Here is a 119180-nt window from a genome sequence, read left to right as displayed (position 1 = left end):
GTGTTAGCTACACATTTTGTATAGGCCAATCACAGCTTAACACGTGGCAAGATGAGGGCAACAAGAGGAGTTAATTCAAGTCTTCAATTGAAATCAGACATGTGGCAGTTAGCATTAGTAATCATGGATCTGCGTAGTACTGGGTCAGCGGAAAAATGTAAGATGATGCGGCTTAACGGTTACTCGCAAAGTTTAAATTCAAAATCAAGAGGGAAGCCTAACGGCAAGAGTGGCGTAGTGGGACTGACTATGGAGAGCATGTTCAGCAATCATGGGAGGACATTTTGACGGTTGAAAACCCACTTCGACGGTTATCATTGGAAAGTATAAATAGTAAAAAAGGCCCCAAAATGAAGGATCCAGACTCAGATCAAAAAATCAGTTTATTTACTTCGTTTTTCCTTCCAGTTTTTACAGTTTTTTACATTTCTGCACTTCAATTCCTGTACTGCACTTCATTCCTAGGAATAGTTTCAAATAGTTTGTTGCTGTAAACCTCTACAAGACTGGGTCAGATCATTGTGAGTTTTTCATTTTACTTAATGAAATTCAGATTCTGAAATTATTCTTCACTTGTTGTTATTTACTAAATTCTTCTAAACAAGCCACCAATGAAAGTCCTCTTCATTGAGGATAAGAGAACTAAAACACAATCGTCTGATAATTGGTCTGCAATTAATATTCTGTAAGGACTAATTGATCCTTACTAACATGCTTAAAATTGTATTATTAACCTTCGAAAGTCAAAAAAGTCAACATATATTTTTTGGCACAGCCAGTGAGACTAATTGAAATGGCTAGACGTAAGAGACAAGGAGAAAATGAACACTTGGAAGAAAGTGTGAAGGGAGAGGTAGAAGTACCTAATCTAGAGGAAAATGTGATAACACGTCCTATGGAAGCACCTATCTCATCAGAACCTATGGTCGAACAGACTAGCAATTCAAAACATCTACCACATGTTCAAAATATTAGACGAGGCAATGGAATTGAACCATCCACTGTTCTATCTACTCAGCCAATGAATCCATGGAAAGGCTTGGTAGATGCCATGGGACAGCAGTTAATGAACATAATGGAAAAAATGGGTAATATCCTTTATGGATCGAATAAATTCCCATCAACCAACTAGCACAAGACATATAGAGAAAAATTCAAATGCTCCTCAGCAAAGATTGGCTAGAGATAAACAGTCTATGCAAACTAATGGACATACTAATGGTTAGAATAGTAATCAAAATTATAAAAGACCATCACTTATACCTCAATCATGGTATGAACCTCTTTCGAGGCGTGTAGTAAATCAAAATGTCTCATTAACTGACAACAAAGCCATACAAATTGGTGGATCTGAGCCAACACAAGAAAATGGCATGAAAATGTTTTCAAATCCCATGTTCAAAGCCATACCTGGCATAAGGGAGTTCGCTAATCCTCTGTTCGAGTTCACACCCGGGGGTTGGAAGGGTTTCCTGCATTTGGGAGAGAAACAACACCTATTCCTCCTATTGCAGCACCTTTCGTAGGTCCTTTTGCAGGACAGGCTCAGAGAGGTCAACCATACCCTTAACAGCAGCCAGTACCATAAGGACAACCAGTCCTAAATATATCTCCCTATGGACCAAGAAGGCCTCAAGCACAAGGGTTTTTACCAAATCATGTGTTTGTTCCTCTAGTGGTAGTCCAACAAGTACAAAATATGGTTCCTAGGGACCATATTACTAATATTGTCAGAGAAATATGTGGACCTATGGCTCGGAGGGTTCAAACTCCTGTGTATAAAAAGCCATACCCAGAATAGGTAAATAGGGTACATGAATACCCAAGGGGTTTTAGAATACCAGATTTTGCTCTCTTTTATGGAAATGAAAACCAGTCAATAGTATAACTGTCACAACCCAAACCCGCCACTATGGGTTTAGCACCGTAACCGACCAGTAATCCGAGATTACCGAAGGCCTGCTTAACAGTAATACAGTAAAGCAGAGTACAGGGGCATGGCGGAAGTCAAAACAATAAACAGACAATGTCCAATGAGCCGTGACAGTCTGTATGCCAAAAAGACTTTCCATACATATTTGCAGTCGGTGACAAAATAGTATGTACATTGTATACAATCATTCAGAACAGGGACTTAGTCCCTATTAAACAGTACAGTACAGTCTATACAGTTCTACGCAGTTACTACAAAACAAATAGGGGAATTTTAAACACCCCTAAGCCATAGCTTGACAGGCTCGGAACCTCGTAGTGAGGCACAGTGGTTAGCTTGACAAAACTGGAGTTACCCCGACGCTTCTAGCCACGATCTGGTGCCTGTACACCTACATATATATATAAGCAGTGAGCTAAAGCCCAGTGAATAACACAATGCGTAAAGAGGTTAAGAATGAATGTCCTTACAATAGTGAAAACAGTTCATTAAATCAGTATTTCAGTCGTTCAGTCAGTACAGTCATATGTGGTACATCCATTAACATAACAGTACAGTAAACAGTAGGTCTTGAAAGACCGAACAGTCAATAATGGCCATCAATCAGTAAACAGTAGTGGTTCCAACAAGGGAACCGACAGAGATCTCTGTAACAGTAACAGTCAGTAACAGTAGTTGCTAAGGATGCCACAATACAGTTCAGAATAGAGGACATACATTCATTCTATTAACAGTATCAATTCAAAAACAGTACAGTTCAATTGTTCAGAAGATAATCATTTTTGAACATATCTTTACACAGTTGTTACTCACAGAGTTCTGGACTACAGTAAAGCTAGAGCGCGTCCCCAGTCGCCAACCCTACACAGTATACAGGTTGAACATACACTAAGCTACACAGTTGGAAAAATAATAACTTAATCCCTAATTTGCCTCGGTGTGGTTCTACATCTATATCCTCATTAAGATGCCTTAAACTAGGCCTAAGAATGCCTAGGATGAAATGAGGATGCAAAGATGCACTTTAAAAGCATTTTCAAAATTTTCAGAAAACAAGGGTCCTGCTCGAGCGTAGGTTAATCCGCTCGAGCGGACATGCAGACAAAGGTTTCCGCTCATGCGCAGACTCAACCGCTCGAGCTTACTTCAAAACAGTCAAAAGTGTTGGATAGGTGAAATTCACGCTCGATTGGGCGCTCAACACCCGCTCGAGCGTAAAACACAAGGTCTCACTCAAGCGTAAATTACCTCATTTGAGCTGACTCAAAAATAGAACAAAATGCTGGGAGCATGATTTCCACGCTCGAGCGCCAGTCACCCCGCTTGAGCGTGAGTTCAAAATCTGGAATTCTCAGATTTGAACCTCAAGCTCAAATTCAACTTTCAAAGCAATAAATTCGATCCTCTTGGGCTCATTTTCTGGAAAAACACTTCAAAACTCATAGTTAAACAGGATTCAAAGCTCAATTCGTAAAATCAAAACCCAAAGGAAGATCAATTAAACTCATTTTCAAACCAAAATTCAAGAACATAATCCAAGGATGACATGCATGAGTTAAAACCACTTCAAGCTTCAATGCTAGCTCCAATGAGCCAATTCTTTTCAAAACAAGATGAAATCATGGACTTAAACATAATATGAACATGCATGTAACACTTTGCCATGAAAACAACTTAAAATGCAACAATACAAACATGCATGCATGAAATGAGCTTCAATTCAACATGCTATAAATAAATCATGACTTAGCTCTTCAACTTGACATGAACCATGCAAGAATCAACTTAAAGACACAATTAAGAGGATAAAATTCATACCTAGGTTCCTTAAATACAAGTCTAGAGGCTCAAGTAGGCAAATCTCCTACAATTTCTTCCAATTTCCAAGCAAATCAACAGGTTGAACTCAAACTCTCACTTCCTCTCACTCTTGGTCGGTTATGGCTCAAGGAATGAGCTGAAGAAATGTTTTGAAGGCTCAAATATGTTATAATAAGGGCCCACTCACAATGGCATTTCCGTAAATAAGGCAACTTATTTAGTATAGCTTATTTTAATCTAATTTAATCATACTAAATCCCATTTCAGATAAATACATCATTAAATCACATAAATTATACTAATCATGAAACACTAATCAATTTCTAGTTCGGCTGCCGATAAAGCCTTCAATTTGCAGTTTAAACATAAAAACATAAACAGATAATCAAACAGTCAAACAGATAGAAATGCAATTCAAACAGATATATTCAATCAATCAGTTTCAGATTTCCGTCAGTCAGTTCAGTATTTCAATCAGTCCAATTACCAATCATAATCAATCTCAGTTTAGCAGTAATCAGTAATCGATCAGTGATTAGTGATGAGGGTTGTTACAACAACACATTGCTAGGTTTGCAGCCCAATGTGGAGAATTTACCAATAATGATCACTCCCTCTGTCCCAAAATAATGGTCCTTTTGGAGAATTCATTTTTTTTTGGTAGTACAATTATTACACTTTAAAAAAGTTGATTTTTCAAAATTACCCTTTTGATAGTACATTTTTTGGAAATATCAATGTCATGATTGTACTTTTTATATTGTTTATTAATTTAAAAGAATGGTAAAATAGAAAATTTATATTATTTTTGTACTTGATTTTTGAAGAGGGACTAATATTTTAGGACAATGAAAAATAGAATAAGGGACTAATATTTTGAGATGGAGGGAGTATATGAAGTTGAGACTCTTTCCAAATTCTTTAACTGGGGCAGCTTTTGTATGGTATATTAACCTTATACCTGGCTTTATCCAAACTTGGCAGCAAATGGAGGAGGCATTTCATGTCCAATTCTTCCAAACAGAGCCAAAAGTTTCCATGGCAGACTTGGCAAGGTTGAGTCAAAGGCCTGATGAGAAGGCTGTTCAATTTATTACCAGATTTAAAAGAGCACGAAACAAGTGTAGGGTCATTCCACCAGAGCCTGAATTTGTGAGATTGACTCAAAATGGTTTAAAGTTTAGGCTTCGAAAGAAGTTTGACTCAACTGAGTTTCGAGACTTAGTGAAATTAACCTATAAGGTGTCTAGATATGAATCATTACTTGAGGAAGAACAAGATCGAAGTAATGCATCATATAAGACTTATTATAGAGACCCTAATTATGAGATTGATGCAGCAGAGATCGTAGGGAAAGAGCCTATGACCTATGAGGCATTAATTCATAAGAACACTACAATAGACCAGCAGTTTAAAAAGAAGAACCTTCATAGGAAATACTCTTTTGATTTAACAAAAGCAGATGACATTATTATTTGCTTGCAGCAAATTTCCTAAAATTACCAAAGGAAGTTAAAATCTCTTCCCTAGAAGAACTTAAAAGGAAAATGTATTGTAAATTGCACAATTCTTGGTCTCATTCAACTAAAAACTGTATTATTTTTCGGGACAGGATCCAAGAACAGATTCGAAAGGAGAGTTTAAAGTTCCTAACCAAAGCAGAGAAAGCTATGGGGATTGACACTAACGCATTCCTAGAGATTTGGGAAGCTATAACCAATGTTGGTGTATCAGATTTCCAAAACCTATCCTTGAAGAAATTAGAGGAGGTTAATGTGTAGATGCATGTTGCCAGCCAGATTGCTTTCAAAAAAGATACTAGAAGTTCACCAACAAATAGACAGAGCTTCGCAGACCAAAAGGAAGACTTTAGTGGCGAGGCACTGGATGATGACTCTCCAGAGGCAGTTGTCATACAAAAGATATGTCTGATGTGTCCTAGATGCAGGTTAAGTTACAAATGGTTGAAAGGAATCTGAATTGATGGGAATCAGTATTACAAGGATGTACAGAGACGCCTTAAACCAACCAGTACGTACAACAAAAGGCCATACCCAACTAGTCCCAGACAACAACCATTCTTGGCTGGACCACCAGCCACTAAAGTGCATTCCAAAGATAAAAGACCTCTGCATGAGTTCAGACCACCCAACTACTATAGGATGAAAGGCAATTATCCTGAGAGGAGGCATGAAGTGAGCTCAAGTTATGGAATCAGAGCCAAAGATTGGCCTCCAAGATTAGCCTCAAACAAGATGGAAGGTAATCACCCTGATCGAAAGCCTAAATTAGGCTCAAGACATGTGATCAGGGCCAAACAGTGGGCCTTCACAGGAAGCTTTGAAGCTGGCTTCGAAGGCTAAAAGAGCTAGTTCAGCAACTAAACTAGTAAGTTCATGGGTACGTGGGTTCTAGATTGGTTTGTCATGCAGAACAAGCCTAAAGAAATACCTGCCCAGGGAAGTGTCTTTGGAGACCAAGGTAGAATGATTAAACCTCCCTTGGTGGCTCTAAATAATTAGGTATTACTAAAGCACCCAAAACAAAGGAACCAAATATGGTTCCAGTAATCTCCAGGTCTCAAAGAAGGAAGATCCAGCGAAGGTACACTCAGTACCAAAAGGATCTGAAGAAAAGTGGATAAAGTTCTTCATTGGCCCAGTCAAAAGGCCAGACAGAGGGAAAAGAAAGTCCAAAATTGGATTCTAGTCCAAAATTGGCTCATCAGAACAAAAGAAATGTTAGCAAGGAGCAGTTGGCTAAAGTTCACACTAAACTAAAAGTCAGGGAAAAATCCAACTTAATAGTTCTTAAAAAGGCCTTGATGGAAAGTGATAGTAAGACAGAAGGAGAAGTTGAACTAGGCCAACGGAAAGAAATAGCTGAGGATGAGATGTTTGAAGCCTTCATGGCTGAACAGACATTTTTGGTCGAAAAACCAGCAGGAGCAGACCATTTGAAGGAAGTCACTAGTACTGAAATACCAGAGTGCAGCATAGAAGATGTTTCTGAAATAACTAAACAAGTTAACCTGAAAAGAAACAAGTGCAGCTAGCAGTTCAGTTTGGCTCATTTCCTCCAGTGTCAGTGAATATGGTGTATATATTGCCACAGGAGTTTCAGGCTGAAGATAGAAACCAAGAAGGTCAGGAAATTGAACCTATTCCAGTTTCTAGTGAAGATTCACAGGTTAGCATGGTTCAAGATGAGTCTGAAGTGGCCACACCAATGGAAACTAAAGATGAGAGTGAGGAAGTGAGTATTAATCTCTCATATCCCTTTGAGTATCCTACAAATTCCATGACACAGCCCGTTAAGCCCTTGTATATCAAGGCATTTTTCAATGGGATGCAAATGAACAGGGTATTGGTGGATAATGGGGCAGCAGTGAACCTACTTCTGAAGTCTTCTTTGAAGAAACTAGAAAAAAGAAACCCCAGATTAATCCTAACCAGCACAACCATTGCTGGCTTCGCTGGGGATAAACAGATGGCTTAGGGTATTTTGCCCATTAACTTGAGTGTGGGAACCAGAGATTGCATGATGGCATTCTTTGTTATTGATAGTAATGCCAAGTATAATGCTTTACTTGGCAGGGATTGGATTCACACCAACAAATGTGTGCCTTCTTCTCTACATCAGAAGATAATGATAGCCTTATGCAATGGACAGACAAAGGAGATCAATGCAGACCCTCAACCCTTATCGTTTGTGCTGACTTTGTAGAGGCCAAATTGTATATTGAAAAAGTGACACCCTTCAGTATATTGAGAAAACCTGATGGTTCAGCTGAAGTGATGGCTGATGAGGAAGTAGCACACCTGAAGCACTTAGTGCAGGAGAGTGCTGATGAAGAATTTGTTATCAAGGATGATAATGATGCCTGGTTGTAAGCAAGAAGATGAAACCTAAGAAGTCAGACCCTTGGCTTTAGTTAAGTTTTCAACGTTGGACATAAAATCGATAGTCCAGAAGGTTCAAGAACAAGAGAAAGAAGCCATGGTAATTGGCTGTAAGCAGAAGCAACAACAGGTCAGGTCTTTGACCTTTGATAAATATTGTGCATTGGACATTGAAACAAAAGTCCAAGAAATACAAGAAGAAGAAGCCTTATGGACAAACTTTGTCTATGAAGAAGAAGGCAAACATGTTGAACCAGAGAAAGTGAGAGCAGAACAAAACCAAGAAGTTGCTTCAAGGGTAAAAGAAATCAAAAAAGAAGCATTAGTGAGTGCTCAAGTACAAGACCCCTTGGAAGAAGTCAATTTAGGGGGAGGTTCTGCACAACAACCCATTTATATTAGTGCATGGTTAAGTCCTTGTGATAGAAGCCAGTTATTGGTTGTCTTAAAACAATATAAGGATTGCTTTGCTTGGTCTTATAATGAGTTTCCTTCATTAGATAGATCATTAGTAGAACATAGCCTCCCTTTGAAGTCTAATTTCAAGCCACACAAGCAGAAGCCAAGAAGGATGAGTCCTGAAGTAGTTTAGAAGGTCAAGGAGGAAATTCCTAGGCTCCTTAAGGCAGGCTTTATTAGAACAGCTAGATATGTTGAATGGCTGTCCAATATTGTGCATGTGGTTAAAAAGAATGGTAAAATGAAGGTATGTATTGATTTTAGAAACCTGAACTTAGCAACTCCAAAAGATGAGTACCCCATGCCCATGGTAGCCTTATTAGTGGACAGTTCAGCAGGGCACAAGATTTTGTCTGTGATGGACGGACATTCTGGTTACAACCAAATCTGCATTGCAGAGGAGGATGTCCATAAGACAGCATTCAAATGTCCTAGGAACATTGGCACCTTTGAATGGGTTAAAATGCCATTTGGTCTGAAGAATACTGGGGTCACATATCAAAGGGCAATAAACACTATCTTTCATGATCTCATTGGAGGACATTTAGAGTGTTACATTGATGACATTGTAATAAAATTCCAGTCCATGGAGGAACACTTGGTTCACTTGGAAATAGCTTTCGAAAGAATAAGAAAGTTCAAGTTGAAACTTAATCCTCTCAAATGTGTTTTTGGTGTATCAGCTAGAAACTTCTTAGGCCATGTAATACACAAGAATGGAATACAGATTAATCAAAATAAAGTCAAAGCCATCATTGAGGCCAAGCCTCCATCAACTAAGAAAGAACTACAAAAGTTCCTTGGTCAGGTTAATTTTCTTCGAAGATTTATTTCTAACACTGCAGGGAAAACTAAAGTATTTTCTTCTTTATTGAAGTTGAAAGATGAAGAGGAGTTTGTATGTACAGCAGAGCATCAAACTGCTTTCGAAAGAATTAAAGCCTACTTGGCTAAGCCTCTAGTGCTGATGCCATTAAAGAGTGACAAGCCTTTAAAGTTATACATTGCTGCAGCAGAGGATTCATTGGGAGCTTTCCCAGCCCAGGACAATGAAGAAGGCAAGAAGCAAGTAGTTTATTACCTTAGTAGGTTTTTAAATTCTTGTAAATGTAAATATTTAGCTGTAGAAAAGTTGTGTCTTGCGTTGTACTTTACACAAATAAAATTAAGATATTATCTTTTGCCTAATATTGCCTCAGTAATCGCAACCATAGACTTGGTTAAGTATATGTTATTTAGACCAATGTTGAGAGGAAGAATAGGCTAATAGATATTAGCCTTGTCAGAATTTCACCTAGAATATGTCCCCCAAAAGGCAGTAAAAGGACAAGTTTTGGTTAACTTTTTGGTAGATCATCCATGTCAAATGGAAAGCTAGGAGATAATGGATCTTGGTATGATCAATGTTGAGCCATGACAGATGTGGTTCGACAGGTCAAAGACCAATAGTCTTATTGGAATTGGCGTTGTAATCAAGTCACCACAAGGGGTAGAAACCACACATGGTTTCAGAGTGGATGAAACTACTTGTTCCAATAATAATGGGACTGGAAATGCTAATTGGATTACAAGCTCATGCAGTTGATATATTTGGAGATTCTCAATTGGTGGTCAACTAAGTGAAAGGAATTTTTAAATGTCAAAGTGCAAACATGTTACCATACTATGTTGTTGCATTACATTTGTTTTCTCAGTTTCAGATAGCAAATGTAACTTATATCCCAAGGTTCATGAATAACAAAGCTAATGATGTAGCTCAGAAGGCTTCAAATTTCAGAAGAAGGGATGACACTCAATTAAACATATGTCAAGCAACATATCAAAAATTAATACCACATTTAGCTAAAAGGAATGTGGTGTTAGAAGTCAATCATAATGACTTACAAGATCAAGATTGGAGATATCCAATAATACAGTGCCTAACTGGCCTATCTTCAAAAGCCAGCAGAAAGATCAAATTACAATCTATGCAATACATAGTGTATAGTAATGATCTTTACAAAAGGGGAGCAGATGGATTGTTATTGGAATGTATAGGGCCGAAGGAAGCATGGACAACCATGGCTGAAAGACATGTACCAATAACTGATTTACATGCAGTTGTGCAGCCTTGACCATTTAGAGGTTGGGCTATGAATATGATAAGGAAAATGCATCCACCCTATTCAAAGCACCACTGTTTCATCTTAGTGGCTACAAATTACTTCACTAAGTGGGTTGAAGCTAAACCATATAAAGCTGTGGATCAAACTGAGGTTATTGGATTTATTAAAGATCTGATCCACAAATTTGGCATCCCACAGACCATAATTATAGATAATGGGACTGTATTTAATGGAAAGATGGTAAAGTCTTTCACAGTAGAATTTAGAATTAGTCTTGTTAATTCCACCGCTTATTATGCATAAGCAAATGGTCAAGCAGAATCATCCAACAAGTCCTTGAAAAAATGAATACAAAGAGTTGTGGAAGACAATCCTAGGGATTGACATAATTTGTTGTTGGATATATTATGGGCTTATAAGACTTCTCCAAGATCAAGTATAAGAGTAACTCCTTATGCTTTAGTATATGGACATGATGCAATGTTACCTGTAGAAATTAACATTAAGTCTTTAAGGGTGAAATGCCAGTACCTGTCACGACCCAAACCCGTCCCTAAAAGTTTGGTGCATGACTAGCCTGTGATTAGGCCTCAAAACAAAATTTCATAATAATAGTTATTCAATTACGGGGCCTTAAGCGGAAGCAAATACCAACATAGATAAAATGCCCATTGAGCTTGTGCATACATGAAGATTTAGATTAACTTAAGCAATTAAATACGCTTTCCAAATTTACAATAATCACAGAATTATACCGATCTCACACACACACTTACATAAGACTCAATAAATTACATAATTCCCAATGCAAAAATTAAGGCCTCAACGCGGAGGCGTAACCCGGTTGGTTTGACAGAGAGGCGGACCTCGATACAATTCTAGTGTTGATCCTCGATGGCTCACCTACATATATCAAATAAAAAGGGTGAGCTAACGCCCAGTGAGTAATATTAAAGTAAAGAAGTTAATAAATGATGTCCTTAACATTAGGAAAACATATTTCACAATTTAGAAACGTATCATAAATCTTTTCAAAACAAACATTTATCAAAACAAACATTTATCGTACCATAATCCACGCCTTTTTGAATGGAATACATAATTGAACAATTACAAAACATTTTGCGTGGTACGTGGTACGCCCACTTATACAAAAGGGGAGAAACACATTTTAAAACAGGACATCCATTCATGCATATAAAATAACATTTCGTAAACACGAGCCATATAACGATGTAAGACCATTCATGTTTATATCATAGTTTCGGAACGACCTCGGGTCCACATATAACAAAATGGCCTCGGGCCCAATCATATATCAGACGACCTTAGGTCGAAACGTATCATATCGTATCATTATATCTGATCATGGAGTAGGTGGAACATCGACATGTCACCACCTCTCCTTGGGCCCAATTCATGTATGTATGGACTCAAGAGGTGTCTCGTACGGACTCTAGAGGTGACTCACACTGTAGCACTTAGTTTCGTACAGCACTTTGTTCCCTATCAAAATGTTTAGGTCTTAAAGACCGAACAATTCATACCATGCCATAGCATAAGCGGAACAGATTACAGAACGGCCTTGGGTCCACCATATGATATGATAAGCAATTCACAGTTCTTATTCATGACTCATTTTACTTTTCTTGGAGCTTATATATTTTAACAAAATACGACATTGAGAGAATCACGTCACACATTATCAAAATATGATATTTAGAGAATCCTGTCACACATTAATCAAAATAGATAATGAAACATATCTTTACTATACTATTACTTACAGTGCTAGGCCTCTAGTAGCAAAGGGGACGATGTCCTCGTCGACCTACAAACACAATGCACATAGCAAAAATGAGAATAAAACCAAATCCCTTTCTTGTTCTTTAATCAATTAGCCATGGTGGTTCTAAACTCATTACTCTTTAATAGGTCATAATCCGCGTCTAGGAAAATATGAGGAATCGAAAGGAAAATGGTTTAGGAGAAGAAATTCTATAAAATCGGTAGACAGAAAGTGAACAATCGTCACTAATTTAGGCATAACTATTTGTGTACTTAGAATTTGGGAGCAAGACCACTAACATTAGAAACTAGACTTCTGGGGCTTGAATTTAGGCTCAAGAATCACTTAAAATGGAGTCCGGATGCAAGAGATATGCATATTTAAAGTTGGCTAAACAGGGCTATTCCGCACGTGCGGGAAACCTGGCTGCACGTGCGGGACCACGTGCTTTTTTAGCAAAATCAAATTTGGGGTTGGAAATGGACTGCCGCACGTGTGGAAAGACCCACCGCACGTGCAGCTCTGGGCCAATTTTGTTGTCCGAAATTCTAGTTTGTTCTAACACTTGTTTCTTTCATTTTCAAAGCTTGGTTCCAACTTAAATCATTCAAAAGCATGCAAAATTAATAGAAAACATGAGATTATGGTTGTTTTCTAAATCAAAATACCAAAAATACCATGAATCTTTAAACAAGGAAGATCAAAGTCTTTATTTAGTTCTTTATCAAACTTTTCCCAAACTTCCTCTTCTAAACTCATGTAGATCTTCATCTCATATATGGTTAACCATACAAGCCCTCAAGATTAAGGTTCAATATCTCATAATCAACTTCAAGATAAGCAAATGTAAGTAAATTGACTCTTAAATCAAACAAATATATAGAATCAAAGTTCAATTCCATGAAGAGATCCCATTTAAATTTATATTTCTCAACCCCAACTCAATTAGGTGCTTAGTCTTCATCTTAGATCATAAATTTAAAAAAATAATAGGTCAATCTCAAGAGGTTAAGTTGATTACACATACCTTGAGCCAATCTCTTAAATTCTACTTTAATTCCATCAATTTCCCTATCTTTCTTCTTCATTCTCAAGTTTTCTCTTCTTCTCTTGCTTCTCTATAGCTCTCTCCAGATTTTTCTTTCCCTTCTCTCTTTTGTTAAGTCTCTCTTTCAACCTTAGATATTTTTGGCTCCAATATGTTGAGTTCACTCATATTTTATATATATATATATATATATATATATATAAGCTTATCACAAATAGGAATAGCCAAACACACCCTCACAAATCGTATAAAATCAAATTTCAATTAAACTTCCCAGATGACTCTAAAAATTATGTTGATCATAAATATGTACTCCGTTCTGGTTTCTAAAGCCTCTAAGGCCTTCAATTTGCAGTACAAAGTTAACCACCCAAACATACCTTAACGAATCTGACGAAATAAATTTCCAATTAACTTTTCCAAATAGCTCTAAAAATTCTCATTAACATATCTAACTACTCAATCCCGATTTCTGAACCCATAAAGATCGTCAATTCCAGTTTTAAAGTCGTAACTCAACAGATAATTCTTCAATTCGAACAGTTATAATTAAATTGAAGCACATTAACCCATAGGTAAATAAAGATAATTCCTTATACGCATTTTGGGGTCTTTACAGTACCAGTTAACTTCTGAGCAATGCTATCAAAGCACGTTTTTGGAATTAGAGAGTATAGATGAAACTCGAATTCTTGCATTAAATAATATTCTGTTCCAAAAGAAAAAGGCAGCCAAAAGCTACAATAAGAAGGTTAAGCACATTAGTTTTGATGAAAGTGATTTGGTATGGAAGACAATACTTCCAATAGGAATTAAAAGTCATAAGTTTGGCAAATGGCCATCTAATTGGAAAAGTCCATATCAAATTCATAGAGTCTTGTCTGGGGGAGCATACTATTTGAGAAATCTGAATGGATATGAGCATCCTAAAACAATTAACGGCAAGTACTTGAAACCTTATTATCCAACTGTGTGGGAAATACAAAGAGTGTAGAAAATGCTAAACAAGAAGCATAAAAACGCTTGAACAATAAATAAGGATTTCATTTCATATAGAATTGAATACATGTAGCCATAAATCGGCCCAAAAATCAGTACAATGTTTCAGTTGTTCCCTTACAATTGATTCTCTACTCCTAAGGAATGAGAACAACTGAATGGTTGTAGCCATGTCCTGGCTTTGATTAGCCAGCCCTTGATTGGTGATTTGCAGATTTGTAGTAGTTCGATCCAAGGCTAGATTAACTGCTGATAACTCTTCTTCTAATTAAGCCTTTTTCTCCAAGAGCTGGGTTCGAAATTGAGAAGCAGAGAAATGTTGTCCTTTCAATTTAGACACCTTAGCATGTATATGAGAAATAAATTCCTTGTCTTTTGATAGCTTCTCCTCTATAGCTTTGGCAATATGGCAAATGTTGACATAAAAATCTATAGTAGCTGTTGCCTAAGACAAGTGACTTGAAATAGCCATGTTGGATTGCTCAATGACCTTACAGCACTGGAGGAAACCGTTCTTGATGATAGGTCTTTGTAAGGCTACGAATGGGATCCTTGAGAATGATATCAGCAATTCCAAATAGGTGCCCAAGTCCAGTGAAGGTAAATAAGCCCTACTAATGGTTGAAGAGCTCTCAAAAATTTCCAAGAAAGAGTCAACCAGAACCAAGGGCTCAACTTCATTACTGGTTGATGGAATGGTAGAAAGTCTGTTAAAAAGGCTAGCCAACCTAGCTTCAAAAATGTTCATCTCTTCCACTGACATTGGAAGTGCAGAAAGGTCTTGTGGAAGCCGAATAAATAGCAGAATCAGAAGCGTACGCTCTAGAAGATAGACATTACTTGGCTCTAACCTACACGATCAGGAGGCCGAATACAATAAATAGGCCGAATGACTATTGAACTATGAGGCCGAATAAATAAGCGGATAGTGAGCGAAAAGTGGACTAGGCCCCGAGGCCCAGGAAACAAGTATAAATAAAGGAACAACAGTCGAAGAAATGTATATGAGAACTAGTATGCTTAACTTAAAATACAAGTAATCCAGAGAGAGTAGAGACTGACTTGTCCGTCGGAGTGCTAATTCTGGCACCTCCGACCGGAGTATTCATTTCTTTTCAGGTGTCTATTTGAGGATCACGAGTGTCTCCCAAGATCATAAGAGTATTTTCAAACCACATCCCCACAATTGGCGCCGTCTGTGGGAATACTCAAATACATCCATGGCGGGTGTAACGGAAGACCCTCCGATAGTCACTGATGAAACCACTCAAAGAAGCGACCTCACTCCAGCAAACATGCTTGGACCGGAGACTATCCCCGCAAGATGCGCTATAAACTTCGCCTCACCTTCGACTTCAGAGCATGAGGCAATACAAGCAATCATGGAACAAGCTAAGCAAAACGAACAGAGACTGGAGAACATGATCGCTAAGAACGAACGTGTCCGTCAAGATTTGGCCTTGGAAGTGGCAAAGTCCAAACAAGCTATCCGCCCAGAGGCGGGACGGCCTCTGAGGGCAGGTGGTCGACGACCTCGAGCCCGACAACAAAACACTGATAGCAACTCCGACTCATTGTCCCCGGAGCCCAAGAAGAAGGAACGACACGAAACCACCAGTTCCTCCGAAGAAAGTCCACATGTAAGGCAAAAGCAACGAAGAAACAATTCAGACGAAGAAGACCAGCACGATCCGTTTGTACGAAGGATTGCAAGGTCAGTGCTACCCAAGAAATTCAAAACACTGTCATTCACCTTGTATGATGGTAAATCAGACCCCACCGATCACATCCACCATTACAAGTAAGCCATGACGCTGCATGCAGACGACGAGGCTCTCATGTGCAGAATATTTCCGAGCAGTTTGGGGCCACTAGCTGTCAGGTGGTATTATAAACTGGAGCCGGCTTCGATCAAGAGCTTCCATCAATTAAAGATATCCTTCAGGGCCAAATTCATCACTAACGAGGTCCAGCCAAAACAAGCCGACTCTCTCTGGGCAATGCAGATCCAGCCAGGAGAAACACTAATAGCGTATTCGGCGTGCTATTGGGAGTGCTTTAATCTTGTCGACGACGCCCGCAATGACTCCATGGCCATCACTGCCTTCAAAATGGGTTTGCATCTTGACAGCGCTCTCCACAGTTCCTTGACTAGAAGACCCCCCAAAACAGTCTGGTCGTTGATGAAGAAAGTTGAGGAATACTGCAAAGTGGAGGATGACGCCTTGCGAGTTAAAGTCAGAAATCTGGCCAACAAGCCGGCCCCTTCTGAAATTGCTCAGCCAATAAATTATGTACCACCTTAGAGCCCCGAGTCACGGCATCGGGCTAAACGAGACAAAAGGCGAGATTCCCGCCGATCAAGCGACCAATGCTCCCACCGAGCAAATGAACAACTGCAAGTTGATAGCAAGCGCACAAGGCGCGCCGACAAGAAATATACGGAGTGGGCAGAGCCGACCAGTGCGGTTATGTCCAAAGTCCAACACCTTCCATTCTTCAAATGGTAGTCTAAAATGGTGGGACCTCCCGACATGAGAAGACGGGATAGACGGTGTGAGTAACATAAGGACCATGGCCATGATACTGAGAGTTGTTATGCATTGAAGGATCACTTGAAGGAATTAGTACAAGATGGTCAGCTATAACAATACGTTCGAAAAGGCAACTCAACCAAAGCACTAGCCTTAAGACAAGATTCCCCTCCACTCGGCGTGATCTATATGATATATAGCCTGCCAATGTCATCCGCGGTGCATACAATTCAGTCTAATCCCGACCCTCAAAGTCAACTCATTCCGGGTAAACGGCCCCATGAAGCTGCGAGCATTGCTTTTGATGATTCAGATTTGGCCGGAGTGACACTTCCCCACATCGATCCCTTGGTAATTAAGTTACACGTAAACCGATTCACAGTAGAGTGCGTACTCATTGATCCGGGAAGCACATTGGAGGTTATGTACTACAAGACATTCACCAAACTCGGCTTCTCCGAATCGGATCTCTCTCCGATCCCTTATCCACTATTCGGTTTTAACGTCAATCCAGAGTACCCGTTGGGGAAAATCACACTACCAGTTTGAGTGGGATCCCGAACAGTGGACGTGGAATTCTTGGTCGTCAAGCTACCATCGCCGTACAATCTCATTATGGGGCGATCTTGGTTGCATATTATGCAGGTCGTGCTAAACACTTATCATCAGCTGCTACACTTCCCGACCAAACGCGACATTGAGCAAATCCATGGCTCTCAAAAATCGGCACAAGCATGTTATCTCCTTGCTCAAAAGACACCAAAGGAGTTACAAGTGAACTCTATTGAGGTAACAGATCGGGAAAGCCTCGACAATGTTGGGCGGCTCCCAAATGAAATGGCCACGAAAGACCTAGATCGAGTTGAAATCAACGGCAACCCAGATAGGTTCTTCATGGTCGGCGCCTCTCTCAATCAAGCTGATAGACAGCAGCTTCCTTCCTGCTTGGCAACCTTGATGTATTTCCGTGGACTCCATATGAGATGCCGAGTGTAGATCCGTCTATTTTGCAACACCGTTTAAATATTGACCCTACATGCAAGCCGATCACTCAGAAAAGCCAACGATCAGCCGCAGAGCACACTGCCATAGTTGTTGAAGAGGTTGACCGGTTACTTGACGCCGGGGCAATCAGGGAAGTGACTTACCCTACATGTCTCTCTAATACTGTGGTTGTGAAGAAGAAAAATGGGACCTGGCGAGTCTGCGTTGATTTCACGGACCTAAACAAAGCCTACCCCAAAGATTGTTTTCGTTTCCCCAAGATAGACCAACTGGTAGATACTACAACACGTCATCAGCGTATGAGCTTCCTCAATGCCTACAGAGGCTACCATCAAATTGCCATGCATCCGGAGGACCAAGACAAAACTGCATTCCTCACCCCAAGAGGAACTTATTGCTATTAGGTTATGCCTTTTGGGCTGAAGAATGCAGGGGCAACTTACCAGAGATTAGTCACTACCATGTTCAAGGAGCAACTCGGCCACACTATGGAAGTGTACATTGACGACATGGTGGTCAAATCCAAGGAAGAGCAGAATCATATAGCCGATCTGGAGGAGACATTCGGCATTCTACGCAAATATGAAATGAAGTTGAACGCTTCCAAATGTGCGTTTGGGATCGGCTCTGGCAAATTCTTGGATTACATTGTCAACCATCAAGGAATCGAAGCCAATCCAAGGCAAATCACAGCAATCCTGGAACTCGACTCCCCTTGATCGATTAAGGAGGTTCAGAAGTTAATGAGGATGGCCGCCGCACTTAACAGGTTCATCAGTCATTCCACGGACCGCTGCCGACAATTGTTTCATACACTACAGCAGGACAAGGCTTTTGAATGGTCCGCCAAGTGCGAAACCGTTTTCAACAGCCTCAAAACCTACCTTTGATCAGTTCCACTCTTGATAACACCTTCGGCAGGTGATCCACTCATTTTGTATCTAGCAGTTTCCGACCGAGCCGTCAGCGCCGTACTAATAAAGGAAGAGCTGGGGGAGCAGCGGCCAGTGTATTATGTGAGCAAGGCAATGGTTGACGTCGAAACATGCTACCTTCCATTGGAAAAACTCATTCTGGCCCTTGTCATGGCAACAAGAAAACTGATGCACTACTTCTAGGGGCATAGCATTGGGGTGCTAACAGATTACCCCCTCCAATCAGTACTACGAAGTGTAGAAGCATCAGGACATGTTTCAAAGTGGGCTCTTGAACTCAGCCAGTACGATATTCAGTTTCTTCCTAGAACCTCAATCAAGGGACAGGTGCTTGCCGACTTTGTGGCCGAATTCACTGGTGGTCTTGCCGACATCAAGTCTGATGAAATTCGACCTAAGCCAAATTGGAGAATTTATGTTGGGGACATTTGGCAGTTGTACTGTGATGGATCATCCAATCAATGGGGCAGTAGAGCCGGAGTAGTAATCATGGTTCCCGACGACGCAATAATTAAGCAGACCATCAAACTCGGCTTCGAAGCATCAAATAACGAGGCCGAATACGAAGCCCTTCTGGCTAGTTTGAGGAATGCACACCTTCTGGGTGCTCGGCGTTTGCTGGTATTTTGTGATTCAAAATTGGTGATCAATCAGCTAAAGGGGGAGTACGCAGCCAAAAATGATTGTATGACGGCTTACATGAAATCAGCTAGCGCCTTGCTGGCCAAATTTGACCATCATGAATTGAATCAGATAACACGTGACCAGAACACACATACAGATGCCCTAGCTTGCCTAGCGTCTGCCATTAACTCAGAGATTAAACGGACCATTGAAGTAAGCTTCATCCCGGAGCCGAGCATTGGCCCTTTGGAGGAAATCCAGGTCAATGTCATAGAGTCAGGACCGAGTTGGATGGACCCCATCGCTGCATTCCTGTCTTCCGAACAGCTCCCAACGGACAAAAAAGAAGCGCACAAGCTGCGAAACAAAGCCCTGTGATACTACTTGGATTCGCAAGGAAAACTTTATAAAAAATCCCTTTCTAGTCCATACCTGGAATGTATACACCTGAACAAAGTCGAAGAGCTTCTGACTGAAATACATGAAGGCAGTTGTGGTGCCCATTCGAGCGGGCGCTCTTTGGCCCATCGAGCTATAACACAAGGGTTTTACTGGCCGACAATAAGAGCTGATGCCGAATGCTATGTGAAAAAATGTGAACAGTGCCAGAAGTTCTCCCCGTTAACCCATCTGCCTGTTGAAGAGTTAAGCTCCATTACTAGTCCCTGGTCGTTCGCCCAATGGGGACTTGGTATCGTAGGACCATTGCCGAGGGCCCTAGGGAACAAGCGATACTTGATCATCACAACAGATTACTTCACAAAATGGGTCGAAGCGAAGGCATTAACGCATATTCGAGATGCTAATGTTAAACGCTTCGTATGGAGAAATATTATAACATGATTCGGCATTCCAAGAGCTCTTATTTTAGACAACGGCACCCAATTTGATTGTGGTGTCTACCGAGGGTTGTGCAGCAAGTATGGTATCCGGCTTTACTTTTCTACGCCGGCTTACCCATAAAGCAATGGTCAAGCCGAAGCCTCTAACAAATCTATCTTGGACGGCATCAAGAAGAGGCTGGAGAAAGCTAAAGGCAAATGGGTCGAAGAATTGCCGAGTGTATTATGGGCTCATCGAACTACGCCGAGGCGATCCACTAGAGAAACGCCGTTTGCTCTATGCTTTGGAACCCAAGCGATCATACCCCTGGAGATCGGCCACCCAACCCTGAAATCGCAAGTTTTTGATATGGGCTAAAACGACATGATGCTGGCTTTGGATTTGATTTTGATCGAAGAACGAAGAGACCGTGCCTTTACGTCCATGGCGTGGTACCAACAGCAGCTTGCCAAGTCATATAATCAACGTGTTCAGCTGCGCCGCTACACACCAGGAGAGTTGGTCCTGAAAAAGGTACTTCCAGCTGCCAAGAAACCGGCGGATGGAAAATTGGGTCTAAATTGGGACGGCCCCTATCAGATTGATTCGATCGCAGGAGTAGGGGCATATTGGCTCAAAGACATGTCCGGAAGGAGTCTGCCACGGCCTTGGAATTCAACGCACTTGTGCAAATTCTATCATTAAACCCGACCTATGGGGAATGATATTAGTTCTGAATGGCTCACCATGTATGCATTTCACTTTTGTAATGCAAAGATTCCTATTTACTCATTGTACAATCCAGTTCAAAAGATTTCTGATAAAAGCCTCCGGATTCGGAGCGCCCTTCGTGGATATCATGATTGGCCAAACAAAGTCTTCAGATTCGGAGCCCCATTGGCAGATGATGCCTTTGGGCCGAAGATGCCTCCGGATTCGGAGCGCCTTTCGTGGATATCACGATTGGCCAAACAAAGTCTCCGGATTCGGAGCCCTATCGGCGTATGACGCCTTTGGCCGAAAAAGCCTCTGGATTCAGAGCGCCTTTCGTGGATATTACGATTGGCCAAAGTCTCTGGATTCGGAGCCCCATCGACGCGTGATGCCTTTGGGCCAAAAAATCCTCCGGATTTGGAGCGCCCTTCGTGGATATCACGATTGGCCAGTCTCCAGATTCGGAGCCCTATCGGCGCGTGACGCCTTTAGGCCGAAAAAGCCTCCAGATTCGGAGCGCCCTTTGTAGATATCACGATTGGCCAGTCTCCGGATTCGGAACCCCATCGGCGCGTGACATCGTTGGGCTGAAAAAGCCTCCAGATTCAGAGCGCCCTTCGTAGATATCACGATTGGCCAGTTTTCGGATTCGGAGCCCCATCGGCGCCTGACGCCTTTGGGCCGAATAAAGACTCCGGATTCAGAGCCCCCATCGGCGCATGATGACTTTGGGCCGAAAAAGCCTCCGGATTCGGAGTGCTCTTCGTGTATCACGATTGGCAATGTTTCTCCAAATTGGGAGCCAGGGCCGTGCGTAACACGTGTATGCCGAATAGATGTTTTATGAAGAATGTTATGTTATGTCGAGCCGGTAAAAATCATTTACACATTAAACCATGTAAAATACATTTATTCAAACATTTATACAATGAGACATGCAAACACGTGTGTGCCAAAAGCGGCTCCCCAACGGGATCTGCATTTGAATATTACAATCAATATTACAATGAACATAATCTGCATTTGAATATTACAATGAATATTTTTATCCGGCGGCTCCCCATCGTCACTCTTCTCCACTTCAAAAGCGGAAAAGGGAAATCATTATGTGGGTACAACAGCAACGTAGAATTTACACTTGCTGCCTTTAGAGCCTCAGCTTCCTGAAGTGCCTTGATCTAGCCATGCCTAAACCCACGATTTTCACATAGGCAAACTTCTTCGGCGAGTTTCTCCTTAGTCTTCTGAATTCCAACCTTTCGGCCATCATGAAAGCCTTTTTCATAAGCCGCGGCCCTCGCAGTCTTAATCGCGAACATGCTAGCCGTGTTCCGATCGGCAATAGCATCACTAATTAGCCTTTGAGTCACCCTCTCTTTCATAACCGGGTTGGGATGACTGGCTGATTGAGATTCGACAGACTTGATTTTCCTTAGCTCACGCTCGGCCTTCTCTGCGCAAGCTTCTAACTTCCGAATACGTTCATCTCTCTGCTCTATATTGCGCTGAGTGGCGCGGAGACGCATGTCGATTTCATAAACGGTGTACAGCCCCCTCACCGCCCCGTGAACGCCTTCACGAAACACTTCAAAGTCCTGCCAACCTACCATCGACTGCTGGACTTCGGGTGGAAAAATCTGTCGAGCGAAATCGACTGCCACATTTGGATCTTGAACGATCGAATCCGCCTGTGTCATTGGTCTATTCCCCACGAAGACCGCAAAACTCAATGGGTGAGAAGTCTCGTTGGATTCCCTTCTAGAATGGGGTTGAGGAGATCTTCCTTGTGGCTGCTTCTCCCTCCTAGGCGACCTACTTCGACGACCAAGAGATTGGTGTCTCTCCCGCTCCCTCGAAGTCCTACTTCCCATGCGCGAAGGTTCACCACTTCGACTCATATCTCCTCTCAGCTCAGCTAGCGTCCTCGCTTCTCCTCTGCTGTTGAAGAAAAGTCTATTCGACATTCGCACTTGTTTAACCTTCTTCAAGAAGCTGGACTCAGTTGCTGACTGAGTATATAAATAAGACCTTCGTTCACAAAGTACACACCTATTTATTCCTTATGAGGGTAGCAACTCCGAGGCAATCTCATTAATATCGAAACCTCAACAGCCCGGCGCCGATTGAGTCACATGCCCCAATCACCCCATCAACCTCTATTATTCGGCATTCTATGCTCATAAACTAGTTGAGGTAAGGGCAGATTCATCAATCTATTCGGCTTGAGTGCCCCAGCCGTTCCACGAATCGATTCATCAGTACAATATTCATAAGTTCATTTTATTCGGCGTTTTATGCTCATTTCGTACTAGTTCACAAACCTCTGTTATTCGGCGCTCTATGTTCATGAACCAACTGGGGCAAGGGCAGATTCATCAATCTAGTCGGCTTGAGTGCCCCAGCGGTTCCACGAATCGATTCAACTGTACAATATGCATAAGTTCGTTTTATTCGGCGTTCTTGTTCATGAACCAGCTAAAGGCAGATTCGTCAAGCTGCCTTATGAGCTGACCTATCGGCACCTCATGAATTCATTTTATTTATGATTAAATCAAATTCATTAATTTAATCGGCTATTAAGTTTGCCGTCTCACGTAGTTGTGACATTTTGTTGCAACTGCTGATTCTTTTAATTATGTACTCATACAACAAACAATACAAGCAATAACCTAAGAGCATAGAAAATTTTCATTCATAAATTGGACGCTAACAGCGGACATTTTACACATGAAAATCTTAAAAAGATGAAAATCAACTAACAAAGAACATACATTGAAATATAAAATACCTAATAAAACTAAAATGTCTCCCAAATCAAGCCTCAGGATCAGACTTAAGCGGCTTAACATCCACTTGCTCGTATGGAATTGGCATGGCCAATGTAACTCCAGTGGCAGCAAGGGCTTTGAGCCACCCGTGTTTGAATCTCCGATTCTCGAATTTGGGAACTTCTTCTACGTAGTTTTCAAGGACGACGCCCTTCCAGCCTCGAACGCCGCAGAAGCCTCAGAGTCGGCTTTTTCCTTGGCCTTTTTCAATTCTTCTAACTCAGCCTCCACCTTGGTAAGCGCTTCCTTGGCTAACTTGAGCGATTCCTCGCTCGCACTTTCCCTCTGCTCGGCGACCAATCTCTACTCTTCAGCATTTTTCGCTCTTTCCATCTAGGCCTCTGCCCTTGCACTCTCCATCGTCACCCTCGCCGCTTTGAAGTTGGCCCTACTCCTTTCGCCCTCCATCTCTGATCTTAAACGACCGATTTCTTTGACAGCGTCGTGCTAGAGCCGCCCTATCTCAGCTATCCTTTCGACTGTTTGTAAAACAAAAAATTAAAACCAAAACAAATATACACAGAAACGCAAAAGATAAGATCAAGCTATATACCAGAAGAGCTGTTTGAGCGGCCAATGCAATTGCCAACACGTCCGGCTCCGAGCGGAAAGCTGCCTTGTCGGCCGGCAGCGAGACTGACGAAACCAGGCTCAATGCCACGGCTGGATCTTTCACAGCCGATGTGTCCGAGGAGATCAGCACGCCTTTTATCTTCGGCTGAACCACAAAAGGAACAACCAGGTCCGACTCCTCTAAGCGTGGCCGTTTTTCGATTGGATTTTCTTCGAAAACGGCCTCGAAATCGGCGGGTCGCTTCTCTCTCCCCTTATCGGCCTCTAGAGTCAAACGCCCAACTGACCGTTCCGTCTCGATAGAAACAATTTGAGCCGTTTTAACCACGAAAACCAACTTGAATGATTCAAGGAGGGCAGGTTTGGAACAAATGGCCTCGGCTTTCTGACGGGCGGCCAAACGCTCAGCGTTCTTTTTTCGTGCCAGTTGAGAAAGAGATTCCTTCGTCATACTCTCGAAATGGGGGCTGGGAAGATCTGTCAAACCAGTAAAAATATCTCCGAAGGAAAACTCCGCCCGACCCGAAGTGGACGATGAGTTAGGCTGGTTAAGATCGGCTGCCTCAAACGCTGAGTTTAGAGCCTCGTCAACTTTTTCGGCCTCCACAGCAAACTCTCTCGTTAGTTCGGCAGTTACCTCGACCACCGGCTCTACGTCTTGCTCCGAATCAGAAGCTTGGAAACCAATTTGTTTAAGGATCTTGAAGCTGGAGAAGATAAGAGTCGTAAGGTGTTGTTCGCTAGATGGGATCGGAATGTCGTCCGCGACTGAGAACGTAGTATAAGTAGGCTCGTACTGCAGGAGTATATGCGCGACTCTCCCTTGCTTCTGTACGTTTGGATGGCCAAAATACTTGAGTGCAGTCTTAATTTCTGCAAGGACTGCGTCGTCAGCCGAGGTCAGAATCTTCTTCAATTTATTGCCTGCATAAACAAATGATTAAACTTGGAGAAAAAGCCGAATAAAAGAAAGATCAATAAACACAAGGAGTCACACGGCAACCTGGTTCACCTCTCCGTTTGGGAATGGGCTCTAGGTGATCTTCGCCTTCGTCGAATTCCTAGTAACCTCGGACATTGACCATTACATCGTCAACACGTTTGCCAGAGCTGGCAAGCATGGTTACAAAGTGATGGTCAGTGTCCTTAGCCCTGAGAAAGTAGTGCCCGAGCCGACCGGAGGATTTGGCTAAAGCATAGTAGTGCCGAATCGCCGGAATGCCAAGGTCGATCCTAAGGCGCCGGTTCAACTCTACAATTTCCCATTATGATTCGAAAAAAATTCACATTGGGTTTGAAAGGAATCAGACCCCAATGGCGGAGGACGGCCCTAAGAAATAGGTGAAGGAGAAAACGAACTCCGCCCTCCGCAATGGACATGAGAGGAAAGACGATTGTATTTTGGTCATCCCTCTCCATATCAAGAGTATTGTCCGCCACTAGAGATAGATGGACATCATCAGGAATAGAAAAATATTGTCGGAACCTAGAAATACGACCCTCGGAAAGGAGGTCTTTCAAATGCTTAGCCATTCTAGTAAGGACTCAAGGGTATTCTAAATCAAAAATGAACACGGAAAATAGGATTACAAAGAGAAGAGAAGAAAACTTACGAAAGGCAAAGAGGACAAGAAGAGACGGGAAGAAGTTGCAGAAGACGTGAGACAGAAGAGAGATACCGGCTGGCAATCCAGGAGGCTCAAATATTAAAAAAAAGCATGCATTCGAAGAGACTGGAGTTTCAAATCATAATAAATGCAAAAGATGCACGAATGAGGTAGGAACGCATAATGATGACCGAAAGGCGTGTGCGTTCGGACATTCACATTGGGATAGGTGAAGCTGCCTAACTTATGTTTCTCTTGACTTTTCAAATTCGAAACCAAACACACCAATTAACTACCGTCAATGGGGAGTTTGGGGGGCAATTGTAGGAGCCGAATAAATAGCAGAATCAGAAGTGTACGCTCTAGAAGATAGACATTACTCGGCTCTAACCTGCACGATCAAGAGGCCGAATACAATAAATAGGCCGAATGACTATTGAACTATGGGGCCGAATAAATAAGTGGATAGTGAGCGAAAAGTGGACCAGGCCCCGAGGCCCGGGAAACAAGTATAAATAAAGGAACAACAGTCGAAGAAAGGTATGTGAGAACTAGTATGCTTAACTTAAAATACAAGTAATCCAGAGAGAGTAGAGACTGACTTGTCCGTCGGAGTGCTAATTCCGACACCCCCGACTGGAGTGTTCATTTCTTTTCAGGTGTCTATTTCAGGATCACGAGCGCCTCCCAAGATTAGAGGAGTATTTCCAAACCACATCCCCACAGGTCTCTAGTGGAAGGAAGAGATGGCTACATAAGGATAAGAGAGGATGATGAAGTGTCCCTAGCAGTGTCTATAGTCCTGGCCACCAGTAAATCAAGGGAAAAAGGACTGGAGCTGGGTAGTGATGGTGGACAAAGAATTGGTGAGCTACCAGTATCTTCTCTGACAGTATCAACTATCACTAAAAATAAAGTGATAATTGGGATCTCTTCAGGTGGGAAAGGAGCAACCAGGATTGTAGGGAGAGTAAATTGAGCTGAGGTAAAGGTTAGATGAGGAAGATATGGAGTTAAGCCAAAGGATAAAGATATAATGCTTTGCCTCAAAAAATGTATGAAAAGTGTAGAACCAGGAAGTGAAAGTATTGTCTGGATGGGCTCTACACTTAAAGGCACTTTAGTGTCAATTTTCTTCCTCCTTTTCGAGGGTGTTTCTAATAGTCTTTCAACTTTAGATAAGACTGAAGAAATCCTTATCGAATGAGGAGGTAGAATAGTTTTTGCTGCAAAATAAGAAATATGAAGCAATGTTAAGTTTCATTACTGAAAACTTGAGAAGGGAAATTACTAGAGACATAAAACGAAATTACTAGTTTCAGAAGTAGTAGCAATGGTTGGAAAACTGTGAAGGGCATAATGTTCACAGTTTGTTGCCTCCTTGCAACTTCTCTTTGGAGTGCATCAGCAGCAGCAGTAGCTTCATCTCTTAGTACTTGCTGCTGTCTCATTTTTTCAAACCTCTGAAATACAATGATTTCTTTGGAGTGCTCCTCTTCCACTGCTTTGGCAGCTGCTTCATGAGTAGAGTCCCCAATAAGATCAGAGGGAGAAACTGTCATTTTCTTCTTTCTTTTCAATGATATCTCTTTCTCTTTTTCTGTTTCTTCGTCTTCCAAGTGAGGTTTAGGTGTCTCCTCCTTAGAATCAAGCAAAAGTTTTCTTTTCCTTTGTTGTTGTTACTTGCCTTTGAGGACATTCAAAGCCTGAACTCTCTGAGGAGATTCTGCTTGTGAAGCTCTTGCATTAAAAAAAGAAGAAGCCATAAAGTAGATGAACAAGACATTATAAACATCATAGAGAAAATAGAAGGGAAAAAATAAAAATGCGTCTCTCTTCGAAGCAGCCCTGGTGACTCTAGGAGAAGGAGGAGAGGCAGCAAGAGTAGTCTCTGTGACAGTAGGAGCAAGAGCTGGGATAGCAGGGGCAGTAGAGACTGTAATAGTGGTCCCAGTCTTTTTGGGTTTGGCTTGAGTGGGCACATCTAGTCCCACTAGTAGATCTTTGGGAGGTATTGCCAGGAGCACCTCCATATTGGTCCACCAATTTTGAAATCTTTTCAAAATTGTGCCATGTGGGGTAACGGGGGTGAATTGAAACTCGCTCAACTCTTGAAGCAATTTGAATATTGCTTTTTCAAATTTGTTTTTGGGTACCTTCAAGTCTTTGACTACGAGATTGGTATTGGAGAGGCTACAGAGAGAGACAGGGATTCCTTGAGTAAGCCCAAATTGTCGGGCAAATTAGGAAGGACAATAAACTTCAGATATACATTTGTAAGCTCGAAGATTCAAAGTACCAATGAAGAGTTTCCTTGGCAACAAGATAGAGGCCCACATATCTGTAACGGCTCCACCACGTATAATGATTAGAACTTAATTAATTAAGGAGATTTGAAATTTAATTGCCATTTATTATAATTTAATTTGGGATTCACGAAAATTATGGAGTTTGATTTGTATATGATTCTATTAAAGATTCATTTTGAAATTAGAAATTAAGGGTCCAAGTGGCTTAAGGAAGTGAAGTTAAGGAGTTGAATCAATTTAATCTTAATTAAAGACCCATTTGGGAGTTTAATTAAATATTCGATTCAGTTTAATAAAATTGAGATTCGATTAATTAGATCCTAATTGGAGTTAATCAAGTCAATTAAATTATAAAGATTGAGAATTGTGATTATTACGAATTAAATTTATTTATGGGGTGTCCAATTTGAATATGTAACTTAATTGACGGAAATTTGGAGTCTGGTCATAAATTGAAGGCCTTAATGATTTAAGGAACCAGTATTGAAGATGAAAATAAGTTTAATTTAATATTTGGAGCCTTTTAGAAGGCTGACTAAAAATCTGATTCAGAATGACAAAATTAAATAAAATTAATTGGGCCTTAACGGAAGTCAAATTAAACTAATTAAATTATGTGGGATTTGTGATTAGTTATGATTAATTAATTACGTATTAACCAAGATTTATTAAGACTAAGTGTTGCTTAATTAAAATTTATCCTAAGCATAAATTGCCTTAAGGAACAAACTAGAATTGTGGGTGTGGGTGCACTCAGAAATTTTAGGTGGGTGTATTGAGAAATCTGGTTGTGATTTGTGTGTGCGTGTGCGTGTGCGTGTAATATGAAGGCAACACATGATATATACATAAATATATTAATATATGAGTTCTTGTATTGAAAAGAGATTGAGAACAAAAAAAGGTATGGCTTTATTTTTTTTCTGTGCAAACCCGTGAGAGAGAGAGAGAGAGAGAGCCGAGAAAGGGAAGGAAGCAATTTCAACTCAAGAAGAAAGCAAAATAAGGGAAGAAAAGCTAGGAGGAACAAGGGAATTAGAAGGGAATCAACTAAACTCTTTGAGATTAAAGTTTAAGGTATGAAATCAAACTTAATTTTTGTAGAATCTCTACATTACACTTGAAATTAAGAAGAGTTTAAGATCAATTCCATGGAATTTGTAAGGACATGGGTTTGAACAAGGAAATAAAGCTAAGATTCATAGTTATGGAAATAAACATGGAAATTGATTATTTTGGTTTGATGTTGAATATCTCACTTGAATTTGGGCCTTATTTCTACATGCATGTTGGAATTTTAATGTTTTAGACTTAAATTCATGTGTGAAAAACTTATAAGTTTAAATTTGGAATAGATATAAAGAAAATTAAGCTAGGCTCATGTTTATGGAAAATTAGACATTGATTTGGTTTTGATCTCTAACCCATGCATGTAATATAATGAAAGAGTTTTATTCAAAATTTAAATATGTTATGGAACATCTATGATTATAAATTAAGTTTTGGGTGTGTTATGAAGAAAATTAATTAAATCTAAATTTGACTAAATCAAGAATTAAATTATGATTTGATTTTGAATATAGAGAAATTAGTTAGTTTTAATCTTAATTTCATACATGCAAATACTTTCCTAAGAGTCATATAACTCAATTTCATGTAAATTAAAAGGGATTAGTAAAAGGGTGAAGAAATTGAATTAGATTCAAAATTATTGGAATTAATTTGGAAATAACCATTTTGGGTTTGAATTTATTTGTCTTGCATGAAATTGAGTTTCAATTGCACATGCATCATGAATTTGCAAGTGTTTTGGAAGTTTAATTCATGTTTTAAAAATTTGTGGGTTTGATATGGAGAAAATGAGTTAAGACTAAATTTGGGCAATTAGAGCATGATTTTAAATGAATGATTCTTAATTGAGAGTGTTTACTGAATTATATAATGGTTCTCCACATTTTTGTACCAAAGATACAAGTTTTGAGGCCTTGAATATCAAATTTGAACTTCAATTACAATTCTTGAAATTTCAGAATTTATGCTGTTCGCTCGAGCGAGGAAAGTCTCGCTCAAGCGTGAAAATCGAACTCCCAGAAATGTTTCAAAATTTTACAGTCCGCTCGAGCGAGGACCCTATTTTTAGTAATTTTTTACTAACTCTTTTAAATGCACAATTGCATGCTTATGACATTTTAAGTATTCTTAAGCATTAATTGGACTCACATAATCATGGAATAAACTAGAAACACGCAAAGAGAGTTGAATTAAAATGAAATGAATATTGAACGGTGCTTCTATTGTGTTTTTGTTATGTGATTTACATCGGTGGGCATCTGAGGCCTTATATCGATTTAACCTACTGTAAGTAACAATGTTGTAAAGCTATGTTCAATTATTACTATTATTTTCTGAATGATTAACTGTACTGCTTCCTGAAATGATATTGTTTACTGAATGAATGTTTGTCCTATTTTATGAACTGTACTCGTGGCATCTATAACAACTTACTGTTACTGTTACTGTTACTATTACTGTTACTGTACTGTTACCGTTACTGTTACTGCTACTGCTACTGTACTGTTACTGTTACTGCCACTGTACTGTTACTGTTACTGCTACTGTTACAGAAATCTCTGTTAGTTCCAATGTTTGGAACCAATACTGTTTACTGTTTCGATGGCCATCATCTGACTGTTCGGTCTATTAAGACCTACTGTACTGTTCTGCTATTGGATGTACCACATATGACTGCTATGGTTTCTAAATGACTGGCATGACGTGAAATATGAGACACTGATTGAATAACTGATCTACTGATGCAATTGACTGTTTTAATTACTGAAAGGACATTCATTCTTAACCCCTTTACACATCTGTTATTCACTGGATTTTAGCTCACTGTTTATATTTATATGTAGGTGTTCAGGCACCGGACCGGAGCTAGAAGCGTCGAGTTAAGCTCATGTTTTGTTCAGCCAACTGTTGTGCCTCACTTTGAGGTTCCGAGTCTTCTCGAGCCAAGGCTGTTTTGGGGGTGTTTTAGATTCACCCTTTTTGACTCTGTTATGTATCAACTGATTAAGACTTGACTGAATAGTTATGGTAAAGGGACTAGGTCCCTAACTCGTATGCTATGTGTATATGTATATGGTTGGATGTGGTTATGTCTACAAAAGTCTTTTTCCATTCAGATTTTCACAGCTCATTGGACATCTTTTATTTACTGTTTGGCTTCCACCAGCCCCTTACTCTGTACTATTGTCATTATTGTTAAGCAGGCCTTTGGGAATCACGGATTACTGGCCGGTTACGATGCTAAACCCATAGGGGCGGGTTTGGGTCGTGACAGAGTAGTATCAGAGCACGAGTTAATATCTCACACACGTGTCCATTGAGCATTAGGATGTCTACAACTGATTTAAGTTTCATGCATATAATAAGTAAGTAAGAAGTTATGCATGCAAGAATACGTGTATATACGTTTGTGTAATGTGTTTAAATATTGAAATTAAGAATTAAGAGCTATTGTGGATTTTTGATAATTATAAGGAAACTGGAATGTATTGAATCAGTTTAGCAGTGAGGTTGAAAGCTAAGAATCATGGTGAAATTTCTGAAATTTCTACTGTTATAAGGAAATCAGAATATTTGACTAGTACTTTGGTGAGAATAAGTATGTTGATTTTTGGAAACATAGTATTATGCAGAATTAGAATCTTTGACGAAAGTCATGGAAGCTATATGAGTTGTATGTCAAATTGGACTATGAGAATATTTGGGAAATTGATGAATTTAATGATCAACGTAGTATGTGGAACTATAGTAATTGAGGACGAGAAAAGTTATTTGATTTGTAAAATGGTACATTTGGATGAGGACCTATTATGTGAAATGCTAAACTGTAGAGTCTCATGCCTTTGCTGAATGACCTTGAAAGTCCGATTGGAATCACGTTTGGCCAACGTAGCTTCGAATTGGAAATTCTTGGTAAATTCCATGGGAATGAATAGGTTACTCTACCAGTGTCCTTATATGTCTATATGTGTATGCCTACTTGTATATGATATATGCTTTGTGTTATAATCTAAGTCAGTTAAATTAACCCAAGTGTTATCAACCATCTTCTTGTGTTTAACCCTTCTCTTCTGTCATTAGGGAAAGATGGTGAAAAGTGTGAAGGAAGTGGAGGTTGAATCCTTATCAAAGTGTCTAGACAAAGTAGAAGAAGTGTTAGAGAATATGATGAAAGCTATGCAAACATGTCATGAGAAAATACAAGATCAAAAGAAAAAGCTAAGTGTGAAGTCAATGAAGGGATCAAAGAATATATTTGAGAGTGTTGTGATAGGAGAGACGAGCAATCCTAACCAAGGTCGTAAAAGAAGTTAACTTGCCCCAACATGTTCAATATGTCTCAAACGTCATGAGCAACTATGTTATCGACTCACGGGGGCATGCTTCAGATGTGGAGAAATAGGGCATCAAGTGAAAGATTGTCCGAAACCTAAGGGATGTTCCAAGTCACTCAATCAGATTATAAGTGAGTGGTATTTTTATAAAGCTATGTTATAATGTTTTGGTAAAAGCTTTGCTTTGTTTCATTTTGGAAAAGTATTTGTTCAAGTGTGAATGATTATCTACTAGTTTTGTATCAAGTATTATGTTTGTTGGATGACATTCCTGGAAGGTCCTTTCGTGCTAGGGGACGTTAAGCCTATGTAACACCTTTGTTTGAGATATCTCTTTGCCATCGACGGTCATGTATGGATGGTACCATCGACGGTCTTGTACGGGTGGGTTACGTTTTGCCATCGACGGTCATGTACGGATGGTACCACCGACAGTCTTGTACGGGTGGGTTACGTTTTGCCATCGACGGTCATGTACGGATGGTACCACTGACGGTCATGTACGGATGGTACCACTGACGGTCTTGTATGGGTGGGCTATGTTTTGCCATCGACGGTCACGTATGGATGGTGCCACCGACGGTCTTGTACGGGTGGGTTACATTTTGCCACCGACGGTTTTCTGGGTGGGTTGTCTAACCGATTCCAGGTCGGCCACCGACGGTCATGAACGGGTGTGCTTCGATTCTGGGGCGGTTATTCCTTTGTGTTGTCATGAATGTCATCCTTCGTATTATGCAGATGTTAGTAAATATCCTAAGAAGCTTTGAAAAACTTCGATTGATGAACTCAATTCATCTCATATTTGTTACAAGCTATGTTATGTATTGTTTGATAAAGATGGAACCCATTTGTTGGACCATTTAGAACTTATAGCGACCCCGGTCTTTTCCCATTTGATTATTGTATCCGGACTGTTCCGTAGATTCTGTCATTGTATAATTGTTGTTGTTGTTGTTCCTTATTTTCTTATTTGGAATTATAGGATGTGTTGGGCAGGTTTGTTCAGGTTGGTTGGGTTTAGAAACCAAGTGTTGCTGTCCAGAATTTTGGTTATTCGCTCGAGCGAGGAGTTTGTCGCTCGAGCGAGATGTCGTTTTTGTTCTTCGCTCGAGCTGGGGTTTGGTCGCTCGAGCAAGAGTTGGCGTCCTGTATGGACCTGTAGCTTTGCATTCTTGGCTCGAGCGAGCTTTTCTTCGCTCGAGCGAGTTAGTTTGTTCTTCGCTCGAGCAATAGTTCCTTCGCTCGAGCGTGAGTCTGGTTTCAGGCCTGAGGGTTTGAGTTCTTCGCTCGATCGAGCTTTCTTTCGCTCGAGCGAGATTTTGGGTTGTTGGCTCGAGCAAGGCTTCCTTGGCTCGAGCGTAGTTTCTCTGTGTCTGGTCGCTCGAGCGACCAAGTCTTCGCTCGAGCGAGCCTGTCCAGTTTATATACACAGCAGCGGGATTTGATCAGTCTTTTTCATCTTCTTTGGATTCCAAACCCTAGGTCCGACTTCTCCTTCTCCCTACTCACCTTCTCTCTTAGATTTGATCCACTTAGGGAGTGTTTCTACCCTAGATCCTTCATTAAAAAGATAGAGTGGGTCGAGGGCTTCCATTTAATCTGAACATTTGCCAATTTGGAGCACTTTGGTATTTGGGTACTCATCTCGGTCTTCACCATTTGGGTTGTTTTCTGTAAGGTAGGGATTTCCTACTCCATTTTATAGGTTATGTTCTAAGTTTTGGTATTTTAATATGTTGGGAATACTTTGGTAAATTTTGGGAAAAACCCTAATTGAATTATTGAATTAATTTGTATAAGTAATTCATGGAATTGGGAAAAGATGGTTAAATTCATGGAATTGGGGAATTCATTGATTAAATGGCATAATTGGATAATTTGAATCATTTGTCTATTGAATTGTGGACATAGTTATTTTCAGTTTAGAAATAACTGTTTTGGGCTATCGGTGGAGGATAGTCGTGATTGTTGTAGACATTGCATGTGGATTAGGAATAACTGGAACTAATCACATTGGTTAAGTCATTAATTTTGACTATGGCATTGATACAGAAAATACATGTATTGGTTGAGCATTGCATTTGCATACATTGTTTTGTGTGTGGGAGGAGATAGGGGATGTACTCCACGGTTTAGGGGAAGATAGGGGATGGACCTCTAAACCGGATTTTGTTTGGGAGGAGATAGGGGATGGACTCCATTAGCATCACTTTTATGTGTGCTTATTTATATAGAAGTGTTTTATTGATACAGCACTAAAATGTGTATCAATCTGGAAGTATGAAGTGTTTGATTTGAGCTTGAGTCTCATTTGTTTGTTGATATTGGAAGGATGTGAATATGATATATGTGATTCACTGTTGTAAGTTTGGCCAGGTTCTGAGCCATGTTGATAAAATTGGAAAGTAAAACGTATCTTAGACAATAGTGTCATGAGACTGTAAAATGAAGTAATTGATTATCTTGGTTAACCATCTGTTGAATGCTATTGCTTTATTCATTGCTTATATGTGGTTTAGTATATTTCTACTGGGCTGTGGCTCACCCTTTATGGGAACATCATTTTCAGGTTCAGGTGATAAACTACCTCCAAGGAATTAGCTTGGGAGGGTTTGGCTTCTGGATTGAAGAAGACTACTTTTAGTTAACTGTCTTAAATTATTAGTACATGTAAACATTCAAGCCTAGGGCTTTTCTTGTATTGAGTTAGAACTCATATCTTTGTATCCAAGTGTTGGCTTGGAAAGATGTAAGCCTGTAGGGCATTTTATTCGATGATACATGTAATGCTTTATTTTGTAATACTCTGATGAATGAATTAATAGATTGTCTTCTTTAAATAATGAATGTCAATGATATATAATGGGTTAATTTTGAGGGCGTTACAGAACTCAACCTGAGGTTGCTAAAAATTATTAGAGCATCGCTAAGATTTGGGCTAAATAAAGGACTAGACGAGTTAAGCTAATGGAAATTTTCCTACTTAGTACCCGAATAAGTATAACTCAATTTACTGAAATCATATCGTCATCGAGCCTTCTGATAACATTGAAAAAAAATATGATATTCATGTAACTTCGATATAGTAATATTCATACATGAATGATTAATAAAGTTAGGAACCATTACTTGGATATTTAAGACTTGATCTGATATTGTCAAAAATTAGAAGAATGTAAGCAAGACTTGATCAATTGATGAATATGGAAAAATGATTGGGACTTCTGCTTAGTTTAACAAAGTTGTATGCTTTTGGGAACTTGTTTGAATAGAAGGAAAATTTGTACTCCACGTTAGGAGACTAAAACCTGTGAGAATTAGAAAGGAAAGACCCAATTTATTAAAATTCTATCATTATTGAACCTTCTAATAATGTTGAAAGAAACATTTATAAATTTACTTAAGCTACAAAGACAAAATATAGACCAATATATATATGGAGACTTCGTATCCGAATAATGGCTGGAAAGGAGAAATATTATGATAGTATGGGTGCATAATTGAATTGGGATATTGAATCCTAACTTAGAAAGCCTAACTCATTGTAGTGGAAAAAACATGAATGTTGGGTGCCCGCTATCCCGCCGTATCAAGCCGACAAAAGATAGGACGTATTGAGAAATGTGCTAAGTCGGCAATAGTGTAAATGACTCATAAAGAACATATGTTCTTGAATAGTGATGCATTGACTATTAAATTTAATTTGATGAATCTAAGATGTCAATAGCAAAATATTTTGATCTGTTTGAAAAATAAGGGAAATCATGAACATTCCTTAAAATAAAGCTTATACTATTGGAAGTATATGAATTATAGATTGATAAATTGAAGTATATAAGTTATGTGATTGATGTCAATAGAAACGATTACGAATTGCCAATTTGGGTTGTTAACCGTTAAGTGATTGAAAAATAAGTTCAATTTATGTGAAGTGGATAAAATAAAAAGGAAGTTATGTAGGAAAGGAAATGAAATGAGACCGAGTTATATGATTGATTTTCTGTAGAAGTATCTTAAGTTTGGAGGATCAAACTTCCTAAGGTGGGAAGGCTGTAACGGCTCCACCACGTATAATGATTAGAACTTAATTAATTAAGGAGATTTGAAATTTAATTGCCATTTATTATAATTTAATCTGGGATTCACGAAAATTATGGAGTTTGATTCGTATATGATTCTATTAAAGATTCATTTTGAAATTAGAAATTAAGGGTCCAAGTGGCTTAAGAAAGTGAAGTTAAGAAGTTGAATCAATTTAATCTTAATTACAGACCTATTTGGGCGTTTAATTAAATGTTCGATTCAGTTTAGTAAAATTGAGAGTCAATTAATTAGATCCTAATTGGAGTTAATCAAGTCAATTAAATTATGAAGATTGAGAATTGTGATTATTACGAATTAAAAATTTAGGGCAAATTACATATACCCCCTCAAGGTTTGGCTAAATTACAAATACCCCCCTGAGGTTTGAGAAATTACAAATTCCCCCTGAATGCTATATTTGCATAACAAATTAGGGGGTAATTTGTTATGAAATTTAAACCTCAGGGGGCAAATTGTTATGAAAATACAAACCTCATGGGGTATCTGTAATTTAGCCAAACCTCAAGGGAGGTATATGTAATTTGCCCTTAAATTTATTTATGGGGTGTCCATTTTGAATATGTAACTTAATTGACGGAAATTTGGAGTCTGGTCAGAAATTGAAGGCCTTAATGAGTTAAGGAACCAGTATTGAAGATGAAAATACGTTTAATTTAATATTTGGAGCCTTTTAGAAGTCTGACTAAAAATCTGATTTAGAATGATAAAATTAAATAAAATTAATTGGGCCTTAATGGAAGTCAAATTAGACTAATTAAATTATGTGGGATTTGTGATTAGTTATGATTAATTAATTACGTATTAACCAAGATTTATTAAGACTAAGTGTTGCTTAATTAAAATTTATCCTAAGCATAAATTGCCTTGAGGAACAAACTAGAATTGTGGGTGTGGGTGCACTTAGAAATTTAGGTGGGTGTACTGAGAAATCTGGTTGTGATTTGTGTGTGTGTGTGCGTGCGCGTGCGTGTGTAATGTGAAGGCAGCACATGATATATACATAAATATATTAATATATGAGTTCTTGTATTGAAAAGAGATTGAGAACAAAAAAAGGTATGGCTTCATTTTTTTTCTGTGCAAACCCGTGAGAGAGAGCCGAGAGAGGGAAGGAAGCAATTTCAACTCAAGAAGAAGGCAAAATAAGGGAAGAAAAGCTAGGAGGAACAAGGGAATTAGAAGGGAATCAACTAAACTCTTTGAGATTAAAGTTTAAGGTATGAAATCAAACTTAATTTTTGTAGAATCTCTATACTACACTTAAAATTAAGAAGAGTTTAAGATCAATTCCATGGAATTTGTAAGAAAATGGGTTTGAACAAGGAAATAAAGCTAGGATTCATAGTTATGGAAATAAACATGGAAATTGATTATTTTGGTTTGATGTTGAATGTCTCACTTGAATTTGGGCCTTATTTCTACATGCATGCTGGAATTTTAATGTTTTAGACTTAAATTCATGTGTGAAAGACTTATAAGTTTAAATTTGGAATAGATATGAAGAAAATTAAGCTAGGCTCATGTTTATGGAAAATTAGACATTGATTTGGTTTTGATCTCTAACCCATGCATGTAATATAATGAAAGAGTTTTATTCAAAATTTAAATATGTTATGGAACATCTATGATTATGAATTAAGTTTTGGGTGTGTGTTATGAAGAAAATTAATTAAATCTAAATTTGACTAAATCAAGAATTAAATTATGATTTGATTTTGAATATAGAGAAATTAGTTAGTTTTAATCTTAATTTCATACATGCAAATACTTTCCTAAGAGTCGTATAACTCAATTTCATGTAAATTAAAAGGGATTAGTAAAAGGGTGAAGAAATTGAATTAGATTCAAAATTATTGGAATTAATTTGGAAATAACCATTTTGGGTTTGAATTTATTTGTCTTGCATGAAATTGAGTTTCAATTGCACATGCATCATGAATTTGCAAGTGTTTTGGAAGTTTAATTCATGTTTTAAAAATTTGTGGGTTTGATATGGAGAAAATGAGTTAAGACTAAATTTGGGCAATTGGAGCATGATTTTGAATGAATGATTCTTAATTGAGAGTGTTTACTGAATTATATAATGGTTTTCCATATTTTTGTACCAAAGATACAAGTTTTAAGGCCTTGACTATCAAATTTGAACTTCAATTACAATTCTGGAAATTTCAGAATTTATGCTATCCGCTCGAGCGAGGAAAGTCTCGCTCGAGCGTAAAAATCGAACTCCCAGAAATGTTTCAAAATTTTACAATCCGCTCGAGTGACCAAAGTGGCGCTCGAGCGAGGACCCTATTTTCAGCAATTTTTGACTAACTCTTTTAAATGCATAATTGCATCCTTATGACATTTTAAGTATTCTTAAGCATCAATTGGACTCACATAATCATGGAATAAACTAGAAACACGCAAAGAGAGTTGAATTAAAATGAAATGAATATTGAACGGTGCTTCTATTGTGTTTTTGTTATGTGATTTATATAGGTGGGCATCTGAGGTCTTATATTGACTTAACCCACTATGAGTAACAATGTTGTAAAGCTATGTTCAATTATTACTATTATTTTCTGAATGATTAACTGTACTGCTTCCTGAAATGATATTGTTTACTGAATGAATGTTTGTCCTATTTTATGAACTGTACTCGTGGCATCTATAACAACTTACTGTTATTGTTACTGTTACTGTACTGTTACCGCTACTGTTACTGTTACTGCTACTGTACTGTTACTGTTACTGTTACTGCCACTGTACTGTTACTGTTACTGCTACTATTGCAGAAATCTCTGTTAGTTCCAATGTTTGGAACCAATACTGTTTCGATGGCCATCATCTGACTGTTCGGTCTATTAAGACCTACTGTACTGTTCTGCTATTGGATGTACCACATATGACTGCTATGGTTTCTAAATGACTGGCATGACGTGAAATATGAGACACTGATTGAATAACTGATCCACTGATGCAATTGACTGTTTTAATTACTGAAAGGACATTCATTCTTAACCCCTTTACACATCTGTTATTCACTGGGTTTTAGCTCACTGTTTATATTTATATGTAGGTGTTCAGGCACCGGACCGGAGCTAGAAGCGTCGAGTTAAGCTCATATTTTGTCCAGCCAACCGTTGTGCCTCACTTTGAGGTTCTGAGTCTTCTCGAGCCAAGGCTGTTTTTGGGGTGTTTCAGATTCACCCTTTTTGTCTCTGTTATGTATCGACAGATTAAGACTTGACTGTATAGTTATGGTAAAGGGACTAGGTTCCTAACTCGTATGCTATGTGTATATGTATATGGTTGAATGTGGTTATGTCCACAAAAGTCTTTTTCCATTTAGATTTTCACAGCTCATTGGACATCTTTTATTTATTGTTCGGCTTCTGCCAGCCCCTTACTCTATACTATTGTCATTACTGTTAAGCAGGCCTTTGGTAATCACGGATTACTGGCCGGTTACGATGCTAAACTCATAGGGGCAAGTTTGGGTCATGACAATATCCTTGTATAATGAATTGGAGCACTCTCTATCAGCTAAAAATGCCCTGAGCTAGGCTGGTCCTGTATTAGTTTCAAAAGGCAAAAGAATGAAGGAAGTGGAGAAATTTGGAGTTGATGAAAGAAAGTAAAATGATAAGCAAAGCTAGAGGGATATAAAGAAATCTTGGCAAATTTCTCTCCAAATGTAGTGGGTTCTTGCATAAAAAATCTCAAGCACTTGGAATGTAGACCAGTGAAATATGCGAAGAGCCAGAGTTGTAATACCTATAGAGGGCCTCCTTGGTTGACATTTAGAGGTTTCTCGTAAAATTGAGAACAAGCTCTATAAACATGGCCTAAAACATAAGAAGCCAAGGCTATACTCTTCTTCGAGGTAAGAGCCTTAGCAAATGGGACAAACTCAGGCACAATCTGCTGAGATGAAGTGTAAAAGAGAAATTTGCATAACTAGTACAGAATAAAGGAAAATAATTCTCGATCACTTACAGGACCTACCTTCTTGTTCTCAATTTTTACAAAATCACTGAAGGAAGAGTTCAAGGATGGGATGGTGAAGTTGACCGGAGTGTTTGGGTAACTAGGAGAAAAGGGAGCACCAAGTGGTGAGAGTCCTAAGAGATGACAAATATCAAGAACAATGAGAGCCATCATACCACACCAAAACGGGAAAAAAATTAAAAGCCGAATTCCAGAAACAAAAAGCTGCAAGAATCAAAAAAGGATCCTCAGGAATAATGAACCTAGAAAGGCGAAGGGCATCAAAGATACAGAGCTCTTGTAGATTTAATTCTCTGGCTAGCATAACTCTGTCATATCATTCCTCCCATTCAATCCTCAATGTGAACCAGCAGCAGTGGGGACAGTTTAACCTCCAGCTTCCCCAATTAAAACCCATTTCGTAGAGCAGGCAGTGATCTTTTAGACGAGGATACAAAGTAGGAAGCTGAGCTGGGGCTTCTTTGAAGATGGGTCCCAAGGCGTCTTCGTGTTATTCATTATGGCGAGGAATAAAGAGGCGACCATTTATGGCACTCGATTCACCAGCTCTGAGCTTGGATATCACTTCGTCGATACACCTCTTTAAAGCCAATGATAGACTAACTTGCTCCACAACTGGTACTTTTAGGGAGGAATAAGCCATTAGCAAGAGTTTTCGGAGGATAAAGCTAAGAAAAGAGTAAAGAGGAGGAAAGAACAGTAGAAATGAAAGGGTTTGTGTTCTCGGCAAACGAGTAAGATAAAAGCACGAAGAGAGAGAGTTTTAAACCTTTCTGTTTGAAAAATGCCCCATCTGTCTAAATGGGTAAAAAGACCTGAGATAGATTGTTTGGCTAATGTTGGAACCCGTATGAGTTTAAGACTTTGTTCTAAACTTTGTGAGGGTCCTGAAAGTGCAATGTGAAAAGTCTCTCTCAAGGTTGATTGTTTGGGCGGGAGACATATCTCAACCAATCAAATCGGCTTCGAAAACAAATATTTGGCTTCGAAAGTCAAGATTTAGCTCCAAATCCAAATGTCAAACGATCAACTATGGCTGCGAGAACGGATAATTGATTTCGAAGTATATTTCATGCTTAAAAATACAATAACGCTTAGGTTTTGTCTGCTTCAAAGGGATTAGTGACTTGCTATTTAGGTTTCTTGTAAAGATAAAGTCTGTTGAAATAAACTTTGAAGTGCTCTGCAGCTAGAATTTGTTTATTTTAGACTTCAAAGTTGCAAAACCGATATTTGGTCAAGTAGTGAAGAAACTCAAAAGGGCTTACTCTTTAAGAAGTAGGCAGTATAATTCTTGAGGGAAGTTTCCATACTTCGAAGCAAGTAGACTGTTCTTCGAAGAAAAAATGTTTAAATTCGAAGCAGATTGGTTATGCAAATTATGTTAATTATGTAATTAGAATGTGAAGCTTAGGGCAAAAGTTGTCTTCCTTAATAAAAAATTTCGTTTCCACACTTTGAGAGTAAGTTTGATTGATTCGAAGTTTTTTGTGAACATAGTAAGAAGCAAGGTCACATCAATCATACAACCAAGCATAGAATTGGAACATAAAACCAGATCATGCCAAATAAAAAAAGAAAAACCTAGCTTTATTGATATGTTAATAGTTACATTAGAAAGCCTTATTGACTACAAATTCAACCTCATAAAAATAAGGAATAGAAAGAATAACAAGGTCATGAAATTTGTCCTAGCAGTGGTCAATGAATTTATGTTCCTTTTTTATTCTGTCCTCTATCCTATCCAAGCTGGGTTGCTGTAGCTGATATGTTCTTATTTGATGGAAAAGCTGTTCAGTTTTCATTTCAAACTTTATCTCCTTCAATCCTTGTTCCATTTCGTCCATCTCTAGATCATCCCAATATGCAGAATCCTTATTCTTAAAGTCATTATATTCGTTAATAAGATTCTCTGCCTCGTACTGGGTTTGAATTCATTTGGTCGAGATTTTGTCCAAAGAATTAGTAGTAGCCAAAGAAATTTGGTACTGTGGACGTGCCTGAACGTCCCGGGAGAATCCCGTTTCGTTCATTTGGGCTTACCACAGTTCGGACTCAAATGTCACGGTTCTGAATCTAATCTCACAATGTGCGATGTGAGACCGATAAATCACCAAAGAGTCCAAATCTGGCAAATCGTTTTGAAAAACTGATTTTTAATAAAGAAGTGCCAAACATGGACTGCTTTGCCAGATACAGAGTCGCCACCTAAATATTTGATTTTGGAGAAATTTAGGAAACCCTGACTCGTGCCTAAGGCCACGTGTCCGTCATCACCAAAGTTGCCTCGGCTCGGGAACTTGGGTACGATTGGGGAAGGTCATTTAATGAGCACCCCCGCTCGCCCGATCAAAGATCGGCCAGTACTAAGCATGATATCTTGTTTTTGAAAACACATGTGTTCTTATTCCGGTTAATTAGCTAATCTTACTATGTGATGCGCACATCAAACAAATATAGACTAGATCGCCTAATTTAGAACAAAACATTGCATATTCATTTGAAAACGATTTGAAGTTTGCTACTCGCAAGTAGGCTAAAATGCGGATTTCAATGAATTGTTCCAATTCAAGTAATCCAACCTTCACCCACAGGCATTCAAGCAGTTAATCAATTAAGCAGTTAGCCTCATAGCAAGCATGCTTTCATGGCAACATTAACACACATGTAGTACGCTAAAGCGTAAACACTCACAGTGTACTCCGAGCCAAAACAAAGAACTAGTTAGAAATCATGCATGATCCTAGTTCATGTTAAGATAGCTAATGCAACACATGCGAGAATGCAACTAAAATAGGCTCGGCTATTCTAGTCATGTCATGTGAAATGCAACTTGATACATGTTTCAAATAAATGTATTGAAATACAATGCAGTTAGTATGATACGCCGAGCCCAGTGCATGCAATACAGATGAATGGATGCGCGCATGCGAGTATAAGGTATGCTAAATGAAATATGTCCTAAAACTAACCATCATATGCGGTTAAGTAAAAGGGAGAAAGAAATGGGGTTTGGAAGACATGCATCACACACACGCTTGCTTATTACAACACTTGGCTCTCTCGAGGGAGAGACCGAATAAGAAGCTAACTAGCTAATCTAAGCTAATTAAACTAATTATTACATAACAAATTAATTAACTAATCCTAGTTAACTAATTATTACAAAATGAATTGAATAACTAACGCATTAACTATTAAGAGTACAAACCAAAGCGTAAACTAGCCATCTAAGCATGGCAGCTAAGGAAAGCAGTAAAACAGGAGGTTCTCAGAGGGAGAAGACTGGATGCATATGCTCGGTCGCTTCGTTCAGAAATCCAATGCGATGCCTCGATTTGCCTCTGTTTTCATTTGTTCTCATAAACGTGCACCAAGCTCCAGAAAGCTAAAACTTCACCTTGGGAGTCTTGTGGGAGGGTGGCCAACCACTTTTGGTCTTTCCAGACACCTACCGACCACTTTTGGTTGTTGAAAAACCAGAAAAGTGGTCGGCCGGCTAGTTTTTCTGGCTAGCCGACCAGTTGTTGCTGCTGAACTGCAATTTGCTGCAACAGAGAGCAAGAAAGGGCATGACAATGTATTTGCAAGATATGTGTGCACAACCACCCTCCTTATTATGTCATGAACTCAAGGGAGTGTAGTTCTTAACCCTCGGGCCACCAATCGTGCATTTCAATGCATGATAGCCGAGAGGCGAAGTTGCACAATTCGATATGAAATGAATGCACAAGTAAACACATAAAACCTAAAACTCTATCATGTATGATCAAGAGCGTCGACGACTGGGTATTGAGGCACGTTTCATCACTTTAAGTATGAAACGTCCCTCATTTCCCGTATTTGGACTAGCACCTATTCCAAACACGATGCAAGCAAGAAACATGGCATGCACAATGCTATGTAATGCAACCTTAGCATGCGAACATGCAACTACATGGCATATTCAATGCAACTAGCAACCTAGCATACACAATGCAAGGCATAACATGGCATACACAATGCTAAATGCTAAGAACTAGATGGCATACTCAATGCAAGGCAATCATGAGGGTTCTTAACACAATGTAATGCATGCATGCACAATGCAATGCAATAAGGGCAACAATGTGCAATGTACCAAACATGCAACAACATGCAAACCATATACTCAATGGACTTAAACCGAAATGGACAGACTTCAGTCATGCCAAAACAGTGGCCATAATGCTAAAATGAAGGCACCGAAAACACGTACAAGCATGCATGCCAATTGGCTCACCAACTAAGGCACTAATGTGCAACTCTCAAGAACACTTAAAGAGTGAAAAACATGGAAGTGTAGCAACACTAAGTGCACTGAAATTAGACAAGAAATGATGTCAAATCACTTAATCGACACAAGGATGGCATGCAATGGTCCTTAAAGCTTAAGACAAGCAAAGAGGACCACACATGAGGCATGCAATACATGGCACAAATGCATGAACTAAGCATGGACAAAGCTCAAGTAGGTCAAAATAAGGACCTAAACATGCTGAGATAGGGACTCAAAGGCCTACGCATGCAAGCATACGAGCTAAGGCATAAACTAAGCAACAATGCTTAACACTCAAAGGCACTTAAAGCATGATTGAGGAAGGAACATGACAATGCTAAATGCTCTAAAATGTCATGTTAAGTGATGCCAAATCATGTACACAACACAAGTGAAGCATGCAATGGTGCTCAAAGCTTGAGGCAAGCAAGAACATTTGTACTACAAGTATACAAAACATGAAGCATGTGACCAAGGCAACCCAAAACAGTCCTAGAACATGTTAAAATCAGTCTAAAACATGCATGGAAAGAAGCCTAAATAGGCTAGCATGGAAGGTATAAGACATGATGCATACAAGGCAAATAAGCGAATTACACTACACCTATTAAGACCAAGCATGGAATGACTTAACCAATAAAAATCAGAGTTATATCATGGCATAGTAACCCCCAAAACACACTGAAATGATGGCTCGCAAGCTATGGCATGAAGGTATACACAATGGTTCATGTTAAGGCATAAAAGGGCAAACCCTCCAACGCATTGAATGAGTAAAAAAATGCAAGTGCATGGGCATGAAACATGGACTGAAATCACATAATAAATTATGTCAAATCATTCAAATAGTCCAAGTAATGCATGCTAGTGGACTTGGCACACAAAGCTAACAAGCTAGATTGAACTATGGCTATACAAAGCAAGTCATGCATGGCCAAAACAACCAAAATCAGAGCTAAAGCATGTTAAAACATGGACAAAAGCTTCATGAAGTTAAGCCAAAAGCATGCTAGAATGACATGTTAAAGCATGATGCATGTTGGGCTATTTCATGGAACTACACTACAAGTGTATGGAGCATGCAAAGGCTAACCAAACCAAACCAAACCAAAACACAGTCATGGCATGGTAAAACATCACGAAAAACATGCTGAAATGGAAAGAAAACAAGCTAGAATAACATACTACTTCATGAAGCATATAAAGCTAGTTTGTGTGATTTACACTACAAGTGTATTAACCATGCATGGAGTGACCACCAAGCAAAAATAGTGGTATGCCTCAGCAAAATAACTACAAATATAAGCTAAGATATGGCCAACAAAAGCTTAACAAAGATGCTCAAACATGAGGCATATGAAGCAAGTAAGCACAATACAAGGAGAGGGGATAACCCTCTCCTATTTAAGACACCAAAACCACCTTTCCCCCACTAAAAATCCTCTGGATTCCAGTGGTAGAAAGGTCATGCAAAGGTTTCAACAAGAGCCTAAAGGGATGGCTCAAAATAAGGCCTAACAAGGCCTAAGAGGGGGGAAATCACCTCAAACGAAAAAGTGACCTTAAACAACTATTTTAAGCATGCAAAAACAGAACTTTTTGTAGTTAAGAGTTAAGCTTAAAAACGTATGCAAGAAGGGCTAAAAGCTTAAGCAAGAAAGGGGGATTTAAAGGTCAAATGCTCACCCTTGAAGACCTCCTTTACAACTGCAATTTCAGCAAGTTCTTTGAGCTTAAACCAGTCCAAGAACACCAAAAATAACCCCTTAACACCTCAGCAACACAAGCAAGGTGTTTGAGTGTGTGTTTGTGTAAAAAAGTGAGACAAATCTACACTTTAAGGCACAAAACAAGAGAGAAATCAAGATGTATAGATATAGATTATATGTATGGCTCAAGAAAGGTTTTCTGAACTTAGAGGAGGGAAGAGGAGCCTCCCTCTTATAGAAGAGGAAAGTCAAAGCTTCTAAGAGAAGCTAAGCACCAAGGCAATCCCTCCATACACGTGTATGGAGGATGGCCATAATGTCCTCCAGCTGGAGGACAATATCTCCAAAAAGTTGTCAAAAAGCAGCCGACCACTTAAAGTGGTCGACTTGCTACTTAAAGTGGTTGGCCGACCACTTCAAGTGGTCTTCCAGAGCAACAACTGGTCGGCCATGGTGGGAGAGAGTCTAGGGCATGAAAGAAAGCTAGTGGTGTGGTGGCCGACTAGAAAATGTGGCCCAAAGACCAAGAAAGCCAGTTATCTGACCAGAAAACTAGCTGGCAGAAGGAAAAGTGGTCTCTAAGGAGAAAAAGTGGTCTCCCACCCTTGTACCATCTTCCAAACAAGGAAAACAAGGTTTGTACCAAAAACAAACCAAAACGAATGCAAGACGAGAGATCGGGGGGCAAAGCACACGACCGAAAGGCCCAAAAACTAGCTGACGAACACCAAAAGTGGTATGTAATCACAAAAGTGGTCTCCCAAACCACAGTGTTCCTCTAGGCAGAGGCAACAAGGTGTGGTTCAAAAACCACGCCAAACGGAGAACGTTAAGCGATCCCGAGACAAGACAAGCGGCCGAAGGCTCCGAAAACCGGAAACTAGTCTCCAAACGGGAAAAGTGGTCTACGACCACAAAAAGATGGTCTACAAGACCTCTCCCTCCCTCCGGGGAAGAGAAACAAAGTCCGGTCCACAAACCGAACCGAAGCACAAAAGAATTCAGAGGCCTGAAGGCAAGGCCCTCAGCCAAAACTCCGAAACCTCTAAATGAGCACAACATGCACCATCACCGAGTGCTCAATTGATGACGTTTGAGTCTTAAGGTCGGTCAAAAATGAGGTGTCTACAGGTACCAATGGAGAAAAAGTGGGAGTTGATCCAAAATAGCCTGAAGCTCTGCTTGAGCAATGGGGTTGAGAATATGACCCTGAGTCATAATGTCACAGGCTCATCAAAAGTTCTTGAGAGGAGTCACATCTCCAAGAACATTGAAGGGTAAGTGAAAAAAGGTTGCAAGTAGAAGTTGAGCTTGGTATGACTCAAATATAGTTGGAAAATCTGGAGGTTGGTAGGAAGGAAGAAACTGATTCTCAAAGAGAGTAAGTTTTAGTTTCTCCATCCAGTGAGGATTCTGAGGAAGAGAAGGCGCATGAGGGTCCATCCTAAAGGAAGAGGGGAACTGGGGATTATTCACACATTCAAGCTAGTCAGAAGAGCAAAATTTTGCCTTCTTGGCCAAGAATGACGGATTGTATCTTGTGCTTCCTCTGGACGAGGAGTTGCTCGCACTATCTTCGTAGGCATGAAAGATGTGTACCAAGCCACAAGTAAGTTGTCCTCCAGACTGTGTCAGTGATCAATGGGTATATAGGGGTAAACCACTGAGCTCCGAGCAGAAGGAGGAATAGATAGAGGATCAACGAATTCGACGAATCGATGGTGAATTCACTCTTTTAGTTTGGATTCATCAGGTTCTGGCCAGCTTCCCCAACCAATAGACCTAGAGGAAGAAAGAACAGCTGTGTCCCATACAGAGGGTGGTGGGGCAGAGGAAGAAGCAACCGTGTCCCATGTAGAGGATGGTGAGGCAGAAGAAGAGTTTCCAAGATCCATTTTTGCAAATGCATGATCTAAGGGTTCGTAGTTGACAAACTTTGGGTCTAAAGGTTGGTACGTTGCATAACTTACATAAATGGAGGTAGATAGGTGTAATCAATAAATGCATTAAGATTCTTTTGAGGCCTATAATCATCTTCCATAGACTCCTCATATGCTCGATCAATGTAGGAGAATGTGTGATTGGCCATTGCGGATGTACCAGTCTTTTACTCTACTCAAAGAATGGAAGTGCAAGATACAAGGATTTAATGAAGTTCACAGCTTCATTATTCAAAAAGCGGTTATGCTACCAGAATAAACAGAGTCCATGCACATCTTAGAACGTAGATGGATTGCACTAGTTCACTAATATCACCAAGTATTGGGTATATTAGTGTGGGGGGTAATGTTGACTGCATATTTTGTATAGGCCAATCACAGCTTAACACGTGGCAAGATGAGGGCAACACGATCAGTTAATTCAAGTCTTTAATCGAAATCAGACACATGGCAGTTAGCATTGGTAATCATGGATCTGCGTAGTACTGGATTAGCGGAAAAATACAAGATGATGTAGCCTAACGGTTACTCACAAAGTTTAAATTCAAAATCAGGAAGGAAGCCTAACTGCAAGAGTGGCGTAGTAGGACTGACTGTGAGAGAGCATATTCAGCAATCATGGGAAGATATTTCGACGGTTGAAAGCTCACTTCGACGGTTATCATTGGAAAGTATAAATAGTAAAGAAGGCCCTAGAATGAAGGATCTAGACTTAGATCAAAAAATCAGTTTATTTACTTCGTTTTTACTTCCAATTTTTACAGTTCTTTACATTTCTGCACTTCAATTCTTGTACTGCACTTCATTCCTAGGAGTTGTTTTACATAACTTGTTGTTGTAAACCTCTACGAGACTGGGTCAGATCATTATAAGTTTTTCATTTTACTTAATGAAATTTAGATTCTGAAATTATTCTTTACCTGTTGTTATTTACTAAATTCTCCTAAACAAGCCACTAGCAAAAGTCCTCTTCATTGAGGGTGAGAAAACTAAAACACAATCGTCTGATAATCGGTTGGCAATTAATATTCTATAAGGATTGATTGATTCTTATTGGCACGCTTAAAATTATATCATTAACATTCAAAAGCCAAAAAAAAGCCAACAAATAGAAAAAAATACATGTACAAAATTAAAAAGACTAAAATACGATTTGAATGAACTATTAAAATTACTAAGGTAATTTATTCATTTTTATTTCTCACGGGGAATTCACGTGAATTACAAGTATTTTTTATTTTTTATTGTGTAAAATGTTAATAGCAATTGTCAAATGGTCTACAGTATAAAGTTTAAAGGGTAAATTACATTTTTCTCCCTTTATGTTTGACAACTTTTTTTAATTTGGCTCTTTAAGTTTTGTACTTTCCACTTTAACCCTTAATAACCTATTTTGGCAATACAGTTAAAAGCCATCTTATTAAATGTGTTTGGTTTGAATTTTTTGGATTAAATTTTTTGAAAACTGAGTATTTTAATTTTTGTGCTTTTTTATTTTTAGTAAATGTTTTTAAAATTTTAATATTTTTTTTTACTTTTTTAGATGCACCTTATTTAGATGCATCTAAAAAGTAAAAAATTTGTGAAAAAATATTTTAAAATTAATAAATACATAAAAATACAAAAAATGTACTGAATTCTCGTATTTTTTTTTATATTTTTGGTATTTAGTGAATTTTCAAAAGGTTTTTTTCACAATTTTTTTTACTTTTTAGGTATATTTATGTTAGGTATGTCTAAAATTAGAAAAATTGCTTAAAATATTAAAAAAATTTAATAAAAACAAAAAAATACGAAAAATAAGAAATTAGAATTTTCTGAAAAATATTTTTGGAAAACTCTAACCAAGCAAAGAGAAGGTTTTTTGTTTTTTGTTTTTTTTTTGGTTACATCACATCTTTATTTTTTTTCACATTTTTCAAAGAGAACCAAAAAAAAAAAGAAAGAAAAAGTAACCTACTTCTTAAAGTAGGGTTTTAAGTTGGAAGATTTAGCCAAAACTCCTCAATTTGACCATTGTTTTATGATAATGACAGTCCAATTTATTTTATTTCATAAACTCCTTAAGGAGAACGGGCATAATTGAGTAAGGACAAAGTAAAATATTTTTTTTTTCTTTGACAATATTGTTAGAATAATGTTTACATAAATTTCGACAGTAATCACTCTGTTTGGTTTCAGCTTTTAGAATTTACAATTCAAAAAAATCTATTTTTTTGTTCTTCATTTTTTAAAATATTTTAAGCAATTTTAATTTTTTTTTATGCATACTTAACATAAATACACTTAAAAAGTATAATATTCGTGAAAAAACTTTAAAAACACAACTAAATACAAAAAATATAAAAATTCAGTACATTTTTCAAATTTTTATGTATTTATTAATTTTTTAAAATATTTTTCATAAATATTTTACTATTTAGATACATCTAAGTAAGATGTATCTAAAAAAGTAAAAAAAATTATTTAAATTTTTAAAAATATTCACTAAAAACAAAAAATACAAAAAATAAAAGATTCAATTTCTAGAAAACTGAAATCAAACACACTAAATATATATTTTTTTAAAGAATCTCATAGTCAACATGGATATTATTTGATAGATTTTTGTGCGAGGAATTCAAAAAATACTAATTTTATGAAAAATCGATATTTAGATCAAAAGTTATATTATTTTAAAGTTTAATATTTTGGTAATAGTGGTGCGTTGGACTTTTTAAGATATTTTATTTTATTTTATTATTATTATTTTTTGTGATTGTCTTTATTGCATTAAAATTTTATTATAAGGGAGTTTTGGCAAAATTTCCATTTTAAGTTTTCTCAATTTAACTTAAAGCAAACTTCTACTGAAAACTAGTCAAAAAATGTCACAATAACTATTATCTAACATAAAAAAAATATATTATTATATCAATATTTGAATTTGTGTTAGAATTGTAAATTATATATAATAAAATATTTGTATGGCACGTGATTTTTAACGTGTAATTTTTTATTTTTCCTTACAAATGTTAGGCTTTAGGAACTTGAAGCATAAAAGGCTAGAATGAGAAAAAAAAAATCAAATTTGAAGGATAAAAATCAAAAAAATGAACACAAAGGGGATAAAGTATAATTTACCTAAGTTTAAATTAATGAAATTAAAATTAGGATTACGGAAAAAATGAATTTAGACCCCCCTTAAAATACATACCCCATAACCCCTCCCACAGATGGAGGTTAGGAATTGGGTAAAAAGAAAAAAAAAACACAAAAATAAAAAATTAACTAATCAAAATTAAAAGGGGTCAATGGGGGTGACGCAAAGGGAGTCTCAACCTCTATTCAAAAATGAAATCCGCTCAAATTAGGGGGACCATGGGCCATTAAGTTGGTCCTGCAGGATGGGTTGAAAGTGGGCCAACACTGAAGAAGAGATCCCAAATATTCTACTAAAAATTTTACTAAATGTCTCATATGGGTGTGAGACCCACACAATATGGGTCCCATGTGGGTTCCACACACCCATGTGCGACATTTGATAAAATTTTTGGTAAAATTTTTGTAACCTGTACATTTTTGTATATACATATGTATAAACTTTCCTCAATCCCCCATTTTCGCGCTTTTTGGGTTTCTTCGTCTTCCTCAACACGCAAAACAGGACCATAGAGAATGGCGGAGAGCGACAGCTATGAAGTCACTTCTCGGCCATGGCAGTCTTATCACACTGTTTACACCAACGCCAAAGCAGGTACATACAAAAATTGTACGGATTTGTTAAATTTTAGGTATATTTATTGGTAATCTACAAGATAAACCTGCACAATAGTTGTTTTTTTTTTTTTTTTTTTGAATTTTACGAATCATGTAACGTTCATTGGTCTGATTCGTATACAGTTTTCATTTTTGATGTCGATTTCACTATTTTAGAAGAATCTAATGATTTTGAGAACTGTTGTTTTGTATTGTAATCTTGAACTGGAAAACTTGGTATGGAGGAATTTGAGTGACATTTTTGGAATTTGAATAAAAAAATCATGAAAATACGATACATGCCATCGTGATTCTGGCTTTTACGCGGCTTTCAATTGTGATATCGACTTCTCTCTCTCTCTCTCAGGGCAAAAAAAGTATATAACTGAGTTTGAGGACTGTTGTTTTGTATTATAACCTTGAACTAAAAGACTTGGACCTTCATTGGTTGAATTTTGAAAAATTAGAAACTAGTTTGATAAAAATAATCCCCCCCCCCCACCAAAAAAAAAAAAAAAAAAAAAAATCTGCCCCAAAAAATAAGGAAATCATATGAAAAATAATGAGTTTTTTATTTTTTCATTCTTTTCACCAAACTAGTTTTTGAAAATTTTTCTAAGAACAAATTTGAAAACTCAACCGAACAGCCTTGGCTTGAGCGAGATTTTTGGAATTTGAATAAAAGATCATGAAAAGACAATACATGCCATATTTTTTCTTGATAAATAAGCAAACTTTATTAGAAAAGTATCAATATGATGCAAAGAATACAAAATTCAGACCCCCAAGAGGAAAAATGCTAAAATATCAAATCCTCCACAAAATCTTAAAAGCCAAAACATCTGGATTAATCAACCCCATAACCCAATTATAAAACACCATAAGCAACTGCCTCTCCATCCAAGAAATCAAATGAGACACCCCTTGGAATATATGCCTGTTACACTTCAACCAAACAAGCCCCATTAAACAATGAGAGGCAAACATCCATGCCTTCCGATGCCTCCTCCCGGCCCTACCCCCAGCCCAGCTTTGTAAAATAGCCAACACAGAGCCAGGTTGCATCAAAACCAAACCAAACCAAAAGTCGCAACAATAAACATCCAAAGCCGAGGAGTAACTGGACAATTAACAAACAAATGATCCACTGACTTCGTGTCACCATGACACAAGCAACACCAATTCACCAAGATATGTCCACGCCGCGTTAAGTTATCAATTGTCAAAATACGACTTGGAAGTAGTTGTCCACACAAAGAAAGTTACCTTGGAAGGCACTACTAACACCCAGACACACTTCCAAGGGAACAAAAACGCTTCATCCTGAGTAAGTGCACCATAGAACAAGGACACAGAAAAGAGCCCCTTAGAGCCCGGACAAGCCCAAACCATAGAATCCTCCCCTGCACTCCCAACTTGCAACCCGCATAAAAAGCCCAACAACTTCATCAACTGATCAACCTCCCAATCCTAAACATCTCGACGTAGCCGCACATTCCAAACCATTGTCTGGCCCTGTCCACTCCGAATTCCCCCCACCATAATTTTGCAATCTTCTGCAATCCCCAAAATTAAAGGGAGCAACCGCTCTAAAGGAGTATCACCACACCACCTGTCACACCAGAAACGGACTCAGTCGCCCACCCCAACCTACAGCCGAATCCTCTGCCAAAACCCCTCTCTCCCCAACCAAATTCATTTCCAAACTCCACAACCATGGGACTGCCCCACCCTAACCGAGCACCACCCCCCTCTCCCCACCCCAAACTTCGCCACAATCACCTTCCTCCATAAATGTTCCCTCTCCTCCACAAAACGCCACAACTACTTACCCAACAAAGCCAAATTAAACATAACCAACCGACAATACATGCCATATCATCTCGGAATAAACAAATTCATGGGTTGGCAAGGAGTTGCTTTAGTTGAGGTTCGAGATGGGTACTAGTTTGTTAGAATATTCAATTGACCAATGTGTTTTCTTTGATGTTTTTGCGTTTTTGCTTCAGTCTAGGTTGGAATCTGTAAGAATTTATGTATTATTGATTGATGTCTTGATTGATAGGATTGATGTCTTGATTGATAGATTACAAGATGCATTAATTACAATTCCTATACAATCTATATATAGAAGAAAATGTGGTAGTAGGTGTAGTGGAGGTGATAGTGGGTTAGGTGAAGTGGAGTGTGTAGTGGAGTAGAGGTAGGTGAAGTGGAGTGTGTAGTGGAGTAGGTGAAGGTAATGTGGTAGTAGGTGTAGTGGAGGTGATAGTGGGTTAGGTGAAGTGGAGTGTGTAGTGGAGTAGAGGTAGGTGAAGTGGAGTGTGTAGTGGAGTAGGTGAAGGTAAAGATGGGAAATTCTAACAGCCCCCCGCAAACTCAAGGAGGAGAGAAACTAACCAACTTGAGTTTGGAGAGAGTAACAAAACAAGAAAATACATAAAAATAAAAAAGGATAGGAGACACTGTATGGTCGTGTCAGACCGTTGGTGAAGACACTGTATGGGGTGTCATAACGTTGTAGAGGACACTGTATGGTGGTGTCAGACCGATGTAGAAGACAGTTTATGGGGTCATGTCGGACCGTTGTAGAAGACAATGTTGTGACAGTTTACGGAGTCTTGCTGGACCCTTGTAGAAACTAACCGGAATCAATGTCGGGACAGTTTACAGAGTCTTGTCGGACCCATAAAGGAGCTAACCGGAATCAATGTCGGGACAGTTTACAGAGTCTTGTCGGACCCATAAAGGAGCTAACCGGAATCAATGTCGGGACAGTTTACAGAGTCTTGTCGGACACTTGTAAAAACTAACCGGAATCAATGTCGGGACAGTTTACAGAGTCTTGTCGGACTCTTAAAAAGTTGCACCCTCAAAAGGTGTGCCCAATTTTGTCAAAAGGCGTGCCATCAAAAGGCGTGCCCAATTCATCAAAAGGCGTGCCATCAAAAGGCGTGCCATCAAAAGGCGTGTCCACTTTGTCAAAAGATGTGCCATGAAAAGGCGTGCCAGTTTGTCGGGCGGCAAGAGTCGCGCGATACGCGTGGCTGCCTCGGCTATTTAACCAAGACGAAGGCTGAGGCTGAGGCATACCATTCTGAAACCTCTGAAACCAACCCTTCGCTGAAAAAACTCTGCCTCTGCGGAGAGAGAAACTGTGGAACACTTTGTTGCCATTCTGTCACCAACCCTTCCGAACATTACCAGTCTGAAATTGCTATTTCGCTGAAACACTTAGCAACCCAAAAACATGGCCTCTTCTTCCCGTCCAGCTACCCAGAACCTGCTCACGCTCTTTCCAGAACTGAACGAGCCCACAAGAGAAATAACTGGTGCGGTGGCCAGTGAACCTCAACCAAACACCTCTGGTTTTGCTCCATTGAACTTTCCGATGCGGTCGGTGGAGCAAAAAATGGCGGTGCAAACTGATATTGAGGCTAATCAGTATACTCTGAAGTCATGCGTGGAAACCATGACGGCGGTCACAAATTTGTCGAACCGGCTGCAGAGTAGGACAAATGAGGTGCAGCATTTAAATTCCCAGCTGGCTCTGCTCCAACGCATGTATAAGGATGCGCGAGCAGAGATAAGTGTGCTGAAAGCAGAAAATAAGGAGCTGAAGCGGAAGGCCACTGTGATGTTCCGATTTGGAGGTCCGCCGTATGCTGCAGTGGAGGAGTATGGAGGAGTGAACGTGCTCGGCGGCGTAGGAAACACGGAGGCAGCACCGTCAAGGGCCGCCCAGGACGGAGGAAAGAAGAAGAGATCTGCAGCAGAGTAGAGAAGAAAAATCCCACTGTGGGTGTTGGGTGTGTTATGGTGGTTTTTTTTTTTTTTTTTTTTCTCGTGTAAAATTATGATCGGGGTTGATCCTGACATGAATAAAATAAGTGTGTTTGGCAAACTCGAATGGTAGGTGTGGTAAGGCAGAAAAATCAACTGGAATGAATTTTTTTTTTTTTTTTTTTTTTTTTTTTTTGTGAAAATAATAATAATAATAATAATATTAATATGGAAATCATGGAGTGGGCGGTGGTACAAAAATATTGTGTAGAAAAAGAGGGAGATGGTGGAAAAGAGAGGCCACTCATGTTATTAAAATAAATTAAGGAATTAAAAAAAGTGATATTGGTTTTGTTTTTCAAAAAAGATGGATTAAAATAAATATAAAAAAAAGAAAAAGAAAGTGGAGACCATGATGAAAGGTGGGAACAAGTGTGCTGGTGCTGTGTTGTAATGGTCAGAAAGAGAGATAAGAAAATAAAATAAAATAAATTTCAAGGTGCTGTGTTGTAATGGCATTGAAATATCCACCATCATAAAGAGTATCAGTGGTGCTGCATATGTTTATGAGCATTATTTGAGGCCTTTCTTTCTTAACCCACAGCAGACTGTTAACGTCTAGTATGTCCCAAGGAAGAAGGACATCTTCAGTAAGCCAGATGACATTCTAACTGCTGCTGAGAAGTACATAGAAGAACATGGCCCGGAAGCATTTGAGAAGCTTGTTAGCAAGGATAGGGAAACCAAGTTCAGGAGTAGCAATTACACGTATTTTGATGAGGACCACAGCTATTGAGCCTTGTTTGGCTGAGGGAAACACCTTTTTTCCGCTGCTGTTAGGAGTATCTTTCCGGTGGAGAAGCTGCTATGGACTATTTGGGGAGAGTGATGTCGAAAGCCGGAGCCTTGGATCTCGCCACCGGCGTCGGCGGAAAGATCGAGAAAGACGATGTTCTCTCCGCTGTCCAGAAGTATGAGCAGTATCCCGGCTACTATGATGCCGAGAGAGAATGAGATGTTATGAAGATATGATGAGGAGGTAGGTATGTAGTAGACAATTCTAGCGGACTAGGTTGAGGTCCGGCGGGCGGCCAAGGCGAGGTTGCCGCCCGCCGGTGAAGCGAAAAAATATTAAATTCTTAACCTTGCTCTGATACCATGTAAGAATTTATGTATTATTGATTGATGTCTTGATTGATAGATTACAAGATGCATTAATTACAATTCCTATACAATCTATATATAGAAGAAAATGTGGTAGTAGGTGTAGTGGAGGTGATAGTGGGTTAGGTGAAGTGGAGTGTGTAGTGGAGTAGAGGTAGGTGAAGTGGAGTGTGTAGTGGAGTAGGTGAAGGTAATGTGGTAGTAGGTGTAGTGGAGGTGATAGTGGGTTAGGTGAAGTGGAGTGTGTAGTGGAGTAGAGGTAGGTGAAGTGGAGTGTGTAGTGGAGTAGGTGAAGGTAAAGATGGGAAATTCTAACAGAATCTTTCTTGCACTTGCCTTTGGAAGTTATTTTTGTTTTTGATGTGTCTGAGGACATACTACGAAAAGATTCCCTTGTGATGTTGCAGGAATGGAGGGGGTAGACAAGGAAAAAGTGCAAAGGATTGTCTATGAAATGAGCAAAGGGTCAAAGTATTTTGAGAACGAAGAGCGCAAGGAGGCATTCATAAAACAGAAAATTGAAAACATGCGGGCTCAGTGTGCAAAGCTCACAGCTGCTGAAATATCTCATTATCAGAAGGTATTAAGAAAATGGATACGTAGTTCTTGATTTTGCCATGATAGCAATGTACTTTATCATGTGGAAACCTGAATTTCGTTTGTGAATCAATTTCACAATCACATACATACCATGCCCTGGTAAAACATAGTAGATAGATTCAGGGATACTAGCCTCTATGAATGAGAGGAAGCGAGATAAAGAGATATTTCATTTGGTACATAAGTGATCTCCAGAGAGAAGATCATAAATTGATAACATTTTATATTTTTATATTTTTTTAATGTTTACTCACTTTTTGTTTTTTGTTGTTCCCCCATAACCGTGTGCAGAGTTGCAAACTGGAATAATAACTAACTCTTCACTTGCAAACATAACACTTGCTCTTAAGTGCTTCTTTCGTCCTCAAGAAAAAAATTATTCTATGTATGTATTGAAACCAAACTTGTGTAAAGTTTCCTGTAATGCTGTACAATTAGTTATTTACATTATTACATGCTGTGTGCTAATCCACTTAGAAAAAAGGGAACCACATATTAGATCTACAAAATAGAGGGACACTTATGGTGAGCGTATGTTGTGCATCTATTCAGCTTATTACTGGACCTGGAAGTTTGTCTCTTAATGATGGGTCAAAGAGTTGGAAACAATGGATTAAGACAATTCTATTGTGTAACTACTTTAGGAGCATCTCAAAAGAAAAGTGTCATACTTTTACCCTGTGTAGAATGTACATCCTTCATCATAGAAATGGTATACTTGAGTTATCCCAATTCCTTGACTATGCCTGTTCAATGTCATGTAATGTGGATAATTTGGACTTTATAGATTCTCCATCCCTTAACAAATTAACCAATTGAAATGTTTAAAAAGCACATCACGAGGTAGATTGATTCTATTATTCTTGGAAGCCATCCATAATTTTTATGGTCGATGAGGATAGATCTTGTCAAAGGAAATAATGCTATGAATTGTTGTGAATCGAGGATGAGAAGGAGAAATACACTAAAAATATTGATGTAGACGTCATCAATGCCTAATTTGGTATTTCTAAATCATATTGCATAAGTTCTATGAGTATATATGTTGGTTTTGATAAGGCACTTACCATTCGTTTTTATGGTTTATGAAATTTATAGGTTGCCGATAAAAGAATTTTAGAGCTAGAAGCTACTCGTGATCTGACTAGGATTTGGCTACACGTAGATATGGATGCTTTTTATGCAGCTGTTGAAACATTAAGCAACCCTTCATTAAAGGGCAAACCAATGGCTGTTGGCGGCATGTCTATGATATCCACTGCTAATTATGAGGTTTGAATTACTAGCAGTGTGTCCTGTGGGGATCATGGATAGTTTTTTTGCCAATTGCTAGTGTTCTTTTATGTTGTTGTGGATACTCTTTGACATGAGATTTTTTTGCACAGTCCCATTTATGAAAATATCTTGATCTGTAACTCATACCTCAATCAAAGATGATTTGTACACTCTGTAGGCGCGGAAGTTCGGGGTTCGTGCTGCAATGCCTGGTTTCATTGCACGTAAATTATGTCCACAGTTGATTTTTGTCCCCACCGACTTCAAGAAGTATACTTATTACAGTGATTTAACTAGAAAAGGTTAGTTATTGTCTTTTGAGGCAATTTTTTGGGATGCAGAAGTGGGTAACTCGTGCTAATGAGCTTCATTTGGATGTCACCTTTCAAATAGTTTTCCAGAAGTATGATCCCAACTTCATGGCTGCTAGTTTGGATGAGGGTTACCTTGATATTACTAATGTCTGCAAAGAAAGGGGCATTACTAGTGGAGAAGTAAGTTGGAACATAAAGTAAACTACATCCATACGAATCAATTTCTTTCTTGGGTTAGCAGTTATATAGCATTTCTACAGTCTTTGTTTGTCATTGATATGGTTTCCCCCTTCACTTCCTCTTCTTGTTGTTATTCCTTTGTGAAGATTGCCGAAGAACTTAGAAAAGGTGTTTATGAAGAGACTGGTCTCACATGTAGTGCTGGAGTGGCACCAAACCGCTTACTTGCTAAGGTTCTGTTACTTTCTATATGCTATTTGCTGAATATAATTTGATATTAGCAGATTATTTTTGTACCATTTACTCAATGGATAACACATACATTTTTCAAGAACATCAGCATCCATTTTGCTCATTGAAAATTGTTGGAAGTTCGTAACTAACGTGATGGATGTGACACATTTAAATTATTATGATGCATTTTGATTCTGCCACTGTTACTTCTATAGGCTTTTTTCCTGGATAAATTTTTTATCTTAGTAGGGAAATTCTGCACCATTTACTCATTAACACATACACACTCATCATTCATGAACACTAAAAGCATTTTGGCCCTTGGAAAATTTTTATATAGTGAGCATAGTTGTCAAATCGGGATTCGTATCGTGAATCGAAATGGCCTCGTACCGAATCGCGAATCGAATCGAATTGTGAATCGTAAAGATTTGGTCACTTTTTCTAAATTACTTAAAAACATATATCTACACATTTAAATGTTAAATATATCTTATGAATATAAAATATTTAGACTTAAATCAATAAAAATGTTATTTTGAATGATAATCACATAATTTAATAGGTAAGAAGTTGACAAAGGTTCCTATGTAAAATCACCATCTTACCCTCTTTTTTTTTTAGATATTTTTTATCAACTATTCTTAATAAAGATAATAACAAAATAGACAAACTATTAATTTCTAAAGTAACAATAGTTAACAACGATATTGATATTTGGACAATAAGCATATATACTTTTTTAAGTAAGAGTGAGAAAATAATAAGAAAGAATTATTTAGGATATTTTATTTTAAAGCCTAAAACATTTTAAAAGGTATAACTGATTTCGCACATGTAATATTCAATTTAATAAAATAGTAATAAATAATTCATAGTGTAACTTTAATCTTAAACATCTTTAGAAGATATATTACAATTTTTTGGAGGGAAAAAAAATGAGAAGAAAGGTTAAAAATATGTTAGGTCTGACTAAATCTGATTGGATCCTATAAAAAATTTCATGATCACAAAAATAACAACAAATCATATATATAGGTTGGTTATTTTGGTATTAAATGCTATTAGAAGTTGTATTATGTCATTTTCACTAAAAAGATGAAAAAAATGAGTCGAAAATATGTCGAACACAATAATTCAAAAATTACATGAATCGTAAAAAGTGAATCGAATCGTGAATCGATTGTGAATCGTGCGATTCACTAGAGATTCACTTCCAAAATAGATTCACTCATAGATTCGTATCGATTTTGCAAAAATTGCGTATCGAATCGTGAATCGAATCGCGAATCGTAAGATTCTGATAGCAGAGATAGTGAGAGATCTGTCAATCAAATCTGAATTTTACTTATATCCGGGGGCTAATTTCATTTTTCAGAAATGGAGACTATTGATAGGGTGTAGACAACCTAATCTGAAGAAGTCAGAATTTGGTGAACTGGTGCTGCATGTGCAGGAGGGAGAGTAAATCAGTGAACCATCTTTTAATTCATTGTCAAGTTGCTCAAGAGCTTTGGTTCTCGGCTCTCTCTTGGTTTGGTGTCAGGTGGGGGTGATCCCTCTAGGTGTAGAGGATCTTTTGCGTTGTTGGCATGGAGCTAGGGTGGGGAAAAGAAAAAAGGTGGTGTGACGTTTGATTCCTCTTTGCATTATGTGGATCATTTGGGGATCATGAAATCATAGGTTGTTTGATCGTAGAGAGGCTCATTTGTATAGGCTCAAAAGTATACAGTATACTTGTAAGTATAGTTGGGAGTTGCTAACCTTGACAAATTTTTGGACTTCAAGAGCTTTTTGACATTGATGGATGTGTATAGAGATCTTTTTGTTTTATGTTTTTTGGTCCTTCTATGTACTTGAGTGGCATTGTAGTTCCTTTTTGAATAAAAATTCATTAGTTATTAAATAAAAGACAATGAACACGAGCCATTTACTTCATTATTAGTGCTATGCTATCTAATATGAAGCATCTACATTGCTATCTCTTTCCAATATTAGCTGCAGTTATGAATGAGTACGATTGATTGGAAATGATCTAGATAATCTTTTTGACAAAGAACTGATTTCTAACGGAATTTGAAATCTCTCTTCCTTATTTTTTCCCCTTTTATCAGGTTTGCTCAGATATTAATAAACCAAATGGCCAGTTTATTTTACCAAATGACAGGATGGCTGTCATGACATTTATATCCTCGCTTCCCATACGGAAGGTATTTCTCTTTCTTGTGATTTATCTTAGCCAACTGGCAGCATTAGTTTTGGAAGAGCTGTTGCTACTGAATTGATATTTTTGATATTATTGGAAAGCTGCCAACATAATATATGTTCTTGAGTGAGAAACACTTTGAAGATCTATTACAGATTGGGGGCATTGGTAAGGTCACTGAACATCTTTTAAGGGATGTTTTTGGAATTACAACATGTGAGGAGATGCTGCAAAAGAGTGGTTTCCTTGGTGCACTATTTTCTCCTTCATCAGCAGGTTTGTACATTGATTGGTCCTTCTACTGCTTCTTTTTTTATTTATTTAAATTTTCAGTAGAGAGGTCACCCAAGGATGGTCATATGATTGTGGAAAGATTAGAACTTAAATGATCTAATATTTACAGGTCTTTGTATTCTTTATGATCAGAAGTCCCTGTTTTGTCCTAAATCTGCTACATGTTATCCATATCCTCTTTTTTTCAGCATTCAATTTTACTTTCTTACAAGTCATGTGTGAAAGCCCAAGCTTTTACCATTGCACCATTGCCTGCGGGTGCACATAACATAATATCTGTTTCATGATCTTGTAATGTATTATAGATTTCAAGGATCTTATTGTGAATATATCAAAGAAAAAATTATGTTTGGAGAACTCTTTGAGTTTTGTTCTGTACTCAGCAATAGATCACACCAAATTAAAAAAGGAGCAAAAATAATGAAGTTTGGTTTGCATGAACAAGGGAGAAGCACTCATTTCATTATTAACTCTACATGACCTTGAAAATATACTTGCATTAAGTTCATGTCAAGGGCAAAATGGCAAGTGAAAACCTAAATATAATTTCCATGTGTAAAGAAAAGGATGTAAAAGGAGGGTATTGTGTTATTTGTTGTTAAATAAGGGTCTATTTATTCCGCTCTTTCTTCTTCCGTCTTTGAAGGTTTTCATGCGTGGAACTTTTTTGAAATCTTATTTGTGCTTTATGTAAGGCTTCTATTGTATACCCCACGCATGTGGTGCTCAGTGTACTCATTTAGAAAACTCTCCTGAATTCCTTGTGCTATTTAATCTTTTAAGTACATACCTGAGGCAGGCATAAAAAGAAGAAATTTCCAACTGCATCTAACAATTAAGCACTCCAATAAGAATGGCAGACGACCAGCTCGAAAACAAGAGAGACTGACCACATTCATAAGCTCGTCATTTTGTGGTTATGGCTTTTAAGAGAGATGAGAAGTTCAATCTTATGCTGCACGGTCACAAGAAGTTCAGATTAGCCACAGTGGCCTGATCTTCTGCCATAATTTGTTAATTTTGCTTCTTTTTTTTTTGTTGTATTACCATCGGAGAAGATAGTAGGAATTCCCAATTGTGGTTTGGACTAGAACCAAAAGTATTCAGATACATAGTAAGAATATTTATTTTCTCTGGATATGTATGGGCATCTCCTATTTTATTAGCGAATTTTTTTTCAACTCTATTATTTTTCTAAGATTTTGATGGGTAAATTTTTTATGAGCTTTAGTAATAGTGGAATAAATTTTTTGCAGCTTATACGGATGGTTACACATTCTTTCTCTCTCTCTCTCTCTCTCTCACTCACACACACACACACACACACTTGTTCACTACTTGACGTGGAACTTCTGCAACTGTTGACTGAAATTGCACAAAGTTGTTCCTGTAGCTGGACTTTCCTATCTAACATATTTTCGAATTTCATATAGAAGAATATATTTGAGAACTTGTTGAAGTTTTTTTAATGCAATGCTGTAACTTTTACATAAATTAGCTACATTTCAGCTTCCTAATACTGCAGTTGTGATTTACTTTTATCTTTGTCTGGAAGGAATATGCCTTGTTATATACTATATAGGTCAAATAACATAGCTTTTTTGCCGGCATATGCATAAATTCATTTCTTCTTTAAATCACGAACAAATATTTTTTTTTGGAAACTTGACAAGATTGAGGGTTTTGCTGCATCACCTGACCAGTTCTCATTTAGAATTTTTTTCATTATTATTATCATTATAACCATCTGTACATTTTATTGTAGATTTTTTCCTCTGTGTGGGTCTGGGACTTGGAAGCACCAATACACCTCAAGTTAGGTTGCGGAAAAGCATGAGTAATGAGAGAACATTTTCGGCCACAGGCGATGAGGCTTTTCTTTATCATAAATTGGGTAATTGTTTCAGATGCTTGATTTTCTTTACAAGGGAGATTCTTTTAGGTGATGCTAATATACTGTGATGTGGAGTTGTTGCTTGTATATTAATCTTATTAAATAATTTTGTTATATTTTTATACTTTATCGGGGAACTTATTTATGATAGGTTGACCTTAATTCCTTTTCTTTCAGTACTTGTGGGATTTCAGCCTTCTACTCTAGTAAATGGGCCAGACCAAAAATAAAACACAAACAAAAACTCTAGTAAATGGCAACTTTTGGAATAACAAAAATTTCATCGTAAAATAATCAAGTGAGGCGAACAAAATTTCAGGAAACTGTGGCCAAATATGCTTACCCACTGTAAGAATAATTATCAAATGGTTTATTCTTCCATCTCATTTTGACCAGCTCTTACTTACCTGTGACCTTTTTACTTACTTTCATTTAATGGAAACACCTTAACTTCATTTTAATCATATATTATGTCGAGCATGCCTTTCTTTGTTATTCAAGATGATAAATCTGTGCATGAGGGCTACACTTTGAAAATTATTTAAGTTATTTGGTGTAAGAAAATTGTAGGTATATTTTTTTTTTTCAACTTCATATTTGTCCTCCATGTAGGGCCATACCACACTCTCACTGAATTCATATCCCAACATATGTTTTCTCACTACATTAACTCTCTTTGGTCTTCCCTATGATGCATAGGATACCCTTTTGGAAGTTACAATGTCAGCTTCTGTTCGGACTAAAGTATCCACATCTAAAGCGCAGACATATCACACTGCTCTACTGGAATGTGTTGTTTTCATCATTGTTTGACTTTCTATGGTTCTCCAATGCACAGAAACAAACTTTAAACTGAATGTAGTAAAGCCCAATATATTAATTCACAACAAACACAATTATAGTCGGGCCCATTTATCTAGCTTCTCAGGGTTTGCCATGTCTAGTACCACATTTGAAATGCAACCTCATATATATGTCCATAAAGCATGAGGTCCTCTTATTCTTCATCCTTGCAGTGCCTTTTAACTTTAATTGAGTCAGTCTTTCTTACTGGTTATTTAACTAAGTGATGAAATTTTAGCCAGTTGGTATCTTTTTTTCGGGTGGTAATAGTTTTTTCTTTAACCTGATCTTTGCATTTATCTTAGTTTAACACCTGATTTCTTTGTTGGAACTTCAGACATGTGTTTCAAGTTGCAGGCTGGCTTTTAAAGTTTGATACTGATTTTCTATTCTGAGCTGAGACTCTGTTTTTAGGGAAACTTGACTCTATATTTGTTGTTTTCTTCACTTAGTGGAGCTTTCAGATGCGTAGTTGCTTACTATTTTCTCTTTAGAAGCTTTCTGTGTGAGGGGTTCCTTTCGTATCATTTTGCTCTAACCTCACACACAAGAATGATTTTGGAAATTCTTCAGTGCACTCAAGTTTTGTTTTATTGTGGATGCCCATTATTTAATCCTATTGTCACTGTGAATTGATGCATGCAAACAGATTTTATATATTATGAGAACACTCCCCATTTCAGAGGGCTAACCTTTACTTTCTTCTTCTTCTCTCTCTCTCTCTCTCTCTCTCTCTCTCTCTCTCTCTTCATGTAATAATAGGCCACCTTGGTTTTCTGTGTCTGTTATTGCGGCCAACATTTTTCATTCATGAGTTTAAAAATATGCCATCCACAAGTCTAAGCCATTTCAACTTTTTGTTTGCAGCGGATCTTGCAGAGATGCTCTCTGCTGACATGAAAAAAGAAGCTCTTTGTGGGCGAACATTGACGCTAAAAATGAAAACTGCATCTTTTGAGGTACTTTGTGATCAAACTATGTTCTGTTGTATTTATTTATTTTTTGTGGCAAGTTTCTGTGTGTAATATGAATCCCTGACAAATGTATGAATAGGTTGTCAATTGTTATGTCTCTTTTGTCTGGAGCTTCCTTCCTGTTTTAGTAGTTATGATTTGTTGGATCTTTGTGCTTGCATGTGTACTGACTATTTTGCAATCTCCAGATTCGAACTCGAGCTGTGACTTTGCAAAAATATATTTGTTCAAGTGAGGATATCTTGAAGCATGCTTCAAAGCTGCTGAAGGCTGAACTTCCCATATCCTTGAGACTAATTGGTAGGGCCATGATACTTCATATTTATGTATTACGAGGATGGTTCATTATTATTTTGATTGGTTTTCCTATTCACATCGTCACATGCATTATGTAAAAAAAAATTTTTTAGTTACCAAAGGGAGGGAAGGAAGAGAGAGCGACTTCCCTTCTGCGAGCTCTGATAAATTTCCCACACCACACCCATGTGAGGGAGTGTGTAAAAAAGAGTGTAGAAAATTAGGTACCCATAGCACTGTTGATCGAATTAATTTTGCTGGTTTGATGTCCTTAATTGGTTTCAGCATTCATGTTGGTCTCTATTGGAATTTTTTCTTGAATTCTGATTTATGGGTATTCCTTTTTAGATTTTTCTTGTAGGAGAAGCATTTGGTTTTTTTGCTGCTCCACTCTAATGTAATAAGGTATTTCGTCACAGGCATCTGTTTTATGGGCTTTTAGGAAAATTCCTTTGATTCAGTTGTCTTTCTGAAACCAGCCAGTCCTTGTGTTTTTCTTTTTTAATATTTTCTGCAACAAATTTTGCGTGCTGTAAGATCAACATAATAGTTGTTTCTGGTGCGCCAACCTTTTTTCATTTTTTAACCTTCAACCTCTTTGATTTTCAATCAGTCAAAGTGAGTAAGAATATTTAGTTATTAACTTATTTGACTATGCCCAATTAGGATATTGTCACGACCCAAACCCGGCCCTATGGGTTTAGCACCGTAATCGGCCAGTAATCCGAGATTACCGAAGGCCTGCTTAACAGTAATACAGTAAAACAGAGTACAGGGCCTGGCGGAAGCCAATACAGTAATTAAACAATGTCCAATGAGCTGTGACAGTCTGTATGCCAAAAAGATTTTTCATGCATTCAAACATATACAAACAGTACAGTCTATACAGAATTTACAGTCACACAGTACAGGGACCTAATCCCTTGATAACAGTACGGTAAACATTCAGTCTATACAGAACAGTTAGACAGTATGAAGACAGGCAGGGGAAAACAAACAAAACACCCCCAAGCCATAGCATGGCAACTCGGAACCTCGCAGTGAGGCACAAAGGCTGGCTTGACAAAACTGGAGTTACCCTGACGCTCCTAGCTCCGATCTGGTGCCTGTGCACCTACATATATATATGAGCAGTGAGCTAAAGCCCAGTGAATAACATAAAGCGTAAAGGGGTTTAGAATGAATGTCCTTACAGTAATGAAAACAATTCAATTCAATCAGTATTTCAGTTGTTCAGTACAGTAAACAGTCATATGTGGTACATCCATTAGCATAACAGTAACAGTAGGTCTTAAAAGACCGAACAGTAATGATGGCCATCAGTCAGTAAACAGTAGTGGCTCCACGAGGGAACCGACAGAGAATTCTGTCGCAGTAACAGTAACAGTAAACAGTAAGTACTAAGGATGCCACAGTGCAGTTCAGAAATAAAGGACATACATTCATTCAGTAAATAATACCAGTTCAGTAAACAGTTCAGTTCAGTATTCAAAAGATAATCAGTTGAACATATCTTTACACAATTGTTACTCACAGAGTTCTGGGCTACAGTATGCTAGAGCGTGTCTCCCCAGTTGCCAACCCTACACAGTTCACAGGTTGAACACACACTAAGCTACACAGTTGGGAAATATCATAACTTAATCCCTAATTTGCCTTGGTGTGTTCTACAACGATATCCTCATCTAAATGTCTTAAACTAGGCCTAAGAATGCCTAGGATGGGATGAGGATGCAAAAATACACTTAGAAAACATTTCGCAAAGTTTGCTGAAACTAGGAGCCTCGCTCGAGCGAGACTTTCTCCGCTCGAGCGTAAGTCCAAAATCAAAGGCTTCGCTCGAGCGAGGAATCCTTCGCTCGAGCGGTCTGCAAAACAGTAAAAATACTGGATGCTGAGATTTTGCGCGCGATGGTCGCTCGATGGTCGCTCGAGCGGAGCCCTGGACAAAGGTGCTCGCTCGAGCGGGGAATCCTTCGCTCGAGTGAGGAAGCCAAATCTGGAATTTCCAGATCTGCCTCCCAAGCTCAAACCAAGCATTCTACCACTCCAAACTCGACCTCTTGGGCCCAAATTCTGGAAAACATAACTAAATTCAATGTATAATGTTAGAATTTCTCCACACCTACCACCTCCACTATCTTTCTCTACACCTACCACCTCCACTATCACACACTCCACTACCATCCACCTCCACTATCACACACTCCACTACCATTTTCTCCTCTATATATAGGAATTGTAATATACAGAAATTCATCAATCAATCAATACATCAATCAATAATACATCAGTTTTTTTACATGGTATCAGAGCCATAAGATTTAGGCCTATATTCCTTTCTTTCCGGCGGGCAGCCGACCGGCAACCATGACTTCACTGCCCGCTGGAATTTTTCAATACCTCCACAGAGTATGGCTCAATCCCAAGCTTACTTCCATCAAACACAGAAGTCCCAATTGCCACGGATAGCCCACCACAATCACCCCACCTTCTTCAACCCTTACTATCCGACCCGGCCTCCTCTCCTTCACTTCTCTCGCCGACAACGTCATCTCCCCCTTCTCGAACCCTCAGCTTCAGTTGAATACCTTACCTCATGGGTCGCATTTTGGTGGAAATCTCCCCCAGTATAATACTGCCGGTCTCTCTGTCAATGGCCGACCACAGAACCAATGGGTCAACCAGACTCGTGTTTTTCCCGGAGATCGTTTCAGCCTCTTTGTGCTTTCATACACTCCTCTTCCTTTCGCGATCGCACCAAGGATTTTCTCAGCGTAGTCGGCTCTCTCCTCTTCGGCGTCGGTTGCGGCGCTCTCACCGCCGCCACTCTTTACTTGATTTGGTCTCTCTTTGCCCCTAACCGATTCGATTTCCGTGATTCCGATGGTGAACCCGACGTGAATTTGGATTTACGGGAATTTGTTCTTGTAAGTGTGGGCTATTACACAAGTGCTACTTTATCTTCGTCTGTTAACCTCTCTTGGCCACTGCTCCGTGCGTATCCCTTGTCTTCTCTCTATACTTGATCCCACACACACCACAGCACAGAGCTCTCTCTCTCCTCACGGACAAAACCCATTCTTCTTTTTTATTTAATGGCTTGCACCTCCCAACCAATGTGCACCTTTCTTTTTCCCAGAACCCACCGTCTCTCTCCCTTTCCACCCTCTCTTTTCCTTTTCTTTTCTTTTTTTATTCTTCACACAACAACCTGTTCCCCATTGCTTTTATATAAACAATAAAAAAAACAAAAAAAAAAAAAAAAACTAAAAAAAAATAATAATAATCATATATATCTATATATCTATATATTCTGATTCTTTTCACATATATTCTTTCTATTTCTTTCCTTTTTCTTTCTCTTTCATTTTATTTTTCATCTTTTTTTTTTTTTTCATTATTATTTCTTTGCACGACAAAAAAAAAAAAAAAAAAAAAAACAAACGAGAGGACGAAGACGAACTGCAAATCATCTTATTTTATTCATGTCGGGGCTCACCCCGATCATCATTTTACACCCAAAAAAAAAAAAAAAAAAAAAAAAAAAACCCAACACCCCAAGATTTGTTTTCTTTTCTACAGCCGGCCACCCACCGACCTCACTTCTTCGCATATTCCGCCGGCCTTTTCTTCTTGCCTCCTTCCTGGGCGGCCCTTGCCGGTGTTGCCTCAGTACTTCCTTGTCCACTGGGCATGATCACTACTCCCTGCTCCTCCACTGCAGCATATGGTGGACCTCCAAATCGAAACATCACGGTGGCCTTCCGCTTCAGCTCCTTGTTTTCTGCCCTTAGCACGCTTATCTCTGCTCGCGCATCCTTATACATGCGTTGGAGCAGAGCCAGCTGGGCGTTTAAATGCTGCACCTCATTTGTCCTACTCTGCAGCCGGTTCGACAAATTTGTGACCGCCGTCATGGTTTCCACGCATGACTTCAGAGTATACTGATTAGCCTCAATATCAGTTTGCACCGCCATTTTTTGCTCCACCGACCGCATCGGAAAGTTCAATGGAGCAAAACTAGAGGTGTTTGGTTGAGGTTCACTGGCCACCGCACCAGTTATTTCTCCTGTGGGCTCGTTCAGTTCTGGAAAGAGCGTGAGCAGGTTCTGGGTAGCTGGACGGGAAGAAGAGGCCATATTTTGGGTTGCTAAGTGTTTCAGAGCAGGGTTTACAGAGTGTTTCAGACTGCCAAAATTCAGAGGTTTCAAACTGGTTTGCACAGCCTCTGCCTCACCCTTGGTTAAATAGCCAGGGCCGATCCGCGCATCGCGCGCCACTTGCCGACAGCCGACAAACGGGCACGCACGCCAAGGCGCCCACGTGCCTCGCCATCATGTCCGGCACACCTTTTGATGAATTGGGCACGCCTTTTGATGGCACGTCTTTTGAAAAATTGGGCACACCTTTTGAGGGTGCAACTTTTACAACGGTCCGACATGACCCCATAAACTGTCCCGACATTTGATTCCGGTTAGCATCTCCAACGGTCCGACATGACCCCATAAACTGTCCCGACATTTGATTCCGGTTAGCATCTCCAACGGTCCGATATGACCCCATAAACTGTCCCGACATTTGATTTCGGTTAGCATCTCCAACGGTCCGACATGACCCCATAAACTGTCCCGACATTGATTCCGGTTAGCATACAGTGTCCTCTACAACGTTATGACACCACCATACAGTGTCCTCTACAACGTTATGACACCACCATACAGTGTCCTCTACCACGTTATGACACCACCATCCAGTGTCCTCTACCACGTTATGGCACCACCTTTCAGTGTCTTCACCAACGGTCTGACACGACCATACAGTGTCTCCTATCTTTTTTTATTTTTATGTATTTTCTTGTTTTGTTACTCTCTCCAAACACAAGTTGGTTAGTTTCTATCCTCCTTGAGTTTGCGGGGGGCTGTTAGAATTTCTCCACACCTACCACCTCCACTATCTTTCTCCACACCTACCACCTCCACTATCACACACTCCACTACCATCCACCTCCACTATCACACACTCCACTACCATTTTCTCCTCTATATATAGGAATTGTAATATACAGAAATTCATCAATCAATCAATACATCAATCAATAATACATCAGTTTTTTTACATATAACAAGTTTCAAAGCTCAATTTATGAATTCAAGCCCCAAAGGTGAGTCAATTAAAACCATATTCAAACCCATTTTCAAGAATATGAAGAACATGCAAACATGCATGAATTCAAATCAATTCAAAGCTTCAATTTGATGCTCTAAGGAGCCAAATCTTTCAAAACATGATGAGTTCATGGTCTCTTGTAAAAATATGAGCATGCATGTAACATTTTTGCCATGAAAACAACTCAAAACTCAACCAAAAACACATGCAAGCATGGAATGAGCTTCAATTCAACATGTATGCACCAAAACATGTCTTAACTCTACAATTAAAGCATGAATTGTGCAAGAATGGATTCTAAGACAACAACAAGAAGATGAATGTCCTACCTTAGTCTTGTGTTCAAGGTCTAGGAGCTCAAAGTAGCAATCAACACTTCAATTCCAAGCAAGATCAAGCAAATCTCTCAAGAACAACTCAACTCTCTCTCACTCTCTAACTTGGGTCGGTTGAGGCAAGAAGAGGAGAAGAAAATGTTTGTTTGATCAATACGTGGAGTGTATACAAGGTTCAAGAGATAGTGGTCCACTAAGTGGCGGAACGGTAATTAAATCAAACTATGCGATTAATCGATATTTAATCTAATTTGTTAAAATCCACCTACTCTCCACCTACTTCACCCACTTAAACCTACTCCACTAAACCTAACCCACTACACCACTACCACCTCACCTACTCCACTAAACCTAACCCACTACACCACTACCACCTCACCTACTCCACTAAACCTAACCCACTACACCACTACCACCTCCACTTCATCTACTCCTTACCTACTACACACTCACCCTCTTCTATATATATAGGAATCATGAATCATCGTAATAGATATCAACTACAACATTATATCAATCAATAATACAATTCTCTATTTCTCTTTATACATTAAATTTTCTACATGGTATCAGAGCAAGGTTAAGCACTTAGTATTTTTCGCTTCACCGGCGGGCGGCAACCTCGCCTTGGCCGCCCGCCGGACCTTAACCTAATTTGCTAGAATTTTCTACACATACCTTGAAATTTCTTCGAGTCTACCACCACTGCCTCTCCTCTCACTGTTGTCCTCCCATACACCACCGTCTCGATCGTCTTCATCTACAATGTTGCAGTGAAGGATCTCAAGCGTGGTTTTGTTGCATCCAACTCAAAGGATGATCCAGCCAAGGAAGCTGCAAATTTCACCTCCCAGGTTATTATTATGAATCACCCGGGTCAGATTGGTAATGGGTATGCTCCAGTTCTTGACTGCCACACCTCCCACATTGCTGTCAAGTTTGCTGAGATTGATCGTCGATCTGGCAAGGAGATTGAGAAGGAGCCCAAGTTCTTCCGTGAACATGCTCTCCTTCCTTTTACTCTTAGAGTGAGGCAGATGATTTGCTGCTGTAACAAGATGGATGCTACCACTCCTAAGTACTCAAAAGCAAGGTATGATAAAATTGTGCAGGAAGTCTCTTCCTATCTGAAGAAGGTTGGTTACAACCCTGACAAAATTCCTTTTGTCCCCATCTCTGGTTTTGAGGGTGACAACATGATTGAGAGGTCCACCAACCTCGATATGATTACACAGCCCAAGAGGCCATCAGACAAGCCTCCTCTTCTCCACATTCTTGATAACACCAACAGCAACAGTTTGACGCATTTATTAGAGAAAAGGTCCAAAGGCAGCTCCTGTCAAAGCTGATGCTTAGCAGGCTGTACCACCTATTGAAGTGCCAGCACTATCCTTGCACATGGGGGGCACCCACTCATTTCTTTATTGTTTTCTTTTACTCACCCATGTGACCCACGATGCAACCTATACTTTTTCTTTTCTTTACACTCTTGTTCCCCACTTTCTTTATTATATATATATATATATATATATATCTCTTTTTATTATATTATATTAAAAAAAAAAAAAAAAAAATCTTCATCTCTCCTCCGTTTGATTTCCAACTCCATTATTTTTATTTTTATTTATTTTCTCCAAACCACTTTCCTTATTTCCTCCATCTTTCATTTTTTGATTTCAAATATATTTTTATTATTTTTTCTTTATTTTTCTTTCACATTCTTTTTAATCTTTTTCCAATTCCCTTCATACCATATAGCTTTGCACACCAAATCATATTTTATTCATCTCAGGGATCAACCCCGATCACAATTTTACACAAAAAAAAAAAAAAAAAAAAAAAAAAAAAAAAAAAAAACCAACAAACAAACAAACCACCACAACACACACCGCACCCACAGTGGGATTTTTCTTCTCTACTCTGCTGCAGGTCTCTTCTTCTTGCTTTTCTCTTGGGTGTCCCTTACCGGCGCTGCCTCCATACTACCCACTCCACCGAGCACGTTCACTCCACCCTGCTCCTCCACTACAGCATATGGTGGACCTCCAAATCGGAACATCACGGTAGCCTTCCGCTTCAGCTCCTTGTTTTCCGCCTTCAGCACACTTATCTCTGTTCGCGCATCCTTATACATGCGCTGGAGCAGAGCCAATTGGCCGTTTAACTGTTGCACCTCATTTGTCCTGCTCTGCAGCCGGTGCGACAAATTTGTGACCGCAGTCATGGTTTCCACGCATGACTTCAGAGTATACTGATTGGCCTCAATATCAGTTTGCACCGCCATTTTTTGCTCCACCGACCGCATCGGAAAGTTTAACGGAGCAAAACCAGAGGTGTTTGGTTGAGGTTCACTGGCCACCACACCAGTTATTTCTCTTATGGACTCATTCAGTTCTGGAAAGAGCGTAAGCAACCCACGGGAAGAGGAGGCCATGTTCTGGTTAGCTGGACGGGAAGAAGAGGCCATGTTATGGGTTGCTGAGTTTTTCAGAGAAGGATTGGTTACAGAGTGTTTCCAGATTTGCAGCTCTTAGAAACAATCTCTCAGAAAACGAATATCTCTCTCAGAAAATGAAGAGTTTTTTCAGAAGTTTTTTCACAAAGTTTTGTTTTTGTCTTCGCTTCTGCCTCAAGCACAGCCTCCGCCTCAGTTTATAAAGACCCTGACGAAGAGGCAGACACGCGCATCATGCGCCGCTCGGCGCTCGAAGACAAAATGGGCGCGTCTTTTGATGGCACGCCTTTTTATGGCACGCCTTTTTGAAAGATTGGGCACACCTTTTGAGAGTGCGACTTTTTAAGGGTCCGACAAGACTCAGTAAACTGTCCCGACATTGATTCCGGTTAGCTCCTTTATGGGTCCGACAAGACTCTGTAAACTGTCCCGATATTAATTCCGGTTAGCTCCTTCATGGGTTCGACAAGACTCTGTAAACTGTCCCGACATTGATTCCGGTTAGCTCCTTTATGGGTCCGACAAGACTCTGTAAACTGTCCCGACATTGATTCCGGTTAGCTCCTTTATGGGTCCGACAAGACTCTGTAAACTGTCTCGACATTGATTCCGGTTAGTTTCTACAAGGGTCCAGCAAGACTCCGTAAACTGTCACAACAACTGTCACAGCATTGTCTGCTACAACGGTCCGACATGACCCCATAAACTGTCTTCTACATCGGTCTGACACCGCCATCCAGTGTCCTCTACACCGTTATGACACCACCATACAGTGTCCTCTACAACGTTATGACACCACCATCCAGTGTCTTCACCAATGGTCTGACACGACCATACAGTGTCTCCTATCCTTTTTTATTTTTATGTATTTTCTTGTTTTGTTATTATCTCCAAACTCAAGTTGGTTAGTTCTTATCCCCCTTGAGTTTGCGGGGGGCTGTTAAAATCCACCTACTCTCCACCTACTTCACCCACTTAAACCTACTCCACTAAACCTAACCCACTACACCACTACCACCTCACCTACTCCACTAAACCTAACCCACTACACCACTACCACCTCCACTTCACCTACTCCTTACCTACTACACACTCACCCTCTTCTATATATATAGGAATCATGAATCATTGTAATAGATATCAACTACAACATTATATCAATCAATAATACAATTCTCTATTTCTCTTTATACATTAAATTTTCTACATAATTTAATCATACCTAATCAATTTTCAGATAATTATACTATAAAATCACATTAATTCTGAGGATCATGGAACATCAATCGGTTTCCAATTCGGCCGCCGATATGGCCTTTAATTAGCAGTTTAAACATATAAGCATGAACAGATAATCATACAGTCAAACAGATAGAATGCAATTTAACTAACATATACTCGATCAATTCGGTTTCCAATTTCAGTCAGTCAGTTCAGTACTTTTAATCAGTTCAATTATCAGTCAGTTATCAGTCATTATCCATTTCGTTTAACAGTAATCGGTGATTATCGGTAATCAATCAGTCATTAATCAGTAAACAGTATGGGGGTTGTTACAGATATATACCACTTTTACTTGATAGATTTGGTGTGCACTCTGTAAGTGTTGTGTTTATTTTAAGGGCCTTGTTTTAGCTTGTATCCAATCATGTGAATGCATTTGTCCAAAGCAGATCAACCAAGGATAAGGGGTCATAAATAGGTTTGCCAAACATAAGGAACTTTCTTGTCTTAGAGATCAGTGAATTATAAATGACATAAACCTAAAATAATTTTCCGATTAAAATAATCAAAGTTGTTGATGGAGAAAATAAATCAATTATGTTGATCAAGTTTTTGTTTTGACTGCTGCTCAAAACCATCAGTGTCAATGAGTTATTTCACAGATTAGAATAACAAATTCTAGGGAACTTAGAATTTTATAGGACCTGGGATTATGTAAAATGTGAAGCATTTGCTGTCTTTCCTAATTTATTTGTTTAGTGTATGGTGCATATCACCTCTAACACAAGTATGTATGAATATGATGAAGCAATTATATGTCTTCTGGCAGGACTGCGAATGTCTCAGTTCAACGAAGACAAAGATGGCACTCCATCTGATCCTACACAAAAAACTCTCTCCAACTTCATTGTATCTGGAGTTGCTACCGGAAGAAACATGGATGACCACATATCCTTCGGCTCAGATCTTAGTGACGACCACTTCATAACCGAACCGAAAACTGATCTTCCTATTGACAATCATGAGATATGTTATAACGATTTTAGAGATCCGTTGGACAGCAATGAAGTATCAGATCCTAATAACAGTAACTGCCTTTTAATCTACAACAATGATGAAATGGAGCAAAACGATGGATCACTGAACAGCAAATCTAAAGCCAAGGTATGTACTTTGTATTAAGCCCAAAGATCAATTCATGGTTCATCATCTTGACTGAGAGATTAGTAGTCAAACGACATGCCTCTTTCATGTAAGTACATTGAATTTCTTATATTTATATTTTAACATGTGTTGCTGTTTTCTCAGGTTAATACACCTGAAATGATAGGACATACCCTAAAGTTTTATGAAGCCGAAGCATCACAATTGGTGAAGATTGACCTGGATACAATGAATAAGAGGACCAACCTTTCAGATGATGCAGTATCTTCATCAAATCAGAACGAGCAATCTTTGTGGGTGGATGACTACAAGTGTTTGCTATGTGGGATTGAAATGCCTTCTAGTTTTGTTGAGGAAAGGCAAGAACATTCCGATTTTCATCTTGCTGAGAGGCTGCAGAAGGAGGAATCCGATAGCAACCCTAGAAGTCTCACACCGAAGAAGAGGTACTGCGTTGTTCCAGCCATATGTATAATAGTTTAAATTTCTCATGAACTGATCTACACAACAAATATTTATATTTCCTCCAAAGACAAAAAAAAATATATATATATATATATATATATATATATATAACATAAGACTAATTTCTATAGCTTAAAGTTGGAGTGATTAATAAGTATAAATCGACATCATTTTTTATCATTAGATATTATGGCATTTTGTTCATACTTGCAAGTACCCCTGGTGAGTGAAAAATATCTGGGTTTAAGTATTTAAATTTTTATTTTTTTATTTTATATAGAAAGTAATTGGACACGTTTGGACTTGTGTCTAACACGGACACACCTTAAAAGTGTCCATGCTTGGTATCGGGCCATGATTTTGGAACAAAATGGATGATTTTAATTTATCTTTTTACAATTGTTGGTGGTGATTAGTTTGATCGGGTCGTGATTTTGGAACAAAATGGATGATTTTGATTTATCTTTTTACAATTGTTGGTGGTGATTACTTTGAATTCTTCATTTTTAATTATCTTCATTTTAATTTTATCATTAGATATTATGGTGGTGATTACAATATATTCCTTAAAATGCTATAAAGACAGATTGAAACAATTTTATATCCATTGGACATCGAAGCTTGCCCTTGGTTAAACTGTTTCCATTTGCCTTGAACGAAGTCAAATTTTGTGAACCAACTTGGTTTTAGAACCACTATTTCTATAGATTCCAAATGCCCTTTGATTGATATGCCTCTATTATTTTGTTTTTCATAGAGATTGGTATGTGTTATGACAGAACTCGAACCTTGTCAGGTTTATTCAGAAAGACCACATTACAAGCCAAAGCAAACGGAAGAAGAAGCACAAGTCATCTCCTGCAGATGGTAAACATATTCCAATTGATATGTTCTTTGTAAAAAGTAATGAAAACTCCAAGCATTGTATATAATTGCTGAAATTTATTATTAACATATATTTTATCTTTTATTAATCTTCGCCCCATGTATAATAATGTAAACGCTACTAATAAAGCTATATTTGTTGATATGTTGAGTTTTCACTAGACATTTTCATTTGTATGTGCATCGTGGTTTGGTTTGAGCTGAGTTTCTTTTGTTGAAAGGATAGTTGTAAAGCCCCAAACTATTCGAAAAGAAGATACGCTCCAGTTCAGGACGTGTTGGAAATCTATGAAAATGCCTGTCCAATCTTCCGAGAGGGGGAAAAAAAAAAAAAGAAGAAAAAATGTTTGGGACTTTAACGAGTATTTATAATTTTATCCACAATGATGTGACAAGATAGGGGTGGGTGATGTTACCGTGCGTTAAGCACAGTAGCACTTGCTACGCCCCTATGAGGTGCCTTGTTGACCAAACACAAGGCATTGATGTCGTTGCCTACATTAAATAAAAGAACCAAAAAAACTATCCCTTTGCCTTTTCATTTTAAATATTATATTTATATTATAGATTGTTTTCTATTTAAAATAACAAAATATTTTAGTTTATTATTTTAGAGTCAATTTAATGAATAAAAATAATTTTTAATTTTTAATACATTTCAATTTTGAGGTAGTTGCGTAATTAGCCCCCCAAAAAAAAAAATGCTAGTGAGGTGTTTGTTAAAAAACTACATAATAACAAAAAAAAAATTACAATTTTAATACACATTTCACATTTGTATATGTTTTTATATTTTTGTACATATCTTAAACTCATTTCTCTCAGTCTCATCATTTCAACTTGAGACAACATTTGGAATTGGTGGGTATATTTTAGGGTAACTTTCGGTGATCCGAACCGTTTATTTTTTAAAATTTATTAAGTAAAATCTTCATGAAAAAGAATTAAAATAATCAAATGTCAATAATTATATTTTTGATACATTTATATTACAAAAAATACATAGTTATTCTTAAATTTATATTTGCCGTTCATTATTTTAAAACAAATATGATTCAAACAAATGACTATTGATATCTAATTATCTTATTTTTTATATAAATATTCTTCTAAACGAGTCCTATAATATGAATATCTTGAATCATCGAGACCAATTTCAAAATGAACTCACCAAATACACGTTCTCTCAAATTTGACGGGCAACTTAAAAAAAATCAACCCTATTTCAATAAAACAATCTATAATATATTATTTAAAATACAAAGGAAAAGGGATTTTTTTTTTTTTTAAATGCAGCCAAAGACATCAATGCTTTGTATTTTTCAGTCAAAACGGCACTGCATAGGCCTGCAGCGGTTGATGCTGTACGTTTCCTCACAGCAGCACCTCCTATCCCGACAAGATGGGTTGACTTTTAATTATTTACATATTTGATGTTGGTAAGTTTAATTCTCATGCCACATTATTATAAAAAAATCTGTAGATATAAATATGTAAATTTTTAATATTATTAAAAATACAGTTTTAGAGATCAACGTAAGCAAAAAATCCGATGTATTTGTTGTAATTTTTTATTACAAATTATGATTCAAAAAATAATAATCAAGAAACACAATTACCATTTCTGTAATATATACTCAGAAAATAGTACAAGTTACAACTGCATTCGTTAGTACCACTACCAGAGATCCAAAGTCCCAAATTTTTATGAGTTCAAATATCACAATTACAAAAACAACCCCACTACGTAGCTCGAAACCTTACGGCTCGAGTGGCCCAAATTTGCTTTTCATCTCAACTTTTGTTGTGCTCAATCTCTCTTCGTCGTCCACCTCCCTCCTTCCTTCTTTGCTTTTGACTCTCTCTCTCTCCTCTTTGTTCTCTTTCTCTACATGCCATCATTTATTCCTCTTTATTCCCAAACTTAAAAACAGGGAATTTTCAAAACCACTACCATCACACAGAGCTTCATTTCTCTTCCTCATTCTTCACTTGGTTATGACCCTCTCAAAGCTTCATCTTCCTCAAGATCACTCATCAATGGCTGTTAGTAATGAAATCATCACAAACGAATCCAAGGCCCTCTTCTCCTCAATGAAATGTCTCTTTTGATTGAAAAAAATTAGAAATTTTTACTTTGATTATAATAATTTTGACTTATCCCTTGTTTCTTTGACTTGATTGTATTTAATTTTTTGACATTTTCTTTCAGTTTCATTGTATGGGTTTTCAATTCTCTGTTCTAAAAGTTGAATTGTTGAGAAATTTGAATGATTTTGAGTTAAGTTTCAACCTTTTGCACTCCAAATGTTTGTGGTTTTGACTAACTGGGATGACTAACAAACCCTAGTGTTCAATTTGATGCTAACACTTACAGAGTAGTTTTCATGGAAGGTGGGTCATCATATTTTCCAAAGAATGCCCATGAACACTAAAGTTACAAATCATTAGATTATTTACCTCCAACCCAGATCCAGATATATGAAGTAAGAATTTTCACAGAAAGCAACAAAACTTAGCAAGAATTTTCCTCCTTTATTTCCTTTCTCTTTTTTTCTTCTCTCTTCCTCCTCTCTTTCTCTCACTTGTTCTCAAACCAGTTTCAAAGAAGAAGAAGAAGAAGAAAAAGAAAAGAAAAGAAAAATTCAAAACGATGCCGTTTTGAAATTTCGAGCCACTCGAGCCGTAGGAATCTTGAACTACGAAGCATTTTTTATTACAAAAATTTTGTTCTTGTTAAAATGATGGAAAATGTCTCGTAGCTCAAATTTTGTGGCTCAAAAGTGGCTCAAATGGCCAAAACGACGTCGTTTTGGCCATTTTTATGTTGTTCTGTACTCAAAACGACGTCGTTTTGGCCATTTGAGCCACTTTTGAGCCACAAAATTTGAGCTACGTAGCATTGTCGTAAAATGATTGTACATAATAAGATTTGATCTGATTTAATTATTAGGAATGAATGAATCTTTGGGTAGGTGACAGATCCAACAAATAAAAGGAAAATATTTGGTGGCTCGAATGGCTCAAAACGACGTCGTTTTACACCAAAAGCAACGTTGTTTTGGGTGTTTCAAGCCATTCGAGCAATGATTATTCGGGCCACCTATCGTTATTGTAAAATCACAATATTTAACAAGGTCAGTCTATTATGTATTATATTCTTGTCGTTTCAAAATAATGGTTATTTTTGAAGAATTCAAATTCGTTTGATAATACAATTATTATATTTTAAAAAAATTAATTTTTCAAAATTATCCTTTGATAGTATATTTTTAAAAAAATATCAATTGTTATAATTATATATTTATATTATTAATGAATTTAAAAGAAGGGTAAAACAGTAAATTCATATGATTTTATTCCTTAATTTTTAAAAGGAGACTAATAGTTTGAGACAATAAAAAATAAAGTAAATGACTAATATTTTGAGACAAAAGGAATATATAAACATAAATTATTAAAAATATCAGATTTTACTTGATCATGTCTTACTTTGGCCTATAAAATTTTAGTTTTGACACTGAATAAAATTTGAATCTTATTTCTAGTAATTCTTAATTTTTTGAAGGGAGTTTTTTTGATAAATTCACTTTCTAAGAGCTTTATTTCATCAAATTCATATTCTTTTTGACTATTCCATTAGGTCCTATTTTAGATAAGAAGACAAAAATACCCTTTTCATCTACTTATGTTCCATTTAGTTCACATTATTTTCTTATGTTTCAATAAGTCCTATGGGTGACATAATTATCAAAATACCCCTAATGTGAATGTTCACACCGTCAATGTGAATGTTCATATCGTCAATGTGTAGGGGCCCGGCCCATGTCGATCCTCGTGGGTGCCCAAAAAAATTCGAGTCGGGCCGGGGCAGGCCCGACCCGTTGACAATGTGAATATTCACATTGACATGTTAACATTCACATTGATAGGAATGTAAAATTAGCTAGCGGCCCAGGGCGGGTCCGATCCCGTCCATTGACAATGTGAATATTCACATTAACATGTTAACATTTACATTGATAAAAGTGTAAAATTGGCCCGTAGCCCGTGGGCGGCACGAAGCTCGACCACAGCCCGAGGCGGGCTTAGCCCGACCCGTGACATTGTGAATATTCGCATTGACATATTAACATTAATATTGATAGGAGTGTAAAATTTACCCGCTGCTTGAAGCTTGCCCGCGGCCCAGAGTAGGCCCGGGCCGGCCCGGGCTCGAGCCTAGTATGAGATCCTAGGTTAGGGCCTGGGCATCACTTTGAAGCCCGGCCCGACCCATCAGCCTGGTTAAAGCCTATTCAAGGCTCGGTCCGAGGCCCAGCCCGTGCCGAGGCCTAGTGTTTTTTTTTGTGGAAAATAATAAAATTTTGGTAGAAAAAATTAAAAAGAATTAAAAAAAAATAGCCAGGCTCGCCCAAGCTTGACCCAAGCCTGAGGCTAGGCTCAGGCCCATCGGCCCGACCCGAGGCTCGACCCAACGGCTCGGGCCTGGACCCAAACGAGCCTGCCCTGGACCGTGGGCAGGCTTCGGGCAGCCCACGGGCCACGGGCAGCCCACGGGCCGCGGGCCAATTCTATATTCCTATCAATGTGCATGTTAACATGTCAATGTGAATATTCATATTGTCAACGGGTCGAGTTGGGCCTACCCCGGGCCGCGGACAAGCTTCGAGCATCGGGCAAATTTTACACTTTTATCAATGTTAATGTTAACATGTCAATGTGAATATTTATAATGTCACGGGTCGGCCCAAGCCCGCCTCAGGCTGCGGTCGGGCTTCGGGCCGCCCATGGGCTGCGGCCCAATTTTATACTCTTATCAATGTGAATGTTAATATGTCAATGTGAATATTCACATTATTAACGGCCGGGTTGGGCCAGCCCTGGGTCGCTGGCCAATTTTATACTCTTATCAATGTGAATGTTAACATGTCAATGTGAATATTCACATTGTTAACAGGCCGAGCCGGCCAGGCCCGCCCCGGGCTGTCCACAGGCCGTGGGTAGGTTTTGGGCAGCTACGGGGCGCGGGCTAATTTTACACTCTTATCAATGTGAATGTTAACATGTCAATGTGAATATTCACATTGTCAACGGGCCGGGGCGGGCCCGGTCCGGGCCATCCACGGGTGGGTTTCGGGCAGCCATGGGGCACGGGCTAATTTTACACTCCTATCAATGTGAATGTTAACATGCCAATGTGAATATTTACATTGTCAACGGGCCAGGCCGGACTCGCCCCGGGCCGTGGGCCAATTTTATACTCTTATCAATGTAAATATTTACATCGTCAATGGGCCGGACCGGGCCGCCCATGGGCCGCGGGCGGGTTTCGCGCCGTCACGGGACGCGGGTCAATTTTACACTCCTATTAATGTGAATGTTAACATGTCAATATGAATATTCACATTGTCAACGGGTCGGGCTCGCCCCAGCTCACGGGCGGGTTTTGGGTCGCCTACGGGCCAATTTTACATTCCTACCAATGTGAATTTAAAAATATGAATGTTCACATCATAAAATTGCTAACCGTTCAAAAAATATTTATAAATGTATCAAAATTAAATACAAGGGTATAAGTGTCCAAAAAAATAATGTAAATGAAGAAAAAAGACTTTATGGAATAAAACTATACATACATGGGACTAAATGAGTTAAAAAATTCTTTCATGGACTTCTTGTGTTAAAACACTTCTAAATGAGATTTATTAATAAAATTTTTACTTATTTTTAATTAAAGGATTGAATGATATTTTATTAAATAAAAATAAAATTTAAAAGTATTTTTCGTAAATTTTTTGTCCAACCTTAAAAACGACAATGCTACGTAACTCAAATTTTGTGGCTTAAAAGTGGCTCAAAAGTGGCTCAAATGGTCATAACGACGTCGTTTTGAGTACAGAACAACATAAAAATGGTCAAAACGACGTCGTTTTGAGTACAGAACAACATAAAAATGGTCAAAACGATATCGTTTTGACCATTTAAATCACTTTTAAATCACAAAATTTAAATTACGAGACAATTTCCCCTTAAAAAATTGAATAGGGTTGGGTTGATCTAATCGAGCCGGTCCATCTCTCTCTCTCTCTGGGATATATGTAAAAGAGAGGCGAAGGAAAGTAGCAGCCATAGTAGTTTCTCTCTGAGCCTTATTCCACGACTCAAAAATGTCTCGACGGGAGGCTCGAGAATCTGACTCCAAACGCCACCGTTCCAAGTTCGACCGTGAACCCAGGTCTCTCTCTCTCGATCCAATTAGTCTTTGTTTTACATTTTATTGTTGTGTTTTATATTTGCCCAAAGTTCAAGAACAGGAAATAATGGACTGGTATGTTCGTATATATGTATTCTCTGTATCATCTGATAGATACAGATATACATTCGGTTTTAATTCGAAATGGGTATTTGATGGATCAAATTTTTAACCTAGTTTGTAAATTTTATCTTCTGATTATCAATTTGGAATGTTTGAATGGAGAAGTATGGAGTCACATACCAGTTAGGGTTATATAGATGTATACACTCACATATGTGTGTTTGTTTATGCTTGTGCTTAAAGTCCAAAAAAATGAATTTTTTTTGGGTTACTTCATTGCTTGAGTGATAATTGTTAAATTGAAGTTTACTATCTAAAAGGGCAATGGAGGGGCTTGCAGATCTATTGGATGAACAATTGAACATACCTCAGGGTTTAGTTGAGTACAAGGAAGCACGGGTGCGGGTACGGGTACGGGTACGGGTACGGGTACGCCGATTTGGCAAAACTCAAAAAAAGTATGATACGGGTACGGCTGCAGTATGTCGATTTTTTTTTTTGAAATATAATTATGATTAAAGGATCCAACCTACAAATTAAAATTAAATATCAAAACTAAAAAAAGAATTACTCATTTTCTTATAATTTAAAACCATTAAGCGTTAAAAATAATATTTGTGAAATCTCTCACTTTGACATGTTATGCACTGTGAATTTGTGATCATAATTTATTTTTAAAATTTTTCTTTTTGCTTATCAATTTGCTATTTTTATAGGGTGATACCCAAAGAAATAACAGGAGACCAAAGAAAGATTTAAAATTAATTGCGAACAGTAAAGAAAAAAAATTCTCAATTGGGGCAGGTTGTCAATTGCAATTTGCATAATACATAAAATTGCATCATTCTCAACCACTACTAATCAACTAATACAGTATCAATTTTTAATGTTTTGTGCATAAACTTTAAAAGTTTGTTATGATTAAAGATTTTATAAATAAATTCTAGGAGGATCTGAAGCAAAAGCATAATGCATAGTCATACACAAAACTACCCTTTATAGGCATTGTTATTTTTTTTTGGTTCAAATTGCTTTTTAAAAACATCAAAATCATTTGCTGATATGCTTATACAATTTATATAGACAGACAAGACAGCAGAGAAACATCAAAATTACTGATCTGCAAGGGCACCAAAAAAAAAATAAAAAAATAAAAATAATTGCTGATCTGCAAGGGCAGAGAGAAAAAAAAAAAAAAAAGGCTCTGGCGTACCCACGGCGTACCCATAGCGTACCCATGCCGTACCCGAATGAACTAAACGTACCGGACCTTCTTTTGCCGTACCGGTACGCGTACCCGCACCCGGTAAGTACCCGGTACTCGTACGGCACTATTTTTGGAGTAACCGTGCTTCATAGGTTGAGTAATAGTTGATATGATTTGTTTTAATATTCATTCTGCCTACCTGTAATGTAATGTAGTTTTGTTGGAATCTAAGCACATTAATCCTACCCTATTAATGTCCATTAATTTTACTAATATTTTCTTTTATATAAACACATTTCAGGAAGACAAGTGGTACTGACAATGTGGTTTACGTTTTATTTTACTACTTGATGCTTATGACTCACTTAGCTCGATGTCGGTATAAAGGTTACCAGGATCGTTTAATGTACTTCTGTGAATATGGTACCAGCTTTAATTTCAGTTTGTTCTTGACTAGACTGAGAAAAGACAATCCTTTGCTACAAATAAGAGGAACCCCTATTCAATGTTGCATTTGAATCCTTTGTCAGGAACTAGAGGGAGAGAGGGAAACATTGTGTTCCGATCTTCGGTAAGCAGCCGAATGGTCATAATTATTTTATAAGTTAGATCTGCTGTAGGAAACATGTTACACTATGTTTTGATGTTCAACTAGGAACCAACTCGTAACATGTATAGTTTTTTAGGTTCATTCATGACTTTTTTAAGTTCACACAAATAAGTCAGAGCATTCAAATACTTAATAGTATTTCTTTTTCTTTTTAATTTTTTTTATTAGGATATTTTCCAATTTAGCCTTCCTTATTCTATGATAAGAGTGGACATCCTTGTATCTCCACAACTTATGCTTATAGGAAGCATGATATTTGGCAGGATGTGTTCACCATTAGTGGCTTGGAAAACTCAAATTCATTGACCAGCTCAGGATATTGCTCTAGGGGTGACTGCCTCGTGTCAAAATGGATAAAACTAACTATCATTATTCTTTTCCGGTGAATTGATTGCTTCATTGGAGTAATTTCTTCTAAGTTCATATTTGCATCAATAGGTTAATTTTAGGCCCTCGTAGTAAATGAGTTTTCATTTATTTTGTTTTGCAAAGCACTTTTAATTGTTATTTTTATTATCAGGTATTCTCAGGAAAAGATCATTAATTTTTAGGGTGAAGAATCTGCAAATTATGTTTTACATTCTGTTCAGTGTTCATATTCATAACTTGTTAAAGTTTTCCATGCTCTCTGGTGGTTAACTTGAATGTTGTACTTTACGCTGAGCTGAAATGCTATATCTATGGCCTTAGTATCATGCGCAATCTGAGATGAGATCCAATATAATATGGCTTATATTTGCCTTTGAATGCTCCTAGTCCTAAGAGATCAAGAAGGGATGGAAAACCAGCCACTGAGAGGCCGTCTAGCAACCTTAATTTGGATGTTGGTGACCATTCAGACCGGGATCAGAAGCACCGTCGACGGCTGCAAGATGTTTTACCTCTTGAGGCCCCGCCAGCACTAGATTCTAAGGTAGAAACTGGGGCAGGGAACAAAGAAATTGACAAGAAAACCAATGGACAGCATGAAGGAACCAAAAATTCTTCCAATCCTACTGAAGCATCCCGGTCTCGATCGTATTTCCAGGTGTTGTGAATTTATGGATATCCTTACAAGAGGTCATTTAGTTTTCATTTTGACTTGTACAAAAGATTGTTTTCCTATATTATTTGCTGTTTGACTGTTTTATATTTCTTTTATATTTTTGAACTGATCTCAGGCTTTATACTAGCCTTTGAACCCCACAAGTTTCTGATGAGTTTTTCACTGCCTGCAAGAAATGAAACACCTTGTAAAGTAGCAGTTGCTGTTAATTTTACAGCTGAATGATCGTTATGACTTTCTATTTAGAAAGTAATAAATACTTAATTGTCCTATGACAGTATACTTGGCACCTATCATAGGACAGTAAATCAGCAGCGGCTCGATTTGGGTAATTTATGTCTCATTTCAGGGGCAGTATGGATAAGGGATATCATCACTTAACTTGTCAATTGCACGGATATGGATCATGGTTGGCCAGATGGGTAACATAGAAGTTGGTTGCTTTTTGTCCTTCTAAGTTTAGTGGGGTGAACCATGGAAGTATAGAAAATTAGGGCTATTACATTCAGGAGAAAGCTTTTCCTAAGATACAAAGATCTTGACCATGTGGCAGTTGCTCTTATAATTTCAATATAAGATCCCATGGTTCATAAGAGCATCCAATAAGGTTCATGTCTATGGAATATAACAATCATTTAATGTTTTAGATTTCTTCTGCTGACAATTATGGTCATTGTAAGCCTCATAGGCTGTGAATATTCTTGTTTTCTCTTCTAAAGACTTATCAGTTTTGTGATATAATTTTCAGTCTCAATCTTTTGTTACTCCTGAATATATGACATGGATCGGTTCCATACCCTAGTATTTATTTCCCACTGTTTCTCTTATTGTTTTTTCCCTTTCCCTTCCCTTATTCCATTAGTGTAGTCATCCTTTTTGTCCTTTGTTTCTCTTGCTTGTTAATACGGAGGACATTTGACTAATCTGGCAGTGATAGGAAAAATGCACGTGCACACAGCCACAGTGAGGTTCACTTCTTTATGTAGCCATACTTGTGAGAAGTTTTGGATGCAACTCGGCCTTGATAATGTCCTCATTTATTTGATTTATGTAATGCTTTTGAGTTATGGAAGTTTATGATTATATTCTTGTTGGTTTATGCAATCTTTGCTCAATTTAATTGATCCTGAAACAATTATGGGGAGTTTCTGTTAATACTCTTAGAGAAAGGAGGTGGGGGCGCATTCGACCCACTGGAGCACAAATTTAGACTTACTATTTATATAAATATGGATGCCTACACTAGGAGTGAAAGCAGGCAGATTTATTTATTTATGAAGTTAGTAACCAAGTGACTTTTATTGGACAAATGGTAAGGTGGCATAGTGGATAGTTATTGCAGCCATCTTTAGTTGTATACATGCAATCCTGAATAATTGCCTGAGCATCATTTCAGGTTAACTTAGAAAGGCCTTTTGTCTCATCTGAAAGATGGATAATTTTGTTAATTAACCAGTTAGTGGTTCTGTTGAGTTGATTGTTTGGTTCTTACTCAGTGTATGCAAAACTTTTTTTCTGGGCTGATGTTGCGGGATACTTGTTCGGCCCGGTGCCTTCCAGTGCCTCCTTGTATATAACAATCTTAGGCTTGCCTGTGCATGTCTTATACAGCACAATGAGCGTGGTAATGCCGGGCAAGCTGGTCGAACCACTAGTCGCGGAACAACTACTGGTGAGTACTTAACATTCTTTTTTTGTTTTTTTTTTTTGCTCGTGTTTTTACTTTTTTTGTTCAATAGTTTTATGTTAGTGTCCCACATCAAACTTCTATAATACACAATGTATTTTTGTGTGTATGAAAGTATGTGTGTGTGTGTGAGAGAGAGAGAGAGAAGGGGGGGGGGGAGAGGGGCAATATTGAAATGTTTTTGTATGGTTAGAACCGTTTTTATGTCAATGGCGTGACTTGCTTTTTCCTCTATGTGAAGAGCGTGGATGGAGGGACTCAAAGGATCAACATAGTGACAGGGCAACAGAGAAGACAACTCCTCGTGATACAGAGAAAAAAGATGAGAAATCCCAAGCTCGGGGCAGTGCCAATCGTGTTTGGCGCCATGACTATGAAGTAGAGGCAGGTCAACAACCACCGGTAAGGAAAAGACCTTCATTTAGAGAGAAAAAGATTGAAGTGAACTCTGAAAACACTGACAAAGTCAGAACTGAGCCTGTGAAGCCAAGCCGTCCTGATCGGCCTTTGTTAGAAAGCGAAAAAAGGGAAGAAAGAGGAGGCCACAACCCGCTAGAAAAGCCATTTGTAAGGGATGGGGAGGCAAACAGGGGAGAAGCACCGAGGGGTAGCTTTCCATCAAGAGATAGGTATGGTGGTAGTGGCAGTAGTTACAGGGGAAGAGAGAGATCCAATGGAGGGAGGCGAGGGTATCATCCGAGTGGTGGTGTACGTGTTGAGAAATGGAAACATGACCTGTATGAGGAGGCTAACAGGAGTCCAACCCCAAAGAATGAAGAGGATCAGATTGCAAAGGTTGAAGCACTCCTGTCTTCTTAGATATATATGCAAGTTGCTCTGAGGAGTTGTAGTCTGTTTGTCATCATTTGCATCGCTGCTGGTGTTTGTTTTCTGTTCTGCCAAAATGTTTTTGTTGATTTGAAGAAACACTGAACATGTTTGGTTATTGTTTCAACTTATGGCATTGTGTTATTGAGTCAAATCGAACTTTTTGATGTATTGTCATGGAATGGCAAGGATGCTTGTACTACATTTTGAATTCTAAATCCTGTTTTGAGTGAGTCTTTTTCTGCCTTTTCCAGCGTCCATTGTGGGCTTTGTTGAACTTCATCAGATAGAGTTTAAACTTGACTATGTGCATGCAAAAGTTCAGCTCAAAGCTATATAGATAGTAGATGGACAGTGTTATTATTATTATTATTACTATTATTATAGGCTAAAATTCATTTAGTCCCTATTGTTTCGCTTTTTGATTACTTTACCTCCTATGTTTTAAGTATACGCAGAATTTTTTTTTTATGATTTTGAACTAAATTCTTATTGTCAATTTTTTCGTTAAAAGTAATGAGGTATGTTAATCATGTTATTTGATTTTTATGATGTTTAAAATATTATTTGATAAATTATATTTTTTTATATACATGTTTTACAATTATTTGACACAAAATATGAAAATAGATTTCTGTTGCATCATATATTTTTTTTGTTGTGCTTAAATAGTAAATTTTATTATTCACATTTGGAAAAAATCAGTTGATTACTATTCGTTATTTGACAAATTTAATTTATCTTTGTTAGAATGTAACCAAAAATCTCTACAACAGTTATAAAGATTATAAAAAGGTATATATTATCAGACCTGATATAAATGTTATTTAAATAAATTTTATTATACATTTAAATAGAGAAATTATTGTGTATTCATGTAAATTCTTGAGGTACAACCTCCTAATCAACAGTGCTTCGCCCAGAAGATATATAAATGTTATTTAAATAAATTTTATTATACATTTAAATAGAGAAAACAGTGCTTCGCCCAGAAGATTGGCCCAAAGAAGGAATTGAACTTGTGACCTTAGGGCTTAAACTCCAAAGCCTTACCACAATGCCACAACCGCTTGGGTTACATTCATTTATGTTAATAGATAAGTTATCATGCATAATTTGTTTTATATATTATACTATATTTATATATCAAACAGTGTTTTTAAATTTTACTTGTTAACAATTGAAATCTTCCACGTGAGCCAAGTCTTTTGTTTTCTTCAACAATTTCCTTCCATGTGATAACGGAGTGTCTGCTTCCAACGGACACGATTTTCCGCATGAGTGGAGTGACACAAAGTTCGAAAAAGAAGGAAGGAAGAGCGTGAAATCTCTACAACGGCTATAAATCTCTACAACGGCTATTTTTCCTTGGCTATAAAAAGAAGCAATGTGCAAAAGAAATCAAAAACATATAGTGAAGTGAAATATTGAAAACAAAGTTTTGTTATATTGGAAAGATATTTTTGTGTTTTTTATTGAGTTATATAAATTGATTGAGAATTTGAGCAAAAATTATAAAAGAGTTTTCACACTCTTTTTATTATTCTTGTAAAAGAGAGAGTTTTTGTGAGTGATTGTTTTAAATAAAATCGCATGGGTTATATTGAGAAAATAAAACTTTGTTATATTGAGTGAAGTGAAACATTGAAGATAAAATTTTTTATATTAAGAAAATATTATCGTGTTTTTTATTGAGTTACATAAATTTATAGAAAATTTGAGCAAAAATTGTAAAAGAGTTTTCACATTCTTCTTATTATTTTTGTAAAAGAGAGTTTTTGTGAGCGGTTTTTTTTGGATAAAATCACTTGAATTAAGTATCGGATTCAAAACTAGTCGGGTTATTTTTGTGAGTGATTGGATTTGATTACTTGTTGTAGAGAGGTTCACTACTATCCGTGAAGCTATTGGTGTAATTATTATTTGAAGAATCATAGAGAAATTCTCGAGGAAGATACTTGAAGAGTGGACGTAAGTTTGGTGTGCTGAACCACTATAAATCTCTGAGTTTGCTTCTCTTTCCTTTACTCATTTTATTTCATTTATCTATTTTATATTGTTTAGCATATTTATTTATTTATTATTTGGGTTAATATTTTTATTTTGACAATTTATTTAGGAATCCAATTCACCTCCCTTTTGGATTGATTAGCTAGGATAATAATTGGTATCAATAACCATCTAAGGCCTCGTTTGGCAACCTTCTTTTTTAGTCAAAAAGTTAAAAAGTTACTAAATTAGCAAAAAAACCAACAACCCGTACAAAAAAGTTAAAGATTCTCTTTTCTCTCTACTTTTTGCACATTTTTTTCGTAAAAAGCCAAAAAGTCATCCCAAATATACTAGTTTTTTTTAGCTCATATTTTAGCAAAATAGTCAAAAAGTTACTAAATTAGCCTGTTCTCAAACGAGACCTAAGAGTAGATCATGACAACCAATTTTTGTGCTTCTTTTGCTGAAGGTCAATTGCCTTCTAGACCGCCTTTTTTTAATGGCTCAAATTATATTTTCTGGAAAATAAGAATGAAAATTTTCATTCAATCCTTAAATTATGAGCTATGGAGAATTATAGTCAATGGTCATAAGATACCTTCCAAGACCATCCAAGGACGAATCTTGCCCAAGGAAGAATATGAATGGGACAATAATGATTTGAGAAATATTCAAATGAATGCCAAGGCTATGAATCTCTTATTTTGCGCTTTAGATTTTAATGAGTTTAAAATAATCTCTACATGTGAGTCAGCCAAGGAAATTTGGGATAAATTAGAGATCATACATGAAGGGACCAACCATGTTAAAGAATCTAAAATTAGTATGTTGATTCATGATTATGAACTTTTTAAGATGAAATCCCATGAGTCTATTTCTGAAATGTTTTATAGATTTACTAGCATTATTAATGTTCTAAAATCTCTTGGTAAAATATATACTAATGCTGAAATGGTAAGAAAAGTACTTAGGTTATTACCTAAAAGTTGGGAGATAAAAGTCATTGCAATCACAGAAGCTAATGACTTATCAAACCTAAGTCTAGATGAACTGATAGGATCTCTTCTCACACACGAGCTGATTAAGAAAGAAGGGGATAAAGAAGAAGACAATAAGAGAAAAAAGGAAATAACTTTCAAAACAACTGCTACTCGTGAAGAGGAAGAGGAAGAGGAAGATGAAGATAATTCAAAATTTAATGATGAAGAAATAGCCTTCTTTAGAAGAAGGTTTCAGAAATTTATAAAGAAGGAACAAAGAGATTTTATCAAAGGAGAATATAGTAAAAAATATTTTGTAAAAGGAGCAAATAACAAGAAAACTAAAATCACTTATTATGAATATAACAAGTCCAATCAAATCAAGACCGATTGTTCGAAAATCAAGAAACAATACAAGAAAAACAAAAAATCAACTATGATTGCTGCATGGAGAGATAGCGAAGAAAGTGACTCAAAAAATAATGACAACAGCAATGAAGTTGCCAATCTATGCCTAACGGCATTTGGAGATGATGACGAGGTAAACAAAGAGTCTTATTCCTTTGATGAATTACAATCCGCATTTGAAGAATTGTATGATGAATTTCAAAAACTTAGAATTAAAAATATTATGATTAAAAAATTGCTTTCAAGTTTAACAAAAGAAAATGAATATTTATATAATAAAATTGAAATATTACAAAAAGAATGATATTTTAAAATCAAAAGAATTTCCTATTTTTCAAAAAGAATTAAATGATTTCAATAAAATGATTCTTTAAAAAAGGATAAAGAGTTGTTTTAAACAAAAATATAGAAGATTTTTAAAATATTTTTTCAAAATTTGTTTAAAAAATACACTTTAGATAAACTTTTTAAAAGTAAAAATTATACATATAGTAGAATCAAAATTGGATATAAATTTCTTCCGAAAACAAACTTTTAAAAATAATTTTATTCATGTATCTTTCAAACAAAAAATTATTTAGTACTCTCCAAGGACACGTCATCCATCAGGTGGTGCTCCACACAATAGCTTAATGTAAGTGAGCTGCCACATAAGCATTGAGCGACCATTTTAGTCTTCAATAAATTTCAAATTCCCGCTGCAAATCCAAATTTTAAGATTTAAAGTGTGTTTGGTTTAAATTTTTTAGATTAAATTTTTTTAAAATTGAGTTTTTATTTTTATTTTTATTGAATATTTTTTAATTTTTTTAGTTACACCATAGATATATTTAAAAATTAAAAATTTGTGAAAAAATATTTTAAAAAATTAATAAATATATAAAAATACGAAAAATATATTAAATTCTCATATTTTTTTTATATTTTTGATATTTAATAAATTTTTAAAATATTTTTTTCACAAAAATTATACTTTTTATGTATATTTATGTTAGGTGTGTCTAAAAATTAAAAAAATTACTTAAAATATTAAAAAAATTTAATAAAAATAAAATAAAATAAAAAAATAGAATTTTTTTAAAAATATTTTTCGAAAACCAAAAACAAATAAATTTTTTGGAATTTGAAAGACAACATGGATCTGAACAAATTCCTCTCTCTCTCTCTCTCTCTCTCTCTCTGTGCTATTCATTCTTTCGTCACTCATAGCACCACCGAAGGCCATTGCCGGTGCTGTTGCCAACACCGCCGCTTTGGTGACCACCGGCCCCAATCACCACCATCAACATGTTCACCGACGATGAACTCTCTGTGTGTTTTCTTCTTCCAACTGTATTTCTCCCTCCCTCCATTATTATGTATTTTTTTCTATATTCATTACACCAACAGGTGCAAGACCACCATCAAGCTACCATCATCCACTACTACGCTTCCCCCTCCGATGTGAATCGTAGTCCACCAGCAGCACCACCGCGACCACTGCCGTGCACCAGCATCTCAGTAGCAGTAGCAACTTCCCCGGGTGTCAACCACAATTGCTGCTTCATTTTTGCTTAAATTTGGTAACAAAAACATGGATTTATTCCACCTGCATCCTGGACTGTGTTTTGTTCACCATCTGTTTGTATAAATGCTTAGAAGAATGTTTTTCTCTCACATCCCCAAATATAGCTAGGCCAAATTAATTATCCATTGCCACATTGAACATTTGGGTGATGTACTGCTGCTTGGGGCAAGAGGTTGCAAGGAAGGAAATCATGCTCAATAATTTCCTGAGACTAGGGAGATGTGCAAGCAGAGGAACTTCCAGAGTATCAAATGCAGCACAAAAATGTGAATAATAATGCAAATTCTCATGGCGCTTATGTTCAATACAACGACAATTAATTTTGTTTCAACCATTTCATGTAAAATGTAATATTATATGATTAAATGGCGCTTGTAGTTATATTGTTTCTGTTGTAACATGTATGAGTTGATGAACAATTTTTAAGGAATTTTTGTAGCCAAGTGAGATGGATTGGATTATGGTATATACCTAAAATTATAAATGAAGATTTTGAAATTTTTTTTTTTGGTGTGTAATTAGGTACTAGATCTTCATGGAAACTCAGAATTGTAAGAATAAGTCTAAAGTTACTACTCTTACAGATTTTGTATTGACACATGAAATTTTCAATTACAAAATAAATTGCACAACAGTAAAGTCCTACAAATATGTCGCTTAAAATCTCCACAAATATATTGAATTATTATATTACTTGTGCTCCTAGAAGAGTGGCTTTGTTTGGTTGAACATAAAATGTGCACAATACTTTAAAATTTGGTTTGTGTTTGTTCAGTAATTTTTGAGATAAAAAGTACGAAAACTTATTTGGTTTGTCTTTTTTCAGAAATGATTTTGGAAAATTGTTTTGGGGAGAGAGTTTTAAAAAAAGTGATTAATTTGATGTGTATAGAGAGAGAGAGTGATTTTGGAAAGTAGGTAACCAAACAAAATTTTGAGATTTTTTTAAAAAAAATTTGTTTGATTTGATTATTTTTGAAAATATGTTTGAAGAGAATTTTTTCTAAATTTTTTTTTTAAAAAACAAACCAAAGAAGGCCTTTGTCAGAAAAGTTGCTTTTGACAAGTGGGTTGGAAGTAATTTGAGACTAAAAATATACAAAAAAGATATTTATTTTATTTTTCATTATCCCAAAATATTAGTCTATTTTTAAAAATCAATTACAAAAATAATATGAATTTTTTTATTTTGTCATTCTTTTAAATTTATTAACAATATAAAAAGTATAATTATGATATTAATATTCTCCAAAAAATATATCAAAGGGTAATTTTGAAAAATTAATTTTTTTAAAGTACAATAATTGTACTATAAAAAACAAGTTGAATTTTTCAAAAAGGACTATTATTTTGGAACGGAAGGAGTAAAATAGATTAAATAAATTAATAAGATAAAATATCACATTCAAATCATAATTATTTTAATTTTTTTTCACAAAAAATAAAAAAAAGTAAAAAAGTTCTTTCTAAAAAGCTAATTTAGCCCAAAAAACTAAAAACAATATACAAATTCTTGCCAAATGAACTCTAAATACCTTTTGTTAGTTAAAGATGCACTAACAAAAGTATAAGGAACAAAATAAAGAGTGTTAAAATATTAAATTTGTAATTTGACTGGATAAAACGCTTATCAAGTACAATACAAAAACCTATTGAAACATTGAATTTGTAATCCAGTTGAGTAAAATGCATACAAAATACAATACAAAAAAGTCTTTTGAAGTGGTTTTAAGCATTTTTTTTTTCGGTGGTGTTACATGTATCAGTTAATATATACACTAATGTATCAACTACTATTATATCATTATTATTGATATCACCTATTATACAAATTACAAATACTTAAAAATTTTAAAATTATGTCACATCATCTATTAGTATACTAATTAATGTATTAGTACATATAGCATTATTCTTTTTTCTTTCAATGAATAATTAATATCTATTTATATAAAGTAAAAAATGCCTTAAATATATGATGAATCTTTTTAATATATAGACATAGATATAGATAAGGGCACTTCAATTTCTAAATAGAAGCGACAGTGAACCTACTACATTATACACAATTCAAGATTCACGAACAAGGGAAAGCAATTGTTTTTCAAATTCTTGTTCCTAACGAAGCAAAAAAAGGAAAAAAAAAAGAAAATTGTGTCTCTAAGTCCTTATAGATATCTACTTCAAGCTGTAAATTACAATTCGAAAATGTTGATAGGATTAGAAATAGTGCAAATCCATTGACCAGCTTTAGCTGGAGGAAAAGTTTGTTCTTCTTTATCAAGTATGGGTCTTGCCAAAATTAAATGAAGTGTCATCGGACAAATATGAAAATACACAATAATATTTGGGGTCATGTGAGTGAAAAACATTCTATTAAACATTTACACGAACATATGGTGAACAAAGTCCATACAAGCAAAAGAAATTTCAAGTTTACTACAACATTCAAGAAATTATAAGAAAAAATTATGATTGATACCTGGAGAAATTGTTGGTTCTATTGCCAATCAACGTGGTAGCAATGGACGGGAGTTGTCGCGGTGTTGTTGTCGGTGGACAACATGAAACATAATGGTGGTCCAGACGGTGACAGTGTGATGGTGGTGGTTGGGGCCAATGGTCAGAGGCGGTGTTTGCAATGGTGCCAGCAATGGCCTTCGGAGGTGCTATAAGTGATGGTGGTGATTGGAGCCGGTGGTCACCAAAGCGGCTGTGTTTGCAACGGTATAGGCAATGGCATTCGGTGGTGCTATGAGTGATGAACAATTTGTAGTGAGAGAAAGAACAAATGCACCTGCTCATGGTGTTTTCCATTCCCACCCGACCCCTCTGCAGCGTATTGACCCTTAGGGTTGGCCACAGTTTGACTCGGTAATTTTTCCTCCTCTCTCTTATTCACATTGTTAGCCATTTGACCTAATTGGGCCTCTAGCTTGGCAATGGAGTAAGTGTGGGAGTGAACTACTGGTGCTAACCCCTTAAGTTCTGAGAGAACTTCTAACACCTGAGTCTCAAAGGTAGAGTTGCCTTGAGGGACAGGCGGGGGTTGTGGTTGCCGGTAAGGTTGTGGGGGTCAGTAAGGTTGTGGTGGTTGGTAGGAAGATTGGTTGGCAAAATTATTAAAATTCTGCCTTGGTGGTGGAGGGTTGTAAGAAGTGCCTTGTGAAGGAGGTCTCCACGAAAAATTAGGGTGATTTCTCCATTCTGGATTGTATGTGTTGGAGTATGGGTCATGACCCGGGTTGGAGAATCCTTGAGCCGCATTCATATGCTCTTAGACTAACTCCGGAAATTGTGATGCCGAAGGGCAATTACTCAAGTCATGAGCAGGACTTGCATAAATAACATATGCCTCGTGAAATTGAGGTTGATCTTGCTGTGCAGGGGCATGTCCCGTAGCTAATAATTGGTCCATTTTGTGGGATAGTGCCTCTACTTGTTGGGCTAATTCTAGGTTTTGCTCGACCTCATAAATGCCCCCTTTCTTTGGGGCTCCAACGACTGGTTGCTGGACTTGCCGGGCTGCGGAGGCATGGTGAAGGGAATTTCACTTAGGCATGGTGAAGGTCACGAAGTTTTTCCTACGTCTCATGAAATTGCTCGCCATCAATTTGAGCAAAATTGGTGATGGCTTGCCTAAGTTGGTTGGTTTTATCGATGGGAAAGTACTTCTCCCAGAACTGTTGCTGTAATTGGTCCCAAGTTGTGATTGAATTAGCAGGTATGGAGTTCAGCCAGTGTTTGGCTTTGTCCTTTAACGAGAATGGAAACAATCGCAACATTAAGGCCTCATTTGTGAAATTCTGAATCCTCACTATAGAGCAAATTTCTAGAAATTCATTCAAATATTTATAAGGATCATCATGAGCTAGTCCATGGAATGATGGGAGCATTTGTATGGTGCTAGACTTAATCACATAATGAGCAACAGTGGTGTCGGATAATTGGATGCATGATGGTGCTGTATAAGCAGTGGGTGTGAAATAATCCTTAAGGGTCCGGTTGGGCCCGTTCGGGATATTTGAATTTTCCATCTCTAATGGTTCAAAATATGGATAAGAATATTCAAGCCTAGGAACATAGGCAGAGGCTTTAAGTCTCCTAAGAATCCTTTCTAGTTTAAAGTCCAAACTCCATAATCCAGGGCGACAAGAACGGCGCCCGTGTATACACTACTCACACACACACACACACACACACACACACACACACAAAGTCCCAACTCTATGCACTAAGTATGAAAGCAAAATACCAAAGGGAGAAATACTCACAATGATTTAACGAAAACGCTTTACTCGTCTTGCGGGTGCTTGACGTGTAGACGTTGTCTCTAACCTCCAATTGAGCTTTGTCTTTTTTCTTAGCACTTTGGTGCTTTGCTTGCGAGTATTTGCTTCAGTTTTTTATTTTTGCACTTTGGTGTTGCGGTATTTTTGTTTAAAAACTTGGCTGCACTTCGCTTGCACTCTAGTGATGGTTTCAATTACAAATACTCTGCACACTTAGCAACACGAAAGCATAATATCTTAAACTAAAAATTGAAATAAGAATGTAACTTTAAATTAATTAATTTCCCCAGAATTCCCCGGCAACGGCGCCAAAATTTTGATGGGTCGTTACACACACAAAAAATAAACACTAAACTATACCAAATTCTTTTAGAATAATGGCAAGTCCAGGTATCGATTCACAGGGACAATTGAGAAATTAGACTAATTTAATCGCTAAATTTCTAAATTAATTTTGATCAAAAAGATAAGATTGATTTTATGACTAAATAGGAATTAAATGAAATTGAAGAATTAAATTGACAATTAAAATTAGGGTTTGAGATATTAATTTTTGGAAAAAATCCTAGGCAAAGAATTCACCACTAACCACATGAATGAGACTTAACATTGGCCAACAATTACAATTCGGTTTGAACTACCCAATATTTCATAACTACAAGTTTGAAATATTGATCAAGAGAGTTGTCGCATTCAACGTACAAGCACGAATCATCCCAAGTAGTAGGAGGCGTTTGCTCTAAACTAGGGTAGCAATATGACCCGTCTCTTGTAGCATTACTCGTCTCGTACTTTGAATATAAACACAAAGAAAACTAATGTATGGAAAGCATTAAACAATCACAGAGAGTAAATATTTGAAGAGATGAAAGAAACAATTATTAAAAACTTCTAAATCATTCATACATTGATTCAAACCAATTCACTATTAAAGCTTATGAAAAATCCTATTACATGGCTAGGGTTTCATCAAAATCTTAGAAAAAGAAGACTAGCCACTCATGGAGGAGTGGGAAGAGGAAGAAGATGAGGAGGAAACCCCCATGGAAGTGCCTGTGATAACCCTGGTCCGTATTATGCTAATTAATCTTCATTATGATTGTGATTATGCGTTTGATATGATTTTGTGTGCCATTTATATGAATATATGTGGTTTTGAATTTCTATCTGTTCACCATAGGAATATCTGTTCAACTTACTATTATAAATTGAAAATTGAAGGCCTTATCGGCCAGAGAAACTGAAATTGATTACGCCATTGTGATTAGCGTAATTTTTAGAGCCTACGGTGAAATTTAATTGAAAATTGTTTCGGATCAGATTAATTAGATGTAATTAATTTAATAGTGCTCAATTAATTAATGTTAATGGAATTTGATTAAGAGGGCTATATAAAGGGCCAATATACACTTATAATCATTTTGTTTGAGCTCAAATTAGATTTTGCTCACTAGAGAGAGAGAGAATCGAACTTAGAGTGAGAGAGGGAGCTCAAATTGAAGGTTTGATCAAGAGGCTTGAGAATCTTGAAGCTACACTCAAGAATTAACCATAATTTGGAAGATTTGAGCCTCTAAGTGAGTAAATTCATGGATTTTAGTTTGTAACTTTGTGAATTCAAAGTTGAATGATGATCAATAACAAGAATTGTGTTATAATTGAATAATTTGAAGTTAATAGGCACATGCATGTATAGAATTACCATGATTTGGCAAAATCAAGCATGTATTAAGTTGAATATGGGAATATGAGCATTGAAGCATACATGCAAGCATAGTTTTGTTGATTTTCATGGTTATGAGCATCATTGGTGCTATTTGAAATGAAATTGGGGTCAAAGACTAACATGCATGTTGAATTGGTAGAGATATGAATTTTGGATGAAGTTTGAATGCATGAGTTTTGATTACACAAAGGAAATGTTGAATAATTTGAGAGTGTGACCATGATTCTAAGCAATTGGCCTCATATTACTTGTATACTCATGATATATATTGTATTTGCATGTTTTGAACCAAAATTATGAGTTTTGGACCTTTGGAGGTCGAGTTTGAACTTGAAGAGTAATTCTGGATTTTCCAGAATTTGGCATGTCCGCTCGAGCGGGAAATACGAGCTCCTAGAAGTTTTGCAGACATAGATGTTTGCTCGAGCGGGGAGATTCACGCTCGAGTGGGGAGCCTTATGGTGAGACCTTCAGCTCGAGTGTCCGAATTCACGCTTGAGCGTAAAAATGAGGCAACTAGTACTTTTGCAGACCTAATGGGTCCGCTCGAGCGGGAAAGTCCACGCTCGAGCAGGGACCCCTGTTTCAGAAAATTTGTAAAGGAGTTCTGTGTTTCATTTTCCGTTCTCTTTCACTTCTAAGTACTGTTAGGCATGCATTGAGCATTATGAATGAATTAAAAGAATAAGAAAGAAGCCTAAGAGGGGTGTATGAATTAAGAACGGATTGAATCGTTTGTGACCCATATGTGTTATGTGATGTGTAGGGTCGAGCTCAAGGGTGAATCCAGCGGCAGAACACTGTGAGTAATATCTTAGTAAAGATATTTTGAAGTATGTTATTTGTCCAATTGCTTATTTCCCTATAAGTCTTATAAGTCTGTTAATTTGAATTGTGGACAAATGTTTGCTATGCCATATAGTTAGGCCAAAGGCCGTTTGACATGAATGACACGAATGATTGGGCCAAAGGCCGTCTGATATGTATGACATGAATGAATGGGCCAGAGGCCGTCTGACGTGAATGAAAGAATAAATGGGCCAGAAGTCGTCTGACATGAATGAAAGAATGAATGGGCCAAAGGCCGTCTGACATGAATGAAGGAATGAATGGGCCAAAGGATGTATGACATGAATGAATGGGCCAAAGGCCGTATGACATGAATGAATGGGCCAAAGGCCGTCAGATAGGAACGATTGGGCCGAAGACCGTCGGATATGAATGAATTGGGCCCGTGGCCGTTCGATGTGTTTGGAACCGCAGTCATTTGACCTATATTTATATATATATACTATATAGAAATATTAACTGGGCCCAAGGCCGTCTGATGTATGTTGTTCTAAATACCATTCGTGTAACTTCTTTATTTGATATTATTCACTGGGCTTTCGCTCACGCTCATTCATGTGTCTGTAGGTGAGCCAAGAGAGGTTCAAACCCAGTCTCAGTGAAGTTTGTGAGAAACAGTCAAGGTTTTGAAGAGTCAGCCCATACGTCTCACGCACGAGACTTGTTTTCGCCCCTTTGCTATTTTGCTATATTTTGTCATGTTGGCGAGAACTTTGGATTATGGTTGTATATGGTTTTGATTGGCTGACTTAGACTTGAATGATCCTGTATGTACATAACTTCGTGTTATTACATATTTTGATGTGAGTTATTAACATGTATATGTATGGGTTGTTATGATGTGCCATGTAAGCACAACTCTATGGACAAAAGTTCTGATTTTGCTTCCGTTTGGCCCCTTTACTCTGATGAGTTATGTCTTGTTTGGATTGAGGTCGTAGGTAATCCCTCGATTACTGGCCGGTTATGTCCTTAACCCATAGGGGCGGGTTCGGGCCATGACAGTGCCCTTCAAGCTTTAGGAGAAAATCACCTCTTTAGAACACTAGCCTCCATTTCCTTTGAATTAATTTTTGAACCCTGAGTTAGCCTAATTTTCTTCCTTTTATTCTCAACAAAAGAGATTGAAAATTTCACGCACGTGTCCCTAGGTGGGCCGCTCGAGTGGTGGTGAGCCGCACGTGCAGTGGTTTGGCTGGCTCGAATTTTTCGCTTCTTGTTCGACTGTTTTCGCGCACTTTTTGATTAAATTTGCGTGTTACTTGCCAAATCCGTACAAATACACAAAACACATCATCTCTACTAAATAAACAATATTGAAAGACTAAAAATGTAACTTCAGTGGCCTTAATGTGGTACTTTTCGGCCTACATCACATCCCCCAACTTACATTTTGCTAGTCCTCAAGCAAAACAAAAGTAAAATAACTCTAAGCCACTTTCGTAGGGATCACGATTGCATTTAGCATATGTAATAAGCCTTTAAACCACAAGGTTACCCCTAGTGGACGAGTAAAGTCTTGTGAGGGTTTACAGAAATGATACCCACAAACATCAATATATTCATATCCGCTCAACAACAATTAATCATACTACTCCACCTAACAATCAACTTATGTGCCACTACAGTGTGATATTAAGACATGATGAGTTATTGAAGGTACAGTGGACAAGCATGAAGGAATCTATTGAGTGAAAACCACAATTAAGTTAATACAAAAGTAAAGTTCCCTATACTTGTGCATGCTAGTAGACACATCATGAGTACCCTCAGTGTAAAGTGCAATCTCCATATTAGTTAACTGTTCACTATAATAGCCCAGTGTAACTCATAATAACAACCAACATATACAGGAAAACTAAACTGTTGCAGCCAAGATTCTCAATTTTTTTTGTTTTTTTGTTTTATATTTTTTATATGACTGTGCAATGTCCTGATCCATTAAGCTTTCTAATCAACCCATGTAACAAGCATTGGGCCAATGACTTCCAAACCAGACGGTTTTAGGGCATTAGGTGTGAAAACAGCCCTACGGGCTTAATAACTCAAGTTAAAAAGGCTACGAATCCGAACAAGACATTCTTCTTATTTTTCCTTAACTGTGCAATGTCTAAGCCCCTTAAGCTTTCCAATTAACCCATGTAGCAAGTATTGGGCCAATGACTCCCAAACCAGACGGTTTTATGGCACTAGGTGTGAAGACACCCCTACGGGCTTAATAACTCGAGTTAAAAAGGCTACGAACCCAAACAAGTCAAGTGTTTTATTTATTTTTTATTTTTATTTTTTTTAAGAATCTTGGCTACTCATTTGTTCTTTTCTGTAACCGTAGCCATTATCAATGATGCACACTAGATATTATAATAAAAAGGTCACTGTTATGATAGTGTGTTCATGTGAATTAAGGCGTACTCATGATAAGTGTACTAATACCACAAACACAAACAACTATCCTAGTGCAAACATCACATGTGAGTATTTACCTAATAAACCCTTTTCATACAAGCTCACTATGTTTCCCAATTAACATATGTTCATATCATTACCATACTGGCACAAAGTAAACATTACGTGATGTGGTGCAATCAAGTGCAGCAATTACAAACATGAATGGTTATCATAAATAGCTCACCCCCTAACTGGAATACAACATTGTCCTCAATGTAAGAAATTATACATGAGATAGTAAAATGAGAGAGAGGATCTTACCAGATAGTACGGGCGCACATTCAGCGAGGCGAGGACACCCAAACACACACACACTTTTTTTTTTGAACTGTACAATATAAAAGGAAAAGCAAAATAAAATAAAACAAAATAAAAATAAATAAAGAAATAAAACAAAGAAAATATACAGATATCACTGATGTTATAGCGATCCCGATTTTTCCTTCATTATTTATTGTATTCCGGACTCGGTTTCGTGGATGATTGTTGTTGTCTGTATCGTATTTCCGTCCTTTAATTCTTTGCATTTGAGTTTTGGGATGTGTTGGGCAGGTTTGAAACAGGTTGGTTGTGTTTTGAAACAAAGAGTTAATGCCCAGATTTTGGCCTTCACGCTTGAGTGGGGCTTTTCACGCTCGAGCGGGTTTTTTTGTATTTGCTCCTCCGCTTGAGTGGGCATTCCGACGCTCGAGCGGGATTCTTCAATCTTTAGTACTTTTCCCTGCAGGTCATCGGATGCTCGAGCGACCACTTTCACGCTCGAGCGGGGACCTTCGTCTGCAGAACTTCTGGAAGTGTGCATTCGATACTCGAGCAGCGCTTTTCACGCTTAAGCAGGAGTCTGTGTCTGACGCTCGAGCGGGGCGTTCCACGCTTGAGCAGACTGTGTTGTATATTAGTCCGAGTTGTAGTATTTTGAATCACTTTTTCAGGCCATTCTCTCTCTCTAGCTTTCCAAAATCCTATTTTGAGAGCTCCTCTCTCTAGAACTCTCTCTCTCTCTACATTTTGAGACCCAACCCTTGTGCTTTCATTAAAGTGTTAGAGCTTTGCAAGACCTCCATTTTGATCCGAAAAGTTATGGGTTTGGAGAACTTTCGAGTTGGTTCATCATCTCCTTTGGGTCTCTTCACTTGAGGTAGAGATAACTACTCATATTTATGGCTTTTAACATAACAATGTAGTCATTTTGATTTAATGTTAAAGTTGAGAAATTTTGGGTGTTAGGGTTTCAAAGCTTGAAATGTGTAAAGACGGGTTTTCTATTTTTGGGATTCCAAGTGTGTGAGTGGTCCCTAAAATGAAATTAATATGTATGATTGATGGAATTTGGCCTTGGGTGCAATATTTGAGAAAAAGGGAAAAATCCCTAATTTAATGTAATTGATTAATTTGTATAATTAATCCGGGAAATATGAAAATATGAATATGTGTTGAAAACCATGAAATTGGGAGATTATGAGGTTGAATGGTGGAGTTGGATTGATTAATCACTCACCTTTGAGAATGTTGATAATCTATCTGTTTGATGAATTTATTATCTGTTTAGAAATAAATGTTTTGGGCTATCGGTGGAGGATAGTCTTGAATGTTGTAGACACTGTATGATGATTAGGTGAATTAAAACTAATCAATTGAGTATGTCATTGAATATGACTGGTGGAATAACACATTGGATATGTGCTTGCTTGATCATTGTATATGATAAGTGTTTAAATACATTGTATATGTATATTGTTTGGGAGGAGATAGGGGATGTACTCCTAAATCGGATTTGGGAGGGGATAGGGGATGGACTCCAATGATAACTAAGTTGGCCGGAGTGTCCAGGGTGAAAGTCCCAAAATCCTAATTGCGTTTGCATAACGTGGATGAATTGAAGTATTGAAATGATGATGATATGAGTTGTAATCTCATTTGAAATTTAAGTGTTGAAGTGTTAATAATGTGAGTTGTAGTCTCATATTAATTGATCATGGTCGAAGTATTGTTAACATGAGTTGTAGTCTCATTGTAAACTGTCTAGTTGAACAGAGAACCATGACCATGAATTGGTTTAGATAATGAAACGGAAGGGAATTTAATGTATTTGTGAATGAGGATTGGTTGCGAAAGGGATGTACGTTTGTTTATATGAGTTAAACATTTATCAAATGCTAATATTTTAGTTATTGCTCATATTATGTTTAGCATATCTCTACTGGGCGTTGGCTCACCCTATATGGGATATCATTTTCAAGTTCAGGTGATATGCCACCTCCAAGGACGTAGCTTGGGAGGCTTAGAGGCTGACAAACCTTTTGTTGTTATCTTTTTAGTATTACATGTAAATTCAAGCCAATGGATTAATGTGTTTTGAGTTAGTACTCTCTTTTTGTAACCAAGTGTTGGCTCGGAAAGTTGTAAGCCCCGTAGGGCATTTACTTTTGTTGTCAACATGTAATACTTTTGTAATGAATACTCTGATAAATAGAAATATACTTTATTCTTTTATCTCTATGGGTGTCATAAATGTTGGGTTTATATGTATTTTTTTTAAGGGCGTTACAGATGTGGATCTGGTGGTGATGGGAAATGCTGCTCAAATAGGGCATGCGTCAGTGTCCGAGTCTCGAACGCCTCATCATGAACCCTAGCGCCAAGCTGATCAAACCGCTGCTCGCTCGAGTCCCAGTATGCATAGAAATCAGTTTGTAGAGATGCAACTGACTGCTGATACCCATCAAATGCTGCTTGTGAGTAATCTCGATAGGTCTGATAGTCTGTCCAGAGATCAACCACTGATTACTGAATAGCAGCTTGATTATCCAGAAGAGCCTGATATTGTGCCCTCATCATACGAAACGGTACTGGCGCTAGGGCGGCGGCGGGCACTACTGGAGCATCATTAGGATCAGCCAGGGCTTCGGAGAGGAGTAGTGGAGGCGGCAGGCAAGCAGTGGTTTGGCGCCAGTGGGTTTTACCATAAAGTGTAGGCAGCGGAAGCTAAACCTCATTGGAGTCGAGTGGGTATGTCCCTTGGCCTTTGATGAGCACAGTGATGAGGTTGGCGAAAGAGAGGGCCCATGTAGAACTGCCCCTGGTGTTGCGCACTTTTACTTCATTAAGGATTCGGTGTAGCTGGTTGTAGATCAAAGTAGGGATGTCAACCCAAAATCCGAAGTCAAATCAGTGTAAAGCATGGAGGAAGTCCCCTCGCCGCTCTTCCTTGTGGCCAAGAGGGATGGCATTCCTTTTCAGTACCACATCGAAAGAAGGCGGCGTGGTAAGTTAGCCCACCGGATGCTAGTACGGTTGTCATCATCCTGCCGCCCTTCATAAAATTTAGTTACCAATGCTGGGATGGTGAGTTTCCGAGTGAATACCGGGAATTGTTCGGCATTGATAGTGTCCATGGAACAGTGGAGGACTTTGGCAATGGAAGCTCGTGTAACGGCTAACTCCACACCGTCAACAATGGACAAAAGTGCTTCTAGGGCATCATCACTGGTATACATATTGTGGTAAAAGACTCACACAATGCGAGGATACGCCAATTTAGTGACGGTGCAGACGCCTAAGAGGCCCCGGTCTTCAAGTTGCCAAACACTCCATATAGTGGGTTGATGGCGTCGGAAGTATTCCACATCAAAGGATGTATCATAGGCAACTAGTTTGTTGACCCAAGCATCGGTTGGCACATCCCTAAATGCAATGTTAGCATTGTGAGGCCGTTTGGGTACGTGGCGGGACGATGTAGCCATTCTTATACAAAATAAGACAATTAGCACAACCAAAAAAGTGGAATCATTATATTAGACCGCATCAAATAGCGCATGCATGCACAAATCATGCGAATCCTCATTGCCATCACATTCCCGGATTTCTTTTACATCAATTTTTAATTTTTTTTATATAAATATATATATACTACAAAAATTAACTTACACTAAATTAACATGAGACAAATTAACAAACACACATATGAACTACAATGAATAAATAAATAAGAAAATAAAATAAAATAATCTAAGTTAGTAGAAGAAAATAAAATAAAATAAAATAAAAATTCAAAAAATAGAAATAAAAACTAAACAATGAAACTAACAATTAAATCACTAAGGAAACTATATCACCAACTCAACAATTAAACAAAAATAAAAACAATCCAATCCACTAACCAATTAAACTAACCAGAACCATTAACTAAACAATTTAAACTAAACAAATACAATAAATAAAAATAAGCTAAATTATTATTATTATTAGTACCTTTATTTCTGAGGTTTTTTTTTTTTTGGACCGCACGTGCGCCGGAGATGGCCGCATGTGCAGTGACCATCCTCCTACACAGATTTTTTTTTTTTTTTTTGGAAAGAAACATAGATCATGATTTGAACAAAAATGAAAACAAAAGTCTACTTATCTACTCCTACACCCAAAAATCCAAACAAAAAGGAAAGTTTACCTTGAAAATGTGGAGAAAGAGGGAGAAAGAATGGTGAGTCACTGGAAAAAATGGTGGTCACCGGAGATTCGACGGACGGAGAGGAAATAGGGCGTCGACGGTGAGATAGTGGTGAGCAAGAAGGAGGAAGAAGAAGAAGGTGATGGTGATGTGGATGGAGTTTGTGGATGTGTGGCGTTGAGAGAGAGAGAGAGAGAGATAGAGATGAGAGCTAGAGAGAGAGAAGAGTTTGGAAAGTGATGGTTAATAAGGGAGATAGGGTTTGGTTTCAAGATATAATTTAGTTATTTATGTATTTAATTGTTTTTTGTTAAAAGAAATAAACTAACATAACATAAATAAATATAGATAAATAAATAAATTTAAAAAAAAAATTGATTTTTTTTATATGTAAATAAAATAAGGAAATAAAAATAAATAAAGAAATAAAATTGTACATTTTTTTTGAAATAAGTAAATAAATAAAATAAAATAAAATCTACAGGTTTTTATTTGTATTTATTTTTTATTTTTTATTTGGAAACAGGCCGCTTGTGCGCTCGTTTGGGCCGCACGAGTGCCGAATTTTGGGCCGCTCTAGTAGGGTAATTGGGCCGCTCTTGCGGCATGAAAGCAGTAGCCAATTGGGCTTGGGCCACTCGTGCGCCTAGACCTTCTGCTCGTGCCGTTTTTTTTTTTGGGCCGCACGAGCACTAAATTTGGGCCGCTCTTGCGGCGAAAGTGGGCCGCTCTTGTGGCTAGAAAGCAGAACGCTTTTGGGCTGGGCCACTCATGCTCCCAAGCTTTGAAGGCTCCACTTGTGCGCCCATGTAACTTTCCTTATTCTCCAACAGGGTGACAGACTAGGTTGATTCGGTATCCAAAATCGAGGCACATAAAGCTAACTCGACCTATGGGGCAGCCATACAGAGTTCAAGCCGGGGTGGTTTTGAAGCAATCTCCACACCCCTGGGTATTTAAACCAAACTCTAGTCTCGGAAATTCCAAAGCTTTGTGTTCTAGGCTTTGCTATTCGAACTCTAGTTTCCACTGTCTAAGTTGGTCTCCTAGGAACTCACTACAAACACAGTTAGGTGGCTATACCGGACCGTCAGATGCCGTTCGGGCACAACTAACACGAAAGGAATTACACCTTTAAAGGATTTAAAGTCTCCTAGACGCAAATAAAGCACAACAAGAATAGAATAGAAGGGAAAGAAAAGAGAACAAAACATCAATCTCTTAATCATAGTAAAAAGGGTCTATCAAAGCAATGGACTCAATCATATCCCCATTCCCAATCCCCTCTATATATGGCTTCAGTTTTTGGCCATTCACTTTGAAAATGTGGCCATTCATTTTGAAAATGTGGCCATTCTTTGGATCTTGCACCTCAACGGCGTCATGAATAAATTCCTCTACAACCATAAAGGGACCATCCCATCTTGATCTAAGCTTACCTGGAAAGAGTCTCAATTTTGAGTTAAAAGCCACACTTTTTGGCCAGGTTCAAAGGGATTTCTATTAATGTGCTTGTCATGGAATTCTTTAGTCTGAGCTTTAAAAATTCTCAAACTCTCATATGCATCATTCCGAATTTCCTCCCGCTCATTGAGTTGCAATTTCCGGTTGAGACCAACCGCGGCCATATCAAAGTTAAATTTCTTTATGGCCCATAATGCTCGGTGCTCAAGTTCAACCGGGAGATAGCAAGCTTTGCTAAACATCGCTCTATATGATGACATCCCAATGGGTGTCTTATAAGTAGTGTGGTAGGCCCATAATGCATCAGTCAAACGTTGTGACTAATCTTTCCTATCTGGCCTCACCGTTTTCTCTATTATGTGCTTTACCTTCCTATTTGAGACTTTCACTTGGCCACTAGTTTGAGGGTGGTATGGAGTGCCAACTTTATGAGTGATAGAGTATTTCTTAACTACCGACTCAAAGAATCGGTTACAAAAATGTGTACCCTGATCACTTATTATGGCTCTAGGAAACCCAAAACGACTAAAGATGTTTTCATGCAAAAATTTGATTACTACTTTATGATCGTTTGTTCAGGTAGCTATTGCTTCCACCCACTTAGACACATAATCCACTGCCAAGAGAATATACTCAAATCCGAATGATGACGAGAAAGGTCCCAGAAAATCAATCCCCCAAACATCAAAGATCTCTCCTACAAGAATATAGGACATTGGCATCATGTCACGTCGAGATATCGAACCCATTTGTTGACAGCACAAACAAGTTCTACAAAATTGATGAGCATCTTTAAAAATTGCGGGCCAATAAAACCCGCGTTGTAAAATCTTGATGGCCGTTTTATGCCCACTAAAATGACTGCCACATGCAGAAGAATGACAAAATGTAAGAATGCTATGCACCTCACTCTCCGGCACACATCGCCGGATCACTTGGTCGGAGCAATATTTAAACAACTCCGGATCCTCACAAAAATAATACCTGACTTGTGAAAAGAATCGGTCTTTGTCTTGCTTAGACCAATTTTGAGGAATTTGCCCAATGGCCAAGCAATTCACAATATGTACAAACCACGGGGGGCTCGCTCGTGACACCACAAGGAGTTCGTCCGGAAACGAATCATGCAAAATAAAAGGGTCACTAGTATACTCAACAAGGATTCGGGAGAGGTGGTCCACCACCATATTCTCAGATCCTTTCTTATCTTGGATCTCTAGGTCAAATTCCTGAAGCAACAAAATCCATCTAATTGACCTAGGTTTGGTCTCTTTCTTTGATAGTAAATACTGCAAAGCGGCATGATCAGTGAAGACTATGACCTTGGAACCTAGGAGAAAGCGGCATGATCAGTGAAGACTATGACCTTGGAACCTAGGAGATAGGATCGAAATTTATCTAAGGCAAAGACCACAGCTAGCAACTCTTTCTCGGTAGCAGTATAATTCAATTGTGCATCCGAGAAAGTGCAACTAGCATAGTATATAGCATATGGTGCCCTATTGACTCTTTGACCCAACACAGCCCCAACAGTATAATCTGAGGCATCGCACATGATTTCAAAGGGAAGCGACCAATCCGATGATTTCATGATTGGGGTGGTGGTAAGGGCCATTCTCAATGTTTCAAAAGCCTTCAAACATGCCTCATTAAAGATAAAAGGTGTGGCCTTAACAAGTAAACTACACAAAGGACGTGATATTTTACTAAAGTCTTTGATAAACCTACGGTAAAAATCTGCATGTCCTAAGAAAGACCTAATTTGATGCATGAAATTGGGTAGAGGAAGGCCTGCAATGAGGTCAACCTTAGCCTTGTCTACCTCTATACCTCAAGGGGACACAATGTGTCCCAACAGTATACCCTCACGAATCATAAAATAGCTCTTTTCCCAACTCAAAACTAGGTTTGCCTCGGTACATCATCCTAACACTCTAGTCAAGTTCTTAAGACATTCTGCAAAAGATGGTCCAAACACCGAAAAATCATCCATGAAAACCTCTAAGAATTTCTCCACCATGTCGGAGAAAATGGCCATCATACACCGTTGAAAAGTCGTCGGTGCATTACATAGCCCAAAGGGCATGCACCTGTAAGCAAAAGTGCCAAAAGGGCAAGTGAATGTGGTCTTTTCTTGATCATACACCGAGACTTGATTATACCCCGAGTAGCCATCAAGAAAACAATAGAAAACCTGCCCCGCTAACCGCTCTAGGATCTAGTCAATAAAAGGTAAGGGAAAATGATCCTTCCTAGTCGTGGAATTCAGTCTCCTATAATCAATGCACACTCGCCACCCAGTAGTGGTTCGTGTGGGGACTAACTCTCCTCTCTCATTCTCAACAACAGTGATGCCCGATTTCTTGGGCACCACTTGTGTGGGACTCACCCACTTGCAATTCGAGATGGGGTATATAATACTGTAGATGTGCCTAAACGTCACGGCTTCGCGCGCGAAGGCGCGAAATCTGTTTTGTTCATTGAGCTACTACAGCTCAGACTCAATGTCACGGTTCTGAATCTAATCTCGCAAAGTGCAATGCAAGACCAACAAATCACCAAGGAGTGCAAATCCAGAAAATCGTTTTGAAAAACTGATTTTTATAAAGAAGTGCCAAACATGGACTGCTTTGCCAGATATAGAGTCGCCACCTAAATGTTTTTGTTTTGGAAAATTTAGGAAACCCTGACTCGTGCCTAAGGCCACGTGTCCGTCATCACCAAAGTTGCCTCGGCTCGGGAACTTGGGTATGAGAGGGGAAGGTCATGCAATGAGCACCCCCACTCGCCCGATCAAAAAGATCGGCCTTTACTAAGCATGATATTTTGTTTTTGAAAACACATGTGTTCTTATTCCGGTTTATTAGCTAGCTTACTACGTGATGCACACAACATACAAGTATAGACTAGATCGCCTAAGTTGGAACAAAACATCTCATGTTTGTTTGTTTGAAAATGGTTTGAAGGTGCTACTCGCAAGTAGGCTAAGTCGTGGATTTTGCCACCCTCAAGTGGGCTTAGAAAACATGATTTTGCCACTCCGCAAAGTGGGCTTAAAACTCGTATTTTGATGAATTGTTCCAATTCAAGCAATCCAACCTTCACCCACAGGCATTCAGGAAGTTATGTCATCTAAGCAAGTAGCCTCATGGCAATCATGCTATCATGGCAACACTTACACACATGCAAGATGCTAAAGCATAAACACTTACAGTGTACTCTGAGCCAAAACAAAAACTAGTAATCAATGCATGATCCTAGCTATGTCAAGAATGCCTAAGGCAACACACGCAAAATACAACTAAGATAGGCTCGGCTATTCTAAGATGGCATATGAAATGCAACTTGATAACATGCTGTTGAACACGTATTCAAGTAAGTATTGAAATACAATGCAGTTAGTATGATGCGCCGAGCCTGGTGCATGCAATACGAATGAATGTATGCAAACATGTAAGCATAAGGATGCTAATCAAAAGATGACTTAGAACTAACCATCGTAAGTGGTTAAGTAAAAGGGAGAAAGACGTGGGGTTGGAAGACATTCACACACTCATGCACACTTATTACAAAATTCGCCATCTCGACGGAGGATCCGAATGAATGATAGCTAAGCTAATTAAACTAATTATTACAAACCAACTGATCAAATGAATTAATTTAAATTATAACACCAAATGCTAATTAACAAATAAAGCACTAAATTAGGCTGCCTCAGCTCTGGCTTGAACAAGAAAGGATGCATGCTCTCGATTTCCGTCCCGAAAAGCTCTCCAAATGCTCTTTAGAGGCTCTGTCTGCAGGGTGTCCTTGAGAACTAGCTGCTGGATCTTACCAAAACAGTGCTGGGGAGTGCACCAGTGGCCTGCTGGCCATGAGAAGCTGCTGTTGACCCCCCTGCCGACCAAGAGTGCACACTGCCGACCAAGGATGAAGGGTTGCCAGCCAGAAATAAGAGGGTGTCGACCACTGATGTGCTGGGACACCAAGCTGCAGCAGAGCCCAAAATAGAGAAAAGACAGGGTCTCCCAAGGGTATGTACGTACTATGCCACTCCATATCACTTCAAAACATCAATAAAATGGGCATCATTGGATCCAAGACCATCAATCGCGCATCTCGATGCATGATGGCCAAAGATCCAACATGTGCAAATTTAATAAATGTATGACAAATAAGACACCAAGACCATCTCCTTATCATGAGAAATCAAAGGTAATGGAGACCAAGGGAGATTAGCTCATTTCATCACTTCAAGTATGAAATGAGCTAATCCACATCGTGTTCAAACACAACTCCGGGTTGAACACAATGCAATGCACACAAACAACATGACATGCAAAACTCTCATGCTAACCTTGACATGTTAAGATGGCATGCAAGACTCTATCATATAAACACTCATGCACAACATGTTAATGGGCCAAGAACACCAAGGCTAGTGAAGAGGATAACACTATAAGCATGCATAACAATGCTCAAACATCCAAACCACCTCAAAATAGAGTTATATCCTACCCAAAACAGTGGCAAAACATGCTGAAATGGAGACTCAAAGGACTAGCCAAGCATGCACACATGTCAATGCAAGATTAAGGCACAAAACACAACAAACCTCATGCATGTTAAAACATTGTCAAAAATGTGCTGGAATGGAGCCAATACATGCTAAAATAATAGGCTACAACATCAAGCATGTAAGGCTTGCAAAGAGGATTTACACTACAAGTGCAACAAGCATGCAAGAGGTGACCAAGACAGCCAAAAATAGAGTTATGGCAGGTCTGAAAAGTCACAAAAATGAGCCTAAACAAAGCCACAAAGAAGTAAAAACACATGCTCATTTGGTTGGCCATCAACACAAGTAAACAAGACAAGAGGAGGGGGGAACACCCCCTCCTATTTGGGACCTCAAAATAGGGTTTTTACCACTGAAAATTCTCTGGATTTCAGTGGTTAAAAGGCCACAAAAAATTGTTTTGAAAGGCCTTGGAAGATGGCTCAAAAGCTATACAAGTTAAGGAACAAAAGGGAGAGACAACCCCCTAACACAAAATAGGCCTAAACCAACATTTTTAGGACTGAAAAGTAGAGTTTTCTTTAGTTCAAAACCAAGCCAAAATCAGTTTGCAAAGGTGGTAAAACAAGCATGCAAAACAAAGCTTAAAGAGGGTAAGAGGTTACATTTGAAGCATAACAGCAAAACAACCCAAATCTGAGCCAAAACTAGCCTTCAATAGCCCAAAATAGGTTCCAAGGGACCTCAGCCCAATGATATGCAACTTTGATGAAGGATGCCTTGGCAAACTAGTTGTATATCTCTACTTCTATGCACAAAAGGGCAAGAGAGAGAGAAATCTAGAGAGAGAGGTAGATGTTTAGCTCTGAAAATATTAGAGAGAGAGGGATTTTAGTGAGAGAAGCTCTCAAACTTGCTTAAGAAGTTCTAACCCTTGAATATGAGATATAAGGCTTCATTATATAGAGAAAATGGAACATTTGGTCGAAAATATCTCAAGAGAGACAGATGGAGCAAAATATCTGTCCGAAACTGATCTTTTCATCAATGGCCGGCACCTTTACCATTGTTGGCCGGAAGCACACTATTATTGGCCGGAATGGGTCATTCTTGGACGGCATTGGCCATTCATGGCCGGCACACTCCTATAGAGGCCGACAGCAAAAATCAGTCCTAGTCCCCAACTTAAAGCAAGCCTAACTCCTTCATCTGGATGCCTTTTCAGGTCATTCTTGTGTGAAAATTGAAGCCCCGGAAGTAATCTTTCCAATGGTGGTAGCCTTGCATCAAAATTATAACTGTACAAAAATTTATACCTGTTTTGGTGAAGCCGCGCAGTTTTGGTCCTACCCGGATTCATGCCGAACTTCTCCCAAACTAGTTTTCTTCTCTCCTTTCCCATTTTCTTCAACTCCAAACCCCTAAGTAAGGTGTTTTGAAAGATTTTTCAAAGAGTTGACCTCTCTCTCATTCATTTCCACTTTGTCCTTGCTCGGTTTACCGAAAAGCTTAACATTTAACGAAATGTGAGCCTCAGAGCATCGCAGAAACCTTTTTAAAATATTTTGAAAGAGTGGGTTTTAAGGTCTAAAAACCATTCAAAATAGTTTTGGTCCAAAATGGGGTATGAAGTTGGGATTTGACTCTCTCCTTGCCGAAGAAATTGAACCTTTGCCCTGCATACCTTTCACCACCAAGTAAACCATCAGTAGTGCCCAAGTCTTAAGGGTGGTCAAAAATGGGGTGTCTACAGTTGCCCCTCTTTGACAGAACTCGGAAGTCAAGAAGTGACGGGAGTGAATGTCAAAGCCCAGAGACGACCCATTTTTGACAAGGCCGAAGACTTAGACAAACAGGCAAGATAACAAAGAAATGCGACCGCAGGCAGGGAAAAGATGCAAATGACATGAACAATGCCGAACATAACTTATGATTATGCAAAGAGAGTTGTGATGAAGCAATTATGCAAAATAAATGCAACATTTTAAGCGAATGTTATGCAAAGTAAGACGAACCAAACTACACCTCATGCAGAAAGGATGTAAGAAAAAAAAAATGCAATCTTAACCACGCACCACGCAGGAAATATCAAAAGCGACTATCGGGAACACCCGAGGTCTCAAACAAGATTCCGACGCGTTGCACGCAAATGAAAAAAGAGTGGTACAGGCATAGGGACATATCCCTGTGTTTCGGAATAAGAAGGAGAAACATAGGGACGTATCCCGGTGTTTCGAAAAGAAGGAGAAACATAGGGACGTATCCTGGTGTTTTGGAAAGAGGGAGAAACATAGGGACGTATCCCGGTGTTTCAGAAAGAGGGAGAAACATAGGGACGTATCCCAGTGTTTCAGAAAGAGGGAGAAACATAGGGACGCATCACGGTGTTTCGAAAAGAGGGAGAAACATAGGGACGTGTCCCGGTGTTTCGGAATGAGACGGAGAAACATAGGGACGTATCCTGGTGTTTCAGAATAAGAGAGAAACATAAGGACGTATCTCGATGTTTCGGAAAGAGGGAGAAACATAGGGACGTATCCCGGTGTTTCAGAATAAGAGGGAGAAACAGGGACGTATCCCTGTGTTTCGAAAAAAGGGAGAAACATAGGGACGTATCCCGGTGTTTCGGAAAGACATAGAAACATAGGGACATGTCCCAGTGTTTCAGAATGAGAAGGAGAAACATAGGGACGTATCCCGGTGTTTCAGAAAGAGGGAGAAACATAGGGATGTATCCCGGTGTTTCGGAATAAGAGGAAGAAACATAGGGACATATCCCGGTGTTTCCAAACAAAGGAGCGTGTATAACAATGCAAGTGGAAAGTGCGTGACAACGCAAGTGAAGAGGTGTGCATGACAATGCAACCTAAGATGAATTCCAAACACGCTGAAATCATGTAAGGAAAGGAACACTCTAACCACGTTGAAATCGTGAGAAGAGGACCGAAAACAACCGCCCAGGTGCGCGCACAACGCAACCTGAGATAAAACACACCCAGGGTCGCGTTTCATGCGTCCTGAGATAGCCCCGGTGGACAATGATCCTAAACGCTGCATAGCGTAAAAGGATAAACGATAGAAGATAACACAAGATGCAAATAAATGCAGTAAGTGCAATGATACGATACATGTTACAAGCAATGTAGAGCATGATGTTTAGGGAATGCAATAAACAAACAAAGCGGCGCTTTAGAAAACACCTCATGGGGTGAGTGGCGGTGAACCGCTCTACTCTTACGGGGATCTCCCCTTCTTGTGTTCTTCGAACACTTACCTTCAACTCACAGTTCAAAGGTTCTGAAATGCTGACAAGTACAACACCTGCATATAGAAGTCACAGCTGCTTTCTTTCCTGATCACATTCACAACTTTCCCTACTCTCCAACGGGGTGATAGACTAGGTTGGTTAAGTACCCAGAATTGAGGCGCGTACACACTACCTCAACCTTATAGGGCTTCCATACAGATTTCAAGCCGGGGATACTCCCCTGGATATTTAAACCAAACTTTAGTCTCGGAAATCCCAAACCTTTATGTTCTAGGCATCAGCCATTCGAACTCTAGTTTCCACCGTCGTAGTTGGTCTCCTAGGAACTCATTGCAAACACAGCCAAGATGCCCCTGACAAGGACTGGTTTTCGGAGGGAGCACTTCTGATCGCCATTTTGGTTTTGAAGCAGTCAACATAGTATTCTGTTTACATTGAACACACAGCTCGTACAGCACACTGCTCATTCTGAACACGTAGCTCATAACACAGTACTCGGTTTATTTGGCACACAGCTCATACAGCACACTACTCACTCTGAACACACAACTCATAACACAGTACTCGGTTTATTCGGCACACAGCTCATACAGCACACTGCTCACTCTTAACACACAGCTCTGTTCACTTGGCACACAGCTCATAACACCGCTCAATCTAAACATGCAGCTCATTCTGAACATACTGGATGTAATGCCGGGACATGCAGAAGTTGAAACAAACTCAGATGCTCTAAATTTTCCCTCTTTTCTTTTGCTTTGCAGTCTGGAACCTATGTAGCTTCAGATAGGTCCTGGTTCTACTATTCTCACATGACCTGGGTTAAACCCTGCAGTTTTATGAAAGGACGAACCATGTTTTGCACATATGTGGAGAATGGCACAACACTCCTGAGCACAAAACGATTCACTTTTGAAATTAAGAAATGAGTCCTTAACCAGGTATTGAGCCTACGACTGAACATAGCGCACTACGACTCGACAAAAAAAAAACAAAAGGTAAACAACCTAAACACATCAAGAAGCACTTGAAACGACTCAAAACAAGAATCGAGACAAAACAAAAGACACGACACTCAGACGTGCACAGGGAGCTTGTTTCTCTGGGTATTGTTTCCCATCCTTTCTCATTTGTGATTCTCACATCACTCTGGCACTCAATCTCTGCTTTTCTGAAAAAGCCCTTTTCCTCACTTTTTCTCTCAGCGCACATCTCTCTATTCTTCAATCTCTTATTGTTTTCTTTTTATCCCTCCCTTGGGTGGTTGATGGATAAACAAGAAGTTGCGGGCTTTTGCCCCTAGCATTCTGCTAGATTCTTCCTCTTCTGCTCACAACAGTGAACTTCCTCCACAGAGGCGTTGCGTTACAACTGGGTGTGTAGCCAATCTGCAGCTGACATCGATTGACGATGCTCTGCTGGGGAGTTTGGACGTGATCAGATGTGTCCAGACGAGGGAGTGAAATATCTAGATCCATTCCGGTTCGTGTTTCGCACTTGGCTTGATACCTCGTTGCTCGAAGGATGAGATAGCTTTTGGCATTTTCCTGACAGCGTCAGCTGTGCCCT

General features: G+C 38.2%; 2 protein-coding genes and 3 long non-coding RNA genes across 9 annotated transcripts; all 5 read left to right on the top strand.

Moving 5' to 3' along the window:
- Positions 1-28893: 28893 nt before the first annotated feature.
- On the top strand, positions 28894-31239 carry LOC145804086 (uncharacterized). The gene is made up of 2 exons (XR_014345685.1): positions 28894-29084; positions 30923-31239. It is a non-coding gene; the product is annotated as an uncharacterized LOC145804086 (long non-coding RNA).
- A 6319-nt stretch (positions 31240-37558) lies between these two features.
- LOC145804085 (uncharacterized) lies at positions 37559-39871 on the top strand. Its single transcript, XR_014345680.1, has 2 exons — positions 37559-37737; positions 39585-39871. It is a non-coding gene; the product is annotated as an uncharacterized LOC145804085 (long non-coding RNA).
- A 12160-nt stretch (positions 39872-52031) lies between these two features.
- On the top strand, positions 52032-78100 carry LOC114272510 (DNA/RNA polymerases superfamily protein). Of its 5 annotated transcripts, none has more exons than XM_028214229.2 (14): positions 52032-52198; positions 57555-57727; positions 58846-59019; positions 59201-59324; positions 59416-59516; positions 59663-59749; positions 61865-61960; positions 62112-62232; positions 64016-64144; positions 65855-65946; positions 66150-66261; positions 76271-76605; positions 76750-77051; positions 77867-78100. In XM_028214229.2, exons 1-14 carry the CDS (start codon positions 52120-52122, stop codon positions 78000-78002), a joined length of 2061 nt encoding a protein of 686 aa, XP_028070030.2. In that variant the 5' UTR covers positions 52032-52119; the 3' UTR covers positions 78003-78100. The 5 variants fall into 5 exon arrangements, with proteins under 5 accessions (XP_028070030.2, XP_028070031.2, XP_082753816.1 ...); XM_082897690.1 differs by having other exon boundaries at positions 52042-52198; positions 77850-78100; XM_028214230.2 differs by lacking the exon at positions 58846-59019 and having other exon boundaries at positions 52039-52198.
- Positions 78101-84002: 5902 nt separating this feature from the next.
- LOC114320926 (uncharacterized) lies at positions 84003-89887 on the top strand. Its single transcript, XM_028268030.2, has 4 exons — positions 84003-84193; positions 86848-87118; positions 88748-88808; positions 89065-89887. The coding sequence occupies exons 1-4, from the start codon at positions 84126-84128 to the stop codon at positions 89640-89642; spliced, it is 978 nt and encodes a 325-aa protein (XP_028123831.1). The 5' UTR covers positions 84003-84125; the 3' UTR covers positions 89643-89887.
- Positions 89888-90839: 952 nt separating this feature from the next.
- LOC114320920 (uncharacterized) lies at positions 90840-95104 on the top strand. Its single transcript, XR_003650087.2, has 2 exons — positions 90840-91622; positions 94421-95104. It is a non-coding gene; the product is annotated as an uncharacterized LOC114320920 (long non-coding RNA).
- Positions 95105-119180: the final 24076 nt, after the last annotated feature.

This window comes from Camellia sinensis, chromosome 12, assembly GCF_055761805.1.
Source record: "Camellia sinensis isolate YWXY chromosome 12, ASM5576180v1, whole genome shotgun sequence".
In the NCBI taxonomy this organism is placed as follows: Eukaryota; Viridiplantae; Streptophyta; class Magnoliopsida; order Ericales; family Theaceae; genus Camellia; species Camellia sinensis.
Note: the sequence above shows the minus strand (reverse complement) of the source record. Positions and strands in the feature narration are given on the sequence as shown.

What these genes read in the sequence shown, in the direction of transcription:
- LOC114272510 (XM_028214229.2), top strand. Translation starts at nt 52,120, where the DNA reads ATGGCGGAGAGCGACAGCTATGAAGTCACTTCTCGGCCATGGCAGTCT. An exon ending in TTACACCAACGCCAAAGCAG is followed by an intron (nt 52,199 to 57,554) that starts GTACATACAAAA and finishes GTGATGTTGCAG; the next exon opens with GAATGGAGGGGGTAGACAAG. An exon ending in CAAACCGCTTACTTGCTAAG is followed by an intron (nt 59,750 to 61,864) that starts GTTCTGTTACTT and finishes CCCTTTTATCAG; the next exon opens with GTTTGCTCAGATATTAATAA.
- LOC114320926 (XM_028268030.2), top strand. Translation starts at nt 84,126, where the DNA reads ATGTCTCGACGGGAGGCTCGAGAATCTGACTCCAAACGCCACCGTTCC. An exon ending in AAGTTCGACCGTGAACCCAG is followed by an intron (nt 84,194 to 86,847) that starts GTCTCTCTCTCT and finishes GAATGCTCCTAG; the next exon opens with TCCTAAGAGATCAAGAAGGG. An exon ending in TAGTCGCGGAACAACTACTG is followed by an intron (nt 88,809 to 89,064) that starts GTGAGTACTTAA and finishes CTCTATGTGAAG; the next exon opens with AGCGTGGATGGAGGGACTCA.